Below are 122320 nucleotides of genomic sequence, written 5' to 3' on the forward strand. Positions count from 1 at the left end.
TGCCACTTTGGGGCCCCATATTAATTTATATATAAATTGTTTACATAACCCTCACAAAGCTCTCCCCCTTCACTCACATCTCCGCCACACACACACACATACATACACACCTGACTCAGATCTGCCCACACAGCTTTCTACCCCCCTCACCAGCTCCCCGGCTCACACACACACAGCACTCCACCCACACACATACACCATTTCACACAGCCCCCTCACACACATACATCGCTCCACACAGCCCCACCCCACATACATACACCATTTCACACAGCCCCCCCCACACACATACATCACTCCACACAGCCCCACCCCACACACATACACCATTTCACACAGCTCCACACACACACATCCCCATCTCACACAGACCCCACACACACATATCCCCCATCTCACACAGCCCCACACACACATCTCCATCTCACACATATCCCCCATCTCACACAGACCTCCCCCCCACACATACACCATTTCACACAGCCCCACACACACACATCCCCATCTCACACAGACCCCACACACACATATCCCCCATCTCACACAGACCTCCCCCCCACACATACATCACTCCACACATACACCATTTCACACAGCTCCACACACACACACATCCCCATCTCACACAGACCCCACACACACATATCCCCCATCTCATACAGCCCCACACACACATCCCCATCTCACACATATCCCCCATGTCACACAGACCTCCCCCCACACATACATCACTCCACACATACACCATTTCACACAGCCCCACACACACATATCCCCCATCTCACACAGACCTCCCCCCCACACATACATCACTCCACACATACACCATTTCACACAGCCCCACACACACACATCCCCATCTCACACAGACCCCACACACATATATCCCCCATCTCACACAGACCTTCCCCCCCCACACACACACATCCCCCATCTCATACAAACCCCACACACACTCTCCCTATTCACTCAGATTCCCCCACACAGCTTCTTGCTCTTTAAATTTATCATGAGTTTAACAGGGCTTGCACTTACCGTACTGAGGGCCTGATTCAGGGCCGCTCGTTCGTTCCGAGTGATGTTCGCACATCTGCGCATGCGTATGGGTTTTAGTACGCATGCACGAAACAGTCAGTGCGGTCGAAAATCGTGTGCTCGCAATATAGCGAATGCCTGCTAATTTGAGTGACAGAGTGAGGCGTTTGTGGGTGGTAACAGGGGAAGGTGCTTGAAAACGGGGAGTGGAGATCCGAACGCAGGCGTGCCAAATGGTCAAAACGGGCGTTTTATGGGTGTGCATAATTAACAAAGCAGCGTCATCGACCATGTCAGTTGGGTGTCTTTTAGCCAGAACTGCTCGCATGATTGCGGTAGGAAAATGCTACCACAAGAATAGAATAGCGAGCAGTTCATTCGCCTTTCGATGTACTCGATTAATCTAATAAATAGCGGAGATGACGTATGATGCGAGCGGCCAGGGGGCTTTTTTTACAAAAAACGTCCGCATGTTTTGTTCGCACGTTCAGACATAGAGAAGTCAACAGACCGCAAAGAGCGGACGGTCAATTTAAATAGCCAGCCCCTTTTTCTGGACGAGCGAGCGCAAATAGCGTCCGGCTCTGAATCAGGCCCTATGTTTTTCAGCCACTGTTCTGCCTATCCCGACTCCCGTCCCCTCCCCAGTGATAGCCGCCGGCCGCGCTGACTCCCGTCTTCTCTCCAGTGTCCCTATAGTTACAGCTGCGCTGCGCGCAGCCCTTACACGGCTCCTCAGGCAGGCAGGGTCACGATCACACGTTAGGTGACGTCCTCCATCCAGAGCCGTCCAGACAGGTCAGAAGGAGGAGCGCCGCTGATGCTGATCGGGGCTCAGCTCGGCGGCTCCTATGTTTTTTCAGCACAGGCACACACAGCACTGCAGGTAGAGCAGGACAGGGAACGGGTGACAATGGAGGAGTTGCCCCCTTCAGGGCTGGCACCCGGCGGCAACTGACACCTTTGTCTCCGGCAGTTCCGCCACTGCTCCCCCCCTCACTGCGGGACACTGTGGCCTGCTGGTGGGATGGCGGGAAAGTGCCAGAAAAGCAGGACTGCCAAAATCAGGATGGCTGTGAGGTAACAGATAACACACATAGCATTGTATTACTCCTCCAACTGTCACAGGGGGTGTTAAATTCATATACAGAATAATATCCCCATAATAACAAGTTTATATACCACATTTATAGAGATATTGATTTACATGATTTACTTTTCAAGGCCAGTTTCTTTTGATTTGCAGAGTTGCCAGGCCCCAATCTACAACTCATACTGTTTTAATAAAATAAATAAATGCATTTTATCAATAAATTTGAAATTTTCGTTGGTTTCTATCGTAACTTACAGATGTGTCCACATCTTACTTCCTTGCACGTTAAACAGCCATGGCATGACTCTGTAGCACCGAGCATCTTTTCCTTACACTTTTTATCTTCAAATGCGTCTTATTCACAAAGCGATGTGAAGAAGACGCACACGCAGGTTAATGCTGATTAAAATGATATGCAGCATGCCTATATTCTATGTATGACTGCGGCTGTATCTGCCTGCGAAATGCTACGTTACAGTCTCACAGCCGCTGACACTGTAACGTAGCATTTCACATGCAGATACACCCGCAGTCACACACAGAATATAGGCATGCCGCATATCATTTGTCAGTAGATGCTGCTTATGTGTCTTACTCGCATCGAAAAGACACTCAGCGTTACCGAGTCGCGCTCAAGCATTATGTTTAACGCGACTTGTAGCACACAGAGGTAAGATGTACGATGGTAGATCCTGTCGTAGTGGTGGATGTCTCTCTGTACTGATTTTCTGTATGTATGTACTAGAGGGCTTAGTAGAACACTGGAAAATTACAGCACAGTTCTTTTATTTTTGCATATATTGAATAATAAATGGCACAACATCACTAAAAGATGAAAAATGGAGAATACTGAAAAATGGAGAAAACTGAAATATCTGCAAATAAAGAAGATAACACTAATGACATTCACACTCAAGCTCAAGGAACGCATTCGTGGAAAGACATTTGTGTCTGATGACTGCTTGAGGACCAATCACTGGACGTTTTCCTGAACAGAATCAAATGGTTGGAGCATTGATGGGAGAAGTGTATTGAAGTAAATGGGGGTGATTCAGCTTGGGACAGAATTGCAAAGCTGCACGCAAACAGCTTTGTAATTCCATCCTTGTAAATATGCAAATGCAGCAAGAGAGGTACAACACCCCCTGTCGCATTTGTGATCCCAGCACTATGTCCTAGGTGCCCAGCTTACTCAGACTGGCTGGTGAGGCCAGGAAACTGCGTCCGTGGACGCAGCCCCAGGCCTTGCCATTCCCGGAAATTGAGGCAGACGCCCCCTTTTCCTGGAACGCCGGCTGCCCCCACACCGCCCCTTAAATGCATCTGCCTGTCAATCAGGCAGTGGCAAAGAAGTCTGTATGCGATTGCGCAGGACCCGCTCTGCACATTCCTGATAATAGGGAATATGCGTTCTGCATTGCACTTGCGTGCAATGTTGAATTAGCCTTTATGTTGAAAAATAAATGCCATTTGAACTTCAATTTCTCTGTTATTCATTAACAGGACACCGATTTTGGACCCACCCTTGTAATATAGTATTCCATTTGTGGACACTTACAATTTTACAATATGCACAAGTTTGATCTAAATGCTACGGTGTGAACAATATTGTAAATGATTTTAAGTTAATTCCAGGGTAAACTATGTAAAAATAATGGTTTTTCTTATTATACAGTTTTCTATATCCCGTTACTTTAAAATTAACTTTTATTATTTTATACATATTAATGTTTATCAGAAAAAAATATGGATTAAAGTCAAGTGTTAATATCACAGTTCAATCACATTTGTTTATATGCAAAATGGAATTTGATCAAATCTGGTCTTTGCAAAACATAAAATAACGATTTGTCATTACTTTCTTTAAACCTGCAGCCAGGATCTAGCCAAAATGTCGACTTTTACATTGTCAAAGGGGTTAGGGTTAGGCACTAGGGAGAGGGTTAGGCTGCAGGAGGGGAGGGGTGGTTAGGGTTAGGCACTAGGGAGAGGGTTAGGCTGCAGGAGGGGAGGGGTGGTTAGGGTTAGGCACTAGGGAGAGAGTTAGGCTGCAGGAGGGGAGGGGTGGTTAGGGTTAGGCACTAGGGAGAGGGTTAGGCTGCAGGAGGGGAGGGGTGGTTAGGGTTAGGCACTAGGGAGAGGGTTAGGCTGCGGGAGGGGAGGTTAGGGTTAGGCACTAGGGGGAGGGTTAGGCTATGGGACGGGAGGTTAGGCTTAGGCACTAGCGAGAGGGTTAGGCTGCGGGAGAGGAGGTTAGTGTTAGGCTGCGGGAGGGGAGGTTAGGCTTAGGCACTAGGGAGAGGGTTAGGCTGCGGGAGGGGAGGTTAGGCTTAGGCACTAGGGAGAGGGTTAGGCTGCAGGAGGGGAGGTTAGGAATAGGCACTAGGGGGTGGGTTAAGCTGTGAGAGGGGAGGTTAGGCTACGGGAGGGGAGGTTAGGAATAGGCACTAGGGGGGTGGGTTAGGCTATGGGAAGGGAGGTTAGGGTTAGGCTGTGAGAGGGGAGGTTAGGCATAGGCACTAGGGAGAGGGTTAGGCTGCGGGAGGGGAGGTTAGGGTTAGGCACTAGGTGGTGGGTTAGGCTGCAGGAGGGGAGGTTAGGGATAGGCACTAGGGAGAGGGTTAGGCTGCGGGAGGGGAGGTTAAGCTTAGGCAGTAGGGGGTGGGTTAGGCTATGGGAAGGGAGGTTAAGGTTAGGCTACGGGAGGGGAGGTTAGGGTTAGGTATGGGGGGGAGGGGAGGTTAAGGTTAGGCACTAAGGGGAGGGTTAGGCTGTGGGAGGGGAGGTTAGAGATAGGCACTAGGGAGAGGATTAGGCTGTGGGAGGGGAGGTTAAGCTTAGGCACCAGGGGGTGGGTTAGGCTATGGGAAGGGAGGTTAAGGTTAGGCTGTGAGAGTGGAGGTTAGGGATAGGCACTAGGAGGTGGGTTAGGCTACGGGAGGGGAGGTTAGGGTTAGGCACTAGGGGGAGGGTTAGACTGCGGGAGGGGATGTTAGGGTTAGACACTAGGGGGAGGGTTAGGCTGCAGGAGGGGAGGTTAAGGTTAGGCTATGGGAAGGGAGGTTAGGGTTAGGCACTAGGGGGAGGGTTAGGCACTAGGGGGAGGGTTAGGCTGCGGGAGGGGATGTTAGGGTTAGGTATTGAGAGAGGGTTATTCACCGACAGTAGCACCGCTGGATCTGCCAGACGTCATCGTTAGCTGACTGCTGGACACAAAAGCCATTACTGGAGCCTCTGGCGGACACACCGTGCCAGTTAAATCACCGCTAGACCATCAGGAATGTTTTGTGCACATTTCATCAGTGCCAAAATGCTGCATGTCGGCAATATGACCACATCAACATATTCATGTCAACATAATGCATGTCGACAAAATATACCACACCCCTACAGCCTTTTAAGTGCTCTAATATCTGATTATTCCAACATCTTTATATTGCATATCACTGATATTAGAGAAGGACAACGATCAAAGAAGATTAAAGGAGATTGATGAAATAGATGAATAGCTAAACAAACTGGTATTTCTGGAACACATAGTTAACATGGCATAACTAGTTTTATTTGCTATTGAACCACACTAATTCGTGTTGACAGGTGTCTCCTGACTTAATATTCCACAACAACATTGAGATCATTTTTGTAACAGTACATTTTATTGATTTTCAAACATAAAAACAAACAAGTTAAAACAGAAACAGAAAAGTATCAGCAACCTTAACATAACACAAAAAAGCAAGAGAAAGGAACAAGAAAAGAGAACAAAAAAGGTTATCCTGGTGCAAATAAAATAAAAGCACAACTGCGTCCTACTGTAAACTTTTTTTCATTGCCAAAGGCTCCATGTTTGTTTTTTGACTGTTAGAGTAACACTTTCCGGTACAAAAGGTTGAAAATATTGGTTAGCGATTATAGTTATAACAGCTAAAATAATGTGAGATATCAAACTGAAAAGTTAAGTACATGATGGGAAGTGCATGATGGGATCTATTCAGTGCTGCCATCAGAATTTGAGGAGTTCAGTAAAAATTAAACAGACAGGGATCCCACCCCCCTCAATGGCCCAGTAGATGCAGAGGTGTAGCATGGAGTCCTGATACCCTGCAGAACTTTACTGTGCTACCTCTCAGAGGGATGTAGTTAGGAAACTGGCGGCCTCTCAATATCGGAATCCCGACAAGGGACTTAAGATAGGTGTTGAAATACCAACGCCTATCTTAATCCCGACACCAGATAGCCCAAGGATGCCAGCCCAAACGCGGTAAGTCCAGGACACCCTTACTGTTAGCCGCTGGGGAAGAGTTAGGTTTAGGGAGAGTAGTGGGGTTAGAGTTAGGTTTGGGGGGGGAGGTTATGGTTAGGCAACCCTGGGAGGGAGGGTAAGGGTTAGGCACCACAAAGGGAAGGTTAGGGGGGGGGAGGGTAGGGAGAGAGTACTTACCTGCCATGTCGGGATCTTTTGGGCTGTTCAGCCGCAGGGACTTCATACCTTTTCCCCCTCAGACATCCCCTTCTGCCACCAAGACCTCCTCACATGCCATCAAACTGTTTGGTAACACTTACAGATATAGACTACAGAAAGCACTGTCACTAACATTCCTGGTAAGATGATATTGGAGAATGTGAAAGTGATGTCATGTCACTCTCACGTGAACACTGTCACTGGTGTGGGTGGGGTCTTCACTACCGAGTCTGACGATTATTTTAGATCTGTCTCAGGGTGTGCAGCTGCCGGCAGATGTATTAAACCTTTTGGGGACATGGAGCACTTAAAACAAAAAAGCAAAAGTTAAAAAGAATTGGGTCTGCAAACAAAAATGTGTAAATGTAACATATAATCGCATTTATGCGCAAATGCGATTATGTCATATCTAATTGAATCGACCCCTAAGTGTGCTGCAGAAGGGAAAGAAAGTTGGATGTATATGGGAGAAGTAGGGAGAACAAATGGGAGAAAGAGATACATACATACAAAGGGGGAGAAAGCAACAAACAAACAGAAGACTGATGCACACGCACACTATGGCAGAGGGGCGAAAGCACACATGGTGAGAGGGGAGCAAAGGCACAGATGAGAAATGCAGGCAGAAGCTCACATGGGAGGAGAGGTACACATACAAAACTACTCAGACCAATACAAAGGGGGGGACAGACACACAGTGATAAAAGCTGTAGACACAGAGAGAATTACATGGGAGAAGCCTTCCTGCTATCACTTGCATTCAACTGCCTCTCCACCATAATCCCCTGAATGACCTAGCACTTCCTCAAACTTAACATGTCTAAACGTGAACATATCATCTCTCCCCTGGTCTCTCCTTTTTACATCTCCCTCAGTCATTAATATAACTCTTACCCATGTTTCCCACACACATTGCCTTTGTATTATATATGACTTTATCTTGTGTTTTAACCCTCACATTATGTACCTCATACATCCACACCTCTTCCTCCACAACATAGCCAAAATTCCTCGCTGAGGAAGTAACTGGTCTCTTCTATTATTTCCCGCCATGACTACTGTAACCTCCTCATTGGCCTCATCCACACTAACCTTTCCCCTCTACAATCCATTAAGAAGGCTGAGCTAGACTAATCTACCTCTACTGATGACCCTTATATGTTGTCCCACTTTGTAACTTTATCCTCATTTTTTCCAGAATTAAGTTAAAAGCTGATCACTTTCAATTCTCTCACCGATGCTTCCCCTCCATACATTTCTGACCTCATGGTTGCTTAGCTTTTCACACTTCTCTAATCTCATCATGAAATACACCCCAGCCCGACCATTACATCCCACCTCTGACCTTCTACTCTCTTCCTCCTCATAACTTCCTCCCATTACTATCTTCAAAGTGTCTCCCACTCTACTCCCAACCTATGGAGCTTATTGCCTCATCCTACAAGATTCCCCCAATCTTCAATCCTTCAAACATTCTCTCAAGCCTCACCTCTTTTTGTTTGTGTAACCTACCATTACCTAGACCCTGGCAACCACAACCTCTACTTCCAACATCCACCATATTCACTTGTGCCCCATTTGTACTATATGTACTATTCATAAATGCCATATTTATAGAATAACTGCCAGGTGCTACAAAATATGTGGTGTCTTTATAAATAAATGATGATATCTTCAGATATCAGAAATTAATTAATATGAAATAAGTTATAAAAGGCCCACCGTGAGAATTCTCTAGGAGAAGAACCGGGAAGAATGTATGCATTTCCCAATAATTTAATCATTTTACTATGCTCAACCAATAATTTGTATTTAAACTTAGAAGAGTCTTTCTGAGGAAGCCACCACTATCGTTAAGGTGTAAAGACTGCCTTCTAAACATGGCTTTTTGGTGGGACGTTGATTACTGATATCTCTGTAGTTAAATTGGATTAAGCTTAGTTGAGCATATGGAATTGCAGTGAAATACTGTTGACTGCAGAGGACCAGAGATATATATAGCGAAGGAGAGCCTGTGGACTGGTACCAACAAAAGGGTATTTAGGGGGGAGATGTACTAAGTCTTGGACATAGATAAAGTACCAACCAATCAGCTCCTAACTGCCATTTTACAGTTTGTTTCTGAAAAATTACAGGAGCTGATCGGTTGGTACTTTATCAGTTGAAACAATACTAACACATATGTTTAAAACATCTGCATTCGTGTTTGGAACTGACACACTATTGCGAGCATATTAATAGAAGCACTAAACATCTGTGTTGGATACAACTAATTTTTAACCAGAGAGGATAAAGTACATTAATTATCTGCAAAGGAGGATTCAGTACTTGGGACAGGATCTTTTTTTCTGCTTGAATAGGCTAATTACTAACAGCTGTTGCTTATAATTTTCCTATGTAGGTTGTACTATTAAACAACTTTTGGTTATATGTTTTAAAGTGCTGTTCACTGACTAACTTTGTTTACCAGTCCTATATAATTTTATTGTTTATAGGTATGTATCTGTTTTAACACCAGCCGTGTGATATTGTGTTACATTGTTTTAATTGTTCGTTTATATATGCAAAAGTAGCTTTTTAATAAACAAACTTGTGTTGAAAATTCCTCTAATATTACAGTGTTCCACCAGCCCTTATTATAATGGCTAATATTTCTAATGTTCACATTTCACTCTTCACATAAATATAATATTACACAGCTAGTTAGGCCTGAGGTATTGTATCAACATCTGTCTACCACTGTCTGTAGACTACTAGTGAATTGCTGGGTACACATTAGACCAGGGGTAGCCAACCTCGGTCCTCTAGAGCAGAGGTTCTCAAAATCGGTCCTCAGGACCCCACACAGGTCACTTTTTCCAGGTCACCCAGCAGGTGCACAGGTGTATTCATTAATCACTGACACATTTTAAAAGATCTACAGGTGGAGCTAATTATTTCACTCGTGATTCTGTGAGGAGACCTGGAAAACATGCACTGTTTGAGGTCCTGAGGACCGAGTTTGAGAACCTGTGCTCTAGAGCTACTAACAGATCACGTTTTAAAGACCACCTAGTTGGTGCACAGGTGTATTCATTACTCCCTAACACATTTGATAAAATCCACCGCGCGATATATATCGCTCAGTGGCCGCATCTAGGAGCATGCCATCGGCCACCGGATCATCACATCTGCTGTGCAGAACAGCAGATGTAAAACCGTCACTGACGACCTGCGGGAGCACACAATGATGTGCCCGATATATCGTGCCGATACGCGTCAAAATTATATATGGGACGATATATTGTTTGATGTGTGCCCAGCTAATGTCTTATGCCGCACATCCAATAGCAGACCAAAAAACGACTGCACGATTATGACATTGTAATCGCGCAATCGTTTCACAGTCTGTACTGTGCCTACACTGACCGATCAGTCGTTCAGTGTAGGCACATCAATCAACTCCTAACAAGCTCAACTTGACGTTATCGTCAGGTTGACCAGCATGTTCGGCCGATGATTGATGTCGGAAATGACCAGCGGGAGCGCGCATCGCTGGTCATTTCCGACATTAATGTGCCCGATTCATGCACGATTCATGAGCGATTGAATGAGAACGATATAAATATCGGTCAATCGCTCATAGAGATCGGCAAGTGGATGTGCGCCTTTAGACCACTTGTACTGATGTATAGTAGTGGCTTAAGTAATCATAATAAATGCAGAATAGATTTAGCAAAGAAACTTTTCCTTGAACCCTATTCTAAAAAGTGCACAAGCACAACACTGTCCTCAAATTGACAAATGAAGAGATTTATCAAATCTTGGAGAGAGTTAAAGTAGCAACCAATCAGCTGCTAACTGTCATTTTACAGGCTGTGCTAGAAAAATGACAGAAGCCAAACGATTGGTCCTTTATCTCTCTCAAAACATCCCGCTGCATGGGGTCGTCAGTCACAACGTCAGGTTGGCCTTCATGTAGAGCCGACCTGACGATGCGATTGACGACCTCACGGGAGCGCACATCGCATGACATAGTGCTTACACACTCCACGATTGTAACAATTTGTTGTTCTGTTTCGCCAGAATCGGGCAAATCATTAAAAATATCAGCTAGTGTGTATACGCATCTTTACACCCTCTCTGATTTGGCCCTCTAGGTTCAGACCTGTTTGGCCACTAAACCGGAGTACTTCACCACTAAGCCTAGAGTATAGCTAAATGAAATGCAAAGGCTTGGCAGGATTTGCTGTGAATCACTAAACCGGCTTATTTACTTCAGCTGTATACTACAGTTTGCATAAGGCTGGCACTTTGCCTTCAGTAACATCAGGCTAGGGCGGAGGCTGACAAGTCAAGGAAAAAGTTGGACAAAGGATGCCGTAAAAGGATTAAAAAAAATTCTGAAAGCTGTTTTAAAGGACCACAAACCTAAAATGCAATTTGCCTATATAAAAACTATTATATAGGAAAAAAAGTCATAAATGATAAAGAAAATAATTTTACCACTAAATAATGATTCAAAATCATATACATATGTAAAGGTTTTAATACAGTGGACATTGGGCCTGATTCAGCATGGATCGCAATTGCAACCGCGTACGCAGATCGGTCGATGGTGCGTACTGCGCATGTGTATGTATTGCGGTGCGCGTGTGTGAGTCGGAATTGCAATCACACTGCGATCACCTACACTGACACAAAGCCATCGCAGACTGAGGGATGGGACGTCAGTGTTACGGGGTGATGGTTGGAGAAACGCAGGCGTGCAAGTCCGTTTGACCGCGCGTTTCATGGGCGTGCATAAATTAGCCACTGCAACGGCATACGCGGCTTGTGTAGTCACTGCGTGCGATGAGGTTAGCAATTTCTGAGTAAGGTCAGACCTGCTGTAATTGTGCGTGAGAGGCCGATGTTACTCGATGTTACTGATGCAGGACTGCAAGGTATTACGGATGTGAGATAGAGGTAGTGGGCGTCTCTGTGCTGGCTGTGCGAGGCTTTGCGATTGCAGTCATTAGTATATTTTCTCAGCAGACTTCCGTGTGTAATCGCAGCTGCGATCGCAATAGCGATCCATAGTGAATCAGGCCCGTTGTATTTACATTTGCTATTCGGCTGTGTGCAAGCTGGTGTTCTCTATTTTCAGTCCATGTCTGCAAATTATAGCTAAAGTGGACTGCAGCATCCTTAATGAATATGTTGTGAGTGGTTTAATATTACCTGGAGATTCACAGGCTATATATAGTGATTTATGTTCATGAAATATTTTTGTAGTTATTTTTTTATTGCTAAATTTATCTTTACCGACAACAACATAATAATTTTGCAGTCACTGTTGGACAGATCCAATATTACAACCTACCAGCAAAAAGAATATATGTAATGTACAATGCATAGCAGGCTGCACTTTAACGGGGATTTTTGTTTTGGGATCCCCAATAACTTATGCTGTCAATGGGTGAAAAGACCCTGTTAACGGGCCTGTGAACTTTTCTATGGGGTATATTGGCTAAAGCTTCTAAAACAGACAAATGGTGATGTTGCCCATAGCAACCAATCAGATCATTTCTCTGTTGCATTCTAGAAAATGATACACAGAATCTGATTGGTTGCTATGGGCAACATGACTAATTGTGTGTTTTAGAAGCTTTGGTATATATACCCCTTGTGTGTTAACACCCATTAATATGTGTTAATGCCCATTAACACGTTAATTTAATGAGCGTTAAAAAATATGAGATATGGTAAGAACTTACCCTTGTTATCTCTATTTCTACGAAGTCCATAGGGTTCCACAGGATACCTTGGGGTATAGGTGTGACGTCAGTCGCAGGGCACCAAAGAGTTAAGCTTTCAGCCTCCCAGGATGCACTAGGTCCCCCTCCTATACCCCGCCCCCGGGCCAAGGCACCTCAGTTAGTTACCAAGCCATAGGCCGGAGGAGGAGAAGGAAGAGAGAGAACAAAGATCTGGACACATACAAGAATCACATTCTCACCAGAGGGAGACGGAAAACCGGTGACCAGAGCAAAGCCCATCTGCAGCACAGGTGCGACAGGGCGGGAGTCCTGTGGAACCCTATGGACTTCGTAGAAATAGAGATAACAAGGGTAAGTTCTTACCATATCTCATATTTTCTACTTCAGGGTCCATAGGATACCTTGGGGATGTCCCAAAGCAGTATCCTTTAAGGGTGGGGACGCTCCTGTGCAGAAAGGAGAATCCGCCGCCCGAAGGAAGCATCCTGAGAGGCGAAGGTGTCAAACCTGTAATACCTCACGAAGGTATGGACAGAAGACCACGTAGCAGCCTTGCAGATCTGAACTGCCGAGGCACCACGTCGAGCTGCCCACGAAGGACCCACAGACCTAGTGGAATGAGCCTTCAGAGAAGGAGGGACCGGTAGGCCTTCATGAAGATAAGCTTCAGAAATAGCCATACGGATCCAGGCTGATAAAGTTTGCTTTGAATCAGGCCAACCCTTTTTACGGAAGCCAAAGAGGACAAACAAAGCGTCCGACTTCCTAAACGAAGAAGTGCGGTCAACATAAGTCCTTAAGGCCCGCACAACATCCAAAGAGGCCTCACCCACGGAAAGACCCGGTGAGTTAAAGGCCGGAACAACTATTTCCTCGTTAATATGAAACTGGGAAACAACTTTGGGAAGAAACTCGGGCCGAGTGCGGAGCACTGCCCTGTTCCCATAAAAAACCAAGAAAGGGGGTCTACAAGAAAGAGCCTCTAACTCAGAAACACGTCTGGCCGAAGCAATGGCCAGAAGGAAAACAGTCTTAGCTGTTAGCCATTTAAGATCCACTGAGCCCAGTGGTTCAAACGGCGGTCCTTGGAGAGCCCTCAGGACCACAGCCAAATCCCAAGGCGCCACAGGTGGAACAAAGGGCGGCTGAATGCGGAGAACACCCTGCATAAAGGTGCGCACATCCGGGATTGTAGCAATCCTATGGTGAAACCAGACAGATAGGGCCGAAACCTGTACCTTCAAAGAAGCAAGGCGAAGCCCATGATCTAGTCTCGCTTGCAGGAAGGCGAGAATCCGAGACAGACTAAACTCCCGCGGTGCATAACCTCTCGGTCGACACCACTGGAAGAACGTATGCCACACGCGATGGTATATCCTCGCGGAAGACGGTTTCCGAGCTCGCAACATGGTACGCACCACAGAGCTGGAAAACCCCCGGGACCTCAGCATGGCCGTCTCAACAGCCACGCTGTCAAAGACAGCCGAGTCAGGTCCGGGTGAAGGCAAGGACCCTGAGACAGAAGGTCCGGTCGTAGCGGCAACCGCAGAGGAATGTCCACGGACAGACCCTGAAGGTCTGAGAACCAGTGCCGTCTGGGCCACGCGGGAGCTATCAACAGGAGCGTCCCTCCTTCCTGTTTGAATTTCCGGATTACCCGTGGAAGAAGGGAGACCGGAGGGAACAGGTATGCGAACCGGAACGTCCACCGGACGGACAGAGCATCCACCAGAGACGCCCCTTCGTCTCTTGTGCGAGACCCGTACACCGGCAACTTGTTGTTGTGCCGGGACGCCATGAGGTCGATTTCTGGAAGACCCCACCTGTCCACCAGTAGTTGAAAAACGTCCGGGTGCAGGGACCATTCCCCCGGATGAACGTCCTGGCGACTTAGAAAGTCCGCCTCCCAATTGAGCACTCCCGGGATGAAGACCGCTGATATGGCCGGAAGATTGCGCTCCGCCCAAACCAGGATCCGAGAGACCTCTACGAGAGCCGCCCGACTGCGAGTTCCTCCTTGCCTGTTTATGTAGGCCACGGTGGTAGCGTTGTCCGACTGGACCTGCACCGGGCGACCCTGGAGAAACCGCTGTGCCTGCTGGAGAGCATTGAAGACCGCACGGAGTTCCAAGATATTTATTGGAAGCTCCGCTTCTGTCGGCGTCCACCTGCCCTGGAACAAGTGTGGACCCGAAACTGCTCCCCAGCCCCGAAGACTGGCGTCCGTTGTCAACAGGACCCAATTTGGAACCCAGAACGGACGTCCCTTGTTGAGGTGGGTCGTCTGTAACCACCACGTAAGGGACAGGCGAACCTCCTGGGTGAACACAATCGTCTGGGACTTCAGAGACTGAGTCAGCCCGTTCCACTTGGACAGGATCAGGTGCTGCAGAGGTCTGGAGTGAAACTGGGCGTATTCCACCATGTCGAAAACCGACACCATGGAGCCCAGTAACCTCATCGCCGAGTGTAAGGACACCCGGCGGCTGTGCAGACAACTGCGCACCCTTGACTGTAAAGCAGAGATCTTGTCCTCCGTCACGAAGATCCTTTGCTGTCCCGAGTCCAATAAGGCTCCAAGATGCAGAATCCTCCGAGACGGGATTAGAGTGGACTTCTGCCAGTTGATTAGCCAGCCGTGCCGTTGCAGCAGTGCAATGGTCAGGTCCAAGTGGCGTAACAGGAGCTCTGGAGAACCTGCCACCAATAACAGGTCGTCCAAATACGGCAACATGCGGACTCCCTGCAGCCGCAGAGAAGCCGCCATGACCGCCATCACCTTGGTGAAAACACGTGGTGCTGTTGCCAGGCCAAAAGGTAACGCCCGAAACTGGAAGTGGTCGCTGCTGATTGCAAACCTGAGGAACTGTTGATGGCGCCAAAGAATAGGGACATGCAGGTAAGCGTCCTGTATGTCCAATGACACCAAGTAGTCCCCAGGTTCCAGCGCCAGAATGATGGACCGTAGGGTCTCCATCCGAAACTTCGGGACCCGCAAAGACTTGTTGAGTGCTTTGAGGTTGAGAATCGGACGATATGACCCATTGGGTTTCTGTACCAAAAATAGATTTGAATAGAAACCCTGGCCCCTCTGGGAGAATGGAACCGCCACTATAACTCCAGCCTGGAGCATAGTGTGCAATACCTTCCGCAGCTCCGTAGCCTTGTTCCGGTCTGATGGGAGACCCGTGGTGAAGAAGCGAGCCGGGGGTCTGTGCCGGAAGGAGAGGGCGTATCCGTGAGAAACCACCTCCAGAACCCAAGTGTCTGTCATAGTGGTCGACCAACACTGGGCGAACTGTAGCAGGCGGCCTCCCACCCTGGGATCCCCCAAAGGGAGGCCCGGACCGTCAGGCCGCAGGCTTGTCATCTGGCTTGGGGGCCGGACGTCTGGTACTCCATGCCTGCTTCCGGGGCTTGACCGATTTCTTAGGGCCAGCCTGTCGAGGAAACGACTGTGGTTTGGGCCTGCCCTGGGCCCTAGATGACCGAAAGGACGATGGTCCCGAACCAGAAGGAGCAGCGGCCGACGGGAGACAGGCAGATTTGGCTGCCGCCAGCGTGGCCACAATCTTATCCAGATCCGGACCGAAGAGAACTTCTCCGGTAAACGGCAATGCTTCCAGACCTTTCTTGGAATCTGCGTCCGCCTTCCAGGATCGCAGCCACAAGGTGCGACGAGCAGCTACCGCTGCTGAAGAAATTCTAGACACCAGAGTACTAATGTCTAGAGCCGCCTCGTTGATGTAGGTGGCCGAATCACGGAGATTGCCAATCAACTCCGCCTGATCGGCCGGACAGTCGGATTCAAAAGAAGCCTCTAATGAATCCGCCCAGCGCTCCATCGCTCTGGCAACCCAGCAAATGGCCATAGCCGGCCGTGCTGCCCCCCCTGCAAGGGAATAAGCGGACTTCAGGCAGATTTCTACCTTGCGGTCCGTAGCATCCTTAAGGGAGGACATGGATGGCATCGGCAATGTGGCACTACGGACAAGACGGGTCACGTGAGAATCCCCTGTGGAGGGGATTCCCACTTCGCAAAATAATTATCCGCGAACGGATAAGCCACCGCCAGGCGTCTCTGCGGCTGGTATCTTTTGCCAGGTTGTTTCCACGCCTCCTCTAAATGGTCCACCAACTGACCCGAAAGAGGAAAGACTGTGGCATCGCCCTTCACATCTTTGAAAAAGGCATACTTAGATTTAGCCGCTGGGGGAACTTCGTCCTCAATCACCAAGGCTGTGCGGACCGCCCGAATAAGTCCAGGAATATATACTTTGGACTTAGCATCAGCGTCCTTAGTATGGAGAGGTTCCTGATCGTAAGGATCTAGAATCTCCCCATCATCAGACGTCCCTTCGTCATCCTCATAAGGAGCGGACAGAGACGCCACCGGCCTTTTATGAGACCGCATCACAGACTCCCCTTGCAACACATCCGACAAGTGCTGTACAGAACTCGTCAGGGAGTTAACCCACGCTGGCTCCTGAGAACCCGGGAGCGGGGAAATAGGGAGACTGTGGGGTACCACCAATTGTCGTGGGAACCCCTGCATGGGTGACGACACCACAGACTGCTGGGACAAACCCATCGGAGTAAACGCGGGCTGCGGAGCTAACTGGCCCACTAAAGCTGTTAACGCCTGAGCGAAACAAGCCCAGGGCGGCTCCTGTACCGGTGCTGTAACCGTAATAGGCCGCGCCATGGACAAACACTGCCGGCAAAGGCCCTCCGCGCTACCCTCCCCCTCCGCTAACGGTACTTTGCACGTGGTACACTGTAGCCGGAAGGGAAAATCACTTTCAGACATGATGGCACCACGTATGTGACTTCTCTCACCAATTAAGTATTAAATAGGCGAGAGACCACCCTGCAGCACCGCACCGCAAGGGCTTTAGCAGAAAGAACAGGGACAGTAATAAAGCTGACAGTTTAGATGAAGAAAAGATTACAGGCAGCAGCGCTAGCACAGTCACATACAATGCAGAAAAATAACAATTCCTGCACTAACAGCGCTGATCACTCAACTACACAGACACAGGGCCTGGTAGGACACAGCGCTGCATACACAGACCTGACCACAGCGGAGGAGAGGTATGCGGGGGGACCCAGACCACGATGCTTCCGTCCAGCGCTTCCAGCAGCGTTCACCATGCGTTCTGGAGAAGATGGCCGCCGAGGAGCAGAGAGGAGGCTGGCCTGGGGGAGGAGCGCTGCCACAGGACCAGTCGGCAGCATGCAGAGAGGGCTGTGTGCAGCGGGGGAGGCGCCGGCTGTGAGACAGGGAAGGCGCGCTCCCCTGGCATGCATTTAACCCCTGGGACGCCGCAGCGCTACCGCTCTGCTGCGGTCCGCTGTCCCAGGGGGTAGTGGAAGCGCAGGTTGGTCGCCTGGCTCCACGCTGCAGCCAGTCCCCAGGGAGCCCCCTGCCTGGGGACTTAGGACCATGTGATCAGCGGGGACCCACCGCGGGACCCCGCTGCTTACCTCTGTCCCCCTTGAATCCGGCCATGGTCCGGAGCATCTGGGGTCACCGCTAGCTGTGACCCCAGACGCCCACCAGCATCCCCGGATCAGTACCGGCGTTCTGGTACCGGCGGGGTGTAGGGAAGACAGCATGGACGTCAGGACTGACTGTCCATGCTGTTCATCCAGTTGTGCAGCCACAGCTGCATGAAGAATAAGCTTCAGGGGCTCTTCTAGCCCCCACTCCAACAGGTGCACCCGACTCCGGCCGGGCACCAAACTAAACTGAGGTGCCTTGGCCCGGGGGCGGGGTATAGGAGGGGGACCTAGTGCATCCTGGGAGGCTGAAAGCTTAACTCTTTGGTGCCCTGCGACTGACGTCACACCTATACCCCAAGGTATCCTGTGGATACCCTATGGACCCTGAAGTAGAAAGGGACTTGGTTGAAAAAGGGGCTTTGATTGATTAGCCCTGGGCAATAAAGCCCGAGACTATCACCCTTTATCACACCTGTTAAATTAACTGGTCTAATTGATTTTCCCCTTAAACCTCTTATCTATGATGCGTGTAGTCTCAGGCTGGAGCTCTGGGTCAGATCCCTTTGAAATGGTCTCAGATGTAAATATCTGGGCATCTGGCTTTCTGACTGCATGGGGCTGCAGCGTCTATTGGCGGTCGCACGTCTGCGACTTTATGCAAATGACCTACAAACTCCTTCCCTTGTGTACATCCATACTGCAACGTCTGAGGCGCCCACTTTTAGCACCCGTAATAATGATTGGTGTGCCCAGTGGCATCACAAGGGGGGTGCGGGCCGCACCGGGTGTCACCCTCCAAGGGGGTGACACCAAAATCCGCCTCATCCCCACCCCCCGCTCAGCAGGTCCTGCACTGCAGGGAGACGCCAGGCTGGAGAGGCGCTCTCCCTGCAGCAGCTGCTGAGACAGCTTTTACTTCTGCTGGCTGCCGCTGCGCCTGTCACAGTGAGACAGCCAGCGTCAGCCTTCTATACAGTAAGTGCGGCTGAGCTCCTCATGCAGTCCCCTCCATGTGGGGCGGGCGTGCAAGCGCTAGAGGACAGGGGGCTGATTACTGATCAGCCTGGCTGAAGCCGCTGGGGTGGATGGATGGCAGCTGAGCTTCTGCTCCTCGCTGCTGTCTGATAGATCGTCACGCTGGGAACAAGCAGGGACAGTCTACAAAACATTTTTCCAGTGTTCAAGTGTATTCAGACACTGTTGATTACACTTGAATACTGACAAGTAGTTTGTACACGGTCCCTGCTTCTTCCCAGCGTGACCCTCTGACCTCTCAGTCAGCGAGGATGAGAAGGAGCTGGGAGACAGCAGCAGCCAGCACAGCGTATACAGTAGGTGTAATGGGATGTAAATAATTCAATGAGGGAGGAGGGGGGGCATTACCTGTCATTGTGTGTGTGTGTTTGTTATGTTAGACCTGTGCCTGCAGGGGCTGTGTTGTCCCTGTCCTTTATTTCCTACTCCATACCCCTAACCATAACCCCTAACCCTCCCTCCCCAATGCCTAAACCTAACCTCCCCCTCCCCGCACCCTAAACCTCCCCCCTAGTGCCTATCCCAACCCCCCCAGTGCTTAACCCTCCCCCTCTCCATACCCCTAACCATAACCCCTAACCCTCCCTCCCCAGTGCCTAAACCTAACCTCCTCCTCCCTGCACCCTAACCCTCCCCTCCTAGTGCCTAACCCTCCCCTCCTTGTGCCTAACCCTAACCTCCCCCTCCCCGCACCCCCTAACACTCTCTCCTAGCGCCTAACCCTAACCCTCTCACCTCTAGTGCATAACCCTAACCCTCCCCTCCTAGTGTCTAACCCTAACCTCCCCCTCACCACACCTTAATACTCTCCCCTAGTGTCTATCCCTAATCCTCTCCCCTAGTGCCTAACCCAGCCCTCTCGTCTAGTGCCTAACCCTTTCACCTCTAGTGCATAACCCTATCCCTCCCCACCTAGTGCCTAAGCCTCCCCCCTGGTGCCTAAATCTAACCTCCCCTCCCTAAACCTAATGCCAGGTACACACTAGAAGATATGTACATATCGGGCATATCGGCCAGTGTGTACCCGCTATGTCACTGACGAGGGTTGCTCCCATGTTTCGTCAGCGACATTGCCCAACAGACCTAGGGGGATGATATACTTATTCAATGGGGGAGGGTGTATTTGTTTTTAACTTGGGGAGGTAATACTGTCTATGCTGGGGATGGTGATTAATGTATGTGCGTGGGTATAATTATTGTGTTTCTGTGTGTATAAGGGGTGTATTCATATTATGTGTTATATGTGGGTCAATGATGGTCTCTGCATTATCTGGCATTCACTGTGACTCTCTACATTATCTGGCGGTTACTACGACGCTCTCTGTATTATCTGGCGGTCACTGCAATCTACGGGGCACCACTATTGGGGCATTGTGTAAGTGTGATTGCTGGACTGGTATTTGGGGAGAGTTCGTGGAGCTGCATATCAATTTTTTTTTTTTGGAGGGGGGTGTGTCACCATGAGTTATAGCATCGGGTGACACCAGCCCTAGTGACGCCTCTGGTGTGCCCTTATACATCACCATCAGTCGCTCCACCAAAACTTGCACCGGTCTTATGGCAGATGCAGTTTCTGCGTCTGACCATGGCCTCCTATGCCTGTGCCTGTGCGGCTTTGAATGCAGCTGCTTGCATTGACGCGTCTGCGATACTCCCATAATACATCTGCTGAATGGATCATGTTTGAGTGCACTAGTAGCCGCCTTCCAGTCGCCGCCCATAAACGCCTAGCAATTTTCCGCCATACTTCTGATGCCGTCTGATCCAAACACAACAGCACCTGTGCGTGCACTCTATGTAACGCATGCGCCGTAGGGTTTTATCGAAATAGCAAATTACGTCTTGCCGTGCTACACTACAATTTAAATTAATTTGCCTATTCCGATACTTCCGATACTCCTTATGCTGGTGGCATAAGGAGGGGTGCAGCTGCCACGAAAGTGTGGGGAGGGGCACGGCATAATGGCCCCCTGGGCATTAATATGCCTATGGGTGCAAGGACCTGTTGCAGAGCCATGACCAATGTGTGTGTAGCAGTCTAGGGGGTCTATTTACTAAGCAGTATAAGGAGAAGTGAAAAGTAGAGTGAAAAGTGATACGGTACCAGCCAATCAGCTCCCAACTGTAATTTTTCAAACACAGCCTGCGAGATGGCAGTTGGGAGCTGATTGGCTGGCACCTTATCTCATTTCACTCTTTACTTTTCACTTCTCCAAACACTGCTTAGTAAATAGACCCCCTAGACTGCTACAGGTCTGACCTGTTTGCGTTACAAATCTCGGGTCAGACCCTTGACTTAGGTGGAGAAGCAGTATATTAGTATGTGAAGGAACATTAGGCTCTATATGGTACTAGCTGGCAGATGGATCTGGGATATGGTACATGAGGATATACTGTATATATACTGTATATAGGGGGCATCATGGTGGCTATAATTTTATGTGCTGCCATAATGCTCCAATATATATCCTCATGTACCATATCACAGATCCCCAGCAGATCCCTGAATGAAGAAAGAAGTATAACTAACGTTACATATATGCACTGCTTGGTGCTTTATACATTTTCCTGCTTTCCTGGAGATCTGTAAGAAGTAAATCTTAGCACTGTGTAACACAAAGTCACTGGAAGTTTTTCAGTGGAGATCAAAGTTCGACAATTGGTGATCTACTGTATGGTCAGCATTGCTGAGCTCTCCCAACCATTACTAACTAATTATTATTACTGAATTATTTTCATGTGTCAGCTCTACATAAAGGTTTACTGCTAACTGGGGACTCCTGGTATTATCCTGAACAGGTAGAGTAGGAGCAGAAATCCACTGCACCAGAGCTGGAATATATTCATTTACTGTAATAGTCTCCAACCAATTTACATTATACAGATTATACAAATAAATTGTAATTAATTGAGAGTTGCTACCTCCTATCAGTCACTGTGGTTAGTATCAGGGCCATAGCTAGGGTAGTGTGACTTGTGCCACGGCACAGGGCACCGCAGGTCAGGGGGCGAGTTTGGGCCTGTCAATTTTCCTGTTTACTATGATTCTCACTTGTAGCTTCCTCTTCTTTTATACTCAACATCTCCTGGTCTCCCCTATCTCTTCCCTGGCCCTACCCCATAAGGCCATGGGCCTTTTTACAGGTGCACTATCTTATGCCCCTATTTAAAAAATGGGGGGTGGGCACCAATGCTCTCTCTGGCACAGGGCACAAGAGGTCTAGTTACAGCTCTGGTTATTATAGCAGAAGTCAGAGGAAAGAGCAGGTTACAAGTGCACTGGTTGGTATATGTATCATATGTATTAATAAAATATAAACTTTTTAGTTTTATTTAAAATTACTCGTGTCAGCACTGTCTGGTATCGAAATCGTTAAAACCAAATATGTGTAAATAGTTAGAAGTGAAAATAAATAAAATGAAATAAAATTGTTCATTGATCAGTAGTTTTCCAGACTTTCTAATATGCCGGTCCTATAGAATTGTGTCACATATTTATGCGGATTGGTTTCCACTTTACGTCTGTAAATTGACTCATGGTAATAAGTATTATAATGATATGCCTACGGGAAAAAGTAGTTGCTTGCCGTAGTGATAGAAAAAGAAGTGCCTTAGTACATAGAATGGATCGGCTAATGAATGTTTATGATATATCATTTAGCAATCAGCTTCTTATGAAGTAATCTAATTCTAACACATAGAGCCGTAACTAGACTTTTTGATGCCCTGTGCCAGAAAGGCCATTGGCGCCCCCCCCCCCCATTTATCAAACAGGGACATAAGATGCACATCCGAAAAAGGGGCCATGGCCTCATGGGGAAAGGCCAGGGAAGAGATAGGGGAGGTCAGGAGATGCTGGGGATAAAAGAAGAGGAAGCTACAAGTGAGAATGATAATAAACAGAAAATTGACAGGCCCAAACAGCGCCCCCTGCCCTGCGGTGCCCTGTGCCATGGCACAGGTCGCACTACCCTAGTTGCAGCCCTGCTAACACATTTCCTCTAGTTGAATACTTGTAGGATATAAGCTCTTTATTGCACCATCTTAACTGTATACATACCTTCCAACATGACCCTCTCCAGGAGGGACACAATGTTCTGGTCCTGGACTTCCCTGGTAAGAGGTGGAGCTGCAGCGCAGTTCAAAAGTCAAATAGGGGAGTCACACCAACTGTCACTGGCAGTTGGTGTGACTCCCCTATTTGAATATTGGACTGTACTGCAGCCCCGCCCCTGGAGCCTCCACCAATAATAAATTACCAGGGAAGTCCAGGACCAGAGCATTGTGTCCCTCCTGGAGAGGGTCATGTTGGGAGGTATGCAGATGCATAGTATGGGCCTGAATGTTTCACACAGCGCACAGATAATACACATCACTGCTGTGTGTAATGATTACATTTCTGCTCATCCCAATTATGTGTTTTGATTTACTGACATGTAGTCATCACATTGTATTTACTATTAACCCCCAATGCCCTGACTGAGATACATGGCAGTGCCCCCCTGCCAGGACACCTAGTGATGTCATAGTGGCAGCTGATGATGTCACTGTTGGAGGTGTGATGGGTATAACAAGGCAGCTGGATGCTTCCTGTGTCATATCTGATATTGCTGGACTAGTGACAGTACAGATATTTCTCTTCTCATTTCTGAGTGGACAAAATGATTTTAAGATGAAGAAGGCGGAAAATAACCATCCTAAAGACCATCAAATGACTGTAAGTATCTATTATAGAGCTGCCATGGACTCACTGTATTACTGATGGGTAATGATAATAGGTCACTGTTATATGATTTAATATAAGTTCAGAGTTAGATGCATTACTTTTAAAAACTCCCATTTTATCTGTATTTATATTATTTACTATTGAGTATTAATGTGTTTTACTTAGTAGTTTTCCAGACTTTCTAATATGCATGTTAATGTTCTGATTTAAAATTATTTAAAATAAAGGCAAAAATAATGTGAAATGCTGTTATACCAGGGGAAGTGCATCTATATCACTGTCTGGTTTGCTTTATATTAGTGGTTTTTGCCACTATAGGAAGATTACCTTGGCATTAATAATCCTGAATTGTTCTTATGTCTGTTTCATTATTTCACAGGTCGCTCTACGCATCCGTCCGTTTAATAGGACAGAGGCCAAGAGCAGCGCCCGATGCATTGTACACCAGCTCGGGCCGCAGGTAAGAAAATGTTAATGACACTATTTTAGTTTAAACAACTGAGTTTAACATTAAACATATTTAATTATAAAATTTTGTTTCAATTTTACTTCACAGCACATTTATTTATTTGTTTTAAAAAAAAAAATACATATATATATCGCTTTGAAAAACCTGCACCTACCACATAAGAAGTCCACCTAAGAGCTCACACCTGGAAAGGTGTAGGTGGCAGATAACAACATCTATCCTTCTGTACTGGGGCAGTTTTACTAAAAGTTGTTTTATGCTATTTATGTACTTATTTGTATTGTAAATTGTTTATATTTGATATACCAAGAATAAAATATTCAGGTATAAGAATTATGGGCTACCATAGGGCCTTTATTTTATGAACAATATCCAAAACATAAACTTATGGTGATTTGAAGACTAACTAGAGTGTTGTGTATGACCAACAGCTAATATTGCAATAAATCCCCTAAGTGGTGGAAATTTCTTCTATTCAATTAATACTCAAAGTTGTAGAGCACCAAAGGTACCCCTTCTCTTCCATTTCTATTTTTAGGTCCTCTACTAGCAGAGGTCCACCTAATTGGTGCAGCTGAACCAGTGTACGCACGATATAAGGGTTCATTTTGTATATATATATATATATATATATATATATATATAAATATATATATATATAATCTGTCTCTGTTTATAAATATGATAGAAAGAAAATGTTTTGCTTTGAGTATCAGAGGTGGAATGCTATCCAGTCCCCCATACACCCATATGTAAATCAGAGTGATGACCTGTTGTACAGATAGTGCCAGGTGTTACCTCTCTGGGCCTTCTGCAAAACACCATTGCAGGTCTCCTAAGCTGCTCCTCCCTCTTAGTAACCAGCTGAATATGTTTGTCAGACAGGGGCGAGAACCCTCAAACCAGTAGGAAAGGGTGAGCTCTCTGCTTGTGGCTTCCTATTGGTCTGCGTGGTCACACCCCCTAGGCTGCACCAGCTATCGCTATATCCTCTGAAGATAGTGTGAGAAGATGTGTCTATGTTTCTACTGCAGTGTGACTTTGCTTTTATCCATTAATATATACTGGACTTAATATCTTCTGCTCCAGCTGCAGAGGTGCTTGTAGAGCCTGGTGACATATAGTGAACATGTGTCTTCTCTTTCCTTACAGACAGTACTACTGCAGGACCCTGGCGAGGATCCTGATGATGTCCTGCGTTCCTGCAGGACCAGGGAGAGGACGTTTACCTTTAACAAGGTGTTTGATCAAGCAGCTACCCAGGTGATTGTAATCCTGAGATATTTACAAAGAATAATACAAGTTAATAGTATATATAATACAGTACTCAGGAACATCTTATGAGAGGAGGGTTCATGTGTGCTGTCTCTGAACAGGTCCCCCCTGCAGTCTCTGTTACTGTGCCAGAGCTTATTGGGCAGGCATACTGTATATCTCTGGGAGAATGGCACCACAAGGTAGATTTATTTTGAGGCAGCTGAGTGGTAAGTACATACAATGGGTGTATGGAGTGCGGTGTGGGCTCCCCTGGATCCATGTGTACCACACACCCTATACCCATTATACATATGTCAGGGCTGCTCATACTGCGGGGTCTATTTATCAAGCAGTGAATAGTGTGGAGAAGTGGACCAATGGAGAAGTTGCCCATAGCAACCAATCAGCTCCTACCTATTCTTTTATAGACTGCACTTGATAAATGCTACTTCAAAACTGATTGGTTGCTATGGGCAACTTCTCCACTGGTTCACTTCCCCACACTATTCACTGCTTGATAAATAGACCCCTGTATCTTGTAAGGGAGTAAAATAGCGCATGAGAACAATTTATCATCATATGTGACTGTAGCATCAGATAGTAATGCTTGTACAGCTGTCATTTCTCCATATTCAGTATAGGGCATAGTGTTACATTATTTCCATGATGGCTTATGTAGCATCAATAAATGTGTCTCATTTTAGGAGCATGTCTATCAGTCCACAATGAAGAACCTAGTGGATGACATCATCTCGGGGTACAGTGTTGCTATATTTGCATATGGCCCAACAGGTAATATTAATGTTATTAATACATAAGTCTAATTGTTTATATGGTATGTGTAAAAGTAGTGAGCTGGTGAAATGAGTGGTGTTAAAACATGTGCATATTTTAGATTTTTATATAGCACCTTAAATGATGTTTACATTGTAATGGTTACATTGTCCGCTTGTGTTAGGCTGTGGTTACCACTGCTTCTAACTCTCACTGACCAGGGAATAGGTGCACCCATCACCAAATGTGGAGGCAGCGTTTTATGGGCAGAACTTATATACAATAGTGTACAGTCTATCCATTCACTAACAAGCGGTGACATCCCTGAGAGAGTGAACTGATGAGCAGCATCCTGATGAATATTGGCTTAGGGCCTGATTCAGACTTGGGAATAGAGAGAGAGATCTCTCTCAACTGATCATCTTGGTGATGTGCAAAGAGATTAGATTTGGGAGGAGTGTGTTCAAACTGACATCTAAATTGTAGAGTAATAATAAAGCTGTGCAGTATTTGTGGGCTACATGCAAAAGCAGCCAGTATTTACCCCACATGCAAAAAAATTCATGTATTTACAGTTACACCCCTTGCATTGCAATATGGTTTGTTCGGGTTCACAGTTAAGTGCTATGTCTCTCTCTATTCCCAAGTCTGAATCAGGCCCTTAGTCACATGATGTCTGTCACTGTTCATTACTGACATGACACATTGTATAATTACATATCAGCCATTCTTTCTTCTAATGTCAGTGAGTGTATGCCTAATACCTTTATATTTATCACAGGCACCGGGAAGACCTTTACTATGATGGGCAATGGCCATCAGCCCGGAGTGATATTTCGCACTCTGACTGATCTATATAAGACCATCGAGGTGCAGAGAGGGCAGAATACATTCTCAGTGTCAGTGTCCTATGCTGAGGTAAATATGTGAGGAATATGTGCTTGGTTTATACTCTATGTGTCTTATTTAGAGGTGGATGTAACTCTGGGGGTTGGCATAAGATATGCATTTACATACTGCGCATGTACGGGCAGCGGCGAGCATACATAGGCCAAGTAAATTGCAGCACAATTAGACATCACACAAAGGCAGATTTTGGGTTATGTATCTATTGCCGGTGCTGAAGGGCCGGATGCAACTACACAGAGTGATGATAACTGTTAGCAGCACTGTCCTCTGATTGGCTGATTGTGTATCTACCCCATCAGATGATAGTAGTAGATTCATTAGATTCCCAGCTATGTTATATGAAGTCACGGCAATATATTCACATTACTTAATTGATACCACTAAGACTACTGCAGGACACAATCATCTGATTTGAATTTTGAATGAGGTAACAACAGATGTTTGTATTATTATTATTATCCTTTATTTATATGGAGCCACAAGGGTTCCGCAGCGCCTAACAGAGTACATACACAATTGAGCAGACAAGAAAACAGTGACCTACAGTACAAGACAATGCGGGACAAATACATTGTATATAAATATTGCTGCAACAGCAGTCATAACTCTAAAATAAGTAGCACGGTTGCAGAAGTCAAGGGTTAGGTGCTGTAAATAATAGTAAGGGAAGGAAAAGCACATGGGGAAGAGGGTCCTGCTTGTGGAAGCTTATATTCTAAATGGTAGGGACAGACAGACAGGGGTGACACGGATGGGGATAGACAGTGAGCATGGGACAGATTATTAGGATGAGTGATGGAAGGCTTTGATGAAGATGTGCATCTTGAGAGCCTGTTTAAAGTTTTGTAGAGAGGTGAAGAGTCTGGGAGAGGTAGAGGATTCCAGAGGTAGGGAGCAACATGTGCAAAATCTTGGAGGCAGTCATGGGAAGAAGTAATCAGTTGGCAGGAGAAGCAGCATTCATTAGTGGAGCAAAGAGGACAGACGGGAGTGTGAAGGGAGATGAGGTCAGAGATGTAACTGGGGGAGGAATGGGTGACAGCCTTGTAAGTGAGTGTGAGGAGCTTGAATTGGGTTCTGAAAGGGAAGGGCTTGTAGGAGAGGGGAGGCAGATGTAGTACATTCAGAGAGGAAGGTACGCCGGGTAGCAGCATTGAGGACAGATTGGAGAGAAGAGAGACAGTAGTCAGGGAGGCCAGAGAGGAGGAGGTTACAGTAGTCCAATCTGGAGATGACCAGTGAGTGGATGAGGGTCTTAGTAGCATCCATGGTGAGAGTGGGTCTGATCCTGGAGATATTTTTGAGGTGGAAATGGCAGGACTGCTAAAGGTACTGGATGTGTGGTTTGAATATGAGGGAAGAGTCAAGGATAACTTCAAGACAGCACACTTGGTAGCTAGAAAAGATGGTTGTACCGTCAATAGATAATGAAATTATGGGTAGTGAGGTTATGTGGGAGGGTAAGAAGATGATCAGTTCAGATTTAGTTTAAGAAGCGCTGGGACAGAAAGATAGTTAGAGATATGAGTGAGGAGAGAAGGGGAGAGGTCAGGGGAGGATAAGTAGATCTGAGGGTCATCCGCATAGAGAGTATATTGGAGGCCAAAATAGCTGATGAGCTTACCTAGAGAGGACCTATAGAGGAGAATAGGAGAGGTCCAAGAACAGAACCTTGGGGGGCGGTAATGCAGTTGTAAACAATACGCTCAAGGAGTCTGGGAAAAAAGGGAGGAGAGAGATGAGTGGATAGTTGGAGATGTGCAAGGATCAAAGGTAGGTTGTTTAAGAATAAAGGCATACCTGAATGCAGAGAAGAGAGTGCCAGATGAGAGTAGAGATTGAGGAGTGGGTAAGATGGGAACAGGTAGAAGGAGAGAGTATTTAAAAATAATTTAATTTTATATGCAATCACTGTGTCTGTGTACACTATATGGAACATGCCACTTAAGCATTTATTAATTGTGTAAAAAAAAAGGGTAATGCAACTTTATAATATACTAATAACACTATCAATCCACATCTCTACACCATCTCTGTGTTATTGTGCTCTATACACACTTATTACACCTGACATACACCTGCAGCAAATGCTGTATTTCAGCTGGATGCATCTTGGGATCATTCTGGCTCAACAAATGCATGAAATAAGCTTTTTATGTGTCCTCCTTACGTACATTCTGCGTATATATGCGGCCAACTGTAAATGATCCCCCTACATATAATAAAATGTAATAACATGAAATTGGACATAAGTAGCAATTACCAGTCCCGTAACAAATTCATGGGGACTGGTGCAGAACTGAAAGCTAAGATGAGCCCCTGCCCTATATGATATGTACATTCCCCAAAAAAACTTTCTTCATGATATACAGCATCTGGAGAACTACAAGTAACACAAGCCCTTTCCAGAGAGTAAATGTGGATTACACACTTGTGCTTGTATTGCAGAGAGTGATTATTCCTTCATTCCATTTTCAGGTCTACAATGAAACCGTTCGGGATCTGCTAAGACCATCCTCTGGATGTTTGAACCTTAGAGAGGATCCCTATGGCAACACCAGGATAGAAGGGATTGCAGAGTTCTTCCCCAGCAGTCCTGAGGAGGTGACTATCATTAGTCTGGGCTACCCTTATACAGCATCCATGCTTCACCACTAGTCATCCCTGTCTATATTATTATTATTATTATTATTATTATTATTATTATTATTATTATTATCTTTTATTTAGAAGGCACCACAAGGGTTCTGCAGCACTTAACAAGGGGGATACAAATGACAATAAGTTATATTTATATATAGAGAGAGAGACTAATACAAACAGGATTGCTGTCTGTAAAGAACCAATTAATGTGTGAATGAATAAGCAGAGCCCATGACTATGTGATCGCTGGTGTAGTGACCCCGCTGTAGCTATAACACATGGGCAAGTGTAACTTTATGAGTTGTTTTGTCTAACCACAAGAGTGTTGGTGAGTCTATATTACTTTCTTTTTCAGGCCATCACATTACTGACTAAAGGGAATAAGCATCGCTCTAAGGCAGCCACAGCTGCCAATAAGAACTCATCCCGCTCCCATGCTGTGTTACAAGTCACCGTAAAGCAGACGAGCAATGATGGAGTGTGCATGGGCCGGCTGTACATGGTAGACCTGGCGGGATCAGAGCGAGCATGCCAGGTATCACTTGTGTTTTACATATTATTACCATTTCTTTGTATTTCCCCTGCAATTCCAAAGAAGTAAATATTGTAAGAGTTTGCTATCCTTCTGCAGTGTTCATGCTTTATCACTGTCTACTCTACAGAGAGAATATTTGTCTGCTACACCAGTCCTTGGCCAATTGCAGCTTATAGTATATATACTCTGACACACACACACACACACACACACACACACACACACACACACACACACACACACACACACACACACACACACACACACTTTTTTGTCCATAAGCTAAGTCACCTACCAGTATGATTTTAAAGAAAACCAGAGCACCCAGAGGTAACCCACGCAATCACAAAGAGGAACATGCAATGTATTTTCAGGAATATAGAAGGTCACTAAAGCTGCACTATGCTAAATGCTTTGGTGTTGCATCAGTGAGCACAGATAGTGCACCCAGAGCACGCCTGGGTGTGTGCCTACTATTCGCTCTAAGGGAACGCCTCTGCAACCTAGAGAACAATCTCCAGATGTGCACTGTGCAAGGTTGTGTTCTAGTTCTGCTCTGTACAATGAGGATCAGTGGTGCACCAACACCATACTAGGGTCACCTTCACTCCTCCCAACTCCCCCCCTTCACCTTTACATTCTTCTGCCCCTCTGCAAATGCTGCCACCTTGCTTGGTAAAGTTAAACCCTGATGGAAATCTAGGTGCACTCGCACACAGAGCCATAACAGGGCATAATTGCACCCTGGGCCACATAATTGCACCCTGGGCCACCTCCGCCCCCTGAGCGCAACATGTCATGATGTTGCATGTACTATATGACATCATTATGTCGTGCAGGAGGGCTGTGGTTAGCAGCTCCAATAAGCGCAGCACTGGCTAGATGTCCTTAGGATGCCCGATGGATTGCATGTCCTTGTCCTATTTTGTACTGTAAGTCAGTTGTCAAATTATTTGTTTATGTACTTTGTAAGGCGCTGCGGAACACTTGTGGCGCCATATAAATAAAGGATAATAATAATAATAATAATAATAATAATATACTGTGCAGGGTGCCCACCTGGAGTGTCCGCTGGATGCTGCAGCAGCAATCCTGGCAGCAGGGTTCCAGGCACCTGCTAACCAGGAGTGAGGGCCATAGGGTGGCACTGGTGGCCCAAACCTAGTTATCAGCCTGCTCGCACAAATCGAGGCACATGATGAGACCAATGCTGCTCTTGCACTGTGCAATGTAAATTATATCCATAATGTGTATAATTATCAGAGAGCTAAGTAGCCCTAGGGTAGTCCTTGTCCTGTATTCTGAGGTGGCATGTAATGGAAGCTCTTTTCTTTCATTAAAGCTCTTATGATGCTGTAATTTGTTTTTGCATCTTTTTGTAGTGAAGGCGTTATAACAGAGCCTTTCATGCTTATAGCTCTTTTTTCTCATGTCTGTAGCACTCCCTACGCGTGGCCTTTCTCCCCTTAGAGCAGTGATTCCCAATCTGTTACTCATAACAAATTATATAACATTTTGATTAAAGTCAATTTTTAATTAATAACATAAACCAGTATCAAATTAATGATACTAATAATCGAATTACATTTTTTCTTTAGTAGCTTGGGTTAAATTACATGCAGTAAGAAAGCATTTCGGCCAATATCACTAACTAAAACTAGGACACAATTGAAGTAAATTGTGTAATTAGTTTTATCATACAATAGTTTGTGTTTGTACCACAACCATACTGTGACTGAAGTCAGATGTGTCTTCATTATCTTTTCTGTTTCTATATCAGACTAAGAACACTGGCCAAACCTTCAAAGAAAGTGGCTATATAAACCGCTCCCTTCTGGCCCTAAGGAATTGCATTATGGCACTACGCAAGAGACCGGGCAGCCATATCAATTATCGGGACAGCAAATTGACCTGGCTGCTAAAGGTATGTTATTACTATGAGATTTCCTACACACATATGACCATACAACTGTACCTGATGTCAGGGACAGTGATAAGAGAGAAGGGACCAGTGTGCAGTCTCCATGCAGGCCTCCCCCTTCTCTTACAGGCACATGCACTAATTATACTATGGCACTGCGCTTTCTCTACTGGGCATGTGCAGAACTTTGGAAATATGGCACCCATATCATTTTCTCGGTGTGGTTTAGGGGGGCCCACACAGCACACCCTGCACCCATTTTTATTTTTTTATACTTACCACTATTAAGTCCTATGGAGTAGCGCTATTTTACCAGCATTTTGCGCATGTGCAGTAGGAAGTCACCAGGAAAATGGCTAACGTGCCATTTTCCTGGTGATTTACGCCAGGGTTGTCGACATTTAGCTCCCACTTTCCGGAAGGGAGCTGTCGGGCAAGCACAGAGGGGGAATCTCGCGGCAAAAAGGGGGTGTATCGTGGGAGAAAGGGGGCGTGGCTTGGAGGTGACATGTAATTGGGGGCGGGGCATAGGGCGTGACAGCGCGGTCGCATCATCATGGCCCCGCCCCCTCTTCACAATGCCGATGATAATGGCATTGTGATGCAGGGGGTGGGGCTACAATGACACGATTCAACGCGAATCACGTCATCGCCCCCCCCCCCTTGCCGTGGTTTATAAGGTGGGTCGCTGGGGCCGGGAGACTTGCCTGCCTTTCCGGGGGGCTCCCGGCCGAATCGGGAGGGTAGGTAAGTATGATTTACGCATGCGCAGTAGACTCCAGGCACACTCTAGTGCCCAGAGCCTACGGCTGCGTCAGCGAACTGACATCTCTTAATAAGCCCCTGGATACACCCATGGCTGATGTATAAGTAGCATTAGTCACTTCTTAGATAGCTTTATGAATGTGAGTTATCAAACAGGGCCATTAAGACTTTATTATGCCCTGGTACTAAAGGGGTATGTGCTCTAGTGTATGGGGGTGTGGCCAACCCCCATTGTAAATGCTGAGGTCCTTTGTACATGGGATGTGGCCACAGCATCTTTGCCTGAGCCCCAGTCATCAGGAATTTTATTCCTAACACATTGTTCTGTTGTATTATCTCAGACAATAGCTGCAATCAACCATGATATTAGTAATTAGTGCAATAATTTGTTTCTCACAAACATAGCATAAAACAATAGTAGCAGATCTTTAAACTGCTCATTACAATGTGTAAGGATTCCTCAGTGATCTCCCCTATAACCAGAGATTTATCTATCACAGGGTGCACTGAGTGGCAGGAGCAGAATGGTGATGATCACACACATCAGCCCTGCGGATGCTGCCTATGAAGACTCTCGCAGCACACTCACCTACGGCAGCAAGGCCAAGTACATCAAAACACTGGTGAGCAGCCCCCAAGGGGTAACGGCATATTTATCTATGTTACTGGGTATAACTGTGGTGGAACAAGGGATTTATTATTAAATAAAACAAACATTATGAACATTCAAAATCAGTTTTATTAGAAGATTGGTTGGAATGTGATCATTTACTTTCTATTGAAAATTCAGCTGCCAATTAAAATATGTAAACAATATCTACTACAGGCTTAATCAGTAATAAAAGCTACATCTGTGGTATTACATGTGTGTAAGGACACGTAGGTTACCCATCCATAATCTCCTGTCTCCCTGTTTTCTCTGAGTGTGCCGGTGCCCAGTAACTAAAGGTGGGTACACACCTGAAAGATATATCTGCGGATCGAGTGATATGCAAATATATATTTAGATGATGGTCGTTCATACACACTAAACGGCCATCATCTATCTGGCAGCCGCTGGGCCCGCTGGCAGGGAGGCGGATCGGGGCCACCCCCCTCCCCACGGTTGCCGCTGTGTGTGTACGGGTGGTCTGTATACACTTGCCGATGGACAGATATGTCTGCAGCACAGCCAATGCAATATGTCTGTGAATGACACGGTTCACAGACATATCATCTGTACACATTGATATATTGGCCGATCAATTGATCAGCCAGTGTGTACCCAGTATAACTTTCTGCTGTTTACCCGTCCTCCTGCAGGTGAAGAGGAACCGTGTTTGTGCCCCCCACAAAATCCCTGAGGCTGCAAGAGAAAGCAAAGTGCAGCTGGAAGACCCTCAACTTCCAGGTATTCTTTCTTCTTGTAATGAAAAGTTTGAGGGGTCTTTATATCATAGCTGTGCACTAACAATCTGCATCACCACTTATTGCAGCAATACAGATTATAGTTACACCACAAGTTACCATGCTGGGTTGTTGGGAGGTATGTACATATGCTGGTCTTTAAACTTACATATTAGGCAAAGGAAGCAACTGAACCAGGAACAATAGGAACAAATAGGGGTTTACATTTCCAAACTATAATCCATTGACTAACTGAAGCAAAACATATACCAGACATCAGGGCCATAACTAGGGTGGTGCCACCTGTGCCATGGCACTGGGCACCGCAGGGTAGGGGGCGCTATTTGGGTCTGTCAATTTTCCTGTTTATTATCATTCTCACTTGTAGTTTCCTCTTCTTTTATCCCCAGCATCTCCTGGCCACCCCTATCTCTTCCCTGGCTTTGTTTCCATGAGGTCATGACCCTTTTTGGGTGCACTAGCTTATGTCCCTATTTGAAAAATGGGGGGGCGCCAATTCTCTTGCAGGCAAAGGGCACCAAAAAGTCTAGTTACAGCTCTCCCAGACATAGTAGTAACTGTACTATTTCTGTATTCTTTTCCATAGAGCCAGCCCATAAGGACCATAAGGACAAAGCCCCCAGCTCCAGTAACACTGGTCCTATGAGAGGCTCCGAGTAAGTACTTTGTGCAGATATCACATGAACAATAAGTAACAATGTGATTTATGTATAGAAATGTAAAATGATGAAAATTAGTGTCATTTATAGATAAGGATAGATTGTGATGAAGTCTTTTTTTTTAGCTATTACTATATAAATGTTAATCATAATACACCATAATATGTAGCTATGGGTACATTATTATATTATACTAACCTTAGCTATTGTTACATTCTCATGGAGTCCTTTAGGTGCAAATGTGTCTGTTTTCTCTTTTTAGGGCTTTGCTGTCTAAATTGTCATCCGTGGTCACTATGCCAAAAAAACACCTGGCAATAACTGAGGCTGTGGTCCTCAAGGCAAAAAAACACCTGGCAATAACTGAGGCCGTGGTCCCTATGCCAAAAAAACACCTGGCAGTACCTGAGGCCGTGGTCCCTATGCCAATAAAACACCTGGAAGTACCTGAGGCTGTGGTCCCTATTCCAATAAAACACCTGGCAGTACCTGAGGCCGTGGTCCCTATGCCAATAAAACACCTGGCAGTACCTGAGGCCATGGTCCCAATGCCAATAAAACACCTGACAGTACCTGAGGCCGTGGTCCCTATGCCAAGAAGACACCTGGCAGTACTTGAGGCCATGGTCCCTATGCCAAGAAAACACCTGGCAGTACCTGAACACATGGTGCCTATGCTAAGAAAACACCTGCCAATACCTGAGGTAAGTGCTTTCAGTGTCATTGTGGTTACTTAACTTTTCCTTTATGTCCTAGTATTTATATATCTTTGTCATACAATGTAATGCTTATTACTCTGACATTTACATCTTATATTACTCCACAAGTGTTCACAATTTCTACACAATATGAGAAAGGAAAAATAAGTTTCTTGTAATACAAATGATCTTGCAAAAATCTATTCCATTATAATTGTAAATGAAATAAAAATAATCAGTAGTGGACAATTCCATGGCCGCAATTCAATTCAAAGCGATGATGAATAGCCCCGAGAGGGAGCTCCCGGAGCTAATCAATTCAGCCTGATGTTTGGCCCGACTAAAGGATTTCTTCTCGCACCCTCCTGAGAAATCCGACAAAAGTGTGCTAACAGCCTTGCGGCCGGCACTTTAGTCAGCCAATGCCGGTGCTCGTGACTAAACACCCATGTTAAGTCACGAGAACTGCCATTCTCCGACTTAACAGTGCGCTGAATTGAATCGTGGCCAATAAGATAAGCTAAATATATAAAACTAAGAAATGTGAACAAAGGCATGAAAAACCTCCAGATAAAACTAGAAAAACGAATTTATTCCAATTATATATAATATACCTAGTCATCCATTGTAGTATTATAGAAGTAAATACTGAAATTCTATTAGAAATTCAACTGCCAATTAAAATATGTTAGAAATATTTACTACAGGCTCAATCAGTCATAAAAGCTACATCTGTGGTATTATGTCTGTGCCAGGACACGTAGGTCACCCATCCATAATCTCCTGTCTCCCGGTGTACTCTGAGTGTGCCGGTGCCCAGTAACTAACTCTCTGCTGTCACCCTTCCTCCTGCAGGTGAAGGCGCACCATCTGAGTCTGGCCCACAAGATCCCTGAGGGTGCCAGAAAAATCAATGTTCAGCTGAGACTCGTCCCCCAGGTATTCTTGTAACATGTAATCAAAAGTTTAAGGGACCTATTCATCAAACGATACATGGCCCGGTAACCATGCGGAAATGCTAGTTTCCGCATATTTAGGTTACCAGACCAATCATCATCAGGGATCCGATAGGATCTCTTTGATATTCAGCAAACTCTAAAAACTGAAAGATGGCGCTTGTTCTCGGAAGCAAACTCTGAAACTTTCAGTTTTTGGGGTGTTTGCTGAATATCAGGTGGTTCATTTGGGACCGCTGATGATGAATAGCCCGGTAACCTAAATATATGGAAACTAGCATTTCCACATGGTTACCAGGCCATTTATCGGTTGATGAATAGGCCCCAGTGTTAGGACATGTAGGTTACCCATCCATTATCTCTTGTCTCCCTGTTTTCTCTAAGTGTGCCAGTGCCCAATAACTTACTCTCTGCTGTTTACCCTTCCTTCTGCAGGTGGAGAGGAACCATGTTTGTGCCCCCCACAAAGTTCCTGAGGCAACAAGAGAATACAAAGTGCAGCTGAAAGACCCTCGTCCTCCAGGTATTCTTGTTTCTTGTAATGAAAAGATTGAGGAGTCGGTTTATGATAGTTGTGCACTAACAATCTGCTTCACCACTTATCGCAGCAAAACAGATTGTAGTTACACCACAAGTTACCATGCTGGGTGGTTGGGAGGTATGTACATATGCTGGTCTTTACAGTTACAGATTAGGCAAAGGAAGCAACTGACCCAGGAACAATAGGAACAAATTGGGGTTTACACTTCCAAACTATGGGCCTGATTCAGAGCCGGACGCTATTTGCGATCGCTCGTTCAGAAAAAGGGGCCGGATATTTAAATTAAGTGCTCGCTCTTTGCGGTCTGTTGACACCTCTATGTCTGAACGAGCGAACGAAACATGCGCTCGCTATTTTGAAAAAAACGCCCCCTGGCCGCTCACATCATACGTCATCTCCACTATTTATTAGATTAATCGAGTACATCGAAAGGCGTATGAACTGCTCGCAGTGCTTGTGGTTGGATTTTCCTACCGCAATCATGCGAACAGTTCAGGCTAAGAAACAACCAAATGACGTGGTCGATGACGCTGCTTTGTTAATTATGCACACCCTTAAAACGCCCGTTTTGACCATTTGGCACGCCTGCGTTCGGAACTCCACTCCCCGTTTTCAAGCACCTTCCCCTGTTACCAACCACAAACGCCTCATCCTGTCACTCAAATTAGCAGGCATTCGCTATTTTGCGAGCACACGAATTCCGACCGCACTGACTGGTTCGCGCATGCGTATTACAACCCATACGCATGCGCAGATGTGCGAACATCGCTCGGAGCGAACGAGTGGTCGCTTACGAGCGGCTCTGAATCAGGCCCTATATTCCATTGACTGATGCAAAACATATACCAAACATAGTAGTAACTGTACTATTTCTATATTCTTTTCCATAGAGCCAGCCCATAAGGACCATAAGGACAAAGCCCCCAGCTCCAGTAACACTGGTCCTATGAGACCCCCCGAGTAAGTACTTTGTGCAGATATCACATGAACAATAAGTAACAATGTGATTTATGGATAGAAATGTAAAATGATGAAAATTTGTGTCATTTATAGATAAGAATAGATTGCTATGAAGTATTTTTTTAGCTATTACGATATAAATGTTAATCATAATACACCATAATATGTAGCTATGGGTACATTATTATATTATACTAACCTTAGCTATTGGTACATTCTCATGAGTCCTTTAGGTGCAAATGTGTCTGTTTTTTCTTTTTAGGGCTTTGCTGCCTAAATTGCCATCCGTGGTCCCTATGCCAAGAAAAGACCTGGCAGTACCCGAGGCAATGGTACCTATGCAAAAAAAACACCTGGCAATAACTGAGGCTGTGGTCCCTATGCCAAAAAAACACCTGGCAACAGCTGAGGCCGTAGTCCCTATGCCAATAAAAAACCTGGCAGTACCTGAGGCCGTGGTCCCTATGCCAAAAAAACACCTGGCAGTACCTGAGGCCGTGGTCCCTATGCCAAAAAAACACCTGACAGTACCCGAGGCCATGGTCCCTATGCCAAGAAGACACCTGGCAGTACTTGAGGCCGTGGTCCTTGTGCCAAGAAAACACCTGGCGGTACCTGAACCCGTGGTCCCTATGCCAAGAAAACACCTGGCAATACATGAGGTAAGTGCTTTCAGTGTCATTGTGGTTACTTACCTTTTCCTTTATGTCCTAGTATTTATATATCTTTGTCATACAATCTAATGCTTATTACTCTGACATTTACATCTTATATTACTCCACAAGTGTCACAATTTCTACACAATATGAGAAAGGAAAAATAAGTTTCTTGTATTACAAATGATCTTGCAAAAATCTAGTCCATTATAATTGTAAATGAAATAAAAATAATTGGTAGTGGACAATTCCTTAGCCACGATTCAATTCAAAGCGATGATGAATAGCCCCGGGATGGAGCTCCCGGAGCTAATCAATTCAGCCTGATGTTTGGCCCGACTAAATGATTTATTCTCACATCCTCCTGGGGTGCAGGAGAAATCCGACAAAAGTGTGCTAACAGCCTTGCGGCCCGCACTTTAGTCGGAGAATGCTGGTTCTTGCGACTAAACACCCATGTTAAGTTGCGATAACCGCCATTCTCCAACTTAACAGTGCGCAGAATTGAATCGTGGCCAATAAGATAAGCTAAATATATAAAACTAAGAAATGTGAACAAAGGCATGAAAAACCTCCAGATAAAACTAGAAAAACTAATTTATTCCAATTATATATAATATACCTAGACATCCATTGTAGTATTATAGAAATAAATACTGATATTCTTTTAGAAATTCAACTGCCAATTAAAATATGTTAGAAATATCTACTACAGGCTCAATCAGTCATAAAAGCTACATCTGTGGTATTATGTCTGTGCCAGGACACGTAGGTCACCCATCCATAATCCCCTGTCTCCCTGTGTACTCTGAGTTTGCCGGTGCCTAGTAACTAACTCTCTGCTGTCACCCTTCCTCCTGCAGGTGAAGGCGCACCATCTGAGTCTTGCCCACAAGATCCCTGAGGGTGCCAGAAAAATCAATGTTCAGCTGAGACTTGTCCCCCAGGTATTCTTGTACCATGTAATTAAAAGTTTAAGGGACCTATTCATGAAACGATACATGGCCCGGTAACCATGCGGAAATGCTAGTTTCCGCATATTTAAGTTACCGGGCCATTCATCATCAGGGGTCCGATAGGATCTCCTTGATATTCAGCAAACTCCGAAAACTGAAAGATGGCGCTTGTTCTCAGAAGCAAACTGTAAAACTTTCAGTTTTCGGAGTTTGATGGATATCAGGTGGCCCATTTGGGACCACTGATGATGAATAGCCCGGTAACCTAAATATATGGAAACTAGCATTTCCACATGGTTACGAGGCCATTTATCAGTTGATGAATAGGCCCCAGTGTTAGGACACGTAGGTTACCCATCCATTATCTCCTGTCTCCCTGTTTTCTCTGAGTGTGCCAGTGCCCAATAACTTACTCTCTGCTGTTTACCCTTCCTTCTGCAGGTGGAGAGGAACCGTGTGTGTGTCCCCTACAAAATCCCTGAGGCAACAAGACAAGACAAAGTGCAGCTGAAAGACCCTCGTCCTCCAGGTATTCTTGTTTCTTGTAATGAAAAGATTGAGGGGTCGGTTTATCATAGTTGTGCATTAACAATCTGCATCACCACTTATCACAGCAATACAGATTGTAGTTACACCACAAGTTACCATGCTGGGTGGTTGGGAGGTATGTACATATGCTGGTCTTTACAGTTTAGGCAAAGGAAGCAACTGACCCAGGAACAATAGGAACAAATTGGGGTTTACACTTCCAAACTATATTCCATTGACTGATGCAAAACATATACCAGACATAGTAGTAACTGTACTATTTCTATATTCTTTTCCATAGAGCCAGCCCATAAGGACCATGAGGACAAAGCCCCCAGTTCCACTAACACTGGTCCTATGAGACGCTCTGAGTAAGTACTTTGTGCAGATATCACATGAACAATAAGTAACAATGTGATTTATGGATAGAAATGAAAAATTATGAAAATTATTGTAATTTATAGATAAGAATAGATTTTTATGAAGTATTTTTAAGTATAACTTTATAAATGTTAATCATAATACACCATAATATGTAGCTATGGGTACATTATTTTATTGTACTAATCTTAGCTATTGTTACATTCTCGTCTAGTCCTTTAGGTACAAATGTGTCTGTTTTCTCTTTTTAGGGCTTCGCTGCATATACTGCACCCTGTGGTCCCTATGCCAAGAAAACACCTGGCAGTACCTGAGGCCATGGTCCCTAGGCCAAGAAAACACCTGGCAGTACCTGAGGTCGTGGCCCCCATGCCAAGAAAACACCTGGCAGTACCCGAGGTAGAGGTCCCTATGCCAAGAAAACACCTGGCAGTACCTGAGGCCGTGGTCCCTAGGCCAAGAAAACACCTGGCAGTACCTGAGGTCGTGGCCCCCATGCCAAGAAAACACCTGGCAGTACCTGAGGTAGAGGTCCCCATGCCAAGAAAACACCTGGCAATACCTGAGGTAAGTGATTTCAGTGTCATTGTGGTTACTTACATTTTCCTTATGTCCTAATATTTATATATTTCTTTGTCATACAATGTAATGCCTATTACACTGACATTTACATCTTATATGTTGTAAATTAAATAAAAATAATTGGTAGTGAACAAGTCCATGGCCTCGATGTAAATCAAAGCAATGATGAATAGCCCCGGGAGGGAGCTACCAGAGCTAATCAATTCAGCCTGATGTTTGGCCTGACTAAAGAATTTCTTCTTGCAAGCTCCTTGGGGTGCGAGGAGAAACCCGCCAAAAGTGCGCTAACAGCCTTGTGGATGGCACTTTAGTCGGAGAATGCCGGTTCTCGCGACAAAGCACCCATGTTAAGTCGTGAGAACTGCCATTCTCCGACTTAACAGTGCGCTGAATTGAATCACATCCAATAAGATAAGCTAAATATATAAAACTAAGAAATGTGAACAAAGGCATGAAAAACCTCCAGATAAAACTAGTACAACAAATGTATTCCAATTATATATAATATACAGTATCTAGTCATCCATTGTAGTATTATATAATATAATACTGAAATTCTATTAGAAATTCAGCTACCAATTAAAATATGTTAAAAATATCTACTACAGGCTCAATCAGTCATAAAATCTACACCTGTGGTATTACATGTCTGTGTGAGGACACGTAGGTCACCCATCCATAATCTCCTGTCTCCCTGCTTTCTCTGAGTAGGCCGGTGCCTAGTAACTAACTCTCTGCTGTCACCCTTCCTCCTGCAGGTGAAGGCACACCATCTGAGTCTGGCCCACAAGATCCCTGAAGGCGCCAGAGCAACCAATGTGCAGCTGAGACTCGTCCTCCAGGTATTCTTGTACCATGTAATTAAAAGTTTAAGGGGTCTGTTTATTATAGTTGTGGACTAACAATCTGGATCACAGCTTATCACAGCAATACAAATTGCAGTCACCCCGTAAATTACCATGCTGGGACAGTTGGGACGTGTGTACATATGCTGGTCTTTACAGCTGTGCAATATACTCAGGGGCTGGCTGGCAACTTTTAGCCTGGGGGGCAAATGCATGCAGGCGGCCCTGGCAGAGGAGTATCGTGTAGCCTGGGTGCCCGAAGAACGTGCGTGCTACGGCGCCGCCCCCCCTCAAGTGTTTCAGGGAGGAGGCAGGTCCATATGGGATTAATATAAGGTAAAAATAAAGATTAGGGGCAGCCCCCTGTCGTAGTGCCCATATGCAGTGCCCCCGTGTGCCACAGGAGATAACACCCTTATGCAGGCCTCCAGTAGTGCCCCCAGTAGTGATCCCCCCTATGCAGTGCCCCTTGTGCCCCCAGTAGTGGTCCCCCCTGTTCAGTGCCCCTTGTGCCCCCAGTAGTAAGCCCCTTATATAGTGCCCCCAATAGTGGTACCCCCTATGCAGTGCCCCCAGTAGCAGTCCACCCCCCCATGCAGTGCCCCCAATAGTGGTAACCCTTATGCAATGTCCCTTAAATAGTGGCCCCAGTTGTAGTCTCCCCCTAGGCAGTACCCCCAGTATTGCCCTTTATATAGAGCACCCAGCAGTGGTCCCTCGCAGTGCCTCCAGTGGTAGTCCCCTCCCCCTTTGTAGTGCCCTTAGTAGTAGTCCCCTCCCCCTATGCAGTGCCCCTAGTAGTAGTCCCCTCCCCTTGTAGTGCCCCCAGCAGTAGCCCCCCCTTGTAGTGCCCCCAGTAGTAGTAGTAGTCCCCCCTTGTAGTTCCCCCAGTAGTAGTAGTCCCCCCCTTGTAGTGTCCCCAGTAGTAGTGGTCCCCCCCCTTGTAGTGCCCCCAGTAGTAATCCACCCCCCTGGTAGTGCCCCCAGTAGTAATCCCCCCCTGGTAGTGCCCCCATAGAAATCCCCCCCCTGGTAGTGCCCCATAGTAATCCCCCCCTGGTAGTGCCCCCATAGTAATCCCCCTCCCCTTGGTAGTGCCCCCAGTAGCCCCCCCCCCTAGTAGAGAGAGAGACTTAATTAATAATAAAAAAATAAAAAAAAACCACTTACCTGAAACTCCCGCTCCTGGTCCCGACGCTTCCACCGACTCCTCTGGCCGCTTTGCATTATGGGAGAGACGTCGTCATGTCGACAGCTCTCCCATTACGCACTGCGGGAGTTGGAAGATGGCTCCCGCAGTGGGAGCAGCGGCGCCGATGAGAGTCTGACAGACTCTCAGCGGCTGCTGATTACAGCAAACACACAGCTGCCGGCTCCGGCGGCTGTGTGTTTGTGCTGTGTAGCGCTGACCGGACTCCGTCTGGTCAGCGCTACACACGTGGTGCAGTCTGTGTCACAGTGACACATACTGCACCGGCCCGCGGCCCGCATGACACTGCGGCCTGGGGGGCACATGGCACCCTGCCCCCCGGCCCAGCCCGCCACTGAATATACTGTATATATATATATATATATATATATATAAAAAAAAGACTGCCTTGGGGTATGCTGTAATGGAGAGGTGTATACTGCATAGGACTGGAATGCAGATTAGGCAAAGGAAGTGACTGACCTGGGAACAATAGGAACAAATAGTGGTTTATACTTACAAACTAATATTTCATTGAATAACTGATGCACATATACATATACCAGACACAATAGTAACTGTACTATTTCTGTATTATTTTCCATAGGGCCGGACTGGAAAGAAAACAGGCTCAGTTCCAGGGACATTGTTCTTATGAAATGCACGTACGTACTTATAGCCATATTCAATTAGAGGCGAAGTTTTCGCCTGTCCGACTGTTCGCTTCATTCGCCTGTCTCAGAGGCGAATTTATTCCGTGCTCGTCCCCGCTTTTCGCCTAATTCAATTGCAAAACAGGCGAACACGGAAATAGGCGAATGCGGAACAGGTGAAAAGTACTGAAAGAATTGGGGAAATCAGTCTGTACCCCAGAAAAAGATGCACTAACATAGGGAATCAATATAGATGTGTACTAATAGCCCTAATAAAACTATTTTGCGTACTTAAGTTGTGTAAATTGGCTGCTATTAGCGTCTTTGTAAAAGTGGTGAAGAATGGCATAAAGCTGTATTTTTTGGTGAAAATAAGTAGTCCAGACAAATTTGGGGAGCTTGAAAATGGGTGCTAGCATATTCTTATGTCTCTAAAGTGAAGTTTTAAAAACCGTGAAAAATCCACCTGCTGCATGCACCTGCAATCCCAAAAACACCTTACCCATACTTGTGGACCCCCAAGAAGTATTTTTTGCTACTTTTAATGTTTATCCCCCCACTTTTTAAATTTACACCCCAAAAATGACATGTCTTTTTTGGGGTGTTCTTAGGTTTTAGTTTCTGGGTTTTTTTGCGTATTTGTCCTTTGGGGGCTGTCCCAAGGGGTCTGAGTTGTTTCCCCATGTTTGCACCCCAAAATAAAGATTTTGCATTTGTTTTCACCAGCTATTGATTGGAGAATCATTTTTGGAGAATTGTTTCCACTTAGGCGAAATTGTCCTGGAATTGAATTTGGCGAATTTATTTTAGGCGAATTTTTCACAAAAAAACAGGCGAATATGGCTTTTCGCCTCTAATTGAATTCCCCTCTTTGTGCTGATATCGCATGAACAATATGTAACAATGGGAATTATGGATTAAAATTGAACATAATGAAAAATAGTTATAGATAAGAATAGATTATTATAAAATATGTTTAGCTAGTTCTATTTAAATGTTCATCATATACCATAACAGGGCCGTAACTAGGGTGTACCATGCCCTGAGGGCGGAACCGGCTGCCCTACGCAATCTCTATATGCCATTGGGCGCCCGCTGCTATGTATTAGTAGCAGTGCACCCGTCTACATTACTGTAGCTACAGCCCTGCCTGTCACTCTCAGGTTGCTCCGCCTCCTGACCCATCTGCATCTCCTCAGCTCCCACAGTTCCAAGAGAAGCTGTTTGTTGGAAGTTGGAACTTGGGCGTGCAGGAGACGGCGGCAGCGGCAGGCAGCATGACAGGTCCGGCGCCAGTATCTTTCATAGAAGGGCCCAGTGTGAGTGTCACTTTGACACACTGGACTCCAGTGCACAGTCACAGCAGGTAAATAGGTTACAAATATCAAAGTACCCTTATACTGACAGTTAAATCTTTTAACTATAGTAAAGGTAATATAAAAAATGTATAGTATGTATGCAGCAGTTTCAGGGACTCACTGGTATATTATACTATATTACTTTACACCATGGGGATATTATTCATCTACACAACAGATTTCATGTCAGTAATCTAATGTAAGAACACTACTGCCAGCCTCTACTATTAGGGAATTGTGTCCTACAGAGAATAATATATTGTGTTCTCCATCTATGGGCCTGATTGACTACGGATCGTAATACTGCGTACACACGCAGTGCAAACTCAGCACTACATAAAGACGCCCACTTTACCATACACACATCAATAATACTCAGCAGAATAGCAAAACCATCGGTACAAACGAGTACCATCGGACCCCTACACACACTTGCACAAGCCCTGACCTTACTCAGATATAGCTTCAGCCACGCATGCTATGAGGCCTCAGCTGCGTATGGCTTTGCAGTGACTAATTTATGCATGCCCCTGAAACAGCGTGCGAACACGCTGGCACGCCTGCATTTCCCCGACCACTCCCCTGTCACCACCCACAAACGGCACTTCCTGGCAATCACTCTGCGATGGGTTTGCGTAGTCCCGATCGCAGTGGCCAGCTCGCGCACTGCAATACTTACACATGCGCAGAACGCAACAGTCGGCCAATTGCGTGCGTATTAGCAACTACGATCCAAGCTCTATGTATATACCTTCCAGCATTTAAACATACAAAATGGGAACAAACAATATTAACAGCCAAGAGCCCCAGGACCAGACTGGTACAGTATAATTTGCCATGGCCCCTCCAGTGTTGCAAACTAACAGTAGTATCAATATATGACATGGAGGGGGGGGGGGGCACTGATGCTCCTTCTCGCACAGGGCACCACAATGTCTAGTTGCAGCTCTGCCATAATATCTAGTTAAGGATCCCATTCATATACCTGTACTAATCTTTGCATCTCAGTAACTATCATAGAGCACATTACATTTTACTTAAATGTCATTGTAATATATGTATTTTTCTGTATAATAATATAGAATAACTGATGAGTATAAAATGATGAGGATAGTGTCCCATGAAGTGAATCAGCCTCATTAAGTTGTATAATGTTCTCATGGAGTCATTTAGGTACTATGGTGTCTGTTTTCTCTTTTAGGGGTTTGCAGCATAAATTGCCCCCGTGATCTCTATGCCAAGGAAACATCTGGCAATACCGTAAGTGCTCTTAGTGTTATTGTATCTACTTTCGCTTTCCTTATGACTTAGCGTTTACACAACCTGGCACTGTAAACCTAGGCCTCCCCCCTAGTGCCTAAACCTAGCCCTCCCCTTAGTGGCTAACCCTAACCCTCCCCCTAGTGCCTAACCCTAACCTGTAATCCTCCCCCTAACCCCACTTCTTACCAATGTAATTCTTATTACACTGACATTTGCATCTCGTATTACTCCTCGTGTATCATCATTTATACACAATTTGGAGAAAGGAAAATAAGTTTCTTATAATGGAAATGACCTGGTAGAAACATAGGCCCTCATTCAGAGCCGTACGCTCTGAGCAGAGCGCACGCTCTGAATGAGGGCCGCCCTCCATAAAAATGGAGCGTCCTCCTGGACGCTCGTATAGCTGTGGGTCACCACCCACAGCCTATACGAGCGTGCAGTTTGATGGCCGCGATGGTCTTGACCATCGCGACCATCGAAACTGCGAGCCGGAGCCTGTGGTTGAGGTTTTCAACCGCAAGCCCCGGAGTGATTTTGGCTCTATCAGAGCCAAAATCACTCCCACTGACATCACTAGTGATGTCAGTGGGCCGGCTTCTGACGGGAGGCGTTCCCGTGGGAACGCCTCCGTCAGGGAGCCACGCCAACGGCACGCCCACCAAAGGGGGGCGTGCTGTCAATCAACATCGACAGCACGCCCCGTTTGATCAGACACAACGAGCGAAGGACTTTCCTTCGCTCGTCGCGTCTGGCGCATGCGCACGACGGAGCTCCCTCCGTCGTGCGCATGCTCAGTTCAGAACATCGACCAACTTGCGAGCGGACAGCCGCTCGCGAGTGGGTCTGAATCAGGGCCATAGTCCATTATAGTTGTAAATTAAATAAAAATAATTGTCCGTCTTACATTTATTGTGTCCTGCAGTGGACAGGTCCATTAGATAAGCTACATATATAAAACTAAGAAATGTGAACATAAGCATGGAAAACCTCCAGATAACACTGGAAAAACTGATATATTCCAATAATATATAATATATCTAGTCACTCATTATAATGTTTTAGAATGAAGCTATGCTTGTAATAAAATATGCTCTATTTCTTTTTAATTAATACTGAGAGAGAGAGCAGTCTACTAAGCAGATCCCAATCTGGTGACCAGTATACTAAGCAGTCCCCAATCTGGTGGCCAGTATACTAAGCAGACCCCAATCTAGTGGCCAGTATACTAAGCAGACCCCAATCTGGTGGCCAGTATACTAAGCAGACCCCAATCTGGTGACCAGTATACTAAGGAGACCCCAATCTGCTGGCCAGTATACTAAGCAGACCCCAATTCGGTGGCTAATATACTAAGAAGACCCCAATCTAATGGCCAGTATACTAAGAAGACCTCAATCTGGTGGCCAGTATACTAAGCAGACCCCAATCTGGTGGCCAGTATACTAAGAAGATCCCAATCTGGTGACCAGTATACTAAGTAGACCCCAATCTGCTGGCCAGTATACTAAGCAGACCCCAATCTGGTGGCCAGTATACTAAGCAGACCCCAATCTGGTGGCCAGTATACTAAGAAGACCCCAATCTCATAGCCAGTATACTAAACAGACACCAATCTGGTGACCAGTATATTAAGCAGACCCCAATCTGGTGGCCAGTATACTAAGCAGACCCTAATCTGGTGGCCCGTATACTAAGCAGACCCCAATCTGGTGGCCCGTATACTAAGCAGACCCCAATCTGGTGGCCAGTATACTAAGAAGACCCCAATCTGGTGGCCAATATACTAAGCAGACCCCAATCTGGTGGCCAGTATACTAAGCAGACCCCAATCTGGTGGCCAGTATACTAAGAAGACCCCAATCTAATGGCCAGTATACTAAGAAGACCCCATTCTGGTGGCCAGTATACTAAGCAGACCCCAATCTGGTGGCCAGTATACTAAGAAGATCCCAATCTGGTGGCCAATATACTAAACAGACCCTAATCTGGTGGCCAGTATAATAAGCAGACCCCAATCTGGTGGCCACTATACTAAGAAGACCCCCAATCTGGTGGCCAGTATACTAAGAGAACCTCAATCTGGTGGCCAGTATACTAAGCAGACCCCAATCTGGTGGCCAGTATACTAAGCAGACCCCAATCTGGTGGCCAGTATACTAAGAAGACCCCAATCTGGTGACCAGTATACTAAGTAGACCCCAATCTGGTGGCCAGTATACTAAGCAGACCCCAATCTGGTGGCCAGTATACTAAGCAGACCCCAATCTGGTGGCCAGTATACTAAGAAGACCCCAATCTGGTGACCAGTATACTAAGCAGACCCCAATCTGGTGGCCAGTATACTAAGCAGACCCCAATCTGGTGGCCCGTATACTAAGCAGACCCCAATCTGCTGGCCAGTATACTAAGCAGACCCCAATCTGGTGGCCCGTATACTAAGCAGACCCCAATCTGGTGGCCAGTATACTAAGAAGACCCCAATCTGGTGGCCAGTATACTAAGCAGACCCCAATCTGGTGGTCAGTATACTAAGAAGACCCCAATCTAAAGGCCAGTATACTAAGAAGACCCCATTCTGGTGGCCAATATAATAAGAAGACCCCAATCTGGTGGCCAGTATACTAAGAAGACCTCAATCTGGTGGCCAGTATACTAAGCAGACCCCAATCTGGTGGCCAGTATACTAAGCAGACCCCAATCTGGTGGCCAGTATACTAAGCAGACCCCAATCTGGTGACCAGTATACTAAGGAGACCCCAATCTGCTGGCCAGTATACTAAGCAGACCCCAATTCGGTGGCTAATATACTAAGAAGACCCCAATCTAATGGCCAGTATACTAAGAAGACCTCAATCTGGTGGCCAGTATACTAAGCAGACCCCAATCTGGTGGCCAGTATACTAAGAAGATCCCAATCTGGTGACCAGTATACTAAGTAGACCCCAATCTGCTGGCCAGTATACTAAGCAGACCCCAATCTGGTGGCCAGTATACTAAGCAGACCCCAATCTGGTGGCCAGTATACTAAGAAGACCCCAATCTCATAGCCAGTATACTAAACAGACACCAATCTGGTGACCAGTATATTAAGCAGACCCCAATCTGGTGGCCAGTATACTAAGCAGACCCTAATCTGGTGGCCCGTATACTAAGCAGACCCCAATCTGGTGGCCCGTATACTAAGCAGACCCCAATCTGGTGGCCAGTATACTAAGAAGACCCCAATCTGGTGGCCAATATACTAAGCAGACCCCAATCTGGTGGCCAGTATACTAAGCAGACCCCAATCTGGTGGCCAGTATACTAAGAAGACCCCAATCTAATGGCCAGTATACTAAGAAGACCCCATTCTGGTGGCCAGTATACTAAGCAGACCCCAATCTGGTGGCCAGTATACTAAGAAGATCCCAATCTGGTGGCCAATATACTAAACAGACCCTAATCTGGTGGCCAGTATAATAAGCAGACCCCAATCTGGTGGCCACTATACTAAGAAGACCCCCAATCTGGTGGCCAGTATACTAAGAGAACCTCAATCTGGTGGCCAGTATACTAAGCAGACCCCAATCTGGTGGCCAGTATACTAAGCAGACCCCAATCTGGTGGCCAGTATACTAAGAAGACCCCAATCTGGTGACCAGTATACTAAGTAGACCCCAATCTGGTGGCCAGTATACTAAGCAGACCCCAATCTGGTGGCCAGTATACTAAGCAGACCCCAATCTGGTGGCCAGTATACTAAGAAGACCCCAATCTGGTGACCAGTATACTAAGCAGACCCCAATCTGGTGGCCAGTATACTAAGCAGACCCCAATCTGGTGGCCCGTATACTAAGCAGACCCCAATCTGGTGGCCCGTATACTAAGCAGACCCCAATCTGGTGGCCCGTATACTAAGCAGACCCCAATCTGGTGGCCAGTATACTAAGAAGACCCCAATCTGGTGGCCAGTATACTAAGCAGACCCCAATCTGGTGGTCAGTATACTAAGAAGACCCCAATCTAAAGGCCAGTATACTAAGAAGACCCCATTCTGGTGGCCAATATAATAAGAAGACCCCAATCTGGTGGCCAGTATACTAAGAAGACCTCAATCTGGTGGCCAGTATACTAAGCAGACCCCAATCTGGTGGCCAGTATACTAAGAAGACCTCAATCTGGTGGCCAGTATACTAAGCAGACCCCAATCTGGCGGCCAGTATACTAAGAAGACCTCAATCTGGTGGCCAGTATACTAAGCAGACCCCAATCTGGTGGCCAGTATACTAAGAAGACCCCAATCTAATGGCCAGTATACTAAGAAGACCCCATTCTGGTGGCCAGTATACTAAGCAGACCCCAATCTGGTGGCCAGTATACTAAGAAGATCCCAATCTGGTGGCCAATATACTAAACAGACCCCAATCTGGTGGCCAGTATAATAAGCAGACCCCAATCTGGTGGCCACTATACTAAGAAGACCCCCAATCTGGTGGCCAGTATACTAAGAGAACCTCAATCTGGTGGCCAGTATACTAAGCAGACCCCAATCTGGTGGCCAGTATACTAAGCAGACCCCAATCTGGTGGCCAGTATACTAAGAAGACCCCAATCTGGTGACCAGTATACTAAGTAGACCCCAATCTGCTGGCCACTATACTAAGCAGACCCCAATCTGCTGGCCAGTATACTAAGCAGACCTCAATCTGGTGGCCAGTATACTAAGCAGACCCCAATCTGGTGGCCAGTATACTAAGCAGACCCCAATCTGGTGGCCAGTATACTAAGAAGACCCCAATCTGGTGACCAGTATACTAAGCAGACCCCAATCTGGTGGCCAGTATACTAAGCAGACCCCAATCTGGTGGCCCGTATACTAAGCAGACCCCAATCTGGTGGCCCGTATACTAAGCAGACCCCAATCTGGTGGCCCGTATACTAAGCAGACCCCAATCTGGTGGCCAGTATACTAAGAAGACCCCAATCTGGTGGCCAGTATACTAAGCAGACCCCAATCTGGTGGTCAGTATACTAAGAAGACCCCAATCTAAAGGCCAGTATACTAAGAAGACCCCATTCTGGTGGCCAATATAATAAGAAGACCCCAATCTGGTGGCCAGTATACTAAGAAGACCTCAATCTGGTGGCCAGTATACTAAGCAGACCCCAATCTGGCGGCCAGTATACTAAGAAGACCTCAATCTGGTGGCCAGTATACTAAGCAGACCCCAATCTGGCGGCCAGTATACTAAGAAGACCCCAATCTGGTGGCCAGTATACGAAGCAGACCCCAATCTGGTGGCCAATATAATAAGAAGACCCCAATCTGGTGGCCAGTATACTAAGCAGACCCCAATCTGGTGGCCAGTATACTAAGAAGACCCCAATCTGGTGACCAGTATACTAAGCAGACCCCAATCTGGTGGCCAGTATACTAAGCAGACCCCAATCTGGTGGCCCGTATACTAAGCAGACCCCAATCTGGTGGGCCGTATACTAAGCAGACCCCAATCTGGTGGCCCGTATACTAAGCAGACCCCAATCTGGTGGCCAGTATACTAAGAAGACCCCAATCTGGTGGCCAGTATACTCAGCAGACCCCAATCTGGTGGTCAGTATACTAAGAAGACCCCAATCTAAAGGCCAGTATACTAAGAAGACCCCATTCTGGTGGCCAATATAATAAGAAGACCCCAATCTGGTGGCCAGTATACTAAGAAGACCTCAATCTGGTGGCCAGTATACTAAGCAGACCCCAATCTGGCGGCCAGTATACTAAGAAGACCTCAATCTGGTGGCCAGTATACTAAGCAGACCCCAATCTGGCGGCCAGTATACTAAGAAGACCCCAATCTGGTGGCCAGTATACGAAGCAGACCCCAATCTGGTGGCCAATATAATAAGAAGACCCCAATCTGGTGGCCAGTATACTAAGAAGACCTCAATCTGGTGGCCAGTATACTAAGCAGACCCCAATCTGGCGGCCAGTATACTAAGAAGACCCCAATCTGGTGGCCAGTATACGAAGCAGACCCCAATCTGGTGGCTATCTTATAAATCGGGTACTCAATTAGGTATGTGTTGTATAAAACAGTCCCATAATCTGATGGCTAGTGTATAGTAGATATCCAATTTAATAGTCTGTGCATTAAACAGGCTTCAAAGATGGGTTATTAATTTATCATCTACACTTTATACAGGTTCATCAGTGGGGGTGGGACGGGACAATAAGACAAGAGGCTGGGTAGAGACCCTTTGATCCTGCATCTATATATGCTATTGGTTATACCAACATTGTGCTGTATTTTTGCAATTCCTGTCAATGGACATTCCAATGGCCCATTTGTTGCAATGGAGTTGTGTACTACACATAGATACTCTATTGAAATCAATATGAAATGAATTGACAGGAATGGCGCCTCATAGCATTTTTTTTTTATTATTTCTTGCGGATAACACATTAGGTTAGAGTTCCTATTAATTACAAGAAGAAAAAAATCAATTTGACTACCAATTAAAAAGATTTTCCTGTAGCTAAAAATATTTAAAATGTATTTGCTTTAAAAATGAAGAAGATACCATTAAATGACAACTTAAAAATATTTTCTTGTGGATGCCGTATACTGTATAACACAATCCCATTGGATTACAAATTAAAAGCTGGGATGAAAATGACTTTTTTTTTATATAACTACTGTAAAATTATGATTGCTTACACTTTGCCATTACATAATTTTCATTAGAATTCTTTGGGGAATTGTATTCTGGTTACAATTTCCCTGTCATTGCTGTTATTATTAGAGTATTCTCACTATTTTTAGAAATAAATGTTTAATTAATCCTACGAATTGATGATCTGAAACTTTAATTGAATTCCCTTTAGATCAAGACTACATCTCGTTGTAGCGCACTTTCTGTCATCCATCTGGAATGTGCCCATAGAAGGTGATGAAAAGATCTGCTTGGGCCGAGGCCGTCACCTTGCTGCATTGTCCAATAACACCATCGGCCGCTTATCAAATAACATCTTACCAATTAAATAAACATCATTGGTGATATTAGTGGTTTCAATTCATTACATTTCATAATTGAATTTTATTGTATCCTTAGTTTATGGTATTCTTGTTAAGTAACATTATTATGAGATCTCATAAGGTTTATGTTAGGGCATTAGCAGTAGAGAGATGATAAGACCATTAGAACTTGAGGTCTTCACCTTATAGCAAGCTGCCTTTCCCTTACAGCAAGACGTGCTTAAGCCCTGGGGATTGTACGGTCTACATTTCCCACCCCACAAACACATTAATATATAGTAGGTTTGGACTGTGGGAGGGGAATGTAGGCAACATCCTGGAGCACACATTGCCACTGCTCAGAATCCCGGCACCGGAATCCCGACAGGAGTCAGAATCAGGGTTAGGTTTAGGGGTTAGGGTTATGTACTAAGGGGAGGGTAAGGCATAAGCTGCGGGGTTTAGAGTTGGGGTTAGACTGTGTTGGGGGGAGGGTTGGTGTTTGACTTTGGAAGGGAGGAGTTAGGGTTAAGCTATAGGAAAGGTGGGTTAGGGGTAGGATACTTACCTGCATCTGTCAGTATTTCAGCACTGGGATTCTGAATATCAGCATTGTATGTGCTGGGATCGCATACGCAACCTGTGGGAGGAAACAAGGCACCTGGGGGAAACCACACAAAGATGAAGAGGAAGATGTGGGAGAAAGTTGCAGCATTGATTTGGAAAACACACCATGCAGAATGTTCAACACTAAATTTGACATTATTTTTGTAGTTGTTGAATTCATCCTGCCATGGCACTGCCCCCACACTGTCAGGTACTGGCCAAAGTGATCGGGACACAGCAACAGTCAGAAGGAGGAGGTGGGGTGTCGCCAGCTGGACACCACAGTAGCCGCGGTTTGCTTCCAGCTGCTCCTGCTTTCATGGAAGTTAACAGTTACCCTGTAGTCACAGTGAGTGGGGGGGTGATGCTGGCTTCCCAATCACCATGGCGTGCATTTGTTGAACAAAGAGGGCGGCCAGGAGAGTGAGTGTAAGAACTTTGAATTGGGCTCTGAAGGGGAAGGGGAGCCAGTGGAGGGCTTGTAGGACAGGGGAGGTGGATGTAGAATGTTTTGTGAGGAAGATGAGCCAGGCAGCAGCATTAAGGACAGACTGGAGAGGAGAGAGATGGGAGTTGGAGAGGCCAGATAGGAGAAGGGTACAGTAATCCAATCTGGAGATGACCAGTGAGTGTATGAGGATTTTAGTAGCATCCTGGGGGAGAAAGGGTCTGATCTTGGAAATATTTTTCAGATGGAAATGACAGGACTACGAGAGGTGCTGGATATGTGGTTACTTGTTTTATTAGAATTAGCACATCGTTACCAACATGCATACAAATTGCTAAACATGGACATTAAACAAAGTTACAGCTTTGCACGATTGTACCATCTAAAACACAGTTTTCTAAACTCTGCCATTACAATCCAGGTTTTAAGTACATGTACGCTTGAGTATAGGTGACTTAATCAGTAGCTCAGTCATTTTGTTTTAATCATCTGGACTCAGAGCCGGCCGGCCCATTACGCCAGGTACACAGCCACGTACAGCGCCAAGCTGCAAGGGTGCAATCTCCTGAGTCCTGCTGCTGTCCCCACTGACTCATTACATGCTGCTGTGCAGCCAGATGCCAGTGCCGCAGCCGCTGCCTGACCACCTCACACATTGTTAAATGACAATCAGGGCATGGCCAGAGGAGGAGTAGTGGCCGCTCTCTCTTCTCCTCCCCTCTCCACACTGCCTCCCACCAGAGTGACTCACTCATCTTACAAAAGTCCATGCCCAACTGGAGGGGGGAGGTGGGGCCGTCCTCTCCTCTCCTCAGCTCCTCCCCCCTGGGTGACTCAGCTTACAGGATCTGTACCCAGTTGGAGGGGGAGGAGGAGCCGCTCTCTCCTCTCTCTTCACCCTCAGCTCCTCCCCCCAGAGTGACTCAGCTTACAGGATTGGCTGGAGGTGGAGGAGGGGCCACGCTCTCCTCCCCTCTCCTCAGCTCCTCCCCTTTCCATATTCCAACCCAAGCTTCCTTTCTCTGTTGTTGTGCTTGGGCGCCGGGGATCTAACACCACGATCTTGTGACCGTTCCCAGCAATGATGAATTGCTCCAATGTCACTTTTCCCCAGTTGCAAGTCGGACACTTAAATATCCCTTGCCATACTGCCTTCGATGATGAATAGGCCCCTATGTCTTTGTTTTCATTCTGGCGCTCTTTTTTGCTTGTTTTGTGTTACGGAGAGCACAGTCTGGTGGCCAGTATACTAAGCAGACCCCAATCTGGTGGCCAGTATACTAAGAAGACCCCAATCTGGTGGCCAGTATACTAAGCAGACCTCAATCTGGAGGCCAGTATACTAAGAAGACCCCAATCTGGTGGCCAGTATACGAAGCAGACCCCAATCTGGTGTTACAATCTGGTGTTACTTATGCTGGGCAGACGCTATACAATTACCTGGCCAATCCATTAATGGCGGATCAGCCAGATAATTGCACAGTATTTGCGCGCGACTGATCCGAAAATCTCGATTGATCGGACATGCTGGGTCATTTAGCATGTCTGTCTAAAGCAATATTTTGAAGTTACAAGTCAGTTGCATAGGGCATTGTATGCTCTGCCGCTGCTGAGTGACGGACATTTCCCTGTAACGTTTAGTGCAAGAACAGAGAAATGTTTCCTCCCCAGGAGAGGAGCGCAGATATCGTGGGCCATATACTGTGAGATATATCACAATGTATGCCCATGATATCTGCTGGATTACAGGCTGCCAGGTAAAATGTCTGTCGGTCTGATAGGCATTTTATCTGATCGTGTACTGTATGCCCAGCTTTAGTGTGAATGCCAGGGTAAGTGTGTGATGGTAACACTGTGGGTTATTGTGTGACTGATAGTGTGATTGGCAGGAATACTGCAAATGATGAGTATAGAGAAATTAAGGGGGGTGTAGTGGGAAGGACAGGGAGGGTGAGGGCAGGGACACTGAGGGGGAGTTACATGGAGGGTGAGGGCAGGGACACTGAGGGGGAGTTACATGGAGGGTGAGGGCAGGGACACTGAGGGGGAGTTACATGGAGGGTGAGGGCAGGGACACTGAGGGGGAGTTACATGGAGGGTGAGGGCAGGGACGCTGAGGGGGGGTTACAGGGAGGGTGAGAGCAGGAACACTGTGGGGGAGTTACATGGAGGGTAAGGACTGGGACACTGGGGGAGTTACAGGGAGGGTGAGGGCAGGGACACTGAGGGGGAGTTACATGGAGGGTGAGGGCAGGGACACTGGGGGAGTTACATGGAGGGTGAGGTCGGGGACGCTGAGGGGGGGTTACAGGGAGGGTGAGAGCAGGAACACTGTGGGGGAGTTACATGGAGGGTAAGGACTGGGACACTGGGGGAGTTACAGGGAGGGTGAGGGCAGGGACACTGAGGGGGAGTTACAGGGAGGGTAGGGTCGGGGACACTGAGGGGGGGTTACAGGGAGGGTGAGAGCAGGAACACTGTGGGGGAGTTACAGGGAGGATGAGGGCAGGGAGGATGAGGGGATTTACAGGCAGGGAGAAGGCTGGAACACCGAGGGGGGGTTATAGGGAGGGGTAGAGCAGGGACACTGAGGGGGACTTAGAGCGATTAAATAGATATATATATTATATATATGCACTCTCTGCACAGTAGGGTAAATAACAACAGTTTCTAAAGGGGTGGAAAATAAAGTGCACACATTTACCTGTTTGGCAGCCCCCCTCTCCTCTCCAGGGTGCAGGAAGGTCATGCAGCTGAATCATTGGGTCTCCTCCTGCTCCTGTAATAATGCACGGCGCTGCTGCTCCTCGGCACTTAAAATCTTGACACACAGCAGGCAGACAGGTACACAGACCGCATGCGTGTGACGTCATCACGTCACATTGCGCGAGTACTCAGTGAAAGGCTAACTGTTTAAAGCCGGGGAGGCGGAGCTCGGCCTCTAAGGTGTTCACTCCGAGACCTTACCAGGGCCAGGCACTGGGCAGTGGGCAGGCAACAGGCCCGGTGGCGATGCCGGGGGGAGGGGGGAATGGAAAAAAATAATCTGCAAGGCAAGCTAATGGGTGGTCTGGTGCACACCCAGACCACCCCTTCATTTTGTCTATACTCTTATTATACGTAAATGCAACTTGTTGATCTTGATATCGGCTTGTTCCACACCATGGTTATCTGGATTTTTGCAAGCCATTGTGTACAGTGACGGCATGGGTTCAGATCCCACTAGTGCTGGTTGACTGTGACTGGAGTACTGTTTAAGAAATGGAGCATTGCCTGGGTCCATAACCAATTAGCAGAGTATTGCATAGGTTATTTACTTGAGGCTGCTGGACCATAGGCCTAATTCAGCAAGGATTGCTATTGCGATTACACACACAAAAGGGTGATTGTTGCGTTCTTCGCATGCATATGTATCACAGTGCGCGCACGCAAACACTGCACTGCGACTGCGATCACAGTGAATACACAGACCCATCGCAGAGTGATTGACAGGAGTTTAGTGGTGCTATAACCCCTTTGTAAGTAATGGTGGCATATAGTACTTGCGGTGCCTGTAGGGCCACTGGGAATAAGAGACACTTCCCGCTGGGCCGCTCAGATGTGCGTGGGGATGCAGCGTGACCATTTTCAGACCCTCCAACATGCCCCATTCCATTAGGTACAAAATGCTCTGCTCCTGGAATTCCTTCTTAATTGATGATTGCAGCCACCTGTAGTGAAACATCTCTCTCATCTATTTGAACTGCTGAAAAGGTGCTCTAGCTAAAATAAAGTGCTTATTGACTTCCAGTAAATGGCTAGCACAGCATATGCAAAGGAAAATAATTAATCCACATCACTTCAGGGCAATATACTAAAGGTGCCTACACACATGGCAATTTTTTACACGATTTGCCCGATTTCGACGAATCGTGACGACAAATCGTGTAAAATATGCCCAAATCGTGACTTTCTACTCACCATCACGATGCCGATGCGTGTCCCCGCTCGTCGTACATCGCATCTTCAGATCTGCCGTGCTGTAGGGCAGATTTGCCAATCTGGGACACAATGCACTGGCTGCAAGATAGATCTTAAGTCAGATTGGACATTTTTTACTCCAAATCGTGACCACGACTGCCGGGGAACTGCCTGGGGAGAGTTCTGGGGAAATCATGCCTCTGGTCGGATCGTGAGCACATTGCTATGTGTGTAGGCACCTTTAGTCAGATGTCATTTAGAAACAACGTAAAGAAATCTAAACGCAATAGCCTGTTTTGCAACACTAACCACACAGAGAATGTTTCTAATATATTAGTAACAAATGTGCATAGCAAGAAATAATATCAACACGAAAATGGCAGTCTCTGGACTGTGACACAAAAAGAATGATTTTTTTAAGATATTTCCAGCATTGGATCTTTAAATCAAGTTGATGGGACTTGAATGGTGTATTGGTAATCCAATCAAATAAAGTAAAGAGTTAATTCAATACAATATGAAGCTTCCGGTCTTACAGCGATAATACAGCTGAAAGAGATTGGATGGTATGTTTATAGTATACCCCGTTTAATAAAGATAATGCGCTTATACTTGAACCTCCAAAGTATTTGTACTAGGAGTGCAGATATCACATCAATTAAATCAGTCTGGCAACAATGTGATGCACTCACATATGTTGCTCGATCTTCCAGTCTCTTGTGTAATAGAGTCTGTTTCTATAGTCCTCCAGAGCGGTAGTGCTATTTGCTGCCATTCGGCAGGGGTGACTGGTATATGCAGTGTGATCACAGAAATGGCAGACCACCGCTACAACCTCAACGCGTTTCTCCACCTCCAAAATATTCAGCTGCTTCCTCAGGATATGAGCAGTGTTCAACTCGCTTTTAAATAGTGATTTGCTCTTATCAGGATCAGCTGTGCCTTATCACAGTGATTTCATTACCATCTCACAGCATAGAGCTATAGACTCTGTTCCGTATATTCATTACATAAGTTGCCAAGGTAATGGATTCTAGTGCCACAGACAGTTAGTTCTTTGTTTGTGTACAACCATTGTTTGCCTATTTATTATACCTTCAATGTAATTTAAATTACAATTACCTTACTGGGAGGCTGGTGTAAACACCAGCTAGAGACTCATTAAAATAACTAGCTGATATGATCGTAAAAGATATTTCCTACATAATCTAGCTTACCTACATAAACTGGCTGATATGATCGTAAAGATGTTTCCTACATATTCAGCAAGATTGTTATAGTACTACACTCTATAAACAATATATATAAGTGCAATGCTATACAGCAGAATACATACTACACAATGCCCCTTACCAACTGTAAAATACATAAATTTACAATTATATATAAATAATTAAATAAATATAATTTTATAAACATATATATATATATATATATATATACACACACAAATAAAAATGAAAATAAAAATACAGAGTAATAAAAATAAAAATTACTTAATTTAATAGTTAAAAGAAAATACACCTGAACTGCCGTGAATTTATAATCTTCTCGATAATGTATATAGAGAAGGTCGCTATGTATCTGAGGATGCCTATCAGGGCCGGATTAAGGTGGGGGCGACAGGGGCGGTCGTCCCGAGGTCCCCACAACAGAAGGGCCCCCACACAAGGTTAGTCCCTGCAAGTGCCGATTAAAAGTGCCCTGCGGTACCTGTTCTCAGACTGGGCTGCCCAGCTGCTGCTGCTGTGTACTGCATGCTCAGAGTGTACAGCGCTCAGCGGCTCCAGAATCCCCTCTCCAGCATCACGTGACACATCACGTCCGTGATGCTCATGAGGGAACTCGGGAGCCGCTGAGCGCTGTATACTCTGAGCATGCAGAATATGGAGCAGCAGCAGTGAGTGACAGCGGCCGGTGGTTAGTGTGCGGCACTAGACAGACAGGGGATGAGTAGTCCTCCCCACACTACTTCCAGTGGCGATAGCCATATAAGGTAGGCATCCCCTTGGTGTCCGTGTGTGCCGGACTCGGCTGTGTGTGCCGGACTCTTCACAATGCCTTTCACCGCTGGTAAAAAAAATAAATGATTGTTACCATGTGCCTCATATCTAACAACCTCTGGCTCATATCTACTACTGATCGCAATAGCTGACGAGGTTATCCAGGGATGTGGCCTCCCATTTATTTGTAGTAGCCAGTAGAGTGGCACCAGCACATATGTAGACTCCTCCTGAGCTTACTCCCTTATCATTAGGAGCAATAATAGTTTTGCAAAGCAGACTCTGGCAAAGTAAGATCATAGCGTTAGAGTTATGTTCTGTGAAACATTCTAACTTTACACTGTGGGGCAAGTTAAGAGGCATAGTGACAGTGGGATGTCAATTTATTTGGAGGGCACCCACAATCCTTAATCCAGCCCTGATGTCAATGATAAAATAATCTAACCGCCAATATATTAAAACCGCTCATAAACAACTAACATGAAAAATTAAGTGCCCGCTGAACACAACTAGAACCATCATCAATACAGTTAATAAACTGGTGGGCAGACCTATATGATGTAGATTCATTCTTTTCCTTTGCATATGCTGTGCTAGCCATTTACTGGAAGTGAATAAGCACTTTATTTTAGCTAGAGCACCTTTTCAGCAGTTCAAAAGATGCGAGTCATTCAGGCTTGAATTTAGGCATCATAGATTTGGTTTGGTCCAACGAATTTGTATATGTATATGTGAATAAATATGTGGATTTTTTAACTATACAGACAGCACTTCAATTATCTATTTTATTTTGTCTTTATAATAAATGATCTGGCATAAAATAAAATAGGGCACTACTATGGGGCATAAAATAAAATAGGGCACTACTATGGGGCATAAAATGAACTTGGACATTACTATGCAGAGGTGTCACCAGGTCTGGTGACACCAGGTGCGCACTCTGGATACCCAGGAGGTTGTGTGGCCTAAACAAAGGGGGCGTGGCTTTGCGTGGGATCCCGATAACATCAGTCTGGGGGCAGCCCAGCATCACTGGAGATACTGGGCTGCCCCGGAGATGGGCAGTCTGCACTGTCACTGCAGAGGAGCCGGCATTTTGGTGTCACCCCCTCCGAGGGTGGCACCCCCTGCATATCTCATGACACCACTGCTACTATGGGGCATAAAGTGAACAACTGATGTGGAAAGAGATGTCTCTTTTGGAGTATTGGAGTTGGGGCACCTTCAAAATGTTGCTATGGGGCCCTCAAAGTTTTGGCTACGCCCCTGTACACATGGTGATGTCATGATGTACACAGAGCAATGACATCTCAGCTTTCCACTCATACTGTACATGAGGCTCCTCCATGCTGGTCAAGGCACTGAAAATGGCATTTAGTAGACCAAGGGATTCATTACTAAGCTGTAGTTTATTGTGTGGTGTGACAACCACTATAAATTAGACGAAGGTTTAAGATTTAAACCACAATATTTACTATCCTGCAATTTGGAGGCCAAAAACTAAAACAGGATCCTAAGGTCTTCATTTATTAACAAGTTTTAAGAGAAATTATATTTAACGTTTTCGCCAACTGCAATTATTAACTTGTATTTATTAATGATGCTGTCACCGGCGAGCGCTAGTGTAAATAAACTCTGCAGCGCTGTTTTACTTACACAAGCAGCGTCGGTGAATTAAGTTGTTGGTTTCTTAGCTGAAATTGGCGCATGCGCCGTGTATCTTCCTGGCTGGCCGGGGGAGATTAGACTGCTGCCTGGTGCGGGGGGGGGGGGGGGGCACTGGCTGCTGCTGCTGCTGCTGTAGGGGGTAGGAAGAAGGGGGAGAGGAGACTGCTAGCTGATGTGGGGGGGGGGGGCGGCTGCTGGTTGCTGCGGGTGGTAGGTAGGGGGGGGAGGAGACTTCCTGCTGATGCGGGAGGGGGGCCACTGGCTGCTGCTGCCGTGTGCGATAGGAAGAAGGGGGAGAGGAGACTGCCAGCTGATGTGGGGGGGGGGGCAGCTGCTGGCTGCTGCGGGTGGTAGGTAGGGGGAGAGGAGACTTCTGGCTGATGCGGGAGGGGGGCCACTGGCTGCTGCTGCTGTGTGTGGTAGGAAGAAGGGGGAGAGGAGACTAGCGGCTGATGCAGAAGGGTGGAAGTTGCTTTCATGCACTGTGGGGGGGTGGGGGGTGTTTGGACACTGGCTGGTGCAGGAGGAAGGGGGGTCTGCTGGGACCTAGTGCTCATCAGCAGGACATTACAGACACTGCTCCCTGGAGAGTATTAATTATACCAACGTGCAGTGGCGGGCTGGGCTGGGGGGCAGGGTGCCATCTGCCCCCCCAGGCCAGTACAATTGTACTACTGTGGGGCTGGCACACCCAGCGTGCAGGGAGAATAGTCAGCTTTCCTCCCAGCTACCAGTTAGTGTAAACAGCAACCTGTCAGTTTGACTTCTAAAGCCTACAGCCCCGCCCCCAGGGACGAGACGCGACCCCCCCCCTCCCCCTCCCAGCCTCAGCAACATGGCAGCGAAGTGGAAGGCTTCACCTACCTGCGCTGTACACTACAGTGATCCGGTGCCTCCTCTGCGTGGCTGCACCACGTGACGTCAGGACGCGTGAGGTCACAAAGCTGCCACTGCAGCCCCAATATTACCCCGTCCTGAAGGACTCAGCACACTGAGTGCAGTTACAGGCAGCTGAGCAGCTCCATGAAGGAGCTGGCAGGGTGACTGAGCCTCCTAAGGTAAGCGATCAGCACTGCTGACTGCTGCTGAAATATTCAATGTTTAGGTATAATGCCCTGCAGACTGAGGCTGAAATATATATAATATATATGTCTATATATACATATATATATATATATATATATATATATATGTAGACACACACATATATGCTGTAAACATATACTGCATACACATGTGTGTTTACATATATAAATATATGTATATTAGGGGTGAGCGGGTTCGGATTTCTGAAATCCGAACCCCCCCGAGCCCCCCCGATCCGAGTCAGGCTCGACTTTTCCCGCCTGACTCGGATCTGAAATCGAGGCAAAACGTCATCATCCCGCCTTCCGAGTCTCGCGGGTTTTGGATCCTATATAAGGTACCCGCGTCTGCGCCATTTTCTCACTCGGCTGTGGACAGTGAAGAGGGAGGGTGGGTGTTAGGGCTGTGTAGTGTAGTGTAGTGCTGCTGTTGTCCACTACTTCAAAGTCCATAGGGGCTGGCTGTGTTGTGCTGTGCTGCTGTTGTTAATAGGGGCTGTGTCCACTACTTCAAAGTCCATAGGGGCTGGCTGGACTGTGTTGTGCAGTCAGTTCTCCATAGGGGCTGTGTCCACTCCAAAGTCCTGTGCAGTGTCCCAGTCCTAAAGGGGTGCTGTAGTGTTGTCCAGGGGGTGCTCTGTCCATCAGGGGTGCTCCCCCCAAGTGCTAAAAAAATAATATATTTTCTGTGTTTGTGAATTGTGTGCGCAGTAGCCGCACGTGCATCAACAAAGTAGTGCCAAGCGTGCGCCTGTGTCATAAGTAAAGGGCCGGCTGGCTTGACCGTTAAAGGGTGCTGTAACCCCCGAAAGTACACTCCAGTCCAAACCAAAAAAAAAATTATTTTCTGTGTTTGTGAATTGTGTGCGCAGTAGCCGCACGTGCATCAACAAAGTAGTGCCAAGCGTGCGCCTGTGTCATAAGTAAAGGGCCGGCTGGCTTGACCGTTAAAGGGTGCTGTAACCCCCAAAGTACACTCCAAACCAAAAAAATATATATTTTCTGTGTTTGTGAATTGTGTGCGCAGTAGCCGCACGTGCATCAACAAAGGAGCAGCGCCAAGCGTGCGCCTGTGTCCCATAAGTAAAGAGCCGGCTGGCTCATTTCTTAAAGGGTAGTGTAACCCACAAAGTGCACTACTCTCCAGCAAAAATAAAAAAATATTTTCTGTTTAGCTGCACGTATATATCAAATCGATATAACATAAATGGAGGACCAAACTTTCTCCGATAAAAATAAAATAGAGAAAGATCAAGAACCACTTCCTCCTAGTGCTGAAGCTGCTGCCACTAGTCATGACATAGACGATAACATGCCATCAACGTCGTCTGCCAAGGCCGATGCCCAATGTCATAATAGAGGGCACATACAATCCCAAATGACAAAGTTCAGGAAAATGACCTTGAAAAAAACATTTAAATCAGCTGAAGAGAAACGTAAACTTGCCAATATGCCATTTACGACACGGAGTGGCAAGGAACGGCTAAGGTCGATCCCTAGTATGTTCATGACAAGTGGTTCAGCTTCACATAACGATGGAAGCCCTCCTCCCACTAAAAAAATCAAAAGAGTTAAGCTGGCAAAAGCACAGCGAAGAACTGTGCTTTCTAAGAAGATATCACAAATCCCCAAGGAGAGTCCAAGTGTGGTGGTGGTTGCGATGCCTGACCTTCCCAGCACTGGACGGGAAGAGGTGGCTCTTTCCACCATTTGCACGCCCCCTGCAAGTGCTGAAAGGAGCACCCACAGTCCACTTGCTGATATGCAAATTGAAGATGTCACTGTTGAAGTACAACAGGATGAGGATACTGGTGTAGCTGGCGCTGAGGAGGAAGTTGGCGAGGAGGATTCTGATGGTGATGTGGTTTGTTTAAATCAGGCTCCGGAGGAGACAGTTGTTGTCCGTGGGATGAAAAAGCCCATCACGGTCATGCCTGGGCAGAAGACCAAACATTCCACCTCTTTGTTCTGGCAATATTTCTATCCAAATCCGGACAACAACTGTCTTGCCATATGTACCATATGCAAAGGTGAAATAAGTAGGGGTAGGGACGTCAACCACCTAGGAACATCCTCCCTTATACGGCACCTGCAGCGCGTTCATAAAAAGTTACTGTCAAGTTCAGAAACTTTGGCTAAGACCGTAAGCAGTCCAGGGACACCTAAATCCCGTTGTCCTGTTGTATCCAAGCGCCTGCAAACCACACCGTCAACTCCCTCCTCGTCAATTTCCTCCTTAGTCAGGATCGGAAGTAGTCCTGCAGGCCATGTCACTGGCATGACTGACTCTCCTATCCGGGATTCCTCCGGAGGATCCTGCATTGCTACGCCTACTGCTGCTGTTGCTGCTGCTGGGAGTCGTTCATTATCCCAGAGAGGAAGTAGGAACACCACTACTTTTACTAAACAATTGACCCTCCAACAGTCCTTAGCGAGGAGGATGAAGTACGACAGCAGTCATCCTGAAGCAAAACGTATAACTGAGGCCTTGACTGCTATTTTGGTGTTAGACGTGCGTCCGGTATCCGCCATTAGTGCAGTGGGATTTAGACAATTGATGGAGGTAGTGTGTCCCCGGTTCCAAATCCCGTCTAGATTCCACTTCACTAGGCAGGCGATACCGAGACTGTACAGAAACGTCAGAAAAAGTGTCCTCAGTGTCCTGAAAAATGCCGTTGTACACAATGTCCACTTAACTATGGACATGTGGACAAGTGGAACAGGGCAGACTAAGGACTATATGACTGTGACAGCCCACTGGGTAGATGTATCACCTTATGCAGCAACAGCAGCAGCGTCACCAGTAGCAGCATCTCAGAAACGCCAGCTCGTTCCAAGGCAGGCTACGCTGTGTATCACCGGTTTCAGTAAGAGGCACACCGCCGACAACCTCTTAGAGAAACTGAGGGAAATCATCGCCCAGTGGCTTACCCCACTTAGACTCTCCTGGGGATTTGTGATATCTGACAACGCCACCAATATTGTGCGGGCATTACATCTGGGCAAATTCCAGCACGTCCCATGTTTTGCTCACACAATAAACTTGGTGGTGCAGAATTTTCTGAAAAGCGACAGGGGCGTTCAGGAGATGCTTTGGGTGGCCCGAAATATTTCTGGCCACTTTCGCCATTCAGCGACTGCGTGCCGAAGACTGGAGCGCCAGCAAACACTCTTGAACCTGCCCCGCCATCACCTGAAGCAAGAGGTTGTGACGCGGTGGAACTCAACCCTCTATATGCTTCAGATAATGGAGGAGCAGCAAAAGGCCATACAAGCCTATACATCCACCTATTTCATAGGCAAAGGAGGGGGTATGCACCTGACTCAAGTGCAGTGGAGAATGATTTCCGTGTTGTGCAAGGTTCTCCAGCCCTTCGAACTTGCCACACGTGAAGTCAGTTCAGACACTGCCAGCTTGAGTCAGGTCATTCCCCTCATCAGGCTTTTGCAGAAGCAGCTGGAGAAAGTGAAGGAGGAGCTAAGACGGAGCGATTCCGCTCAGCATGTGGGACTTGTGGATGAAGCCCTTCATTCACTTTGCCAGGATTCCAGGGTGGTCAATCTGTTGAAATCAGACCACTACATTTTGGCCACCGTGCTCAATCCTAGGTTTAAAGCCTATGTGGTGTCTCTCTTTCCGGCCGACACAAGCCTGCAGAGGTGCAAAGACCTGCTGGTGAACACACTGTCAGCTGAAGCGGAACGTGACACGTCAACAGCTCCTTCTTCATTTTCTCCCGCAACTGGGGCTGCCAGGAAAAAACTTAGGTATCCTAAGCAACCCGCTGGCGGTGATGCAGGGCAGGCAGGACCAAGTTTGGACATCTGGTCCGGACTGAAGGACCTGGCAACAATTTCTGACATGTCTACTGTCACTGCATATGATACTGTCACCATTGACAGAATGGTGGAGGATTACATCGGTGACAGCATCCAAGTAGGCATGTCAGACAGTCCATACCTGTACTGGCAGGAAAAAGAGGCAATTTGGAGGCCCCTGTACAAACTGGCTCTATTTTACCTGAGTTGCCCCCCCTCCAGTGTGTACTCCGAAAGAGTGTTTAGTGCAGCCAGGAACCTTGTCAGCGAAAGGCGTAGGAGGTTGCTTCCACAGAATGTGGAGAAGATGATGTTCATCAAAATTAATTATCAGCTCTTCCAGGGAGACCAGCCTCCAGAACGTACAGAGGGACCTGTAGTGGTGGATTCCAGTGGGGATGAGTTAATACTCTGTGAGGATGAGGATGTACACACTGAAGAGGGTGAGGAATCGGTGGATGAGGAGGATGAGGATGACATCTTGCCTCCGTAGAGCCAGTTTGTGAAGGGACAGATTAATTGCCAGCTTGTTTTGTGGGGGCCCAAACGAACCAATCATTTCAGCCACAGTTGTGTGGCAGACCCTGGCGCTGAAATGATTGGTTTGTTAAAGTGTGCATGTCCTGTTTATACAAAATAAGGGTGGGTGGGAGGGCCCAAGGACAATTCCATCTTGCACCTCTTTTTTTTCTTTGCATTATGTACAGTTTGGGGCCTAGTTTTTCAAACTGCCATCCTGTGTGCCACTGCAGTATCATGCCTAGATGGGTCACGTGTTTGTGTCGCCCACTCGTGCCGCTTAGCATAGTCATCCAGCTACCTCGGTGCAACCTTTTGGACATAAAAACACTATTGTGAGGTGTGAGGTGTTCAGAATAGACTGGAAATGAGTGGAAATTAAGGTTATTGAGGTTAATAATAGCATAGGAGCAGAAAAACCTACAAATTCTGTGATTTTAGCTGTTTTTATGCTTTTTTTCAAAAAAATACAGATCCAAAACACAAAACCCAGAACCAAAACACGGAAGGGTGGTTTTGGCAAAACCAATCCAGATCCAAAACACGAAGAAAGATCCAGATCCAAAACCAAAACACAAAACACGAAAAGTGGCCGGTGCACACCCCTAATTATTATACAATCCCCTCGGACCGGCACTGTCACAACTGCTCTGCTCTGGTGACCTCCGTACCTATAACATCCAATTGACCATCCAGATAAACAGTGGCACTCGGAGACTTGCGTCATAAATTCAACAGTGTAATTAAACTGACACCAACGTTTCAGTACCAAACGGGTCCCTTTGATAAAGGGACACGTTTGCCTTGACAAAGGGACACGTTTGGTCCCGAAACGTTGGTGTCAGTTTAATTACACTTTATTGAATTTTTGACGCAAGTCTCCGAGTGCCACTGTTTATTTGGATGGTCAATTATAGATTTTTACATTTTAATTATTATTTATATGGGTTGGGTATGGGGTGCCAGCAGTCGGAATCCCAGCATTCAGCATCCCAGCACAGTTAACATACCGACACTTGGTAGTCTTATTCTAATCTACCCTAACCCTCTCTTTTTGGTGCCTATCCCTAACCTCCCCCCCTAGTGCCTGAACCTAACATCCCCGCACCCTAAACCTAACCCTCCCTACTTAGTGCCTAACCCTCCCCCTAGTGCCTAACCCCTAAACCTAACCCTCCCCCCAACCCGCTACTTACCTTCGGTGTCCAGGCAGGCGCCATGATTCTGACAGGTATTGTAAGCGTCGGCATCCCAACCGCCATAATGGCGAACATATCAAAATATATATATAATACAGGCACACACAATTCCTCAAACAGCACTCCTAACTATATCCAATAGAAACATTAAGCAGGTGCCCTTCACTCCAGGAAACCCATGAACCAGGGATTTAGGTGTTTACGACCATGCAAGGCGGCACGCATTGCAAAAAAGTATAAACAGGAGACCAATTTACCGACGTTTCAATGTTTATAAGAAAACAACATCTCACGTTTCTACTTTTTTGCAATGAGTGCCGCCTTGCATGGTTTGTATTTATATAAATAAATATACAGTATATATATATATATATATATATATATATATATATAGTAGTGCAAATGAGACCAGCAGCACACTCTTGGTAGCAGCAACAATGAGGAGTGCAAACACATAATATGATATGTAATAAAGAAAGAAGGAGTCAGCACATCCATATCAATCCATAGAAAATGTATTAATCCAGTAGAGAACAAATGTCGAGGTTATTTGAGGGGCTTGTGAGCAAAGTCATAGCAATAGTTCATCATGGCACAAACAGCAGGCAATCATGAAAATACTCATCACAAGTCCTCCCTCCAGAGAGTAGCGCCCGACAGCCGTTTCGGTGTCAATCCGACACCTTCATCAAGGGCATATGCCCTTGATGAAGGTGTCGGATTGACACCGAAACGGCTGTCGGGCGCTACTCTCTGGAGGGAGGACTTGTGATGAGTATTTTCATGATTGCCTGCTGTTTGTGCCATGATGAACTATTGCTATGACTTTGCTCACAAGCCCCTCAAATAACCTCGACATTTGTTCTCTACTGGATTAATACATTTTCTATGGATTGATATGGATGTGCTGACTCCTTCTTTCTTTATTATATATATATATATATATGTGCATGTATGATTTTTCATATATGTGTGTGTATATTATACATATATATCTGTATATTTTAATAAATATAGGCCACAATTCAATTGAAAGCGAAACTGAATAGCCCCGGAAGGGAGCTCCTGGAACTATTCAATTCAGCGGGCTGTTAAGTTGGAGAATGCCAGTGCTCGTGACTCAACCTGGTTGTTTAGTTGCAAGAACCAGCATTCTCCGACTAAAGTGCCAGCCGCGAGGCTGTTAGCACCCAGCTAAGCCGGATAAACAACCGCTCCGCTGGCACTTTAGACATATTTCTCCTCAGCAGAGTGCAAGGAGAAATCCTTTATTCGGACCAAACCGCGCTGAATTGATTAGCCCCGGGAGCTCCCTTCCAGGGCTATTCAGCTTCACTTTCAATTGAATTGTGGCCTATATTTATTAAAATATACAGATATATATTTATAATATACACACACATAGCACACAGCATCGCTTTGAATTGAATAGTGGCCATATAGAGGATATGTATGATTTTTAATATATTTTTCTCTCCCTCTCTATCACCCCTCATCTTTCGCTCCCTCTCTCTCCTCCATATGAGAGAAAATCCAAATATTGCAGGTGCACTTCAAAGCTGACAACCAAACTGGGAGGTCAATGTATAGTATAAAGGGGCCTATCCATTAGGCGACCTGAAAAACTGAACGTCTAGCGTTCAGTCCTTCAGGTCGCCGGGTTCGGTGCCTGCACTGAACGTCATTCAGTGCAGGAGACCAACCTCCTATCTGCGAACATGTGGAACCTGATGACCGTCGTCAGGTTGACATGCATGTTACACAGATAGACGCAGTCAGCGAGGACCCAGTACACACGCATCACTGGTCCTTGCTGGCTATCCATTAGACGACTTTCTGAACGTCGGTTTTAGTAGGATCATTCAAAAAGTTGTCTAATGGATGGGCCCCTTGAGCGATAATGGCGGCACTCAATGTAGAAAAATCAAGCTGTAGCTTTTGTGAACCAATGTTTCAATGTGTATAAAACATATAATCTTGAGGTTGATAACAAACATAAGTTACCAAGCTAAATACCCACACCAGACCGTCCATGGTGCCGCTTCAACCACAAGATCCCAACCACAATCTTTGTTTACAGCTCATTTGTGGTGTGGGTGATGCCGAATCTTGTGAGACCTGTGATGTAATCAAGCTGCATGGGATCCTGCAGTGAAGCAGCGCCATGGACGGTCTGGTGTGGGTATTTTGCTTGGTAAAGTATTATGTTAGCCTTTTTTTTGCATTGAGTGCTGCTGTGATTGCCCATACTCTCACACACACACACACACACACTCACACTCTCTCTCTCTCTGTCTCTCTCTGTCTCTCTCTGTCTCTGTCTCTCTCATTTCACGGGTGGTATGTTTTCTGATTTACTTTCCAGAATTTAAGTATGTGGCTCCATGTTTAATTGCGATTATAGATGTAAGTTGTAAATTATCGCAGGCAATGGCTCTATTCACGTAGTTAAATGTTTTTTTTGCTCTGTGTGCACGAAATTCCCTATAAATTTGTACGTTGTATGTGTTACATTCTGTGTATGCACAAAAGCGTTGTGTGATTGAGAAACACACTATCAGAAATGACTGAATAAGTCATTAGCATCCTAGGCAGAGAAAGAGAGGTGGCTATTAAATTAATGCGTGAAAAAATGGTCCATTTCATGGGCGTGTTATGGGGCTGTCACTGGTGTTGCTAAAGTGTTTTTGTACTCAGATGTTGCAGCATTCATGCTTCAACTTGCACATATACTGTATGTATATATGTGTGTGTATATACATACATATATATATATATATATATATAATTTTATTATTTTTTTTAATCAGTGGTCAATAATATAACAGGTGGTATATGTTTCCTATAAGCAAAGATGGGGGTTGAAGTTGTCAAAGGTAGGCGGTAGTTATGCCCTCCAAGTTGCTATCCACACCCACCATACAGACCACACCCCTACAGCATTGGCCCCCACATTACCAGTCACACCCCCGCCTTGCTGGTAACCCCTCCTATGGCAGCACACATTAGGCCCTTCTTAAATGTCAGCTCCAGGTCCAGGCTGTACTTAATCTAGTACAGCCTGGGGGTAGGGGGACACTATGCAGCAAGGTGCTGCCAGCGTGCAGCCAGAGGGGGAGAGAGGCTGGGGCACCGAGGTGAGTCCTCTATTCATTCTACTTGTGTTGCACGACTACTTGCACTTGTAATGGGTGCTGGGAGGGTGGGGTGGATACCCTGGCTGCTGGCATAGCTGCAAATAGTATTGGGACCGCAGGCTGACTATGTGAGGGGAGGAGGGCTGTCTGTGGCCATTACCATGGGAACTTTTGTTTTTTAAGGAGTTTGGGGATTATCTGGTTTTGTTACTGTATATTGGTTAGCTGATCAGAAAAACATATGTGGCTCTAAGAAGAATTGTGTGTGTGTGTGTGTGTGTGTGTATTTCTGTGTGTGTATAACCTGGCAGATATTAATGATGTTGTATTTGCTTGTAAAGGCCTCCCTTTTGTAGTTGTTAGAGTTTGCTTACTCTCGGGCAAAAGTCAGAGGGAGAATTAAATTCTGTGCAGTATGTCGTGCCCAGCTGGGCACATCAGCTAGTTATGGTAGTACCGAAATGGCAAGTTTTCTCTCACGCCTCTATGGGATGCTAGGAGAAACTTGCAATGCCAGCAGATGCAATGAACCAGATAAGACCCGATAACTATAATTTCTCATTGCTATTTGCAGCAATAAGAAATTAAGATCTGCTGGGATGTACTAATATACAGATGCAAGGACGGAGGTTCAGAAAGGAGCTCATCCCTGCAAAATGTAAAAGTAAAGTGATTGCTAATGCGATCACTTCACTTCTAGGTTTGGGACCCAGTGGTGCTTAATCAGACTGTGTGTGTGCGTGTGGCTATTTTCGGTGAGGGATCCTATGGATCTCTCTCCAGGTAATTTTTTTGCAAAGTGTAGCCCATAGGTTACAATGGCTTACAACATCTGAAGGTGGCATTAGTTGCCAGTGTCAATCTCTGGAACGCTTTGCATTCTGGAGCTTGGTAACGTCAGCATTTCATAAGCCCCATAGAAACCTATGGGAGTTAGTTTTGCAGTAGAAAACGGGGGATCTCAGCACATACTGTATGTCTGATGTTATCACCCCCCCCCCCCCCTGTACATACATCCAGATGGTACTTAATATTGGCAGGTAGCCTCTGAAAAGGATATCCTACATATATTTTTTGATACATATGTTCCATAATGTGGAGTTATACACAGATGCTTTCAGAATATTTTACGGGGACACTCTAAATTCCCAATCCTCTTCTGTACGTTGATCACTTGAATGGTGCCTGTATTTTATTTTGGTGTTTTTCGATGCTCGCTGTGCATCAGTAACTAGAATCCTTTCTGTATTGTATACAGTTCAAGGAATGCTCTGTTTTAGTAGTGGTCACTACAATAGTCTCTGCTTTGTCAGATGAGAATCCTAGGTATTATATTTCTTTATAGCTTTTTGACAGAACATTATGTCATTGCCTACTTAACCACACCCACATTAGATAAACCACACCTACAGGGTTTTTGCCACACCCATTTTTTATATTGCAATGCACCAGGGCCACTTACTTGTGTTTGCCCCCCAGACTGAAAGTTGCCAGCCAGCCCCTGCCAATGTGCGGTAAGTTCAAAATACTACTCATTAATAAATACATACAGCAGTGATTTTCAATGGATATATGAAGGGAAATAGTGCTGCTATATCACAGCAGGCAACACAGTGCTCACATCAATAATAAATACCAGGAGCTTCTATTTTACATACACAATGAGTTTACACACATAAAACTCATTAATAAATGGAGCCCTAAGTACTGAGGTTTGCAATCCCCTATAGCGCATACTGCACCAGCCAAACTGCATTATAATACCAGATATGAAATGCATAAATGTATCACAGCCAATAATTTAGCCAGTGGTGGTATTGCTATGCGGATGCCTATCAGAGAATCAAATGACAATTAACCATATGGTCTTAAACACTGGTAAACGGACAAAAATATTAGTTCAAATCATTTAACTTTGTCTCATTTAACCAATTTGCCTTAATGACCATTTTAGTTTGTTTTCCAGTGTTTGTGAGCAAATGGTCAATTGTCATTTGCGCCCATAAATTACCAAGGTTTTCATTCTAACCAGCCAGATTGGACAGATATCTGACATATAATTATTATATAGTGTATGCCCAGCATTAGTAATGCGAATTGATGATCTGATATAACACAGCTGAGCTGCTAATAATTAAGGGGTCTATTTACTAAGCAGTGTTAGGAGACAGAGTGAAAAGTGATAAGGTGTCAGCCAATCAGCTCCCAACTGTCATTTTTCAAACACAGCCTGTGAGATGGCAGTTAGGAGCTGATTAGCTGGCACCTTATCACTTTTCACTCTGTCTCCTAACACTGCTTAGTAGTTAGCCCCTAAAGCTCTATCAGCTGGAGAGCTCAGTACACCCAATCAGCCAATCAGAAGTGACCAGCTGGTGCTGCTGGTTGTCACCATCATTGTGTATGGTTGCACCAGCACTCCAGCCACTGCAAGAGATACATCTCCAGGCAGGTGTATCTGCCTTCAGGTCTGCATCAGTCATAATTATGAGAACACGCCCCCTTACCTTCCCTTCCTCATGCCACTGCTCCAAGGCCTCAGAAATCGCAAGTATAAAGCAGAGTACACACTAGGACGATATTGACCCGATATGCTGATTCCGGTCTAATCTGAATTACATATTGGCAGGATCGTCCAGTGTGTACGGACTATCTGCGCGCTCCCATGGTCGCATGCGATATTATCCGTCCGGCCGTGCTGCTTCTAAAACATACAAGTGGTGATGTTGCCCATAGCAACCAATCAGATCATTTCTCTGTTGCATTCTAGAAAATGATACACAGAATCTGATTGGTTGCTATGGGCAACATGACCAATTGTGTAGTTTAGAAGCTTTGGTATACATACCTCCCAACATGACCCTCTCCAGGAGGAACACAATGCTCTGGTCCTGGACTTCCCTGGTAAGAGCTGGGGCTGCAGCACAGTTCAAAATTTAAATAGGGGAGTCACACCAACTATCATTTCACACGCTGCCAAACATCACTGGCTGGGACTCACTGGCAGTTGGTGCGACTCCCCTATTTGAATTTGGATTGTACTGTAGCCCCACCTCTGGAGCCTCCACCAATCATAAATTACCAGGGAAGTCCAGGACCAGAGCATTGTGTCCCTCCTGGAGAGGGTCATGTTGGGAGGTATGGGTATATATACCCCTTATGTGTTAACGCCCATTAACACGTTAATTTAATGAGCGTTAAAAAGGGTCTTGGTTGAAAAAGGGGCTTTGATTGAATAGCCCTGGGCGATAGAGCCTGAGACTATCACCCTTTATCACACCTGTTAAATTAACAGGTCTAATTGATTTCCCCCTAAACCTCTTATCTATGATGTGTGTTGTTAGGCTGGTGCTCTGGCTCAGATCCCTTTGAAATGGTCTCAGAGATTTAAGTATCCAGGCATCTGGCTTTCTGATGATGGGGCTGCAGCGTCTATTGGCGGTCGCACGTCTGCGACTTTATGCAAATGGCCTACAAACTCCTTCCCTTGTGTACATCCATACTGCAGAATGTGCAACGTCTGAGGCGCCCACTTTTAGCACCCGTAATAACAATAGGTGCGCCTTTATACATCACCATCAGTCGCTCCACCAAAACTTGCACCGGTCTTATGGCAGATGCAGTTTCTGCTTCTGACCATGGCCTCCTATGCCTGTGCGGCTTTGAATGCAGCCGCTTGCATTGACGCGTCCGCGATACTCCCATAATACATCCACTGAATGGACCATGTTTGCGTGCACTAGTAGCCGCCTTCCAGTCGCGGCCCATAAACGCCTAGCAATTTTCCGCCATACTTCTGATGCCGTCTGATCCAAACACAACAGCACCTGTGCGTGCACTCTATGTAACGCATGCACCGGAGGGGTTTTTCAAAATAGCACATTACATCTTGCCGGGCTACACTACAATTTAAATTCGTTTGCCGATTCCGATACTCGGCTGGGCTTGTTCTCCCAGACTTCTTTGGCTTTTTTTTATTTTGCTTCTCATTAACACTTTAGAGGTTCTGGGTAACACACCCTTGATACCATGATTGGCACTGGGAATTAATAAGACAGTTGAAATAGCACTCATATCTGTATGCAGGATATATTAGCTGTGGCCTAAAGAGTTTTTAGAAGTGAGTTTTAAAAGTGATGTTGCCCATAGCAACCAATCAGATTCTAGCTATTATCTTCTAGGAGGTGCTAGTTAAATGTTAAGTAGAATCCGATTGGTTGCTATGGGCAACATCACTTCTAAAACTCACTTTTAAAAACTCTCACTTTAGTAAATTTACCCCCTAGACTGCTACACACACATTGGTCATGGCTCTGCAACAGGTCCTTGCACCCAGAGGCATATTAATGCCCAGGGGGCCATTATGCCGTGCCCCTTACCCCCCTCCCCCACTTTCGTGGCAGCTGTTAGGCTAGTTAGGCTAGTTTAGCAGCTAATTAAGAATAAGGATATATGTTATCTTAAAAAAAAATCCAATAAAAATAAACTTGAATATACATCTTACAGAGAGCATGGCAAAAGAGCCATCTGCCAGCTAGTACCATAGACCTTAATGTTGCTTCACATATCATGTATGTATGGTAGCATATCAGCCTATATAATACCCCTTTTACACCAGAGCTAAAACCCGAGTGCCCGGGCAATCCAACCCAAGTAACTTGCAGGGTTTAACACGGATACGACCCGTGAAACCCTCCAGTGTAAGCGGGTAACCTGGTTCGTCCGACCCGGGTCCCGTTTACAGCATGGGGACTTACTGGTTTCTCAGCGCTTGGAGTGTTCCACTGCACTGCATGGCCGACGGTTCAATTTCCGACAGCGGCAGCCCGACTGGGGTGAAAATCCAGATCATCAAAAGGTAAGTATTCACTAACCTAATTCTATACCCTAACCCTCCCTTAGGGATGCCTAACCCTAACCTCCCCCCAAGTGCCTAACCCCCCCAAGTGCCTAAACCTAACCCCGCCCTTCCCCGCAGCCTAAACCTAAGTCTCCCGGGGGGGGTGCCTAACCCTAACCTCCCCCCGGTGGTGCCTAACCTTAACCCACCCTTCCCCTAGCCTAAACCTAACCCTCCCACGGGGGTGCCTAACCCTAAATCCCCCCGGGAACCCTATTACCTAACCCTCCCCCCGCGCGGCTGTCGGCGCCCGGCTTACCTTCGTTCGGTATGCCGGGCATCGGGCTCCCGGCGTATGGATAATGACAGGCGTCGAGTTTTTGACGCCTGTCATTAGTACCTTGCCTGGATTAGAGAGTCGGGAAGCTGGCAGTCGGCATTTAGACCGTCGGCTTCCTGGACTACATCCCCACCCATTTGCAGTGTGAATGGCGCCGATCCGAGAATAAACCTGATTGTGCCGTAGTGGAAAGGGGTATGTCCAGGGTCTGACCTGTTTGTGTTCCAAATCTCGGGTCAGACGCTTGACTTAGGTGGAAAAGCAGTATAATAGTATATGAAGGAACTATAGGGTCTATATGCATACGCGCACACAGGGGGGGTTTCCGAGCACCTAGCACAGCCACTCCAGCGCAGCGTAAAGAACCTGAACTGTTGCTGGCTTTAGGGGGAGCTGCAGCAGTAGCGCGCAGCTCCTCCCAGGCAGTTACCATGGTGCCCTGGCATTGTGGGAGGCTGAGAGATCGGAGCCTGCTGGGTGAGTCAGTGACCGGCGCTCTCTCCCAGAGCCGCCCCGCAGGTGGGTGTAATGTATTACATGTGGGGGGATCAGGTGGGGGCGGAGAGGTGATCTATAATAAGCCATGCCAGCGCTATATTTACAGTATATGGCTGAATTTGTGTTATTAAGTGAGAGGTGTGTTTGTGTTAGTGTGTATTTCAGTGTGTGTATGTCGGCTTTGTCAGTATGTATGTGTGTGTGTCTAGACTTTGTCAGTGTGTGTGTGTGTCAGTCTGTGTGTGTATATACTTTGTCAGTGCAGTGTGTGTGTCTGTGTCAGTGTATGTGTGTCTAGGCTTTGTCACTGTGTGCGTCAGTCTGTGTGTGTATATAGACTTTTAAGTGAAGTGTGTGTTTCTTTGTCAGTGTGTGTGTGTCTAGGCTTTGTCAGTGAGTGAGTGTGTGTGTGTGTGTGTCTCTGTGTATAGGCTTTGTCACTGCAGTTTGTGTGTCTGTCAGTGTGTGTGTATATAGGCTTTGTCAGTGTGTGCGTATTTGGGCTTTGTCGGTGCAGTGTGTGTGTGTTTGTGTCAATGTGTGTGTGTGTGTATAGGCATTGTCAGTGTGTGTGTCGGCTTTGTCAGTGTGTGTGTGTGTGTGTAGGCTTTGTCAGTGTGTGTGCCTGAGTCAGTGTGTGTGTCGGCTTTGTCAGTGTGTATGTGTGTGTGTGTAGGCTTTATTAGTGTGGGTCTGTGTCAGTGTGTGTGTCTGTGTGCGTGTATATGTCACTGTGTATGTTTGCAGTGCCGCCTTTTTATTTCTTGGAGGAGCTGAAAAGCTCTGCATAAATATAGACAAGTAGACCAGCACTCCAAATAAAACGTTCAACAGCCGGGGTGCAGATCCTAAACACTAAGCAGACCACAATGGGGCCTATTCATCATAACTAAACTTTCTCTGGAGGTAATTAGGTTTAGAACTCGCACAGAGTTCTACCTAATTACCGGAGGAATTCATCATTCCTCCTCCTCCCTATAACTATCTATTCCGAAAAGCTGTCATTTTTGCGATGACAGCTTTTCAGGAAATAGATAGTTATCCCTCTCTACACTAACTGATCGCAGCTGGAAGCAGTGCTGCGCATGCGCTGTTACATCTGTAAAACCAGCGCATGCGCAACACTGCCTACAGGTGCAGTAAGTTTGTGTCCCCCCCTCCGCTCACCTGTCCCCCGTTCCAGCACTTACCTGTCCGTGCAGCAGCCTCCGGCTCCATCTGCTATGCTGTCATGTGGTCTTTTTGTTTTTTTTTCTAAATTTTATTGTGTTCTGCTGGGAGAACACATGACAGCATAGCAGACGGAGCCAGAGGAGAGACCAGAGCGCCGGAGGAAGACTGCGGGGGACCTGCCCACGCTGACACAGGTAAGTGTTACCCGCTCTTCGCCACCTCACAGTGGCGGATAGTAACTCCATCAAATTCCGAATATACATAATTTTCGGAATTTGATGAATACCATAATTTCCATATCCCCATACTAATGTATGGGGAGTGTAGAAATTAACGCAGGGGGACTTAGCAAGGAGATATCAGTGTTATCTCCTGTGCTAAGTATCTTCATGAATACTAAAACAACGTTATTTAAGGAAAATGTCCTTAAAAACATTATTTTAGTGTTGATGAATAGGCCCCTCGGGTCTTGAACATAGAATCAGATACAGGCAGCACTCCTCAGGTACTCAATAATCCAAGCTTGTTAATCTATCAACGTTAATCAACGTTTCAGATGCAAATATTACATATTTTGTCATTGACGAAATATGTAATACATTCATCTGAAACGTTGTACAGTAATGGATTAACAAGCATGGATTATTGAGTACCCGAGGAGTGCTACCTGTATCTGGTGAGATTTTTTGCCATTGGTTTTGTACCCAAGTATTGGAAACCCCCCTTTCAAAATCTTGCGTTTGCCACTGATATGGTACTAACTGGCAGATGGATCTGGGATATGGTACATGAGGATATACTGTATATATACTGTATATAGGGGGCATTATGGTGGCTATAATTTTATATGCTGCCATAATGCCCCAATATATATCCTCATGTACCATATCACAGATCCCCAGCAGATCCCTGAATGAAGAAGTATAACTAACATTACATATGTGCACTGCTTGGTGCTTTATACATTTTCCTGCTTTCCTGGAGATCTGTAAGAAGTAAATCTTAGCACTGTGTAACACACAGTCATTGGAAGTTTTTTCAGTGGAGATCAAAGTTCGACAATTGGTGATCTACTGTATGGTCAGCATTGCTGAGCTCTCCCAACCATTACTAACTAATTATTATTACTGAATTATTTTCATGTGTCAGCTCTACATAAAGGTTTACTGCTAACTGGGGATTCCTCGTATTATCCTGAACAGGTAGAGTAGGAACAGAAATCCACTGCACCAGAGCTGGAATATATTCATTTACTGTAATAGTCTCCAACCAATTTACATTATACAGATTATACAAATAAATTGTAATTAATTGAGAGTTGCTACCTCCTATCAGTCACTGTGGTTATTATCAGGGCCGTAACTAGAGTAGTGAGAACAATGCCGTGGCACAGGGCACCGCAGGGCAGGGGACACTGTTTGGACCCGTCAATTTTCCTGTTTATTATCATTCTCACTTGTAGCTTCCTCTTCTGTTATCCCCAGCAACTCCTGGCCTCTCCTATCTCTTCCTTGGCCCTACCCCATGAGGCCATGGCCCTTTTTCAGGTGCACTATCTTATGCCCCTATTTAAAAAATATGGGGGGGGGTGCCAATGCTCTCTCTGGCACAGGGCACCAAAAAGTATAGTTACGGCTCTGGTTATTATAGTAGAAGTCAGACGAAAGAGCAGGTTACAAGTGCACTGGTTGGTATATATATCATATGTATTAATAAAATATAAACTTTTAGTTTTATTTAAAATTACTCATGTCAGCACTGTCTGGTATCGAAATCGTTAAGACCAAATATGTGTAAATAGATAGAAGTGAAAATAAATAAAACAAAATAAAATTGTTCATTGATCAGTGCATGCCGGTCCTATAGAATTGTGTCACATATTTATGCGGATTGGTTTCCACTTTACGTCTGTAAATTGACTCATGGTAATAAGTATTATAATGATAAACCTACGGGAAAAAGTAGTTGCTTGCCGTAGTGATAGAAGAAGAAGTGCCTTAGTACATAGAATGGATCGGCTAATGAATGTTTATGATATATCATTTAGCAATCAGCTTCTTATGAAGTAATCTAATTCTAACACACAGAGCCAAAACTAGACTTTTTGGTGCCCTGTGCCAGAAAGACCATTGGCGCCCCCCCATTTATCAAATAGGGACATTAGATGCACACCCGAAAAAAGGCCATGGCCTCATGGGGAAGGGTCAGGGAAGAGATAGGGGAGGTCAAGAGATGCTGGGGATAAAAGAAGAGGAAGCTACAAGTGAGAATGATAATAAACAGAAAATTGACAGGCCCAAACAGCGCCCCCTGCCCTGCGGTGCCCTGTGCCATGGCACAGGTCGCACTACCCTAGTTGCAGCCCTGCTAACACATTTCCTCTAGTTGAATACTTGTAGGATATAAGCTCTTTATTGCACCATCTTAGATGCATAGTATGGGCCTGAATGTATCACACAGCGCACAGATAATACACATCACTGCTGTGTGTAATGATTACATTTCTGCTCATCCCAATTATGTGTTTTGATTTACTGACATGTAGTCATCACATTGTATTTACTATTAACCCCCAATGCCCTGACTGAGATACATGGCAGTGCCCCCCTGCCAGGACACCTAGTGATGTCATAGTGGCAGCTGATGATGTCACTATTGGAGGTGTGATGGGTATAACAAGGCAGCTGGATGCTTCCTGTGTCATATCTGATATTGCTGGACTAGTGACAGTACAGATATTTCTCTTCTCATTTCTGAGTGGACAAAATGATTTTAAGATGAAGAAGGCGGAAAATAACCATCCTAAAGACCATCAAATGACTGTAAGTATCTATTATAGAGCTGCCATGGACTCACTGTATTACTGATGGGTAATGATAATAGGTCACTGTTATACAGGGTTGCCTACCTTTAACATTCTCTTCCCGGGAGAAGCCCGGGTAAGAGATGCAGCAGGGGGCCGACGGGGGCGGGGCTTGACGATTCATGCAGAATCACAGCTTAAGCCCCGCCCCCTTCACGGAGACCCGCGATTGCCGTGGGTATTCTCCTAATTCTGCCCACTTCACTAGGAAGTGGGCAGAATGCGGGAGAAATGCCTACCTTTCCGGGGGGTGCGGGGGGTTACCCGAAAAATCGGGAGCTTCCCGCGAAAACCAGGAGGGTAGGCATGTATGCTGTTATATGATTTAATATAAGTTCAGAGTTAGATGCATTACTTTTAAAAACTCCCATTTTATCTGTATTTATATTATTTACTATTGAGTATTAATGTGTTTTAGTTAGTAGTTTTCCAGACTTTCTAATATGCATGTTAATGTTCTGATTTAAAATTATTTAAAATAAAAGCAAAAATATTGTGAAATGCTGTTATACCAGGGGAAGTGCATCTATATCACTGTCTGGTTTGCTTTATATTAGTGGTTTTTGCCACTATAGGAAGATTACCTTGGCATTAATAATCCTGCATTGTTCTTATGTCTGTTTCATTATTTCACAGGTCGCTCTATGCATCCGTCCGTTTAATAGGACAGAGGCCAAGAGCAGCTCCCGATGCATTGTACACCAGCTCGGGCCGCAGGTAAGAAAATGCTAATGACATTATTTTAGTTTAAACAACTGAGTTTAACATTAAACATATTTAATTATAAAATTGTTTCTTATCAATACATTATTCTTAGATGTATTTGTTGTTTAAATTTTACTTCACAGCACATTTATTTATTTGTTTAAAAAAAAAAAAAATACATATATATATCGCTTTGAAAAACCTGCACCTACCACATAAGAAGTCCACCTAAGAGCTCACACCTGGAAAGGTGTAGGTGGCAGATAACAACATCTATCCTTCTGTACTGGGGCAAGTTTACTAAAAGTTGTTTTATGCTATTTATGTACTTATTTGTATTGTAAATTGTTTATATTTGATATACCAAGAATAAAATATTCAGGTATAAGAATTATGGGCTACCATAGGGCCTTTATTTTATGAACAATATCCAAAACATAAACTTATGGTGATTTGAAGACTAACTAGAGTGTTGTGTATGACCAACAGCTAATATTGCAATAAATCCCCTAAGTGGTGGAAATTTCTTCTATTCATTTAATACTCAAAGTTGTAGAGCACCAAAGGTACCCCTTCTCTTCCATTTCTATTTTTAGGTCCTCTACTAGCAGAGATCCACCTAATTGGTGCAGCTGAACCAGTGTACGCACGATATGGGTTCATTTTGTGTATATATATATATATATATATATATATATATAAAATCTGTCTCTGTTTATAAATATGATAGAAAGAAAATGTTTTGCTTTGAGTATCAGAGGTGGAATGCTATCCAGTCCCCCATACACCCATATGTAAATCAGAGTGATGACCTGTTGTACAGATAGTGCCAGGTGTTACCTCTCTGGGCCTTCTGCAAAACACCATTGCAGGGCTCCTAAGCTGCTTCTCCCTCTTAGTAACCAGCTGAATATGTTTGTCAGACAGGGGCGTGACCCCTCAGACCAATAGGAAAGGGTGAGCTCTCTGCTTGTGGCTTCCTATTGGTCTGCGTGGTCACACCCCCTAGGCTGCACCAGCTATCGCTTTATCCTCTGAAGATAGTGTGAGAAGATGTGTCTATGTTTCTACTGCAGTGTGACTTTGCTTTTATCCATTAATATATACTGGACTTAATATCTTCTGCTCCAGCTGCAGAGGTGCTTGTAGAGCCTGGTGACATATAGTGAACATGTGTCTTCTCTTTCCTTACAGACAGTACTACTGCAGGACCCTGGCGAGGATCCTGATGATGTCCTGCGTTCCTGCAGGACCAGGGAGAGGACGTTCACCTTTAACAAGGTGTTTGATCAAGCAGCTACCCAGGTGATTGTAATCCTGAGATATTTACAAAGAATAATACAAGTTAATAGTATATATAATACAGTACTCAGGAACATCTTATGAGAGGAGGGTTCATGTGTGCTGTCTCTGAACAGGTCCCCCCCAAACCATTGTATGCGAGGTGCAGTCTCTGTTACTGTGCCAGAGCTTATTGGGCAGGCATACTGTATATCTCTGGGAGAATGGCACCACAAGGTAGATTTATTTTGAGGCAGCTGAGTGGTAAGTACATACAATGGGTGTATGGAGTGCGGTGTGGGCTCCCCTGGATCCATGTGTACCACACACCCTACACCCATTATACATATGTCAGGGCTGCTCATACTGCGGGGTCTATTTATCAAGCAGTGAATAGTGTGGAGAAGTGGACCAATGGAAAAGTTGCCCATAGCAACCAATCAGCTCCTACCTATTCTTTTATAGACTGCACTTGATAAATGCTACTTCAAAACTGATTGGTTGCTATGGGCAACTTCTCCACTGGTTCACTTCCCCACACTTTTCACTGCTTGATAAATAGACTCCTGTATCTTGTAAGGGAGTAAAATAGCGCACGAGAACAATTTATCATCATATGTGACTGTAGCATCAGACAGTAATGCTTGTACAGCTGTCATTTCTCCATATTCAGTATAGGGCATAGTGTTACATTATTTTCATGATGGCTTATGTAGCATCAATAAAAGTGTCTCATTTTAGGAGCATGTCTATCAGTCCACAATGAAGAACCTAGTGGATGACATCATCTCGGGGTACAGTGCTGCTATATTTGCATATGGCCCAACAGGTAATATTAATGTTATTAATACATAAGTCTAATTGTTTATATTGTATGTGTAAAAGTAGTGAGCTGGTGAAATGAGTGGTGGTAAAACATGTACATATTTTAGATTTTCATATAGCATCTTCAATGACGTTTACATTGTAATGGTTACATTGTCCGCTTGTGTTAGGCTGTGGTTACCACTGCTTCTAACTCTCACTGACCAGGGAATAGGTGCACCCATCACCAAACGTGGAGGCAGCGTTTTATGGGCAGAACTAATATACAATAGTGTACAGTCTATCCATTCACTAACAAGCGGTGACATCCCTGAGAGAGTGAACTGATGAGCAGCATCCTGATGAATATTGGCTTAGGGCCTGATTTAGACTTGGGAATAGAGAGAGAGATCTCTCTCAACTGATCATCTTGGTGAAACCATGCTACACTGCAGGTGGAGCAGATTTAAAATGTGCAAAGAGATTAGATTTGGGAGGAGTGTGTTCAAACTGACATCTAAATTGTAGAGTAATAATAAAGCTGTGCAGTATTTGTGGGCTACATGCAAAAGCAGCCAGTATTTACCCCACATGCAAAAAAATTCATGTATTTACACCCCTTGCATTGCAATATGGTTTGTTCGGGTTCACAATTAAGTGCTATGTCTCTCTCTATTCCCAAGTCTGAATCAGGCCCTTAGTCACATGATGTCTGTCACTGTTCATTACTGACATGACACATTGTATAATTACATATCAGCCGTTCTTTCTTCTAATGTCAGTGAGTGTATGTCTAATACCTTTATATTTAACACAGGCACCGGGAAGACCTTTACTATGATGGGCAATGGCCATCAGCCCGGAGTGATATTTCGCACTCTGAAAGATCTATATAAGACCATCGAGGTGCAGAGAGGGCAGAATACATTCTCAGTGTCAGTGTCCTATGCTGAGGTAAATATGTGAGGAATATGTGCTTGGTTTATACTCTGTGTGTCTTATTTAGAGGTGGATGGAACTGTGGGGGATAAGCATTTACATACTGCGCATGTAAGGGCAGCGGCGAGCATACATAGGCCAAGTAACTTGCAGCACAATTAGACATGATGCAAAGGCAGATTTTGGGTTATGTGTCTATTTCCGGTGCTGAAGGGCCGGATGCAACTACACAGAGTGATGATAACTGTTAGCAGCGCTGTCCTCTGATTGGCTGATTGTGTATCTACTCCATCAGATGATAGTAGTAGATTCATTAGATTCCCAGCTATGTTATATGAAGTCACGGCAATATATTCACATTACTTAATTGATACCACTAGGACTACTGCAGGACACAATCATCTGATTTGAATTTTGAAGGAGATAACAACAGATGTTTGTATTATTATTATTATCCTTTATTTATATGGAGCCACAAGGGTTCCGCAGCGCCTAACAGAGTACATACACAATTGAGCAGACAAGAAAACAGTGACCTACAGTACAAGACAATGCTGGACAAATACATTGTATATAAATATTGCTGCAACAGCAGTCATAACTCTAAAATAAGTAGCACGGTTGCAGAAGTCAAGGGTTAGGTGCTGTAAATAATAGTAAGGGAAGGAAAAGCACATGGGGAAGAGGGTTCTGCTTGTGGAAGCTTATATTCTAAATGTTAGGGACAGACAGACAGGGGTGACACGGATGGGGATAGACAGTGAGCATGGGACAGATTATTAGGATGAGTGATGGAAGGCTTTGATGAAGATGTGCATCTTGAGAGCCTGTTTAAAGTTTTGTAGAGAGGTGAAGAGTCTGGCAGAGGTAGAGGATTCCAGAGGTAGGGAGCAACATTTGCAAAATCTTGGAGGCAGTCATGGGAAGAAGTAATCAGTTGGCAGGAGAAGCAGCATTCATTAGTGGAGCAAAGAGGACAGACGGGAGTGTGAAGGGAGATGAGGTCAGAGATGTAACTGGGGGAGGAATGGGTGACAGCCTTGTAAGTGAGTGTGAGGAGCTTGAATTGGGTTCTGAAAGGGAAGGGCTTGTAGGAGAGGGGAGGCAGATGTAGTACATTCAGAGAGGAAGGTACGCCGGGTAGCAGCATTGAGGACAGATTGGAGAGAAGAGAGACAGTAGTCAGGGAGGCCAGAGAGGAGGAGGTTACAGTAGTCCAATCTGGAGATGACCAGTGAGTGGATGAGGGTCTTAGTAGCATCCATGGTGAGAGTGGGTCTGATCCTGGAGATATTTTTGACGTGGAAATGGCAGGACTGCTAAAGGTACTGGATGTGTGGTTTGAATATGAGGGAAGAGTCAAGGATAACTTCAAGACAGCACACTTGGTAGCTAGAAAAGATGGTTGTACCGTCAATAGATAATGAAATTATGGGTAGTGAGGTTATGTGGGAGGGTAAGAAGATGATCAGTTCAGATTTAGTTTAAGAAGCGCTGGGACAGAAAGATAGTTAGAGATATGAGTGGGGAGAGAAGGGGAGAGGTCAAGGGAGGATAAGTAGATCTGAGGGTCATCCGCATAGAGAGTATATTGGAGGCCAAAATAGCTGATGAGCTTACCTAGAGAGGACCTATAGAGGAGAATAGGAGAGGTCCAAGAACAGAACCTTGGGGGGCGGTAATGCAGTTGTAAACAATACGCTCAAGGAGTCTGGGAAAAAAGGGAGGAGAGAGATGAGTGGATAGTTGGAGATGTGCAAGGATCAAAGGTAGGTTGTTTAAGAATAAAGGCATACCTGAATGCAGAGAAGAGAGTGCCAGATGAGAGGTAGAGATTGAGGAGTGGGCAAGATGGGAACAGGTAGAAGGAGAGAGTATTTAAAAATAATTTAATTTTATATGCAATCACTGTATCTGTGTACACTATATGGAACATGCCACTTAAGCATTTATTAATTGTGTAAAAAAAAAAGGGTAATGCAACTTTATAATATACTAATAACACTATCAATCCACATCTCTACACCATCTCTGTGTTATTGTGCTCTATACACACTTATTACACCTGACATACACCTGCAGCAAATGCTGTATTTCAGCTGGATGCATCTTGGGATCATTCTGGCTCAACAAATGCATGAAATAAGCTTTTTATGTGTCCTCCTTATGTACATTCTGCGTATATATGCGGCCAACTGTAAATGATCCCCCTACATATAATAAAATGTAATAACATGAAATTGGGCATAAGTAGCAATTACCAGTCCCGTAACAAATTCATGGGGACAGGTGCAGAACTGAAAGCTAAGATGAGCCCCTGCCCTATATGATATGTACATTCCCCAAAAAAACTTTCTTCATGATATACAGCATCTGGAGAACTACAAGTAACACAAGCCCTTTCCAGAGAGTAAATGTGGATTACACACTTGTGCTTGTATTGCAGAGAGTGATTATTCCTTCATTCCATTTTCAGGTCTACAATGAAACCGTTCGGGATCTGCTAAGACCATCCTCTGGATGTTTGAACCTTAGAGAGGATCCCTATGGCAACACCAGGATAGAAGGGATTGCAGAGTTCTTCCCCAGCAGTCCTGAGGAGGTGACTATCATTAGTCTGGGCTACCCTTATACAGCATCCATGCTTCACCACTAGTCATCCCTGTCTATATTATTATTATTATCATCTTTTATTTATAAGGCACCACAAGGGTTCTGCAGCACTTAACAAGGGGGATACAAATGACAATAAGTTATATTTATATATAGAGAGAGAGACTAATACAAACAGGATTGCTGTCTGTAAAGAACCAATTAATGTGTGAATGAATAAGGAGAGCCCATGACTATGTGATCGCTGGTGTAGTGCCCCCCTCTGTAGCTATAACACAAGGGCAAGTGTAACTTTATGAGTTGTTTTATCTAACCACAAGAGTGTTGGTGAGTCTATATTACTTTCTTTTTCAGGCCATCACATTACTGACTAAAGGGAATAAGCGTCGCTCTAAGGCAGCCACAGCTGCCAATAAGAACTCATCCCGCTCCCATGCTGTGTTACAAGTCACCGTAAAGCAGACGAGCAATGATGGAGTGTGCATGGGCCGGCTGTACATGGTAGACCTGGCGGGATCAGAGCGAGCATGCCAGGTATCACTTGTGTTTTACATATTATTACCATTTCTTTGTATTTCCCCTGCAATTCCAAAGAAGTAAATATTGTAAGAGTTTGCTATCCTTCTGCAGTGTTCATGCTTTATCACTGTCTACTCTACAGAGAGAATATTTGTCTGCTACACCAGTTCCTGGCCAATTGCAGCTTATAGTATATATACTCTGACACACACACACACACACACACACACTTTTTTGTCCATCAGCTAAGTCACCTACCAGTATGATTTTAAAGAAAACCAGAGCACCCAGAGGTAACCCACGCAATCACAAAGAGGAACATGCAATGTATTTTCAGGAATATAGAAGGTCACTAAAGCTGCACTATGCTAAATGCTTTGGTGTTGCATCAGTGAGCACAGATAGTGCACCCAGAGCACGCCTGGGTGTGTGCCTACTATTCGCTCTAAGGGAACGCCTCTGCAACCTAGAGAACAATCTCCAGATGTGCACTGTGCAAGGTTGTGTTCTAGTTCTGCTCTGTACAATGAGGATCAGTGGTGCACCAACACCATACTAGGGTCACCTTCACTCCTCCCAACTCCCCCCCCTTCACCTTTACATTCTTCTGCCCCTCTGCAAATGCTGCCACCTTGCTTGGTAAAGTTAAACCCTGATGGAAATCTAGGTGCACTCGCACACAGAGCCATAACAGGGCATAATTGCACCCTGGGCCACATAATTGCACCCTGGGCCACCTCCGCCCCCTGAGCGCACCATGTCATGATGTTGCATGTACTATATGACATCATTATGTCGTGCAGGAGGGCTGTGGTTGGCAGCTCCAATAAGCGCAGCACTGGCTAGATGTCCTTAGGATGCCCGATGGATTGCATGTCCTTGTCCTATTTTGTACTGTAGGTCAGTTGTCAAATTATTTGTTTATGTACTTTGTAAGGCACTGCGGAACACTTGTGGCGCCATATAAATAAAGGATAATAATAATAATAATAATAATAATAATAATAATAATAATAATATACTGTGCAGGGTGCCCACCTGGAGTGTCCGCTGGATGCTGCAGCAGCAATCCTGGCAGCAGGGTTCCAGGCACCTGCTAACCAGGAGTGAGGGCCATAGGATGGCACTGGTGGCCCAAACCTAGTTATCAGCCTGCTCGCACAAATCGAGGCACATGATGAGACCAATGCTGCTCTTGCACTGTGCAATGTAAATGATATCCATAATGTGTATAATTATCAGAGAGCTAAGTAGCCCTAGGGTAGTCCTTGTCCTGTATTCTGAGGTGGCATGTAATGGAAGCTCTTTTCTTTCATTAAAGCTCTTATGATGTTGTAATTTGTTTTTGCATCTTTTTGTAGTGAAGGCGTTATAACAGAGCCTTTCATGTTTATAGCTCTTTTTTCTCATGTCTGTAGCACTCCCTACGCGTGGCCTTTCTCCCCTTAGAGCAGTGATTCCCAATCTGTTACTCATAACAAATTATATAACATTTTGATTAAAGTCAATTTTTAATTAATAACATAAACCAGTATCAAATTAATGATACTAATAATCGAATTACATTTTTTCTTTAGTAGCTTGGGTTAAATTACATGCAGTAAGAAAGCATTTCGGCCAATATCACTAACTAAAACTAGGACACAATTGAAGTAAATTGTGTAATTAGTTTTATCATACAATAGTTTGTGTTTGTACCACAACCATACTGTGACTGAAGTCAGATGTGTCTTCATTATCTTTTCTGTTTCTATATCAGACTAAGAACACTGGCCAAACCTTCAAAGAAAGTGGCTATATAAACCGCTCCCTTCTGGCCCTAAGGAATTGCATTATGGCACTACGCAAGAGACCGGGCAGCCATATCAATTATCGGGACAGCAAATTGACCTGGCTGCTAAAGGTATGTTATTACTATGAGATTTCCTACACACATATGACCATACAACTGTACCTGATGTCAGGGACAGTGATAAGAGAGAAGGGACCAGTGTGCAGTCTCCATTCAGGCCTCCCCCTTCTCTTACAGGCACATGCACTAATTATACTATGGCACTGCGCTTTCTCTACTGGGCATGTGCAGAACTTTGGAAATATGGCACCCATATCATTTTCTCGGTGTGGTTTAGGGGGGCCCACACAGCACACCCTGCACCCATTTTTTTTTTTATACTTACCACTATTAAGTCCTATGGAGTAGCGCTATTTTACCAGCATTTTGCGCATGTGCAGTAGGAAGTCACCAGGAAAATGGCTAACGTGCCATTTTCCTGGTGATTTACGCCAGGGTTGTCGACATTTAGCTCCCACTTTCCGGGAGGGAGCTGTCGGGCAAGCACAGAGGGGGAATCTCGCGGCAAAAAGGGGGCGTGTTGTGGGAGAAAGGGGGCGTGGCTTGGAGGTGACATGTAATTGGGGGCGGGGCATAGGGCGTAACAGCGCGGTCGCATCATCATGGCCCCGCCCCCTCTTCACAATGCCGATGATAATGGCATTGTGATGCAGGGGGTGGGGCTACAATAACACGATTCAACGCGAATCGCGTCATCGCCCCCCCTTGCCGGGGTTTATAAGGTGGGTCGCTGGGGCCGGGAGACTTGCCTGCCTTTCCGGGGGGCTCCCGGCCGAATCGGGAGGGTAGGTAAGTATGATTTACGCATGCGCAGTAGACTCCAGGCACACTCTAGTGCCCAGAGCCTACGGCTGCGTCAGCGAACTGACATCTCTTAATAAGCCCCTGGATACACCCATGGCTGATGTATAAGTAGCATTAGTCACTTCTTAGATAGCTTTTTGGGATATAAGCATGAGGAATATGAATGTGAGTTATCAAACAGGGCCATTAAGACTTTATTATGCCCTGGTACTAAAGGGGTATGTGCTCTAGTGTATGGGGGTGTGGCCAACCCCCATTGTAAATGCTGAGGTCCTTTGTACATGGGATGTGGCCACAGCATCTTTGCCTGAGCCCCAGTAATCAGGAATTTTATTCCTAACACAATGTTCTGTTGTATTATCTCAGACAATAGCTGCAATCAACCATGATATTAGTAATTAGTGCAATAATTTGTTTCTCACAAAATTAGCATAAAACAATAGTAGTAGATCTTTAAACTGCTCATTATAATGTGTAAGGATTCCTCAGTGATCTCCCCTATAACCAGAGATTTATCTATCACAGGGTGCACTGAGTGGCAGGAGCAGAATGGTGATGATCACACACATCAGCCCTGCGGATGCTGCCTATGAAGACTCTCGCAGCACACTCACCTACGGCAGCAAGGCCAAGTACATCAAAACACTGGTGAGCAGCCCCCAAGGGGTAACGGCATATTTATCTATGTTACTGGGTATAACTGTGGTGGAACAAGGGATTTATTATTAAATAAAACAAACATTATGAACATTCAAAATCAGTTTTATTAGAAGATTGGTTGGAATGTGATCATTTACTTTCTATTGAAAATTCAGCTGCCAATTAAAATATGTAAAAAATATCTACTACAGGCTTAATCAGTAATAAAAGCTACATCTGTGGTATTACATGTGTGTAAGGACACGTAGGTTACCCATCCATAATCTCCTGTCTCCCTGTTTTCTCTGAGTGTGCCGGTGCCCAGTAACTAAAGGTGGGTACACACCTGAAAGATATATCTGCGGATCGAGTGATATGCAAATATATATTTAGATGATGGTCGTTCATACACACTAAACGGCCATCATCTATCTGGCAGCCGCTGGGCCCGCTGGCAGGGAGGCGGATCGGGGCCACCCCCCTCCCCACGGTTGCCGCTGTGTGTGTACGGGTGGTCTGTATACACTTGCAGATGGACAGATATGTCTGCAGCACAGCCAATGCAATATGTCTGTGAATGACACGGTTCACAGACATATCATCTGTACACATTGATATATTGGCCGATCAATTGATCAGCCAGTGTGTACCCAGTATAACTTTCTGCTGTTTACCCGTCCTCCTGCAGGTGAAGAGGAACCGTGTTTGTGCCCCCCACAAAATCCCTGAGGCTGCAAGAGAAAGCAAAGTGCAGCTGGAAGACCCTCAACTTCCAGGTATTCTTTTTTCTTGTAATAAAAAGTTTGAGGGGTCTGTTTATCATAGTTGTGCATTAACAATCTGCATCACAACTTATCGCAGCAATAGTTACACCACAAGTTACCATGCTGGGTGGTTGGGAGGTATGTACATATGCTGGTCTTTATACTTGCAAATTAGGCAAAGGAAGCAACTGGACCAGGAACAATAGGAACAAATAGGGGTTTACATTTCCAAACTATAATCCATTGACTAACTGAAGCAAAACATATACCAGACATCAGGGCCGTAACTAGGGTGGTGCCACCTGTGCCATGGCACTGGGCACCGCAGGGTAGGGGGCGCTATTTGGGTCTGTCAATTTTCCTGTTTATTATCATTCTCACTTGTAGTTTCCTCTTCTTTTATCCCCAGCATCTCCTGGCCTCCCCTATCTCTTCCCTGGCTTTGTTTCCATGAGGCCATGACCCTTTTTGGGTGTACTAGCTTATGTCCCTATTTGAAAAATGGGGCGGCGCCAATTCGCTTGCAGGCAAAGGGCACCAAAAAGTCTAGTTACAGCTCTGCCAGACATGGTAGTAACTGTACTATTTCTGTATTCTTTTCCATAGAGCCAGCCCATAAGGACCATAAGGACAAAGCCCCCAGTTCCAGTAACACTGGTCCTATGAGAGGCTCCGAGTAAGTACTTTGTGCAGATATCACATGAACAATAAGTAACAATGTGATTTATGTATAGAAATGTAAAATGATGAAAATTAGTGTCATTTATAGATAAGAATAGATTGTGATGAAGTCTTTTTTTTTAGCTATTACTATATAAATGTTAATCATAATACACCATAATATGTAGCTATGGGTACATTATTGTATTATACTAACCTTAGCTATTGTTACATTCTCATGGAGTCCTTTAGGTGCAAATGTGTCTGTTTTCTCTTTTTAGGGCTTTGCTGCCTAAATTGTCATCCATGGTCCCTATGCCAAAAAAACACCTGGCAATAACTGAGGCTGTGGTCCTCACGCCAAAAAAACACCTGGCAATAACTGAGGCCATGGTCCCTATGCCAAAAAAACACCTGGCAGTACCTGAGGCCGTGGTCCCTATGCCAATAAAACACCTGGAAGTACCTGAGGCTGTGGTCCCTATTCCAATAAAACACCTGGCAGTACCTGAGGCCGTGGTCCCTATGCCAAAAAAACACCTGGCAGTATCTGAGGCCATGGTCCCTATGCCAATAAAACACCTGGCAGTACCTGAGGCCGTGGTCCCTATGCCAAGAAGACACCTGGCAGTACTTGAGGCCATGGTCCCTATGCCAAGAAAACACCTGGCAGTACCTGAACACGTGGTCCCTATGCTAAGAAAACACCTGCCAATACCTGAGGTAAGTGCTTTCAGTGTCATTGTGGTTACTTACCTTTTCCTTTATGTCCTAGTATTTATATATCTTTGTCATACAATGTAATGCTTATTACTCTGACATTTACATCTTATATTACTCCACAAGTGTTCACAATTTCTACACAATATGAGAAAGGAAAAATAAGTTTCTTGTAATACAAATGATCTTGCAAAAATCTATTCCATTATAATTGTAAATGAAATAAAAATAATCGGTAGTGGACAATTCCATGGCCGCAATTCAATTCAAAGCGATGATGAATAGCCCCGAGAGGGAGCTCCCGGAGCTAATCAATTCAGCCTGATGTTTGGCCCGACTAAAGGATTTCTACTGGCACCCTCCTGAGAAATCCGACAAAAGTGTGCTAACAGCCTTTCGGCCCACACTTTAGTCGGCCAATGCCGGTGCTCGTGACTAAACACCCATGTTAAGTCGCGAGAACCGCCATTCTCCGACTTAACAGTGCGCTGAATTGAATCATGGCCAATAAGATAAGCTAAATATATAAAACTAAGAAATGTGAACAAAGGCATGAAAAACCTCCAGATAAAACTAGAAAAACGAATTTATTCCAATTATATATAATATACCTAGTCATCCATTGTAGTATTATAGAAGTAAATACTGAAATTCTATTAGAAATTCAACTGCCAATTAAAATATGTTAGAAATATTTACTACAGGCTCAATCAGTCATAAAAGCTACATCTGTGGTATTATGTCTGTGCCAGGACACGTAGGTCACCCATCCATAATCTCCTGTCTCCCGATGTACTCTGAGTGTGCCGGTGCCCAGTAACTAACTCTCTGCTGTCACCCTTCCTCCTGCAGGTGAAGGCGCACCATCTGAGTCTGGCCCACAAGATCCCTGAGGGTGCCAGAAAAATCAATGTTCAGCTGAGACTCGTCCCCCAGGTATTCTTGTAACATGTAATTAAAAGTTTAAGGGACCTATTCATCAAACGATACATGGCCCGGTAACCATGCGGAAATGCTAGTTTCCGCATATTTAAGTTACCAGACCAATCATCATCAGGGATCCGATAGGATCTCTTTGATATTCAGCAAACTCTAAAAACTGAAAGATGGCGCTTGTTCTCGGAAGCAAACTCTGAAACTTTCAGTTTTTGGGGTGTTTGCTGAATATCAGGTGGTTCATTTGGGACCGCTGATGATGAATAGCCCGGTAACCTAAATATATGGAAACTAGCATTTCCACATGGTTACCAGGCCATTTATCGGTTGATGAATAGGCCCCAGTGTTAGGACATGTAGGTTACCCATCCATTATATCTTGTCTCCCTGTTTTCTCTGATTGTGCCAGTGCCCAATAACTTACTCTCTGCTGTTTACCCTTCCTTCTGCAGGTGGAGAGGAACCGTGTTTGTGCCCCCCACAAAGTTCCTGAGGCAACAAGAGAAGACAAAGTGCAGCTGAAAGACCCTCGTCCTCCAGGTATTCTTGTTTCTTGTAATGAAAAGATTGAGGAGTCGGTTTATGATAGTTGTGCACTAACAATCTGCTTCACCACTTATCGCAGCAATACAGATTGTAGTTACACCACAAGTTACCATGCTGGGTGGTTGGGAGGTATGTACATATGCTGGTCTTTACAGTTACAGATTAGGCAAAGGAAGCAACTGACCCAGGAACAATAGGAACAATTTACACTTCCAAACTATGGGCCTGATTCAGAGCCGGACGCTATTTGCGATCGCTCGTTCAGAAAAAGGGGCCAGATTTTTTAAATTAAGTGCTCGCTCTTTGCGGTCTGTTAACACCTCTATGTCTGAATGAGCGAACGAAACATGTGCTCACTATTTTGAAAAAAACGCCCCCTGGCCGCTCGCATCATACGTCATCTCTGCTATTTATTAGATTAATCGAGTACATCGAAAGGCGTATGAACTGCTCGCAGTGCTTGTGGTTGGATTTTCCTGCCACAATCATGCGAACAGTTCAGGCTAAGAAACAACCAAATGACGTGGTCGATGACGCTGCTTTGTTAATTATGCACACCCTTAAAACGCCCGTTTTGACCATCGGGCACGCCTGCGTTCGGAACTCCACTCCCCGTTTTCAAGCACCTTCCCCTGTTACCAACCACAAACGCCTCATCCTGTCACTCAAATTAGCAGGCATTCGCTATTTTGCGAGCACACGAATTCCGACCACACTGACTGGTTCGCGCATGCGTATTACAACCCATACGCATGCGCAGATGTGCGAACATCGCTCGGAGCGAACGAGTGGCCGCTTACGAGCGGCTCTGAATCAGGCCCTATATTCCATTGACTGATGCAAAACATATACCAAAAATAGTAGTAACTGTACTATTTCTATATTCTTTTCCATAGAGCCAGCTCATAAGGACCATAAGGACAAAGCCCCCAGTTCCAGTAACACTGGTCCTATGAGACCCCCCGAGTAAGTACTTTGTGCAGATATCACATGAACAATAAGTAACAATGTGATTTATGGATAGAAATGTAAAATTATGAAAATTAGTGTCATTTATAGATAAGAATAGATTGTTATGAAGTATTTTTTCAGCTATTACTATATAAATGTTAATCATAATACACCATAATATGTAGCTATGGGTACATTATTATATTATACTAACCTTAGCTATTGTTACATTCTCATGAGTCCTTTAGGTGCAAATGTGTCTGTTTTTTCTTTTTAGGGCTTTGCTGCCTAAATTGCCATCCTTGGTCCCTATGCCAAGAAAAGACCTGGCAGTACCCGAGGCCATGGTACCTATGCCAAAAAAACACCTGGCAATAACTGAGGCTGTGGTCCCTATGCCAAAAAAACACCTGGCAACAACTGAGGCCGTAGTCCCTAAGCCAATAAAACACCTGGCAGTACCTGAGGCCGTGGTCCCTATGCCAAAAAAACACCTGGCAGTACCTGAGGCCATGGTCCCTATGCCAAAAAAACACCTGACAGTACCCGAGGCCATGGTCCCTATGCCAAGAAGACACCTGGCAGTACTTGAGGCCGTGGTCCTTGTGCCAAGAAAACACCTGGCAGTACCTGAACCCGTGGTCCCTATGCCAAGAAAACACCTGGCAATACATGAGGTAAGTGCTTTCAGTGTCATTGTGGTTACTTACCTTTTCCTTTATGTCCTAGTATTTATATATCTTTGTCATACAATCTAATGCTTATTACTCTGACATTTACATCTTATATTACTCCACAAGTGTCACAATTTATACACAATATGAGAAAGGAAAAATAAGTTCTTGTATTACAAATGATCTTGCAAAAATCTAGTCCATTATAATTGTAAATGAAATAAAAATAATTGGTAGTGGACAATTCCTTAGCCGCGATTCAATTCAAAGCGATGATGAATAGCCCCGGGATGGAGCTCCCGGAGCTAATCAATTGAGCCTGATGTTTGGCCCGACTAAATGATTTCTTCTCACATCATCCTGGGGTGCAGGAGAAATCCGACAAAAGTGTGCTAACAGCCTTGCGGCCCGCACTTTAGTCGGAGAATGCTGGTTCTTGCGACTAAACACCCATGTTAAGTCGCGATAACCGCCATTCTCCAACTTAACAGTGCGCAGAATTGAATCGTGATAAGCTAAATATATAAAACTAAGAAATGTGAACAAAGGCATGAAAAACCTCCAGATAAAACTAAAAAAACGAATTTATTCCAATTATATATAATATACCTAGACATCCATTGTAGTATTATAGAAATAAATACTGATATTCTTTTAGAAATTCAACTGCCAATTAAAATATGTTAGAAATATCTACTACAGGCTCAATCAGTCATAAAAGCTACATCTGTGGTATTATGTCTGTGCCAGGACACGTAGGTCACCCATCCATAATCTCCTGTCTCCCTGTGTACTCTGAGTTTGCCGGTGCCTAGTAACTAACTCTCTGCTGTCACCCTTCCTCCTGCAGGTGAAGGCGCACCATCTGAGTCTGGCCCACAAGATCCCTGAGGGTGCCAGAAAAATCAATGTTCAGCTGAGACTTGTCCCCCAGGTATTCTTGTACCATGTAATTAAAAGTTTAAGGGACCTATTCATGAAACAATACATGGCCCGGTAACCATGCGGAAACGCATATTTAAGTTACCGGGCCATTCATCATCAGGGGTCCGATAGGATTTCCTTGATATTCAGCAAACTCCGAAAACTGAAAGATGGCGCTTGTTCTCAGAAGCAAACTCTAAAACTTTCAGTTTTCGGAGTTTGATGAATATCAGGTGGCCCATTTGCGACCACTGATGATGAATAGCCCGGTAACCTAAATATATGGAAACTAGCATTTCCACATGGTTACGAGGCCATTTATCCGTTGATGAATAGGCCCCAGTGTTAGGACACGTAGGTTACCCATCCATTATCTCCTGTCTTCCTGTTTTCTCTGAGTGTGCCAGTGCCCAATAACTTACTCTCTGCTGTTTACCCTTCCTTCTGCAGGTGGAGAGGAACCGTGTGTGTGTCCCCTACAAAATCCCTGAGGCAACAAGACAAGACAAAGTGCAGCTGAAAGACCCTCGTCCTCCAGGTATTCTTGTTTCTTGTAATAAAAAGATTGAGGAGTCGGTTTATCATAGTTGTGCATTAACAATCTGCATCACCACTTATCACAGCAATACAGATTGTAGTTACACCACAAGTTACCATGCTGGGTGGTTGGGAGGTATGTACATATGCTGGTCTTTACAGATTAGGCAAAGGAAGCAACTGACCCAGGAACGATAGGAACAAATTGGGGTTTACACTTCCAAACTATATTCCATTGACTGATGCAAAACATATACCAGACATAGTAGTAACTGTACTACTTCTATATTCTTTTCCATAGAGCCAGCCCATAAGGACCATGAGGACAAAGCCAGTTCCACTAACACTGGTCCTATGAGACGCTCTGAGTAAGTACTTTGTGCAGATATCACATGAACAATAAGTAAGAATGTGATTTATGGATAGAAATGAAAAATGATGAAAATTTGTGTAATTTATAGATAAGAATAGATTTTTATGAAGTATTTTTTAAGTATAACTTTATAAATGTTAATCATAATACACCATAATATGTAGCTATGGGTACATTATTATATTGTACTAATCTTAGCTATTGTTACATTCTCGTCTAGTCCTTTAGGTACAAATGTGTCTGTTTTCTCTTTTTAGGGCTTCGCTGCATATACTGCACCCTGTGGTCCCTATGCCAAGAAAACACCTGGCAGTACCTGAGGCCGTGGTCCCTAGGCCAAGAAAACACCTGGCAGTACCTGAGGTCGTGGCCCCCATGCCAAGAAAACACCTGGCAGTACCTGAAATAGAGGTCCCCATGCCAAGAAAACACCTGGCAATACCTGAGGTAAGTGATTTCAGTGTCATTGTGGTTATTTACATTTTCCTTATGTCCTAATATTTATATATTTCTTTGTCATACAATGTAATGCTTATTACACTGACATTTACATCTTATAAATGAAATAAAAATAATTGGTAGTGAACAAGTCCATGGCCTCGATGTAAATCAAAGCAATGATGAATAGCCCCGGGAGGGAGCTACCAGAGCTAATCAATTCAGTCTGATGTTTGGCCTGACTAAAGAATTTCTTCTCGCAAGCTCCTTGGGGTGCGAGGAGAAACCCGCCAAAAGTGCGCTAACAGCCTTGTGGATCGCACTTTAGTCTGAGAATGCCGGTTCTCGCGACAAAGCACCCATGTTAAGTCGCGAGAACCACCATTCTCCGACTTAACAGTGCGCTGAATTGAATCACATCCAATAAGATAAGCTAAATATATAAAACTAAGAAATGTGAACAAAGGCATGAAAAACCTCCAGATAAAACTAGTACAACAAATGTATTCCAATTATATATAATATACAGTATCTAGTCATCCATTGTAGTATTATATAATATAATACTGAAATTCTATTAGAAATTCAGCTACCAATTAAAATATGTTAAAAATATCTACTACAGGCTCAATCAGTCATAAAATCTACACCTGTGGTATTACATGTCTGTGTGAGGACACGTAGGTCACCCATCCATAATCTCCTGTCTCCCTGCTTTCTCTGAGTGGGCCGGTGCCTAGTAACTAACTCTCTGCTGTCACCCTTCCTCCTGCAGGTGAAGGCGCACCATCTGAGTCTGGCCCACAAGATCCCTGAAGGCGCCAGAGCAACCAATGTTCAGCTGAGACTCGTCCTCCAGGTATTCTTGTACCATGTAATTTAAAGTTTAAGGGGTCTGTTTATTATAGTTGTGGACTAACAATCTGCATCACAGCTTATCACAGCAATACAAATTGTAGTCACCCCGCAAGTTACCATGCTGGGACAGTTGGGACGTGTGTACATATTCTGGTCTTTACAGCTGTGCAATATACTCAGGGGCTGGCTGGCAACTTTTAGCCTGGGGGGCAAATGCATGCAGGCGACCCTGGCAGAGGAGTATCGTGTAGCCAGGGTGCCCAAAGAACGTGCATGCTACGGCGCCGCCCCCCTCAAGTGTTTCAGGGAGGAGGCGGGTCCATATGGGATTAATATAAGGTAAAAATAAAGATTAGGGGCAGCCCCCTGTTGTAGTGCCCATATGCAGTGCCCCCGTGTGCCACAGGAGATAACACCCTTATGCAGGCCTCCAGTAGTGCCCCCAGTAGTGATCCCTCCTATGCAGTGCCCCCAGTAGTGGTCCCCCCTGTTCAGTGCCCCTTGTGCCCCCAGTAGTAAGCCCCTTATATAGTGCCCCCAATAGTGGTACCCCCTATGCAGTGCCCCCAGTAGCAGTCCACCCCCCCATGCAGTGCCCCCAATAGTGGTAACCCTTATGCAATGTCCCTTAAATAGTGGCCCCAGTTGTAGTCTCCCCCCTATGCAGTACCCCCAGTATTGCCCTTTATATAGAGCGCCCATCAATGGTCCCTCGCAGTGCCTCCAGTGGTAGTCCCCTCCCCCTATGTAGTGCCCTTAGTAGTAGTCCCCTCCCCCTATGCAGTGCCCCTAGTAGTAGTCCCCTCCCCTTGTAGTGCCCCCAGTAGTAGCCCCCCCTTGTAGTGCCCCCAGTAGTAGTAGTAGTCCCCCCTTGTAGTTCCCCCAGTAGTAGTAGTCCCCCCCCTTGTAGTCCCCCCAGTAGCAGTGGTCCCCCCCTTGTAGTGCCCCCAGTAGTAATCCACCCCCCTGGTAGTGCCCCCAGTAGTAATCCCCCCCTGGTAGTGCCCTCATAGAAATCCCCCCCTGGTAGTGCCTCCATAGTAATCCCCCCCTGGTAGTTACCCCATAGTAATCCCCCCCCTTGGTAGTGCCCCCAGTAGCCCCCCCCCAGTAGAGAGAGAGACTTAATTAATAATAATAAAAAAAAACAAAAAAAAAAACACTTACCTGAAACTCCCGCTCCTGGTCCCGACGCTTCCACCGGCTCCTCTGGCCGCTTTGCATTATGGGAGAGACGTCGTCATGACGACGGCTCTCCCATTACCCACTGCGGGAGCCGGAAGATGGCTCCCGCAGTGGGAGCAGCGGCAGCCGATGAGAGTCTGACAGACTCTCAGCGGCTGCTGATTACAGCAAACACACAGCTGCCGGCTCCGGCGGCTGTGTGTTTGTGCTGTGTAGCGCTGACCGGACTCCGTCCGGTCAGCGCTACACACGCGGTGCAGTCTGTGTCACAGTGACACATACTGCACCGGCCCACGGCCCGCATGACGCTGCGGCCTGGGGGGCACATGGCACCCTGCCCCCCAGCCCAGCCCGCCACTGAATATACTGTATATATATATATAAAAAAAAAAAGACTGCCTTGGGGTATGCTGTAATGGAGAGGTGTATACTGCATAGGACTGGAATGCAGATTAGGCAAAGGAAGTGACTGACCTGGGAACAATAGGAACAAATAGTGGTTTATACTTACAAACTATATTTCATTGAATAACTGATGCATAACATATACCAGACACAATAGTAACTGTACTATTTCTGTATTATTTTCCATAGGGCCGGACTGGAAAGACAACAGGCTCAGTTCCAGGGACATTGTTCTTATGAGATGCACATACGTACTTTGTGCTGATATCGCATGAATAACATGTAACAATGGGAATTATGGATAAAAATTGAACATAATGAAAAATAGTTATAGATAAGAATAGATTATTATGAAATATGTTTAGCTAGTTCTATTTAAATGTTCATCATATACCATAACAGGGCCGTAACTAGGGTGTAACATGCCCTGAGGGTGGAACCGGCTGCCCTACGCAATCTCTATATGCCATTGGGCGCCCGCTGCTATGTATTAGTAGCAGTGCACCCGGCTACATTACTGTAGCTGCAGCCCTGCCTGTCACTCTCAGGTTGCTCCGCCTCCTGACCCATCTGCAGGGACGGGAGAGATGTCATGACGTCTCTCCTCAGCTCCCACAGTTCCAAGAGAAGCTGTTTGTTGGAAGTTGGAACTTGGGCGTGCAGGAGACGGTGGCAGCGGCAGGCAGCATGACAGGTCCGGCGCCAGTATCTTACATAGAAGGGCCCAGTGTGAGTGTCACTTTGACACACTAGACTCCAGTGCACAGTCACAGCAGGTAAATAGGTTACAAATATCAAAGTACCCTCATACTGACAGTTAATTCTTGTAACTATAGTAAAGATAATATAAAAAATGTATAGTATGTATGCAGCAGTTTCAGGGACTCACTGGAACCACATATATTATACTATATTACTTTACACCATGGGGATATTTTTCATCTACACAACAGATTTCATGTCAGTAATCTAATGTAAGGACACTACTGCCAGCCTCTACTATTAGGGAATTGTGTCCTACAGAGAATAATATATTGTGTTCTCCATCTATGGGTCTGCTTGACTACGGATCGTAATACTGTGTACACACGCAGTGCAAACTCAGCACTACATAAAGACTACCCACTTTACCATACACACATCAATAATACTCAGCACTACATAAGGTGCCCACTTTACCATACACACATCAATAATACTCAGCAGAATAGCAAAACCATCGGTACAAACGAGTACCATCGGACCCCTACACACACTTGCACAAGCCCTGACCTTACTTAGATATAGCTTCAGCCATGCACGCTATGAGGCCTCAGGCTGCGTATGGCTTTGCAGTGACTAATTTATGCATGCCCCTGAAACAGCGTGCGAACACACTGGCACGCCTGCATTTCCCCGACCACTCCCCTGTCACCACCCACAAACGGCACTTCCAGTCAATCACTCTGCGATGGGTTTTCGTAGTCCCGATCGCAGTGGCCAGCTCGCGCACTGCAATACTTACACATGCGCAGAACGCAACAGTCGGCCAATTGCGTGCGCGTTAGCAACTACGATCCAAGCTCTATGTATATACCTTCCAGCATTTAAACACACAAAATGGGAATAAACAATATTAACAGCCAAGAGCCCCAGGACCAGACTGGTACAGTATCATTTGCCATGGCCCCTCCAGTGTTGCAAACTAACAATAGTATCAAAATATGACATGGAGGGGGGGCGGCACTGATGCTCCTTCTCGCACAGGGCACCACAATGTCTAGTTGCAGCTCTGCCATTTTATCTAGTTATGGATCCCATTCATATACTAATCTTTGCATCTCACTAACTATCATAGAGCACATTACATTTTACTTAAATGTCATTGTAATATATGTATTTTTCTGTATAATAATATAGAATAACTGATGAGTATAAAATGATGAGGATAGTGTCCCATGAAGTTAATCAGCCTCATTAAGTTGTATAATGTTCTCATGGAGTCATTTAGGTACTATGGTGTCTGTTTTCTCTTTTAGGGGTTTGCAGCATAAATTGCCCCCATGATCTCTATGCCAAGGAAACATCTGGCAATACCGTAAGTGCTCTCAGTGTTATTGTGTCTACTTTCGCTTTCCTTATGACTTAGCATTTATACAACCTGGCACTGTAAACCTAGGCCTAAACCTAGCCCTCCCCTTAGTGGCTAACCCTAACCCGTAATCCTCCCCCTAACCCCACTACTTACCAATGTAATTCTTATTACACTGACATTTGCATCTCGTATTACTCCTCATGTATCGTAATTTATACACAATTTGGAGAAAGGAAAATAAGTTTCTTATAATGGAAATGACCTGGTAGAAACATAGGCCCTCATTCAGAGCCACTCGCTAGCGGCAGTACGCTCGTTCCGAGCGATGTTCGCACATCTGCGCATGCGTACGGTTTTTAGTACGCATGCGCGAATCAGTCAGTGCGGCCGAAAATCATTTGTACGCAATATAGCGAGTGCCTGCTATTTTGAGTGACAGGAGGAGGCGTATGTGGGTGGTAACAGGGGAAGGTGCTTGAAAACGGGGAGTGGAGATCCGTTCGCAGGCGTGCTTAAAGGTCAAAACGGGCGTTTTATGGGTGTGCATAATTAATATAGCAGCGTCAATGACCACGTCACTTGTTTTTTTTTTTTAACTCAGAACTGCTCGCAAAATAGTGGTTGAAAAAACCAACCACAAGAATAGCGAGCAGTTCATATCCAGTTCGATGTACTCGATTAATCTAATAAATAGCGTACATGACGTATGGTGCGAGCGGCCAGGGGGTGTTTTCAAGAAATAAAAAAGCGTATGTTTTGCTCACTCGTTCAGACTTAGAGGTGTGAACAGACTGCAATGTGCGAACGAATCATTTGCATAGCCACCCCGTGTTTTTGAACGAACGCAAATAGCGAACGGCTCTGAATGAGGGCCATAGTCCATTATAGTTGTAAATTAAATAAAAATAATTGTCCGTCTTACATTTATTGTGTCCTGCAGTGGACAGGTCCATTAGATAAGCTACATATATAAAACTAAGAAATGTGAACATAAGCATGGAAAACCTCCAGATAACACTGGAAAAACTGATATATTCCACTAATATATAATATATCTAGTCACTCATTATAATGTTTTAGAATGAAGCTATGCTTATAATAAAATATGCTCTATTTCTTTTTAGTTAATACTGTCCTTGAGCATAGTTACCCTTCCCACCTCCTCCCCAAATCCTTACCCTCTTCATGTCACCCCCTTGTGTCACTATTTTAATCTATTCCCTTTTGAAGAGAGAGTGAGAGAGAGAGAGAGAGAGAGAGAGAGAGAGAGAGAGAGAGAGAGAGAGAGAGGGAGAGAGAGAGAGCAGTCTACTAAGCAGACCCCAATCTGGTGACCAGTATACTAAGCAGTCCCCAATCTGGTGGCCAGTATACTAAGCAGACCCCCATCTGGTGGCCAGTATACTAAGAAGACCCCAATCTGGTGACCAGTATACTAAGTAGACTCCAATCCGCTGGCCAGTATAGTAAGCAGACCCCAATCTGGTGGCCAGTATACTAAGCAGACCCCAATCTGGTGGCCAGTATACTAAGCAGACCCCAATCTGGTGGCCAGTATACTAAGCAGATCCCAATCTGGTGGCCAGTATACTAAGCAGACCCCAATCTGGTGGCCAGTATACTAAGAAGACCCCAATCTGGTGACCAGTATACTAAGTAGACCCCAATCCGCTGGCCAGTATAGTAAGCAGACCCCAATCTGGTGGCCAGTATACTAAGAAGACCCCAATCTAATGGCCAGTATACTAAGAAGACCTCAATCTGGTGGCCAGTATACTAAGCAGACCCCAATCTGGTGGCCAGTATACTAAGCAGACCCCAATCTGGTGGCCAGTATACTAAGAAGATCCCAATCTGGTGACCAGTATACTAAGTACTAAGTAGACCCCAATCTGCTGGCCAGTATACTAAGAAGACCCCAATCTGGTGGCCAGTATACTAAGCAGACCCCAATCTGGTGGCCAGTATACTAAGAAGACCCCAATCTCGTAGCCAGTATACTAAACAGACACCAATCTGGTGACCAGTATATTAAGCAGACCCCAATCTGGTTACCCGTATACTAAGCAGACCCCAATCTGGTGGCCCGTATACTAAGCAGACCCCAATCTGGTGGCCAGTATACTAAGCAGACCCCAATCTGGTGGCCAGTATACTAAGAAGACACCAATCTAATGGCCAGTATACTAAGAAGACCCCATTCTGGTGGCCAGTATAATAAGAAGACCCCAATCTGGTGGCCACTATACTAAAAAGACCCCCAATCTGGTGGCCAGTATACTAAGAAGACCTCAATCTGCTGGCCAGTATACTAAGCAGACCCCAATCTGGTGGCCAGTATACTAAGAAGACCCCAATCTGGTGGCCAATATACTAAGCAGACCCCAATCTGGTGGCCAGTATAATAAGAAGACCCCAATCTGCTGGCCACTATACAAAGAAGACCCCCAATCTGGTGGCCAGTATACTAAGATGACCTCAATCTGGTGGCCAGTATACTAAGCAGACCCCAATCTGGTGGCCAGTATACTAAGCAGACCCCAATCTGGTGGCCAGTATACTAAGAAGACCCCAATCTGGTGACCAGTATACTAAGTAGACCCCAATCTGATGGCCAGTATACTAAGAAGACACCAATCTAATGGCCAGTATACTAAGAAGACCCCATTCTGGTGGCCAGTATAATAAGAAGACCCCAATCTGGTGGCCACTATACTAAAAAGACCCCCAATCTGGTGGCCAGTATACTAAGAAAACCTCAATCTGCTGGCCAGTATACTAAGCAGACCCCAATCTGGTGGCCAGTATACTAAGAAGACCCCAATCTGGTGGCCAATATACTAAGCAGACCCCAATCTGGTGGCCAGTATAATAAGAAGACCCCAATCTGGTGGCCACTATACTAAGAAGACCCCCAATCTGGTGGCCAGTATACTAAGATGACCTCAATCTGGTGGCCAGTATACTAAGCAGACCCCAATCTGGTGGCCAGTATACTAAGCAGACCCCAATCTGGTGGCCAGTATACTAAGAAGACCCCAATCTGGTGACCAGTATACTAAGTAGACCCCAATCTGATGGCCAGTATACTAAGCAGACCCCAATCTGGTGGCCAGTATACTAAGAAGACCCCAATCTCGTAGCCAGTATACTAAACAGACACCAATCTGGTGACCAGTATACTAAGCAGACCCCAATCTGGTGGCCAGTATACTAAGCAGACCCCAATCTGGTGGCCCGTATACTGAGCAGACCCCAATCTGGTGGCCAGTGTACTGAGCAGACCCCAATCTGGTGGCCAGTATACTAAGAAGACCCCAATCTGGTGGCCAATATACTAAGCAGACCCCAATCTGGTGGCCAGTATAATAAGAAGACCCCAATCTGGTGACCACTATACTAAGAAGACCCCCAATCTGGTGGCCAGTATACTAAGATTACCTCAATCTGGTGGCCAGTATACTAAGCAGACCCCAATCTGGTGGCCAGTATACTAAGCAGACCCCAATCTGGTGGCCAGTATACTAAGCAGACCCCAATCTGGTGGCCAGTATACTAAGAAGACCCCAATCTGCTGACCAGTATACTAAGTAGACCCCAATCTGATGGCCAGTATACTAAGCAGACCCCAATCTGGTGGCCAGTATACTAAGAAGACCCCAATCTGGTGGCCAGTATACTAAGAAGACCCCAATCTCGTAGCCAGTATACTAAACAGACACCAATCTGGTGACCAGTATACTAAGCAGACCCCAATCTGGTGGCCAGTATACTAAGCAGACCCCAATCTGGTGGCCTGTATACTAAGCAGACCCCAATCTGGTGGCCAGTATACTGAGCAGACCCCAATCTGGTGGCCAGTATACTAAGAAGACCCCAATCTGGTGGCCAATATACTAAGCATACCCCAATCTGGTGGCCAGTATAATAAGAAGGCCCCAATCTGGTGGCCACTATACTAAGAAGACCCCCAATCTGGTGGCCACTATACTAAGAAGACCCCCAATCTGGTGGCCAGTATACTAAGATTACCTCAATCTGGTGGCCAGTATACTAAGCAGACCCCAATCTGGTGGCCAGTATACTAAGCAGACCCCAATCTGGTGGCCAGTATACTAAGAAGACCCCAATCTGGTGACCAGTATACTAAGTAGACCCCAATCTGATGGCCAGTATACTAAGCAGACCCCAATCTGGTGGCCAGTATACTAAGAAGACCCCAATCTGGTGGCCAGTATACTAAGAAGACCCCAATCTCGTAGCCAGTATACTAAACAGACACCAATCTGGTGACCAGTATACTAAGCAGACCCCAATCTGGTGGCCAGTATACTAAGCAGACCCCAATCTGGTGGCCCGTATACTAAGCAGACCCCAATCTGGTGGCCAGTATACTGAGCAGACCCCAATCTGGTGGCCAGTTTACTAAGAAGACCCCAATCTGGGGGCCAATATACTAAGCAGACCCCAATCTGGTGGCCAATATACTAAGCAGACCCCAATCTGGTGGCCAGTATACTAAGCAGACCCCAATCTGGTGGTCAGTATACTAAAAAGACCCCAATCTAATGGCCAGTATACTAAGAAGACCCCATTCTGGTGGCCAGTATAATAAGAAGACCCCAATCTGGTGGCCAGTATACTAAGAAGACCTCAATCTGGTTGCCAGTATTCTAAGCAGACCCCAATCTGCTGGCCAGTATACTAAGAAGACCCCAATCTGGTGGCCAGTATACGAAGCAGACCCCAATCTGGTGGCTATCTTATAAATCTGGTACTCAATTAGGTATGTGTTGTATAAAACAGTCCCATAACCTGATGGCTAGTGTATAGTAGATATCCAATTTAATAGTCTGTGCATTAAACAGGCTTCAAAGATGGGTTATTAATTTATCATCTACACTTTGTACAGGTTCATCAGTGGGGGTGGGACGGGACAATAAGACAAGAGGCTGGGTAGAGACCCTTTGATCCTGCATCTATATATGCTATTGGTTATACCAACATTGTGCTGTATTTTTGCAATTCCTGTCAATGGGCATTCCAATGGCCCATTTGTTGCAATGGAGTTGTGTACTACACATAGATACTCTATTGAAATCAATATGAAATGAATTGACAGGAATGGCGCCTCATAGCATTTTTTTATTATTATTTCTTGCGGATAACACATTAGGAAGAGTTCCTATTAATTACAAGAAGAAAAAAATCAATTTGACTACCAATTAAAAAGATTTTCCTGTAGCTAAAAATATTTATAATGTATTTGCCTTAAAAATTAAGATACCATTAAATGACAAATTAAAAATATTTTATTGTGGATGCCGTATACTGTATAACACAATCCCACTGGATTACAAATTAAAAGCTGGGATGAAAATGACTTTTTTTTTTTCATAACTACTGTAAAATTATGATTGCTTACACTTTGCCATTATATACTTTTCATTAGAATTCTTTGGGAAATTGTATTCTGGTTACAATTTCCCTGTCATTGCTGTTATTATTAGAGTATTCTCACTATTTTTAGAAATTAATGTTTAATTAATCCTACGAATTGATGGTCTGAAACTTTAATTGAATTCCCTTTAGATCAAGACTACAGCTCTTTGTAGCGCACGTTCTGTCATCCATCTGGAATGTGCCCATAGAAGGTGATGAAAAGATCTGCTTGGGCCGAGGCCGTCACCTTGCTGCATTGTCCAATAACACCATCAGCCACTTATCAAATAACATCTTACCAATTTAATAAACATCCTTGGTGATATTAGTGGTTTCAATTCATTACATTTCATAATTGAATTTTATTGTATCCTTATTTTATTGTATTTAATTTGTAACATTATTATTAGATCTCATAAGATCTATGTTAGGGCAGTAGCATTAGAGATGATAAGACCATTAGAGCTTGAGGTCTTCACCTTTTAGCAAGCTGCCTTTCCCTTACAGCAAGACATGCTGAAGCCCTGGGGATCGTACGGTCTACATTTCCCACCGCGAAATCACATTAATATAGTAGGTTTTGGACTGTGGGAGGGTAATGTAGTCAACATCCTGGAGCACACATTGCCGCGCTCAGAATCCCGGCACCGGAATCCCGTCAGGAGTCAGAATCAGGGTTAGGTTTAGGGGTTAGGGTTGTGTACTAAGGGCAGGGGAGTAGCGAGGGTGGTTTCAGTGGAGCATGAGCTCCGAGCACCATTCAGGCTTCCGGAATTCATGGGGCGCTGCACAATATGACGGCCACCTGTTAGTTTTATCTCTGTTTGCTCTATATCCTAAATAAGTTACAGATCGGAGATCCGTTTCTACATTTCATGCCCCCTCAAGATGCCCAGATTGCCTCCCCTTCAGCCCTCCCTCCTCTGTGATCAACTTCTGTCACCTCCCCTTTCCTGTCACATTGATTACATTCACCTCTATAATTCCCTCCCCTCTCTACCTTGTGATCGGCTCTTTACCCCTGTGTCCACACCTTTCTTATTTGCTTCTGTCACCTCCCCTCTCTGATCGACTCTTTGCCCCTCCTCTCTCCTTTCTTATTAGCCTCTGTCAACACTCCTCTCCGCTCCTTTTCTTATTGGCTTCTGTCACTGGCCCTCTCTGATTGGCTTTGCCCTTCTCCTCTCCTTTCTTATTGGCTTCTGTCACCACCCCTCTCTAATCGGCATGTTCCTCTCTGATCCCCTCCCTCCTTCTCTCCTCATTCACTTATTGTGCTTCAATGGACTTAAAAGTGACACATCTGAGGTACAATCCTAAACTTAAATTTTAAGGTATGAGTTTGAGGGCCATACTGCCACTGTTTGCTTTTTGGTTTTCTCTTCACTTCAGTATTCCCCCGCAGGCTGGCCATACCCCACTTTCACAGTTCAGTACAGGCAAGGTGGGGGGGGCGCTATGACATGCACTTTCTCCGGGCGCCATAGTTCCATGCTTCCATGCTACTCCTCTGACTAAGGGGAGGGTAAGGCATAGGCTACGGGGGGTATAGTTGGGGGTTAGGCTGCGGGGGAGAGGGTTGGGGTTAGGCTGTGTTGGGGGGAGGGTTGGCATTTGACTTTGAGAGGGAGGAGTTAGGGTTAAGCTCCAAGAAAGGTGGGTTAGGGGTAGAATACTTACCTGCAGCAGGCAGACAGGTACACAGATCGCATGTGTGTGACGTCATCACGTCACATTGCGCGAGTACTCAGTAAAAGGCTATCTGTTTAGAGCCGAGGGAGGCGGAGCTCAGCCTCTGAGGTGTCCACTCCGAGTCCTTACCAGGGCTAGGCACTGGGCAGTGGGCAGGCAACAGGCCCGGTGGCGGTGCCGGGGGGAGGAGGGAATGGAAAAAAAATTCTGCAAGGCAAACTAATGGGTGGTCCGGTGCACACCCAGACCACCCTTTCGTTTCATCTATGCTCTTATTATACATAACTGCAACTTGTTGATCTTGGTATCGGCTTGTTCCACACCAAGGTTATCTGGATTTTTGCAAGCCATTGTGTACAGTGATGGCCTGGGTTCAGATCCCACTAGTGCTGGTTGACTGTGACTGGAGTACTGTTTAAGCAATGTCTGGAGCACTGCCTGGGCCCATAACCAGTTAGCATTGCACAGGTTATTTGCTTGAGGCTGCTGGACCATAGGCCTAATTCAACAAGGATCGCTATTGCGATTACACACACAAAAGTGCGATTTTTGCGTTCTGCCCATGCATATGCATCACAGTGCGCGCATGCAAACACTCCACCGTGATCGGGACTGCGATCGCAGTGAATATGCAGACCCATCGTAGAGTGATTGACAGGAGTTTAGTGGTGCTATAACCCCTTATGTAAGCAATGGTGGTACATAGTACTTGCAGTGCCTGTAGGGACACTGGGAATAAGAGACACTTCCCGCTGGGCCGCTCAGATGTGCGTGGGGATGCAGCGTGACCATTTTATGTGCTTTTGTGGTTGTTCCTTGGGTTGACGAGAGGTGGACAGTGATCAGACTACCGGGGACCAGGTTGTTGGAGGTGTGCTCTGTGCTGCCTCTTCTTACCATAGCTGCCGGGTACTAGGACCAGTGGTTCACCACGGGGGCCCGACTGACCTATGCAGTCTTTCCTTCAGGCTCCAGCATGCTGTGGGGATCAGATGTGGCCCCTGAGTGTCCCACAATAACGACAACCCATGCTCCTATATAAATGTGCAGCAACACTCACTGCTGGCCGGAGGTGACATAATCAGCAGTGTGGGTGCAGCAGGGGAACAGCCCAGGACCATCCAAGACCTCCACAGCCACATAGGTGCCCATTTATCACTACAATTTTGAGGCATATTCCCCCAAAACACCCATTTTGGAGAATACGTGCAAATATTTAGTTTCACCAAAATGTATTGTGGAAGGATCGCATCAGATATCACTGACAGCATCGGATCATCATCGTGACCAAAAGTTACTCAGAATGGCTGTCTTACCGTCATAGCCATAACCAGTAACCCTGCTTAATCCAACACTGGACTCAGCCCTACCAAAAAACAGGGGCAACAAGCATTCCGGGAATGCAGGCCGGCGCCACCCACTCCCGCTCCCAAATGCCCACAGCCTGTCAATTAGGCTGCAACTTTGGGGAACTGTGAGGGATCTTGAAGTAGAAGAGCGGTGCATGCACAGTACAGGTGCTGCTCATGTGCCAATGCTCTATCTTCCCAGTAGTATGCAAAGCATTGTGTGTGTGCACTACTCTGCCTAATGTATATGCTGAGAACAGAGCTTCTATGATTCACATTTAAAATATGTGGTCACATACCAAATGCATGACAACTATAGGAGTGGAGAGTGCAGTGGGTGAAAGCCTTTGATATATATATATATATATATATATATATATATTTATATATATTGTGACAAGGTCACTGGTATAGTGCTGGAAGGTCACTATATTCTCCTAGATTCCTAACCTATGTGTTCTAAAAACCCCAGGAAAATGTCTGTGTTGATAACAGCTTTGTAGGGCTTTTTGACAAAGCTTGAAAAGAGTTCTTGGGGTTTATGAATGGAGAGAGGGGACGTGCTCCGTTCTATAGGCCCAGTTCAGGTCTTTGGGCTTTTGGCCTCACAGGAGGCTAATTAGGGCTTTTAGTGGGAAGCCATGGTGATACCAGTTATTACAATTCTGCTAAAGTGAATATTGAGACCCCTTGTGGTTCAGCTGTGGTTAATGTGGGAATGGTCCCTTCCTTAGTACGTGATGTTATAATAGGGAGAGACTTTCCCCATTTTTTTTAAATTGTGGAAATCCCGTATGGTCACGAAGGTGAATCGTATAGAGCCTGTAGATCATCCTGGTGATATGCTGGTAGCAGGTGTGACCACGGAACCCTTAGTTTATTACCCTTTTGTTAGTATGACTGGGGAAGCAATAGTTAATGAGGAACAAAATTAGGTACCTCCTCCAGAGGAGGGAGAAGTGATAGACAGTGCTGAAAGCATACCTCCCCTTGATGTGAGAGAGGATTTGTTTGCATCTGAACAGTTGAGGGACCCCACCTTGATAGGAGCTAGAGAAAATGTGTTAAGTTGTTAATGGGAAACCATTAGACCTGGATAACAGGCTTACGTATCCACACATGGCCCTTAACAATGAGTTCTTGTACCAAGTGACTAAAAGCGGTGAGGATGTGGTAGAACAGCTTGTAGTTCCCTAGACATAAAGGAGAACTGTGCTGGATCTTGCTCGTGGTCATAGCTCCGCACGACACCTAGGAGCTGAAAAGACCACTGAGAGGGTTTTGCAGCATTTTCTTCGGCCCGGGGTGTTTAAAGATGTGTTTTGTTCTTCCTGTCCTGAATGCCAGGATTATGCTCCCAGACCCCATTTCAAGAGTCCCCTAGTGCCCCTTGTCAAAGAACATATGGAGCAGGACCAACATGCCCAACAGAGAATGTATAACCGGAATGTCCGGGTACGTACATTTGCCCCTGGGGACAGGGTATACTCACTGCCAATGACGTACATAGATAATGTAATGGCCATTCCTGGGCAGGGACTGGGCGGTGTCTTAGCGCAGGCACGGAGATAAACTTCCAGTTGCAGGTGTCTTTTTACTCCAGTCTTCTTGTCCTTTCCCATCTTCTCCTGGTCTTCCTAAAACTATGGCTATTGCATTGTATGCACCATGCTCAATGTGTAACAGTTACCTTGCCAGCCTTGTAGATTTATATTTATAACACAAAGGTGCAGATTCTGAGTAAGGCAAAAAAGAGCAAGTAACTTGGCACCAGGGCAAAACCATGCTGCACTGCAGGTGGGGCAGATTTACATGGACAGAGAGATTTAATCTTATAGGAGTGTGTCCCAACTCAAATCCTAATTATATCATAATAATAATAATAATAATAATAATAATAATACTGTCCAGTATTTGTGGACTACATGCAAATGCAGCCAGTATTTGCATGTAGTGATTGCAACACTAACCACACAGAGTATGTTTCTAATATATTAGTAACAAATGTGCATAGCAAGTAATAATATCAACACGAAAATGGCAGTCTCTGGACTGTGACACAAAAAGAATGATTTTTTAAGATATTTCCAGCATTGGATGTTTAAATCAATTTTATGAGACTTGAATGGTGTATTGGTAATCCAATCAAATAAAGTAAAGAGTTAATTCAATACAATATGAAGCTTCCAGTCTTACAGCAATAATATAGCTGAAAGAGATTGGATGGTATGTTTATAGTATACCCCATTTAACAAAGATAATGCCCTTATACTTGAACCTCCAAAGTATTTGTACTAGGAGTGCAGATATCACATCAATTAAATCAGTCTGGCAACAATGTGATGCACTCACATATGTTGCTCGATCTTCCAGTCTCTTGTGTAATAGAGTCTGTTTCTATAGTCCTCCAGAGCGGTAGTGCTATTTGCTGGCATTCGGCAGGGGTGACTGGTATATGCAATGTGATCACACAAACAGCAGACCACCGCCACAACTCAACGCGTTTCTCCACCTCCAACATATTCAGCGGATATGAGCAGTGTTCCACTCGCTTTTAAATAGTGACTTGCTCTTATCAGGATCAGCTGTGCCTTATCACAGTGATTTGATTACCATCTCTCAGCATAGAGCTATAGACTCCATTCCGTATATTCATTACATAAGTTGCCAAGGTAATGGATTCTAGTGCCACAGACAGTTAGTTCTTTGTTTGTGTCCAACCCTTGTTTGCCTATTTATTACACCTTCAATTTAATTTAAATTACAATTACCTTACTGGGAGGCTGGTGTAAACACCAGCTAGAGACTCATTAAAATAACTAGCTGATATGAGCGTAAAAGATATTTCTTGAGGTTCCCCCAGATCCTTCCTTTTGGCTACTAAACCTATATCCTGGGCCGCTAACATTGTATAAAAAATCTCTCCTCAAATTTCTTAACAGTGCAGCGAAAGCTGTAATACCTAAAATCAGTGGCTCCTCCATCACTTAAGGAATGGTTTGCCCGAATAGATCTCTATATGGACTTGGAGGACTTACGTCTTGGAGTTGAGAAATATGGTAAATTTAGTGCCACTTAGCTCAAGTTTAAATCTTCCACTGACTATGCTACAGCACTGATTTGAATATTTGGTTCTCAAGGTCCCCCCATTCCTACTCCGTCTTCCCCAGTCTGGTCTTTTTTGTGTTTTCTTTGGTGTGCTTGATTTGTATGCAGTGGTATTTCGATTTTTTTTTCTCTTGGTTATATTTCTTCTGAGTGTGAAATACTGATATTATGTTTTGATTTCTATATATGTTTCGAAAAATATATTTCAGTGTATATTTTTATTTTGCATAGCACTGCTGTACCATTTGTTTGTATTTTGTCTGTGCTGTTTATTTTGTCATCTTAAACCAATAAATATATATAGTAAAAAAAATATATATATTTCCTACATAATCTAGCTTATCTACAACTAGTTGATAAGATCGTAAAAGATGTTTCCTACATAATCAGCAAGATTGTTATAGTACAGCACTCTATAAACAATGGATATATGTGCAATGCTATACAGCAGAATACATACTATATAATGCCCCCTTACCAACTGTAAAATACATAAATATACAATTATATATAAATAATTAAATAAATATAATTTTATAAACACATATATATATATATATATATATATATATATACACAAATAAAAATGAAAATAAAAATACAGATTAATAAAAATAAAAATTACTTATTTTAATAGTTAAAAGAAAATACACCTGAATTACCGTGAACTTATTATCTTCTCAATAATGTATATAGAGAAGGTCGCTATGTATCTGAGGATGCCAATGATAACATAATCTAACCGCCAATATATTAAAACCTCTCATAAACAACTAACATGAAAAATTAAGTGCCTGCTGAACACAACTAGAACCATCATCAATACAGTTAATAAACTGGTGGGCAGACCTATATGAACTGGATTAATTCTTTTCCGTTGCATATGCTGTGCTAGCCATTTACTGGAAGTGAATAAGCACTTTATTTTAGCTAAAGCACCTTTTCAGCAGTTCAAATTATATTTAGATGCGAGTCATTCAGGCTTGAATTTAGGCATCATAGATTTGGTCTGGTCCAACGTTTTTTGTATATGTATATGTGAATAAATATGTGGATTTTTTAACTATACAGACAGCACTTCAATTATCTATTTTATTTTGTCTTAATAATAAATGATCTGGCATAAAATAAAATAGGGCACTACTATGGGGCATAAAATAAAATAGGGCACTACTATGGGGCATAAAATGAACTTGGACATTACTATGCAGAGGCGTCACCAGGTCTGGTGACACCTGGTGCTCACTCTGGATACCCAGGAGGTTGTGTGGCCTAAACAAAGGGGACGTGGCTTTGCATGGGATACCGATAACATCACTCCGGGGGCAGCCCAGCATCACTGGAGATACTGGGCTGCCCTGGTGTTGGGCAGCCTGCACTGTCACTGCAGAGGAGCCGGCATTTTGGTGTCACCCCCTCCGAGGGTGACACCTGGGTATTGCACACACATATCTCATGACACTACTGTTACTATGGGGCATAAAATGAACAACTGATGTGGAAAGAGATGTCTCTTTTGGAGCATTGGAGTGGGGGCACCTTCAAACTGTTGCTATGGGGCCCTCAAAGTTTTGGCTACGCCCCTGTACACATGGTGATGTCATGATGTACACAGAACAATGACATCTCAGCTTTCCACTCATACTGTACATGAGGCTCCTCCATGCTGGTCACGGCACTGAAAATGGCATTTAGTAGACCAAGGGATTCATTACTAAGCTGTAGTTTATTGTGTGGTGTGACAGCCACTATAAATTAGACGAAGGTTTAAGATTTAAACCACAATATTTACTATCCTGCAATTTGGAGGCCGAAAACTAAAACAGGATCCTAAGGTCTCCATTTATTAACAAGTTTTAAGAGAAATTATATTTAACGTTTTCGCTCGCTGCAATTATTAACTTGTATTTATTAATGATGCTGTCACCGGCGAGCGCTAGTGTAAATAGCAACGCTGTTACTTACACAAGCAGCGCCGGTGAATTAAGTTGTTGGTTTTTTAGCTGAAATCGGCGCATGCACCGTGTCTCTTCCGGGCTGGCCGGGGGAGATTAGACTGCTACCTGATGCGGGAAGGGGGGGGGGGCACTGGCAGCTGCTGCTGCTGTAGGGGGTAGGAAGAAGGGGGAGAGGAGACAGCCAGCTGATGTGGGGGGGGGCAGCTGCTGGCTGCTGCGGGTGGTAGGTAGGGGGAGAGGAGACTTCTGGCTGATGGGGGAGGGGGCAGCTGCTGGCTGCTGCGGGTGGTTGGTAGGGGGAGAGGAGACTTCTGGCTGATGGGGGAGGGGGGCCACTGGCTGCTGCTGCTGTGTGTGGTAGGAAGAAGGGGGAGAGGAGACTGGCGGCTGATGCAGAAGGGTGGAAGTTGCCTCCGTGCACTGTGGGGGGGAGGGGGGTGTTGGGGCGCTGGCTGGTGCAGGAGGAAGGGGGGTCTGCTGGAACCTAGCGCTCATCAGCACTACATTACAGACACTGCACCCTGGAGAGTTTCAATTATACCAACGAGCGGTAAGTTCAAAATACTGCTCGTTAATAAATACACACAGCAGTGATTTTCAATGGATATATGAAGGGAAATAGTGCAACACAGTGCACACATCAATAATAAATACCAGGAGCTTCTATTTTACATACACAATGAGTTTACACACATAAAACTCGTTAATAAATGGAGCCCTACGTACTGAGGTTTGCAATCCCCTATAGCGCATGCTGCACCAGCCAAACTGCATTATAATACCAGATATGAAATGCATAACTGTATCACAGCCAATAATTTAGCTAGTGGTGGTATTGCTATGCGGATGCCTATCAGAGAATCACATGACAATCACCCATATGGTCTTAAACACTGGTAAACGGACAAAAATATTAGTTCAAATCATTTAACTTTGTCTCATTTAACCAATTTGCCTTAATGACCTGTCGAAGCTGGATTATTGGCTGAGACAAGATCAGTTTAAAATTGAATCGCAGCGACGCCCTCTTGTGACTGGCCGCAAGACGCCATCTTGGAAATGAGATCGCAAGATGCCATTTTGCGAATGGCCGCCCAAGCGCCATTTTAGATAAACTCACATTTAAGTACATATGGCGATATTACTATTAGCACCATGTGATTGCATCTTTCACCATTTCTCATATACACATTAATGCACACAATTGCGCTGTTAACTAGTCGCATATTAGTGAATGCATAAGATCCTATATGAAAACCCTGTTTATTAGCTTTATGCACACGCATCTGCTCCAAGTTAACTAGCGTCTTTATATCAAACCCTGCATACTTACACATTACATACCCACATACAAGGTTCCATAAGCTTTAAGGTATAAGATTCAAGTTTGTTCATTTAGTATAAATTCTGTGAAATAAAGATTATTTGGTAACTAAGGTTTTATACATGCTAAGTAAGTCGTGTTTGGTTTTGTACTGATGCGTACTCTTTCCACAGTATTCCGGTATCATCGGCGTGGAGATCGCATCATGCATTCTCAACTTATGGACCGCAGAGACTTCACGCAACAAAATGTATATTATATGAACAACTGTTAGGATGTTGCATGAGGCGGGAAACCAGAGACCCTCAGTTGTTGGAGGCTGGGTTGTGTCTATTTGAATCAGCCTGTTAAATGCTCTGTAACAGATGCATCCCCCTTGGGAACCAATGGCATCAGCAACAAACTTCTCTATTGTGTTGTCTATTTCTGGGGGTATAAATATGTGTGCTCCAACACTGGGTTTTTAGTCTTCGTGCTGAATGCTGATTGACGAGGGGTTTCTTGCGGATGCCTAACATCTGGTCCGCAAGCGCTGCGTATGTATACTGTATAATTCCTTTGTGCCTAATTGTGTCTGGATCAATAGCATGTAACTGACTGTACTTTTACTTGAATAGTACTTGTGCTTTGGAACCACAGATTCCATGTCTAGAGTCTTTATTTACTGTATGACTGCGTACGCAAATTGGCGTCATCCTTAGAAGGTATAGGCAGGATATTAGAAGGTATAGGCAGGATAATAGAAGGTATAGGAAGGAGTGTATAGAGGTCTGATGTGCTCCCGAGAGAAAAAGGTCAAATATTCTGAATGTTTAAAGTTGTGGCAGCATGAAGGGGACGCGTGGCTTAAAAATGTGCAAGCAACGCAAACTAGCATTGCGAGTGCATTTGCCAGAGAACACATCCACGACGCTGAATTGCAATATGGGCGAGCCGCAAAATAGCGCGCACATGCGGCACAGTAGCATTGTGGAGAGTATTGCTAGCAGTTCATGCTCACCTCCCCCACCTTATGTGGATGTAGGTGCAAGTACAGTTACCAAAAATACCCATAAAAATTTAACAAGCAATTTGTACCCTCTCTTAAGCAACCATAAAGAAAATGTGGATGATGAGCCTATTGTAATGTCTGCCATTTCCTATGCTGTGCAAATGATAGATGCTGCATCACCACAATCACGGGTGGTGCCGCCATCTCTATCGGTAACAGCAAGGGAAGTGCTGTCACACTCTGCACCCGTAGAGGAAGTTGTTAATACCATACGTAGCAGCAACAGATTAAACCCCCAGCCAGGCATCAAGGTCAAAGGTAGCAGCGCTGCCGGTCTGCATCCCATTCGGACAATAACCGTTCCGAATGGAAATGCAGATGCGAACGGTGTAGTGCCCATGAGGGAAGGAGTTATGCATTGTCCCTGGACAAGAGCAGAACTAAATTCCATCATAAATGATTTCCCCGATCCTAAAAAAGAACTAGCCAAATGTCAATGATTTTTGAGAAATTTGGGTAGTTCTCATGAGCCAACTAATAAAGATTGGCGTGTGGTGTTAAGGGCCTGTCTACCACGCAATACCGACATGACAAAATTTATCACGGATTGTGCATTGGATGGTGACGTTCCCTTAACAGACCAAGTAAACCAAGGTAACATTTCCCGCATTGTAACTCAATTGGATATATATTTTCCAGCAGTAGTTAACTGGAACAAAATTTTCACCATTAAGCAAAAGGAGAGTGAATCTGCAGAAGATTATTGCGATCGGGCTCTGCAGGCTATCACCCAGTACACTGGGATAGAAGATATTAAAGATAGCACTCACCACAGGGGAATGATAGTCACGGTACTCATGGACGGTCTGAAAGAGAATTTAAAGACTCGGGTTCAGACCTCACAATAGATACCCTCATAGAAACTGCCATAGAACATGATAAAAACATCTCAAAGAAGAGAGAGACCCAGAGCGAAAAACTAATGGCTGTCAGTATCCAAGCTCTGGAAGGAATGACGGTAACATCACAGCCAACAGACACACTCGCACCTGCACACACACTTACACCTGAACAGTTATATGCCCTCACTAACCCCACGCAACAACGAACACAGCTCTGTTCCACTAACCCAATACAACCACAGGTCCCATGCTACCCACAAACTTCATATCCCCCACAATACCCTTACCCTCCCTATCCTTACCGATATCCACCACCTTTACCCTCTGCTCAAACCTCACAACAACACGTCTTCACCCGATCCACGAACATGTTTTAATTGCAAACAACCAGGACATTTATGTAGAAACTGTACAGTAAAAAGAGTAGGAACCCCAAATCAGGGAAGACATGGACATCCCCATAAGGAATATGCACAGAGACCAGCAAATGTCCAGCAGGCACCAGCTCCAATTGTGGCCGTAAATGCTTTATTGGAGAATGTTAGCCAACGCTAGGGGTCAGGTCATACCTGTAGTCTACAGATAGTCAGGTTAACGGGAAGTACTAGGGAAGAACCGGTCATGATGGTTGATGTAGCTGGTACTGAATATCCTTTTCTTGTAGACACAGGGGGGACCAGGTCAGTGATAAAATCTCCCGTTAATTTACAGGTGACCAACGAGACAGTACCAACAATGGGTGTAACAGGTAAAGTGGAATATTATCCTTTAACAAAGTCCACAGAGGTTACTATTGGGCCGTTGCATACCAGGCATTCTTTCCTTCTGGCTGCTGCGACTCCTACTAACCTGCTGGGTAGAGATCTGTTATGTAAAATGGAATGTGTTATATATTGCACCCCTGATGGAGTATTTTTAGATATCCCAGAGAGAGTTGCACACGAGGTGCGGGATATGTTGGACACTCCCCAAAGGATAATGTATCACTCTACAAGTTTAAATGAAAATCCAGCTCTGAAATGTTGTCCCAAATTCCAGATTCCCTTTGGACTAAGGATGGACCGGACACTGGATAATGGCAAACGTAAGCCCTGTAATGGTAGATTTAAAAAGCGTTAGGCAAGCTCCAAAAATTCCCCAGTACCCACTAAAACAGGAGGTAGAGTTAGGGGTTTTTCCAATAATTGAGCGATTATTGCAACAGGGAATTTTAGTTCGTACAGTTAGTGTAGCCAACAGTCCCATCTTTCCAGTGAAGAAGAGTGGTGGGAGGCGTTATAGGCTGGTACAAGACCTTAGAGGTGTTAATAAGGTGGTAGAGAGCCAATTCCCTGTAGTGCCAAATCCAGCTGTCATTCTGATGCAGATCCCACCAAATGCAACCCATTTCACTGTCATTGACCTCTGTTCTGCTTTCTTCTCTGTGCCTCTCCACCCTGACTGTCAGTATCTATTCGCATTTACATACAGAGGTGTACAATATACATGGACACGGTTACCCCAAGGTTTCATAGACAGCCCCAGTATCTTCTCCCAGGCATTGCACGACTGTTTACAATCTTTTCAACCTGCCAATGGATCTGTTCTAATTCAATATGTGGACGATTTATTGCTATGTTCTGACTCATTTATGTCATGTTTGAATGATACTAAACTTTTGTTACTTCATCTCTCGCATACAGGACACAAGGTGGCTAA

General features: G+C 45.1%; 3 protein-coding genes across 3 annotated transcripts; all 3 read left to right on the plus strand.

The window, feature by feature from the left end:
* The first annotated feature begins 23543 nt into the window (after nucleotides 1-23543).
* Nucleotides 23544-29664, plus strand: LOC148543366 (kinesin-like protein KIF19). The gene is made up of 5 exons (XM_088475091.1): nucleotides 23544-23588; nucleotides 25174-25329; nucleotides 26028-26115; nucleotides 26879-27015; nucleotides 29485-29664. Exons 1-5 carry the CDS (start codon nucleotides 23544-23546, stop codon nucleotides 29662-29664), a joined length of 606 nt encoding a protein of 201 aa, XP_088331217.1.
* An 8952-nt stretch (nucleotides 29665-38616) lies between these two features.
* On the plus strand, nucleotides 38617-97821 carry LOC148543367 (uncharacterized). Its single transcript, XM_088475196.1, has 21 exons — nucleotides 38617-38753; nucleotides 39611-39694; nucleotides 40145-40232; nucleotides 40533-40602; nucleotides 40864-41002; nucleotides 83405-83437; nucleotides 83555-83665; nucleotides 84383-84470; nucleotides 85263-85399; nucleotides 87861-87986; nucleotides 88352-88531; nucleotides 90276-90419; nucleotides 91698-91820; nucleotides 92500-92587; nucleotides 93182-93251; nucleotides 93517-93958; nucleotides 94808-94891; nucleotides 95344-95431; nucleotides 96334-96403; nucleotides 96666-96846; nucleotides 97813-97821. Exons 1-21 carry the CDS (start codon nucleotides 38631-38633, stop codon nucleotides 97819-97821), a joined length of 2478 nt encoding a protein of 825 aa, XP_088331322.1. The 5' UTR covers nucleotides 38617-38630.
* Nucleotides 97822-98860: 1039 nt separating this feature from the next.
* On the plus strand, nucleotides 98861-109593 carry LOC148543368 (uncharacterized). The gene is made up of 5 exons (XM_088468453.1): nucleotides 98861-98891; nucleotides 99154-99343; nucleotides 100110-100193; nucleotides 101972-103859; nucleotides 109449-109593. The coding sequence occupies exons 1-4, from the start codon at nucleotides 98878-98880 to the stop codon at nucleotides 102020-102022; spliced, it is 339 nt and encodes a 112-aa protein (XP_088324579.1). The 5' UTR covers nucleotides 98861-98877; the 3' UTR covers nucleotides 102023-103859; nucleotides 109449-109593.
* The last annotated feature ends 12727 nt before the right edge of the window (nucleotides 109594-122320 follow it).

Source organism: Taudactylus pleione, unplaced genomic scaffold (assembly GCF_031769625.1).
Source record: "Taudactylus pleione unplaced genomic scaffold, aTauple2 ptg000004l, whole genome shotgun sequence".
Classification (NCBI taxonomy): domain Eukaryota; kingdom Metazoa; phylum Chordata; class Amphibia; order Anura; family Myobatrachidae; genus Taudactylus; species Taudactylus pleione.

Excerpts from the sequence above, each read along its gene's own strand:
- LOC148543368 (XM_088468453.1), top strand. Across the intron at positions 99,344-100,109 it reads AACACCTGGCAATACCTGAG|GTGAAGGCGCACCATCTGAG; the intron begins GTAAGTGATTTC and ends TTCCTCCTGCAG. Across the intron at positions 100,194-101,971 it reads AGCTGAGACTCGTCCTCCAG|GGCCGGACTGGAAAGACAAC; the intron begins GTATTCTTGTAC and ends TATTTTCCATAG.
- LOC148543367 (XM_088475196.1), top strand. The coding sequence starts at position 38,631 with ATGGTCCCTATGCCAAGAAGACACCTGGCAGTACTTGAGGCCGTGGTC. Across the intron at positions 91,821-92,499 it reads CCAAGTACATCAAAACACTG|GTGAAGAGGAACCGTGTTTG; the intron begins GTGAGCAGCCCC and ends GTCCTCCTGCAG. Across the intron at positions 95,432-96,333 it reads GAAAGACCCTCGTCCTCCAG|AGCCAGCTCATAAGGACCAT; the intron begins GTATTCTTGTTT and ends TCTTTTCCATAG.
- LOC148543366 (XM_088475091.1), top strand. The coding sequence starts at position 23,544 with ATGAAGAAGGCGGAAAATAACCATCCTAAAGACCATCAAATGACT. Across the intron at positions 23,589-25,173 it reads CTAAAGACCATCAAATGACT|AGCCTGGTGACATATAGTGA; the intron begins GTAAGTATCTAT and ends AGGTGCTTGTAG. Across the intron at positions 27,016-29,484 it reads TGTCAGTGTCCTATGCTGAG|GTCTACAATGAAACCGTTCG; the intron begins GTAAATATGTGA and ends TTCCATTTTCAG.